At 42.0% G+C, this 144,179-nt stretch overlaps 3 protein-coding genes across 9 annotated transcripts in view; 1 reads left to right on the top strand and 2 right to left on the bottom strand.

Annotated features, from left to right (window-relative positions):
• HEATR5A (HEAT repeat containing 5A) overlaps positions 1 to 66,079 on the bottom strand; it is a 66,362-nt gene extending 283 nt beyond the window's left edge. The window contains exons 1-37 of one of the 2 annotated variants that reach the window (XM_082213409.1): positions 65,949 to 66,079; positions 55,687 to 55,913; positions 55,042 to 55,253; positions 53,583 to 53,691; positions 52,807 to 52,956; positions 50,829 to 51,003; positions 48,505 to 48,665; positions 45,843 to 46,098; positions 43,865 to 44,020; positions 41,581 to 41,831; positions 39,093 to 39,204; positions 37,066 to 37,218; positions 36,557 to 36,656; positions 35,288 to 35,397; positions 33,451 to 33,614; positions 33,192 to 33,367; positions 31,837 to 31,942; positions 30,708 to 30,898; positions 29,590 to 29,749; positions 27,988 to 28,177; positions 26,658 to 26,827; positions 23,672 to 23,698; positions 20,835 to 20,973; positions 19,186 to 19,365; positions 18,129 to 18,368; positions 16,831 to 17,012; positions 16,273 to 16,341; positions 15,807 to 15,986; positions 15,196 to 15,427; positions 14,190 to 14,438; positions 13,455 to 13,582; positions 11,167 to 11,314; positions 5,442 to 5,714; positions 5,048 to 5,272; positions 3,821 to 3,972; positions 2,316 to 2,529; positions 1 to 232 (exon numbers count right to left, since the gene is read on the bottom strand). The exon at positions 1 to 232 is cut by the window's left edge and continues 283 nt beyond it. In XM_082213409.1, the coding sequence (XP_082069535.1) occupies positions 1 to 232; positions 2,316 to 2,529; positions 3,821 to 3,972; positions 5,048 to 5,272; positions 5,442 to 5,714; positions 11,167 to 11,314; positions 13,455 to 13,582; positions 14,190 to 14,438; positions 15,196 to 15,427; positions 15,807 to 15,986; positions 16,273 to 16,341; positions 16,831 to 17,012; positions 18,129 to 18,368; positions 19,186 to 19,365; positions 20,835 to 20,973; positions 23,672 to 23,698; positions 26,658 to 26,827; positions 27,988 to 28,177; positions 29,590 to 29,749; positions 30,708 to 30,898; positions 31,837 to 31,942; positions 33,192 to 33,367; positions 33,451 to 33,614; positions 35,288 to 35,397; positions 36,557 to 36,656; positions 37,066 to 37,218; positions 39,093 to 39,204; positions 41,581 to 41,831; positions 43,865 to 44,020; positions 45,843 to 46,098; positions 48,505 to 48,665; positions 50,829 to 51,003; positions 52,807 to 52,956; positions 53,583 to 53,691; positions 55,042 to 55,253; positions 55,687 to 55,812 (6,098 nt within the window). In that variant the 5' untranslated portion in view covers positions 55,813 to 55,913; positions 65,949 to 66,079. The remainder of the gene's footprint in view (positions 233 to 2,315; positions 2,530 to 3,820; positions 3,973 to 5,047; positions 5,273 to 5,441; positions 5,715 to 11,166; positions 11,315 to 13,454; positions 13,583 to 14,189; positions 14,439 to 15,195; positions 15,428 to 15,806; positions 15,987 to 16,272; positions 16,342 to 16,830; positions 17,013 to 18,128; positions 18,369 to 19,185; positions 19,366 to 20,834; positions 20,974 to 23,671; positions 23,699 to 26,657; positions 26,828 to 27,987; positions 28,178 to 29,589; positions 29,750 to 30,707; positions 30,899 to 31,836; positions 31,943 to 33,191; positions 33,368 to 33,450; positions 33,615 to 35,287; positions 35,398 to 36,556; positions 36,657 to 37,065; positions 37,219 to 39,092; positions 39,205 to 41,580; positions 41,832 to 43,864; positions 44,021 to 45,842; positions 46,099 to 48,504; positions 48,666 to 50,828; positions 51,004 to 52,806; positions 52,957 to 53,582; positions 53,692 to 55,041; positions 55,254 to 55,686; positions 55,914 to 65,948) is intronic. The other variant, XM_082213410.1, reaches the window with a different exon arrangement.
• Positions 66,080 to 71,853: 5,774 nt separating this feature from the next.
• On the bottom strand, positions 71,854 to 76,550 carry DTD2 (D-aminoacyl-tRNA deacylase 2). Of its 2 annotated transcripts, none has more exons than XM_082213919.1 (3): positions 75,706 to 76,550; positions 73,676 to 73,745; positions 71,854 to 72,341 (listed from the first exon to the last, which is right to left on the bottom strand). In XM_082213919.1, the coding sequence occupies exons 1-3, from the start codon at positions 75,988 to 75,990 to the stop codon at positions 72,016 to 72,018; spliced, it is 681 nt and encodes a 226-aa protein (XP_082070045.1). In that variant the 5' UTR covers positions 75,991 to 76,550; the 3' UTR covers positions 71,854 to 72,015. The 2 variants fall into 2 exon arrangements, with proteins under 2 accessions (XP_082070045.1, XP_082070046.1); XM_082213920.1 differs by having other exon boundaries at positions 75,748 to 76,529.
• A 3,445-nt stretch (positions 76,551 to 79,995) lies between these two features.
• On the top strand, positions 79,996 to 138,303 carry NUBPL (NUBP iron-sulfur cluster assembly factor, mitochondrial). 5 transcript variants are annotated; one of them, XM_082213788.1, is made up of 11 exons: positions 79,997 to 80,159; positions 81,472 to 81,619; positions 82,925 to 82,959; positions 100,277 to 100,367; positions 108,726 to 108,765; positions 108,869 to 108,959; positions 121,758 to 121,851; positions 123,817 to 123,902; positions 131,816 to 131,936; positions 135,957 to 136,039; positions 138,169 to 138,303. In XM_082213788.1, the coding sequence occupies exons 1-11, from the start codon at positions 80,046 to 80,048 to the stop codon at positions 138,229 to 138,231; spliced, it is 966 nt and encodes a 321-aa protein (XP_082069914.1). In that variant the 5' UTR covers positions 79,997 to 80,045; the 3' UTR covers positions 138,232 to 138,303. The 5 variants fall into 5 exon arrangements, with proteins under 5 accessions (XP_082069916.1, XP_082069914.1, XP_082069915.1 ...); XM_082213789.1 differs by lacking the exon at positions 79,997 to 80,159 and adding an exon at positions 81,002 to 81,223; XM_082213790.1 differs by lacking the exons at positions 100,277 to 100,367; positions 108,726 to 108,765; positions 108,869 to 108,959 and having other exon boundaries at positions 79,996 to 80,159.
• The last annotated feature ends 5,876 nt before the right edge of the window (positions 138,304 to 144,179 follow it).

Here is a 144,179-nt window from a genome sequence, read left to right as displayed (position 1 = left end):
TCCTTGATGCTTTCCTGATTGCCCTTCACGGCCGATTCAAGCCTCGCCTTCATTGGTGGAGAAGAAGCCATTAGTTTTTTAAAGACCAAGGAATATTGTGGACCAATCTGCATCAGGTACTGTAAAGCAAACTCATGAAGACTCCTCACTGAACTCGTAGCTGATCCTAGGGCGTTCTCGTCCAAAAGAAAAGAAATAAGGATAGGGAGGAAGCAAGCCACAAGCTGAGTTCCTGTGAAAAAGTAAAAACAAATGATTGATATCACTAAACATCATTTAGGCTACAGTTCAAAACATAAAAGCAAATCCCACTAAACCCAGCGGGTTTTACTTTTAAGTAACCATGCAGTGGATTGCACTATTAAAATCATTATTGCAACTAGTTATTGAGGGCTTCCCCCCCCCCCTATGAGTGCCCTTCCTGGGGCCAATCTCAATGTGGGAACATGGGTGGGTTTTGAATTTAAGCCCTCAGAAGGGGTTCACAAGTGGCTTTACTGTGACAGAAGAACCTTTACTTTTCCCTGCCTGTAGCAAGTACCCTTCCAGCTGCTTGCCACCTGACCTTCCCACCTTTTCTTAGTGGCACTCTGAGGCCAAATATCTGGAATCAAGCAGAGAATTCCTCCAAAGAATATTTATATACAAAGAGATTGCCGACTACGGAAAAAGGTAAATGCAAAGTTATTAATGGCATTTTAAAACCCAAGTGATACAATAAAATGTATTTTTGACTTTGGCTATAGTCTACAGGCTACTAAACCTAGCATATGTGATTTACACTGACATTTCGCTGACTGGGCAGTTTACCTCCTCTTGCATTGTACTGTGCCACCATTTGGTTTGCTTTGTTATTGGTTAGTTTGTGCTTTTTCATCTTCATAACTGTACTTGTTTTAACTGCGACATTTTGCAGCCCTTAAGTTGCAAATAATAAATAAAATACAGATAATAATCATGTCACAGACTTTTAATGGAACTGAGCTGGTTAAAAACACAACCGCAAAAACGGATAATTCTAAGTTAGCCCCATCTATTCCTAATTGTTTTCCTCTGCAAAAGGGAAGGCCATTGTTAATTAGCTGATATATTAACAGCGGCAACACAAAGTTTAAAAAAGCACACTTTTAATTAGGCTTAATGAATGTGTGCATTTCTCTCTACTAAACAATATCGGCAGGGAGTTCAGCAGTCATGGAACATACTGTCAGTCGTTTTGCAGTCCTAGATGTGACATTCAGGTTGCTAGATAGGAAGCTGGAATCCAGAATGTCCCAAGTTAAACAAAAACATTTAAAGCAGGCACCAAAATGAATACTGCACAGCGAAGGCAACTACCTGAGGCCAATCAGCAGGGAGTTCCAAGGCTGCCATGCAAGGGCAGAACAAATACGTTGCGCCACTCGTAACTGTGCCATTTCCACAGACTGAAGTAATTGAGTGGGATCATATTTAGTGATTGACTGCTCTTCTACCACGCCCTTTCTCCTTAAAACCTAATATAATTGTCACAAATTTAAAATTGCCCAGGGAAGAGTAACACAATGTGGCTGACAATAAACTTTTTCTGTGAAAATGAGCCCCCAACTACGACAGATCTAGACGTGACATTCAGGTTGCTAGATAGGAAGCTGGAATCCAGAATGTCCAAGATAGTTCTCCAAAACGCTACCCGTTCCAGGCACAGGGCAAACTAGACAGGAAAAGCTGAGGGGTTTCACCAAATGAACAAGATGGTGGTGTCAGGAGGAGGAATTTGGATTTGTTAGACTCTGGGTCATGTTTTGGGGGCAAGCTGGGTCTATATAAAAGGGAAGGGCCTCACATGAACAGCAATGGAGCCACACCACTCCTTGCTCTTGACATCAAAAAAAAGGACTCAGCAGCTTTTAAACTGGGGGAAACAGATAGCTGGAGAACATCCATTTTGGAATAAAACTATGAGGAGAAGCATGAAAATGTTTCTGATCATCCAAGTGGGGACAGGGTAGATCAAAGCACTGAGTGTACAGTAGGACAGACTAGCCGATATGACACAGCAAATCACCAGTTTGGCACCATCTCCTTAAGGTGCACATTCTCTACATAGCATATTGTGTTCAGAAGGTTTTTCCAACACTGCATGCATTTGCTAGAATAGTAATAATTTAAAGAATACTTTTAGAAGTAGTCTCCAAGTGATGAAATGTTAACAGATTAGCACTGTCATGAGTCCTTAATATGTTGTCACAACTGAAATTGCATTAACAGAGACATATTTTAATTAGCAACTGATTCCAGATGTCAGTCTATTTTGCCCTCCAAAAGACACTTACGATGTTCCTCCTCAGCGAGAGCTATAACAGCAGCCACAACTTTTATCCCTTCCTGAATAACCTGAAGTTCAGCAGAATTCTCAGGCTTGACTTTCTCAGTTTCCTGCAGTTTGCAAACAATTGATGATGCCAATGAATGAATGTAAGGATATGAGATAGTTCGATTTGGATACTGGAAAATAGTAAGGAGAAGCTGGTAGCATTTAAGTTGCACCTAAAAAGAAAAAGGAAAATTCCAAGTTAAAACACAAAAATGTAGTATTAGAGAGCACTGCTGAACTGCATGTGGGGGGATGCCCTGTGCATCAGTACATTTATCAGAAGCAGAAGACTGCACCAATGTCAGTAGCAAGATCTGCTTTCAGATACGGCAGGAAAAGACCAGACAGAGTAAATTAGGCGTATTAATGCAGGTGTGTTGCCAGATACCAGCATATATGAGTACACTGTCTTTCCCCCCTCTTTCTGGTAGCTGTAAGCTGTTCTATGTGCAGTGATCCTGAACTTAAAAGGTAAAGGGACCCCTTGACCATTAGGTCCAGTCATGGCCGACTCTGGGGATGCGGCACTCATCTCGCTTTACTGCCCGAGGGAGCCGGCGTACAGCTTCTGGGTCATGTGGCCAGCATGACTAAGCCACTTCTGGCAAACCAGAGCAGCACACGGAAATGCTGTTTACCTTCCCGCCGGAGCGGTACCTATTTATCTACTTGCACTTTGACATGCCTTTCGAACTGCTAGGTTGGCAGGAGCAGGGCCCAAACAACGGGAGCTCACCCCGTCGCGGGGATTCGAACCGGCAACCTTCTGATCGGCAAGTCCTAGGTTCAGTGGTTTAACCCATAGTGCCACCCGCATCCCTGAACTTAAAAGGTAAAGGTAAAGGGACCCCTGACCATTAGGTCCAGTCGTGGCCAACTCTGGGGTTGTGTTAAGGACTCCATATTGCCCAAATCAAAATAGAAGTGCTGAGATCTGTACAAAAAACAACAATCCTTCAGTATCAAACAGAAGGAAGCATACTTTTTAGCTTTTCCACAAGATGTACTATATACTATATATGCATCACAGGTGAAAAGACCCTTTCCCCTGTGGCCATTCACTTTACTTCAGATGGTGGAGGCAGCTGCCTTTCAGTGCAAGACAAAGATCTGCCTTCATCATGGGCTGAGAGATTTCCTACTATTTAGCCCTACTCTTGCCTCAGTGATAATCAGTGGGCTCTGCTGCCTAGTAGGCTGGGGCTGAATGTGGACACCAGGGAAGACTAAGGATGAGGGCAGGAAATTTCACCAGAATAATTCAGACTCCCTAGTGTTGCCATGTTATTACTGTTCCTGATACCAAACCTGAATGTGAACTTTTATTTTGAGAATCAAGCTGCTTTGAGGGCCTCCTAGGCTATATAGTGAGATAGAAGCATTCTAAATAAATCATTCAAGGCTGAACATAAAAACATAGCAATTGTAGAGTTCTAAACAATAAAAACAATATGCAGGACTTACAATAGGATCTTTAGATTCCATTGCTGACTGAAACTTTTCAATGCAACACTTCTGAAGGCACTCCATGGTAGCAACTTCTGGACTTGTAGACAAAATGAATATTGTGACTGCAGTCAGCAGACTACCTTCATCCAACTCTTGATGAGCACCATCTACCAATTAAAAACAATCTTAAATTTGTGTTCTGAAACTGGAGCATTTCATTAATCAGAATGCATAAATCAATATGCTAAGATCAGTTGTATCACAAATCAACACATATTTAGTTAAACACAGTTAGCAGATAAACACATATTTTTAAGAATGTACATTAGATACTCTTAAGAACTTTTACTCAGCATGAACTATTGCTGAAGAATGTTTGAGCCCTCCTCTTCAGTCAGATCCCCCCCCAGTGAATTGTATGCATTTGCTTTTTATTAAAAAGCTACAATATAGAGCAAGGGTGGATAACTTTTCAGAACTTTTTTAGTCATCTACAGTTAAGGATATGCCATGGATGAGACCTCTGCCTAAGATGTTGGCCAGCCCAAATAGGCTGGATAATGGGCCGGACAGGTCATCTGTCTTAACATGACAACTTCATATACATTACTACTACTGCTGCTACTACTACCATGTATCTTTCCAGAGCTGAGCCTTACTCAGGTGTGCTCTGGGAAGCCTCAACTCTGATTAAGTCATTCTTCCAGGGAAGTCCATTGGGAGAAAAAGAAGGAAAGGTGTGAACAACGAGTGGCATCCAAAGGCTTTTGAAAAAAAGAGAAGAAAAGTGAGTAGAAGGCGGGAACAGAAGGTGCTCGGCTCTAAAAAGATGTACAACATCAAAACGGTAGAGAAAGCAAAGACAGGTATGGAAGAAGGGTCTGACAAGGGGAAGAAATGTGTGTAAGCCAAGTTCTGCCCTAAGTGCAGTGGGATTGAGAAAGCAAAGTAGGGACTGTGGGTAAAGGAGGCGGCAAGGTCTAAGAAGCAGCAGATCACCATCAGGGGAGAAGAAGCCAGCCCCCTATCTTCTTCAGCAACCCAACTGCCACATGCCAGTTACCAGAAACTTGTTCAGATGCCAGACTTCGTTTTTTGTACCCAGACAGTTCTAGTACTAGACAGAGTACTAGGAGTCACTCACTGGTGTGGTGTTTATGATATTTAATTGTTGGCAGACCTCATCCCCCACTCTTATACTGTCTTGAGTTATATACCAAACACCTTCCTCAGCCTTAATACCTTGATCCCAAAAGTTAAGAATAGTAACCAAAGCACTGCGGAGCATTTCGTTCCAAGCAGTCCGGCTCTTCTCTGCCCGGGCCATGGGAGAAGACAGCACTCCTTTAAGAGCTTGTAACGATGAAGCAACAGTCAAAGGCAACTGGCCTGTGGGTAATTTCACAGCAGTTTCTCTGAGGACTCCAATAATCAGGTACAAGATAGTAGGAAGAACGGCAATGCTTCCTGTAGGATATGAGAAGGGGGTGATGAAAATATCATGGTTAAGAAGAAATAGCTCCCGGTGCACATGAAACAAAGGATAAACAATGAGCTTGCATTCCTAGAATGGGAGGATCGCTCCCTACACTGCCTCTTTCTTCCTCCCCAATGAAACATCTTGGGAGCATCCTACCTTCTGGTGAGCAGACTGCAGGAACATCAGAGAGGATTCCTAATGCCACTGATACTAGTCTGCTTCCATTCTCCGATAACAATTGAGGCTTTCCAGATGTAATTCCAGGGCTGCCCGTTATCTTAGGGTTCAGCTGAGGCAACTGCCTTACGAGAATGCACACACACATCTCCAGGGTTGCAAAGACTAAGGACTTTCCAGGTATCAGCCCCCCTGTGTCTTTGCCTTCTCCAAATTCCGGCAAGGTTTCCTTCTCTTCAGCTCCATCATCAACTAAAATGGAAGGACAGAGATAGATAGGAGTGAGGCCTTGTCAGCATATAAGCATCCGGGCTGAGAGGTCTTGATCTGCTTACCAGGCTGAGTTCAATGTGTTCATATATAAAGCTCTTAACAACTTGGAGAGCAGTTTACCTACAAGATCGTCTTACTCCCTATGTGCCCATGCAACTGCTGCAATCGGCAGAACTGGCCCTTTTACATGTGGCACATAATACCTGCACCACATCTGAAAGATCTTGATCTTTTAGTGTGGCAGCACCAGGACTATGGAAGTCCCTGCCTATTGATATCAGGCAGGCACCTGTATCGTATTCCTTTTGGCACCTGCTGAAGGCATTTTTATTTTGCCCCAGCACCTGCGGCTTCTTTATTTATATAAATATTTTTGTATATTGCTTTCCCATCATGAGTGGTTTCCATACAACAAAACCTTATTAAACAATCACCATCAAAATACAATTAAAACACCAATAATAAAACCTCAAGCACACATTTTTCTCCTAAACACCAGTAATGAGTCCTGTCAGAACTAACAGCATTGAGATTATATACCTCACGTGCAACTCCAGAGGAAACTGGACACATTTATCAGTGTCAGTCCCATATAAGTAATAATAATAATTTTATTATTTATACCCTGCCCATCTGGCTGGGTTGTCCAAGCCATGAAACAGATGTAAATGTTGTGTGCTTGTGTTATAAATTGGGTTTAACTTGGAGGGTTGCTTTTATCTGACACATTATTTTGATACTGTGAATTCTAAGATACCTGGAGTTCTTCAGAAAGTAGGCAAATAAATAGAACAGGACAGTCACTTGCACCCATGAGGGATAGAAACCTCCTGTGCTTTTACAAAGGAAGGTTCTCCCAGCAGAAACCATGCCACAGAGTTCTTTTCTAAAGCATTTAAAAGGCAATGCCACATATATTACTTATGAAAATAATGCCATCTATGTAGATGATGCTTTACAAAGAACAGGTCTGACAGGTCCCTACCTCAAGGCTCTTGCTGTCTAATAACAGACACAAAGGAAGCGAAAGAGGGAGGGAAATGGAAGCAGAGGTCAACAGGGAATAATAATAATAATAATAATAATAAATTTTATTTATATCCCGCCCTCCCCAGCCGAAGCCGGGCTCAGGGCGGCTAACAACACTAAAATAGTGCAACATTATAAAAACATCATAAGAATTAATTAAAATCAGAATTGATGGCAACCATAAACTAAAGCAGTGTTTCCCAACCTTTTTTGGGCAAAGGCACACTTGTTTCATGAAAAAAATCTCGCGGCACACCCGCTCCGGCCCTAAATAGGGCAAGCCACGCCCCCTCCAGCCAGCTGATTGGCTGGCCAGGAGGCGTGGCCGGATGGGATTCCCCTGCTCTCGCGGGGGCTGAGATGGGATTCCCCGCTCATGTGGGGGCGGATGGGATTCGCTCGCTCGCCGCCCCGCGTGTGCTCGCCGAGCATGCGCAGGCCCAGTAGCGAGCGGCGATGGGGCTAGCCGGAGAAGAGAGGGCGAGCCCCCTCCGCTCCGGCCCTAAATAGGGCAAGCCACGCCCCCTCCAGCCAGCCGATTGGCTGGCCAGGAGGCGTGGCCGGATGGGATTCCCCAGCTCTCGCGGGGGCTGAGATGGGATTCCCCGCTCACGTGGGGGCGGATGGGATTCCCCGCTCACGTGGGGAAGGGCGTGATGCCCGCAACCCCACCTCCTGGGGCAGGCCCGGAAGTGCAGGCCCAGTAGCGAGCGGCGATGGGATGTGGGAGCTCGCTCGCTCGCCGCCCCGCGTGTGCTCGCCGCCCCGCGTGTGCTCGCCGCCGCTGCCCCGCCTCTCACCGCCCGACTCGCCCGCCTCCCTCCCACGGAACACAAGGCAACGTTCCACGGCACACTAGTGTGCCGCGGAACACGGGTTGGGAAACACTGAACTAAAGTATTGTAAGGATTGCCAAAGGAGGGAGTCAGGCTGTGCCCCAACCAAAGGCCTGGTGGAACAGCTCTGTCTTGCAGGCCCTGCGGAAAGATGTCAAGTCCTGCAGGGCCCTTGTCTCTTGTGACAGAGCGTTCCACCAGGTTGGAGCCGCAGCCGAAAAAGCCCTGGCTCTAGTTGAGGCCAGCCTAACCTCTCTGAGGCCTGGGACCTTCAAGATGTTTTTATTTGAGGACCGTAAGTTCCTCTGTGGGGCATACCAGGAGAGGCGGTCCCGTAGATACGAGGGTCCTAGGCCGTATAGGGCTTTGAAGGTTAAAACCAGCACCTTAAACCTGATCCTGTACTCCACCGGGAGCCAGTGCAGCTGGTATAGCACCGGATGAATGTGATCTCGCAGCGAGGACCCCGTAAGGAGTCTCGCTGCGGCATTCTGCACCCGCTGGAGTTTCTGGGTCAGTCTCAAGGGCAGCCCCACGTAGAGCGAGTTACAATAATCCAGTCTGGAGGTGACCGTCGCATGGATCACAGTGGCTAGGTCAGGGCGAGAGAGGTAAGGGGCCAACTGCTTAGCTTGGCGGAGATGAAAAAATGCCGCCTTTGTTATAGCTGTAATCTGCGCCTCCATAGAGAGGGAGGTATCGAAGATTACACCCAAACTCTTCACGGACGATGCTGGCACTAATTGCACCCCCGCAAGAGACGGGAGTTGCCCCCTCAATCCCATATCGCTCCGTCCCAGCAAGAGGACCTCTGTCTTCGAAGGATTTAACTTCAACCGGCTCCCACGTAACCATCCAGCCACAGCTTCCAAGCATCTGATCAGTGTGTCTGGGGCCGAGTCAGGATGGCCATCCATCAACAGATAGAGTTGGGTGTCATCGGCATACTGATGGCAGCCCAGCCCAAAACTCCGGACAAGCTGGGCGAGGGGGCGCATAAAGATGTTAAAAAGCATCGGGGAGAGAATCGCACCCTGAGGCACTCCACACACCAAGGAGTGGCGGGATGACAGTTCCCCCCCAAGCGCCACCCTCTGTCCCCGACCAGAGAGAAACGAGCGCAGCCATTGAAGGACTGTGCCCTGGATCCCCACGTCGGCGAGGCGGTGGTCCAGAAGTTCATGATCGACCATGTCGAAAGCTGCTGACTGATCTAGAAGAATCAGCAGCCCCGACCCGCCTCGATCCAGCTGTCTACGAAGATCATCTGTTAGGGCGACCAGAGCCGTCTCGGTCCCATGACCAGCGCGGAAGCCGGACTGGAATGGATCCAGAGCCGATGTTTCATCCAGAAACCTACCAAGCTGTTCAGCAACCGCTCTCTCAATCACCTTACCCAGGAATGGAAGATTCGAAACTGGGCGGTAATTGGATAGATCTAAGGGATCTAATGATGTTTTCTTTAAGAGCGGACGCACCACTGCCTCCTTCAGTTCCCCTGGGAATGTCCCGGTGCCAAGGGACAAATTGATGATATCCCCCAGGGGGGCCCGCACCTCGTCTGGACATGCTCTAATCAGCCAAGACGGGCACGGGTCGAGAGGACAAGTGGTGGGCTTTCCAGCTCGGAGGAGTCTGTCCACATCGGTCAAAGTGGTCCAGTACTGGACCCGAGGACAGTCGAGGGGCCTCCAGTTCCTTTATTGTATCCAAATTGGCAGGGAGGTCATGGCGGAGCGACAGGACCTTCTCCGCAAAAAAGCTCGCAAATGCCTCACAGCTGTGTGTCGAATTGTTATTTAAATTTGGCTGTCCTACAATTGCTTCAGTTGTGTGCATTTGGATTTTTCCTGCTGTGGAGGCACATAATTTGCAAAACAGAACTCCATGTTAACATGCATCACAGCTCCCAATTTAGCTTCACTCCTGCTATAGCTGTACTACAAATTCACAGAGTAGTTTTATTCCCAGTTTTACTGCTGTGCCATAGCATGAGGATTCGATACATAAGAAGAACACTTGTGTAAGCACACCAAAGGCCCGTTTAATCCAGCAGCCTCTTTGCCCACAATGGCAATCGCTCCACAGAAAGCTGCTACTTGGAGGTGTATGCTGCTTCTAAACCTGGAGGCAGTACATAGTCATCATGACTAGTTGTTGCTGGTAATTTTATCCACCATGAATCTGTTTAATCCCCTTTTAAAGTCATCTAAGGGGTAACAAATTCCATCATTTAGCTGCACTGCATGAACTTACTTTGCTTTGTTTGTCTCCAACACAAGAAACTGTAATTTTGTGAGGATGGTGTGAATGTTTGATTTTCTTAACTCCCTTTCACAATTAGAATTGGTGAGGTTTTTGGGGAAGAAAGAAACAACAGTTAAGTTGTTTCACTTGTAGGGTATGAATGCCAACTGTTAAAACAAGCTACAGTGGTACCTCTGGTTAAGAACTTAATGAGTTCCGGAGGTCTGTTCTTAACGTGAAACCATTCTTAACCTGAGGTACCACTTTAGCTAATGGGGCCTCCCACTGCCACCACGCCACCAGCGCACAATTAATTTCTGTTCTCATCCTGTGGCAAAATTCTTAACCCGAGGTACTACTTCCAGGTTAGCGCAGTCTGTAACCCGAAGTGTTTGTAACCCCAGGTGTTTGTAACCCGAGGTACCACTGTATATTAATACTGACGCATACTATGCTTAACAGATATGTTCATTATTAAAAGGAAGGGTGGCTTAAATTACCATCACTAACTAAAATAATCCTATATGGGCGCAGCTCCCATTTTCAGAAAGAATCTAACGCAGGACAAATATGGAAATAAATTAGAAATACAGGTTAAAAATCTACTAATAGCATTATGCTACCAGTGAAAACAGAGACACAGGTGGCGCTGTGGGTTAAACGACAGAGCCTAGGACTTGCTGATCAGAAGGTTGGCGGTTCGAATCCCCGCGACGGGGTGAGCTCCCGTTGCTCGGTCCCTGCTCCTGCCAACCTAGCAGTTTGAAAGCATGCCAGTGCAAGTAGATAAGTAGGTACCGCTCTGGCGGGAAGGTAAAAGGCGTTTCCGTGCGCTGCTCTGGTTCGCCAGAAGCGGCTTAGTCATGCTGGTCACATGACCCAGAAGCTGTATGCCGGCTCCCTCGGCCAGTAAAGTGAGATGAGCGCTGCAACCCCAGAGTCAGTCACGACTGGACCTAATGGTCAGGGGTCCCTTTACCTTTACTAGTGAAAAGAACCGCAGCAATTTATTTATTTTTACCTACCATGGTCATAAGATATTTATTCAATTCTAACACATAATAAGAAGGGCCCTGCTTAAGGGTGGCAGGAGAAATTTGAGCCAGAGAAGAGAGAAGCATGAAACCTGCGTGGCTCGCAACTCCCAACCGTTTATTGTGTGAGATCTTGCTTGTTTTTAACTGATATTGGTTTTCTCCTGTTTGTTTTCTTTTTGGTATTTTGCTTTGTTTTTATGTATTGTCCTCGATCAATTTTATGTAAGCCACCTTGTGCGTGGAAAGCCAGCATATTAAGTTAAATGCCAGCAAGAACAATACCTTCTGCACTTCTCCGTTTTTCCTTGACATGTTCCTGAGCTGCCAAAAGAATCTGTCGAACAACTTCTAGAGCAGCAAGTTGAATGTCAGGGGACTCTCTTGTCACTATAAGCCGATGTAAAACATTCAGCATCTCAACACTCAGCTCCTGTATAAAGGGGAACAGGAAAAGTGTGGAACACACAATGCAGCAACACACATGGTGAAATGTATCACAGAGGCTATTTCAAGCGTCCTTCACATTATGTCATGAGAAATCACGATGAGAGAAAACGAAGGAAGCAATTTCTTAGAGACATCGGGTAGAAGCAATTATTGTTAACACCGAACAATTCTTAACACTGGTCAACAACAAATTTGTTGTCTGTGTTTTTTCAGTTGATTTAGGACGAATCTGATGCGCTGAATCCAAAAATCACATTGGTTTTGCTCAATCAGGTCAAGTTTTTGAGCTATGGCCACATGTCGTTTTTTTACGTTTTTGTTCACATGTACGCTTGTGTGGAGCATTTTAGAAGAAGTTGGTGGGGGTAAAATTCCATGTCGAATAATTGTTTTGATTGGAAATGATTATTTTAATGACAAGAAGTATTCAGGTCCGATAGTTCTGGGTGATTATGTCGAAAAGGGATTAGTTTGAAGTCATAAAACCTCAAAATCTTCCATAAATTGGTGCGGCAAAGCATAAAGTTGGGGGATCAAAACTAAGTTAATGGGGCAGCCGCCCCACGAAGTATCCTGATCTTCAATCAGCACGTCGTCCTGTAGCTCATTGTGATGAAATCCCAGTGCCTATCTTCAGAGAACTTCCTGACATTAGTGACGAAGATGCCTCCAGTGTTGAAGGACATGAAGAAGAGGAAGTGGTTCTTGAAGATGATGCTCCACATCCATTTTCCCAAAAGGAGTTGAATGATCTAGTTCGCGACCTCAGCTTGTCAAAGAACTCTGCCGAACTGTTGGCATCCAGATTCAAGGGAAAAAACCTCCTCTCTGACAGTGCTCGCATCAGCTTCTTGCGCAACAGGCATCAAGAGTACCTCTGTTTTTTCTCGGAAGAGAAGGACTTGGTGTACTGTGCAGATATTGAGCAGCTTCTGCTCAAGCTTGGAGTGCCACAGTACGAACCCAAAGATTGGAGACTGTTCATTGACAGCAGCAAGTGATCACTGAAATGTGTTCTGCTACACAACGGCAACCAGTTTGCCTCTATACCCCTGGCTCACTCGAGTACACTGAAGGAGAACTATGAAGCGGTGAAGTATGTGCTGGAGAAAATTGGTTATGATCAGCATAAGTGGTTTATTTGTGTTGACCTGAAGATGGTGAACTTTTTATTGGGACAACAGTCTGGCTTCACCAAGTACCCATGTTTTCTGTGCATGTGGGATAGTAGGGACCGTGCTCAGCATTACACAAAGAAGGACTGGCCTGTGCAGGAGGAACTGGTGCCTTGCAAAGAAAGGAACGTCATCAACGACCCTCTGGTGGACAGAGACAGAATACTCTTCCCACCGCTGCATATCAAGCTCGGCTTAATCAAGCAGTTCACCAAGGCTCTGAACAAGGATGGTGACTGCTTCACTTACTTGTGCCAGGCTTTTCCAGGATTGACCATGGAGAAGTTGAAAGCTGGCATCTTTGACGGTCCTCAGATCCGTCAGCTCATCAGAGATCCAGAGTTCGGAAACTCAATGAACGAAGTGGAACTGGAAGCGTGGAAGGCATTTGTTCTGGTAGTGAAGAACTTTCTTGGCAACAATAAGGCCAGAAACTACGCAGAACTTGTCAACAACATGCTGACTGTTTCAGAAACCTGGGCTGCAACATGAGTGTCAAGATGCACTACCTATTTTCACATATGGACCGGTTTCCTGAGAACCTGGGTTCAATGAGTGAGGAGCAGGGGGAGAGATTCCATCAGGACATGAAAGAGATGGAGACCAGGTATCAGAGTCGCTGGGATGCAGTCATGATGGCTGACTACTGTTGGACTCTGAAGAGAGACTTCCCTGCCACTGAGCATTCCAGGAGTTCCAAGAAACGGAAGTTCAAGCCCTGAACTTCACCCTGAAAATGGTGAAGCAACATGCAATTTACATGTACTTACCTTTATCAATGCCCACCATTCAGTTTATAGTAAACCTGACCTGATGGAGAGAAACGGATGCCATTTCCTGATTCAGCAGTGCAAAAATACCCTAAACGAGTTGTAGAAATCTAGACAACATTCAAAAAGTAAAAAATTGTTGCCCAATTCATACTTAGGATTTCCAATAGATTGTTACCTGATCGCCACCAATCTTAGACCTTGGCCAAGGAACATCAAGCAGCACCCGTAAGGCATGTAGGCAAGAAGTAATATTTTCCATTCCTGCATCTGACCGAGGAGAACATAGAAATTCCACACTAATTCCTAAGAAGAGAGGAGAGAAATTATGCTGTGAACAGAATCAGAGTTGAATTTCCAATAAAACATCAGTCAATCGACTGGTTTGGAAATATCTGGCCCCTGAAATTTGACTTGTGCTGTTGTTATCCATCTTTTGGTGCCAGATTTTTGCACCAGGCATTTGAAATATGATTTTTATTGGGCCTGTGCTGGGACGAGTATATATTAGTACTCTTCCAACTGTATGTTTCAGTTTTGCTTTGTTGTAAATTGTTATACACCCTGAGATCATTCAACATGAAGGGCGGATTAGAAATCTTTTAACAAATAAGATGTAAGTAAATAAAATTCCAATTCCCAGAGACTGGGAGAACTGGGTTTCAGTTCCTCTGACATTCTGGGTTAACAGTTCTCAGTTAGATGGGACAATTACCTCAATTAGATGGACCACTGGCTTGATTCAATGAAATAATGGTGAAATTTTGTAGTAATCCCATACAATGCAGAATTTTATCAACAGTAGCATATTAACCACTTCAACATGTGCCTAACAGCTCATACTGATTTCCAACGACAATCAGAAAAATTACATGAGAAAATAACACCAGGAAAAGTTCATGCATTTACTAACCCAAAACAAGATGGAATCTATCAGTGTTCACGTCTTCAGGTGATTTTACAGCAGCTCTAGATGTTGAATCTTGACACATTGTAGTTGGGGTGACAGGTCGAGAAAGGTTAGTTAGACCTTCATCTGAGTCACCTACAAGAAAACCTGTGCTGGTAAGCCACAATGCTGTTGCATGGAGAATCAATGCCCAGGAGTTTTGATAGTGTGGTCTCGAATTTTCAATTGTCTCTGCAGTATAGAAAGCACCACCTACAATTAAAAGCAACAAATGTTTACATATTCCAAACAGCTCAAGGTAGCTTTGTATTACTACTTTAATTACACTTTTTATGGTTAAACAATGAGGAAGGTTTGGCCAGTTATTCTTTAAAAGTAATATTCACAAATCATCAGAGATGACTTCAGTAAACTTCTTTTTAAAGTCTGCAATCTTACAGACATCTTATCACTTATGCACCCACACTTTTGAAAATTTCATTTAAATTTTATTGGCTACATTCTAATTTACTGAATCAGGCCCAAACTATGTGGCAACAAAATTAGTATGTATTTTATGTGTATGTATTTTGATGAACTGAGTCATGGGGGTGGGGAAGAGTGTGTGTGTGTGTGTGTGTGTGTGTGTGTGTGTGTGTGAGAGAGAGAGAGAGAGAGAGAGAGAGAGAGAATTCAACAGTGCTTAGTTTGTTTTGGGTTGTTTGTTAATCTTGTTTTGTGGATTATGAGTGCAACAATGCCTTGTGAATCTTATGACTTGTGATGTTTAGCTTAATTTTTAGCCGTTTTGTTAACAGTATTTTACAGAAGGTGGTTGTTTTACTGTTGATTTGCAATTGTTTTGCTGACGATTTGCTACTTATTTTATACGATTTATGTTGTAATTGTGATGTTTTATTATTGTTATTCTTTGTAAGCTGCTTTGTGACTCATGTGAGTGAAAAGCAGCATAGAAATATAATAGATTAATGAATGAAATGAAATTGTATTGTTCTATTTGCCTGCCTACCTTCAGCAGGAAGTTGAGAGGCAAATTCTGAAGGCAAAGTTAAGAGAGTATAATCCTGGAGTGCAGCAAGCCAGAGTTTGCTCAGATTGCCCAGATCTGCTTGGACTAGCTCCAGAAGTTCATCCACTGGAGATATTTGATCCCTGCAGCTCTCCTCTGTGATGTTTATTACCAAGGGTGGTCTGTTGACGTCGATTTGCTTTTTCTGCCTTTGTACTGCAACTATATAGACCTGTTGAAACAACAACATGAAAGGACAGTCTCATTGATAGGCCATTGAATATAGGGGCAAGACCTACTGGGAAGTGTTGCTGAGTTGTATGCCTGTTCCTTGAATAAACAGTTAACTTCACTAGCAACTGACTCTGCTTCTTCGTGTTCACTTTCATCTGACTCCAGCCCTGACAACTGAATGGACCAATGGTCTGACTCAGTATAAGCAAATAGGAATGCTCTCCAATTCCTTGAACATCATGGTGAAATCCAGATGTTTTTGCCAAACACCACAACTCAAAACTGGAAGTTGACCCCTGTAGATATTCAAATGTCTGATCCACAAGTTATAATTGCAAAGTGCTAGTGCTACCATAAATATGTATATTAAAAAGTACCTCTGCCCAAGCTTTCAACACAGCTAGGATCTCCATAACTGATGTGCCTTCATTGTACAGTTGACTTTGGGCTTCTTGTCCCGCCTGTATTTTGGTCAAGGATGTCACAAGCAATTGATGAACCCTCTGAAGGTCACTAGGGTCACTTACTACACCACTTGCTATCCAGGCACTGCAAACCTAGTATGACAGAACAGCAAACAATATAGTTATTTTTGTAATGCTACAAAACACTATGCCTGGGTTTGTGCTCTCTTATTTACTTACTTACTTAGGTTATTAGCTTTCTCTCTGCTCTGGCAAACCCATTATGCAATCATATTTAATGTTCAGAGGTGAAGCAGTCTCAAATACTAATTTTTAAGAGACAAGATAAAGATATAATCTTTATCAAGTTTTACCTGTGATTGGTCAAGAGTTGATGAAATTTGAATTCTATATATATATATAGTTTTAAAAAACTTGCCTGGCATGCTTTTGCTGTTACATCAGGTGGTGTTTCAGAAGTAAAAGCTGGTCTAAGCGCTGCACCAACCTAAAATAAAATAATTTGATAACATGCTAAAAAATATTTGAATATTTTGAAGAAACTGGCCCAGTTCACATATTCTTACAAATCTGAGTATGATTCTCTTAAAAGGCAAAAGGTGCAACATGCAGAATTATTCCTAATCGCTTGCCAACTTGATGAACATTTTGGGACCAAGTTATACATTTCAGTTGCCACAGAGGCTTTCTGGTTTCTGCTACTCTTTATACTGGTAATTTGCTAAGCTAATTTAAAGTAACATATGTTATAAAATATTTTCCAACAATTCATTTATTTTAGGCCAGTTCCACCACACATTTACAAAATCAGCTCTTGATTCACTACAGTGATAGTTATTGTTATAAATTCTATTCAGCCTGTATAGTAAGACGCCAATAATATATTCCTTTATAACACAAGTTTTCAAGTGCGATGTATATGCACTTAATATGCATTTTATTTTTCAAATGCCTCTAGAACCAAAAGCCTACTTACATTTGCTTGATATTGTTCCAGAATCACATGACCTGGGAACTCTGGCTCCGGCACAGTAGCAAACTTCCGAACAAGAATTAACAACATCTGAAGGCCAGAAAGACGAAGCTGGTCACTGTGATCCGTGGCAGCCATAAAAGCCATGCGGATCAAGTCAGCTAAGTGCAGTACTAGGAAATCATCTGGTGGGGTGGGGAAGGAAAACATCATTTTGTTAATATGAAAAATGTAGTTTAGTGTGGACACTTAAAGCATGGATGCCTATCTCCCACCCCCTCTTCTTTCCCGTCCTCTGAATTGTATACCTATACATAAATAGGCATCATTTCCTGCTGAACCAGGAAACCACCGATAACAACTGCAGATTGTCAACATTCTGCGTAGAGTCAACATTTTAGGTGCAACATCTGTAAAAGTTTGCTTCAGTAAAATTAACTTCCAGGGATAAAGCTGTGTTAGTCTGTAGCAGGAAAAAAAACCAATAAAAGGGTTTGAGACATCTAAAAGATGTAACAGATTTATTATGGCATTAACTTTATGGACCAGATTTCATTTCATCAGAAGTGTGAGCCATTACCCTCAAGTTGACGTTTCTATATGGAAAAAGCAGGCCAAAATGGTCTTAAAATATAAAAAGTCCATGTTAATTCAATTAAAGTTCAAATGTCTGCAAAGTTACACAGACAGGGAGGGAGGAGGGGAAAAGGCAATCTCGGGCATTAGTTCATAGTTACAGAGTTACTGAAAATGCCCAGCTGGAATGGAAACAGTTCAAGGAGAGGATGAGCAAAATGTCTGGCCTTTCGGCAGAGCTGGCAGAAAGGATCTGTAGAACCATCTCTCTCTCCTATAGTCTGATGGAATGGCTACTGCTAGATGCCAGCTTAGTATATGTAGCAGGACAGGAAGCCATACTGTGGTGTGTGTTTTTTACTCAAATAGCCATTTGACCCCACTGTTACATTTCCTCCCACTCATCTATATCCACCTGCCAACTAAGGACAATACAACATGTATCTAATAATACTATCTGCATTAAGTTGACTCTAGTCTCTGAAAAGTTTGTGCCATAATAAATCTACAAACCTCTTTGTTCTTCAAGAGTATTCATTTTTCTCTTGCTCACAAATGAGCCTACTAACAATAATCTGAATACACACCTCAATGAATGACTATTGCAATAGCTGGAAAGAGATTTTGTTGGATCCCATTAAGCTACAGTTTGTCAAATTAAATTTAGATTGCAATCCTATACCCACTTACTTGCGGTTGATGTCTGCATAAACATGAAGACATACCTCTTGAATCTCTTTGCTTCATTTCTTGTGCCAAAGCTATGTCAAAGTGCGCGTTGCCTGCATTCTCACACTGGCCAATAATTTTACACACACACTCTGCAGCAAATACTCTAGTAGACCATCGAGGATGAGGGAAGGGATGCAGCTTTTCATTGTTTTCCAAAGCTAATGCAAATTCATCATCCCCTTGAGCTCCCTCTTCTTCTTGGGTAGTGTCCACTGAAACCACTGTGATGAAATCTGCATTGAGATACAGGGAGGTAAAGTGCAAAACACTTAATGGATCAGAGTACTGTTGCAGCAGTACCCATCAAAGACTTGGGGTGTATAACAGGGCAGAAGGGGAACAGGAGGAATAGAGATAGGGAGGAAGAATGAGCAAGGAAACAGAGCAAGAGGTGTGGGGAGTGATGCAAAGGAAACTTATTTATATTAAAAAATGTAACAAAACTACAGTCGTACCTTGGAAGTTGAACGCCTTGCGAGTCGAACATTTTGGCTCCCGAACGCCACAAACCCAGAAGTGAGTGTTCCGGTTTGCAAACGTTCTTTGGAACCCAAACGTCTGTTGTGGCTTCTGATTGGCTGCAGGAGCTTCCTGTAGCCAACCAGAAGCCACGCCTTGGTTCCCGAACGTTTTGGAAGTCGAACAGACTTCCGGAACGGATTCTGTTCGACTTCCAAGGTACCACTGTAATAGAAACTACCAGCAGCTATGTCTAGGAAAGTAAAAAGGTATTTCTTTGTGCCAAGAAGTAGGCACCAGCAAAGCTTTGCTAGGAAGAGAATCCCATAAAATTAAGTACCACCACTGAGAAGGCCCATTTCTTCTGATGTCACTGGAGGCGGGCCTCCAATGATCACCCTGCATAAGGCTCCTCCTTTTCCTCTGTGGTCTTACAACTTAGAAGTTTTTATGAGTCATTCTTCTCACTTATTACATGAAATTACTTGCAAAATAGGTTAAGATATCAGCTGATATTATGGTCAGTTGATTCGTTGATTCATTTATCTAGTGAGAAAATCTACTTTCTAGGAAGAAGGCATCAGCACATACCAGCAGAGGCAGCTAGAACATCTTTGCAGAGTTTAAGCCAGAAAGAGAGTTTCTCCACTCCCATTGATATAAGCATATGGCTCAGGGTCTCTCTGATATCTTGGCATAGTTTTGGATCCAGTTCCTTGTCCAATAAGCTCAGTAATGCACCTTCAAGGCCTACTTCTCTGATATTAATGCCTGTAAAAGCAACAACAGTGTGATCTGAATTCATCTGCTGAGAAACAAGCATGAATTACAGCACTGAAAAGCTGACAAAAGTTTTTAAGTGCAATACTGTGGCAAAATATTTAACCCTGAAATAATATCAAAAGGCTGTTGCTCATCCCATCTCTCTAGCATCATTAATGCCCAAGGCATAATTAAAACCAAACACATTTCAAGACATTTCCTGCCTCCATACCATGACTCTGATTTCCCCCCATGATTCCATATAGTAAGCAAATGTCTAGGCGGAAGTGTCATTGTATTATTTTCAAACCTCATTTTTAGAGCTACAGCAATAGTCCAAATTGACTTATTTCAGCCCTCTGTTCCAACATACAGATGCCTTTTTTTTTAATATGACCAACATCCAACTCTCGGAGATGGAAAGAAAGAAAATGAAAGGAACATCACCACTTCTGACAGAGGTAGTCACAATTTCAGGGGAGGGGTGATGCTGATCCCTGTCCATTCAGACACAGACCACATGGGTAGCAGACTCCAAAAGAAGGGTTGTACACTTCCATACCCCTCCTTCTGTTGGGTTACCTCTATGGCACAAAAGCAGCCATGGACGAAGCTGGTGTTTCAACAGATCATGAAAGCTACATCCCAGGTTACAATATAAGGTCAGAAATAAGCTCCTACAAGCCATTTACGTCAATCAAAATACTTATTTATTACATTTGTATTCCACCCTTCTTCCCAAAGTCACCCAGGACAGCAAGCAACAAGTGATTCTACATCTTTAAAGTAATTCCAATACTGGGAACAGTCTCAGCTTAAAGAAGGAAGGTCTTCAGTAGGCATCAAAAAGACAAGCCAGGCATGCCTTTCTGAGCAAAGTGTGCAAATCAGAGACCAAACAGGCAAATAAAAAACAACAAGTGTCTGTTTCTGGACTCTACTGTTTTAGACTGCAATGTGAGTGATTTCATGCAAAAAGAAAGAAAAAAAGAAAGAAACCCACCAGCCTTGCACATACAAAACTAGCATGCAAGACAGAAGACTGAGACAGATTCATCTCTCTGGCATGACAGTTTTATAGGAGGATATAGTTTTTGATGTGGTGCAGCAGTCAAACTCCCAGTCCTTCAGTCTGAAGAACTATAGGTCAGAACAGATAAACATGTGCCTTTTGTGCCTCCAAGCAGTCAGTTTGCAATACACAAATATCTGCAAGATTTTGCATGGCAAGATACAAGTTACACAAAACCAAAAAAACACTTAAGAGGGGAAAACATGATGAGTGACACCCGGCTATGGTGGCCTGCTTGTCCTAGCAGGACTCTGCTCCTCTCTCATCTCCTACAATCCCCTGCGTTCCCCCAGAATCAGGTCTGGGTGTTTGGGAGAACATCCAGAGGTGACTCTGGGAGCATGGAGGGGAGAGGAGAGAGAAGTCCTGTTGCATCCACTGGTACAAGGTTGAATCTCAATATTACCTGGACTAAAGTCTTCTCTGCTGTCTTTAGCAAGGGCCACAGCATGTTCAGATACCTCAGCTGCCTCTCTTTGTACAAGCTGATGCAAACAAGCTAGTACTGCTCTTCTCAACAACAGATATGAACTAGAGAGATTCACCTGAAATATATAGACAAAGGATGTAATCTGGGTTGCACTTTTATAGGTGGTATCTGAATGACAGGAGCCTGAAGTTCTTTAAGCAATAACATTTCTGAAACAAAATTAGAAATCAGATATTAGAGAAGAAAAAGCCCGAGGACAGTAGTAAAAATATCTGAGCCAACCTCCACTATCTTGACTGTGTCTGGCTGGTGTTAACAGTTCCATCTATTGTTTCATGTTAAGTTTCTCTGTTGTAAATCACCTTGAACACACTTGGGGGAAAGGTGGGATACAAATATTTGTTTAAAAGCAAATGAACAGAAAGATTTCAACTACTTTAGCTATGAATAAACTAAACCCTTATAAAATAAAACCTATTTTTGGTTGTAGTCAATTAATAAGCATCATTTATTATTTTGTGCCCCCAAAGAAATGCCATTCACATCACAGGCATATAATCATTTTAAATAGAACATTAAAAATGTTATAATATGGCTAGGAAGTTGTCTTTTACTGAATCAGGCCATTGGCCTAGTTAAGCGCTATCCTATATTGACTGACAATGGCTCTCTGGGGTTTCAGACAGAGGTCTGTCCCAACATTACCTATCTGTGAATGATAATATAATAAGGGATGCTATGAATGGTGAAATATTGATGTCTTTCTTACATATACACAGTACATCAAAGATACTGAACTAATATAATACCAATCCTGGCCTGACTGCATTGACTGCCAATTAGTTTCTGAGCCCAATTCAAAGCACTGGTTTTGACCTATAAAGCCTTAAATGACTTGGAACTGCAATACTTCTCCCCGTATGATCCAACCTGGACCATGTGATCATCATCTGAGGCCCTTCTTCATACATGAGAGGTCAGGAGGGAGGCAACAGGAGAACAGACCTTTTCTGCTGCGACTCCCTGCTTAGGGAATGCTCTCCCCAGGGAGGCTCATCTGTTGCCTTCTTTACATATATTTAGGAGCCAGCCTGCTTCTCCCAGGCCTTTGGCTAATTAAACAACCTATGGCCTTTTAAACTAGGGCAGGGGGATTACTTTTGTTTATTACTATGTTACGTATTTTTGTGTTTTTATATTGTAAACCGCTCTGTGATCCTCAGGTGAAAGGAAGTATAAGGTAAAGGTAAAGGGACCCCTGATCATTGGGTCCAGTCGTGAATCACTCTGGGGTTGCAGTGCTCATCTCGCTTTATTGGCCAAGGGAGCTGGCGTACAGCTTCTGGGTCATGTGGCCAGCATGACAAAGCCGCTTCTGGAGAACCAGAGCAGTGCATGGAAACGCCGTTTACTTTCCCACCGGAGCAGTACCTATTTATCTACTTGCACTTTGACGTGCTTTCGAACTGCTAGGTGGGCAGAAGCTGGGACCAAACAACGGGAGCTCACCCCATCGTGGAGATTTGAACCACCAACCTTCTGACTGGCAAGCCCTAGGCTCTGTGGTTTAGACCACAACGCCACCCACATCCCTTTGAAAGGAAGTATAGACATCATAACAACAACAACAATAACAATAACAGGCTCTCTACCAATGGATATGGCATACTACAAATACCCCCTTAGCAAAGCCTGCAGCTCTCTTACATTAGCCACCAAAATATTGCTGTTTCAATACTAGTTTAGAGAATTTCATCATCTTAATTTACAAACGCAGACATATTTAAAATGTACAAATTTTGCAGACTCATTAAAACTACTCTCAATAAATTCCCGAGCATATTAAACTTGCTGAATTATATCTAGGCCAGAATGATAGTATCTACTAAAATTTGAGTTTAAATGGAGGTTCTAAAATTACAATTACAACTAAATGAGCATGGAATTATAGAGGAAGTTAACAAGTTCTTTGCTATCTTGTGTCCATTTAGAAGCCTGAAAAATGGGGCAGAGCTGGATGCATGCTACAAAGAAACCTTGTTGGGAGGTCATGTACCTCATTTGTCAATGGGAACTCATCAGAATGATAGGAGTAACAAAAGGAGGTAAAATGGACACAAAAAGTGCTATGCATTCACAGTTAATCAAACCGAGTCTGCATCTAATAATTTCTTACGTTGCTGCATGCACACTTACTTATTAAGGTAATTTGATGCATAGAAAAATATGCCTAGCACATATTTAAGAAACCAAAAAAATAATAAGATGTTTGAAGTTAAGATTTCAAGTATACAAATGCTTTATGCAACATTGATTCAAGCTGATCTCACACTGAGATTTATGCATGCTTAAAAAAATGCCAGTTCCTTTTTTATATGAAAAAGCCAAAACACACAAGCTTAACTGCAAGACAAATAACAATGCTCATTTCTGATCTCTTTCATTTTTAAGAGACTGAAAATGGCAAAAACAAACACAGAAAAAAACAGAAAAAATTGCAAGCAGTACATACAAACCACACATACAAACCACACCCACACACCCTTAAAATGGTGGTCTCTCTTTTTTTTTAGTTTAAGATGTTTTAAGTTAAACTAATGCAAAAATAAAATAGACACAAAAATAAAATATACACAGCAAAGTGTGTGTGCCAGCTATAAAAATGTTAAGAAAGAATTTGGTTAGACCGGAACAAAACATAACTCAACATGCTAAAAGTTTTTCTTGACATTAATGGTTAAATAGAGAAAATGAGAAAATTAAAAGAAGAACACTGAAAATTGCTAAAATTTTAACAGTGCACAGAGACCTACCAACACAGAATTTTCCAACAAGATCTCCTGCACAAAAACAAATGATAATCCAGTCATGACAAAACCTAGGTATCAGAACCCATAGTGATCCCAACCTTCAACAATGGAAAACAAATTTACTGCCACAAGATGAGCACTTGCACATTTCAACTTTCATTACTTATTACTCCAGGTCCTTAAAATGAAAAAGCCAAATGCCAATACTAACTGCTGAAAACAGCTTTAATGATTTTACTGTTTTATCTTTGTAAACCTGCTTTGAGGGTTGTTGGTTTTTTTTAAAAAAAACAAGCAGTTTATAAATCTTATGAAACAAACAAACAAACAAACAAACAAACAATGAACTGATAATGTTCAATTGCATTTGAAACCAATTTATATTTTTTAATTTACACCAAAGTACTTGCTGCTTTTTAAAAAGAAAAAGCAGACCATAATACCTATAGCAAGATGGGATAGTTCATATAAGGTCTTAATCTAGAGCAGTGTTTCCCAACCACTGTTCCGTGGCACACTAGTGTGCCGCGAGATGTTGCCTGCTGTGCCGCGGGAAAAATTAAAAAATTCGAAAGATTTTTTTTTTAAAGTCAAATTTTCGATTGGGGCGCCGTCACTAATGACCCCTGGGGTTCCCTCCCTCCCTCCCGCTCTGCGCCTCCCTCCTCCTCCTCCTCCTCCTCCTCCTCCGGGGAGGCCCTTCCTGGCTCTCGGCCAAGGCTTGGCGGCTGCCACTCACTCACTTGCTCGCCCACCCGTCCCTCCATCCCTGCACCCGGCCTCTCCCCCTCCGTCCCCGGCGCGGGGGCTGCTGGGATCCGTAGTCCCCTCGCCCTTGGGCTCCGCGCCCGCGCGGGGTGCACGAACTACGTTTCCCAGCGTGGCGTGTTTTGTTTTGAAGCACTCTTCTCCCAGCCATGGAATGAGCACGGCGGCGGCGGCCGGGCAGGCAGGGGCTCTTCCGCGCAGACCCCACGCAGCCTGCCTGCGCCCCCGCGGAGATCGGGTGGCAGGATGGAGCCCGGGGATCCCCGCGGATGCGGAGCGGCGGAGGCGGAGGCTGCCCCCCAGGTAGGGCTGCGTCGGGGGGGGAGTTATTTTTGCAATGCTGCATCCGCGCCGGAGGGGATGCATCGGACCGCGGGGAGACCCCTTGGCGGGCGTGCAAGGCAATGCATGCGTGCAGGCGTTGCATGGAGTGCAGTGCAATGCAATGGCAACGCGGCGCCCTGCATGCATGCATGCAACTTCCACCGGCGCTCCGGACTTGGCAGGTGAGGGGGGTCCCCAGTGGGCGGCAGAGAGAGCCGGGAGGGTGAAGGGGAGCCGGGGGGGGAGCAGTGCTGCTCCCCGAGCCGAGCCCGGGGGGAAACTTCGGCGTCGTTGCGCCGGGTGTTGGAAGCGGAGGCTGGCGGGGGCCCCTCACCTGCAAAACCTGGTCGCCTCTCATATATTTTGTGCATTGCATTCATCGCCCGCTTTCTCCTCCAAGGAGCTCCCGGGGGCGCGCGTGGTTCTCCCCGTGTTATCCTTGCAACAACAGCCCTGCGAGGTGGGTCAGGCGAGTGGCCCAAGGGAGCACCCAGGGATTGTCCTGGCCAGGTGGGGTGATTTGAACCCTGCTCTCTGCCCGGTCTTCGTCCTCATTTAGCCCCCACATGTGCATGACTGTGCATGACTGAGGTTTCCCCCCCTCGTCTTGGCTATGGTGTGAGTCTGTGCTGTTAATTAATGGGGTTCTGCCTTCGGAGAAGATGAGCCAGCCCTCAAGGAGGTGATTATGTAATTTGCTAGCAATTCATGTCCCTCCCGGCGTGACGCTGCGCGCTGACGTCACGGGGCTGTAATGGTGGTGTGCCTCGAGATTTTTTTCATGAAACAAGTGTGCCTTTGCCCAAAAAAGGTTGGGAAACACTGATCTAGAGAAGCTTGGATGCTATGAGCAGTGGCTGCTTTTGGATTGCAGCCAAAAGTTGTCAGGAGTGATTCACAACTAGTACTCTGAAGTCATAGGACCCCAACCAAAATGTGCTGCCAGAGCTAGACAGAGAGCCTAATCATCACACAGTCTGATATAAAATTATGCCCACCAAATCTCTACACTGGGGCTCATTGGGACTGGAAGAGTGGAAGGCAGGGAGATGAAAAGTAGGTGGAATCATAACTCAAGTAATTCTAGTTTTGTCCCCATCCTTCTCTCTGCTGTCTTCTACAAGGGGAACACAGAGACTAATGAGGAAGAAGCTGACAGCCAGGGCCTCCCTATGAACTGGTTTTAAGTAAGTCATGGGGGGGCTGAGGAAGGCAGAATGGGCTAGTGAGGCAGCACCAATGAACTGTCTCTAAAGATTTATTATAAAATAATATGTGGGAGCTTTTTCTCTTGATCAGCATTAAGTCCATATATTTCTATTCAAAAATTTCAGTAATTTAGAATGAAGACATGGCAAAAGCATTCACTAACTTTGTATGTTTCCTATGTCTCATTCCAACTCAGGCAACATTATTTTACAGACCTATCAAGGAATCATTCACTAGCACATATTGTAATGTGATACACAGATGCCATCAACTGCTAGCAATGTTCTTCTGCTGCCCACAGAGGACAGAACCAGTAAGTGGTTACACTAAAGGATAAACACAAACCAGACACCACACCGACAATTTTCAGGAGCCAGTGAGAGAACTTTGTAATATTCCAGGACGCTCTGCTAGTAACCAAAGACTCACCATACTTTCAACAAAAATTTATGAACTGTTTCCTCAGAACAATTTGTTCATTTTCAGTTCCCACCCTGAAAAGGCAGGTATTCAAAGAAATTAACCTGCCTCATGGAAGTAGTGCATGTTTCAGTTTATGCATCTGAAAAAGTGGACTTTAATGACTAAAAAAGTATGGCACATTAACAATTTTTAAAGCTGCAGTTCCAATGCTCTGTTTCCAAAGTTACAAAAAGAGGGAAAGCTTAACATGTAAATATGTACTTACACACAGGCACCGTACGAGGCTAGACAAGTTTACATGACGAGGAGCAAACATATGAAGTTGCTGAAGGCAAGAGATGGCTTGAGCTTGGACAAGGCAGTCAGGATTATCTTGCATCACTGCACAGCCTAGGAGACAAGATGCCCTCAAGGCTGAAACTGTAGTGCTGCTGCCTATAAAACAGGACAAAGAAGGAAGGAGAAAGATTTCCCTCTGTCATGTTCTTTTCCCTCAGAGAGCAGTTAACAACACCAAAAACTGCATTACTATTTGTTCAGAGTGTGCACCACCTATGCTAAATCTTCTAGATTACTTCTAACATTTTTAAAAAACAGAAATACATAACTGAAAATACATAGGCTCACAAAACATCAAACAATGAAGTCCCTGCGCTAAACAAAACTATATGTAAAAAAAAATTTCCCCATTACAAAAAGAGCAATAATAGAAATTACTGAGACAAATTGGCCAGGAGGAAGATGTTAACTGTAAAGCCCCAGAACTGTGCAGGGGTGATGCATATTGGGACACTGGCATGGGACTAAGCTTTACCCCTTTCCCCAGTCCTAATTAGGCCCCCAGTGCTGGCAATTTGCATGAGAAAAAACCTGATTAGCTTCATTAGGAGTTCCTTCTCCCGCTGCCCACCCTGCAGACATGAGATCTCAATCCACATTGCAGCAGGCAGCAGGTGGTTGAACACCCTACCTTCCATGCCAGGGTCCTTGAATGACCTCTCACCCTGCACTGGCTAATTTCTGCAATAAAAACCACACACCCAAGGGCAAAGAACATGGTCAATGTCACTTGCTTGGGCCTCAACCAGATAGTTGATCTAGGCAATCAGGGAGAAGGGCACCTATATGCACCCAGAGGGAAAATTTGCCTAGACCTCAAGACTAGTAGGGGTTCTCCAGCCAGGGGAAAAGAGCACTGGTCATTTGAAGCACTCAAGAATAGAAGCATGCAGGTCACATTCAATTTATCTATTAAATGAGCTTTGAGGGCTACAAACTACACCAGTGTTTCTGAGACTTGTGTCTCCAGCTGTAGTTGGACTACAACTCCCATCATGCCTAGCTAGCAGGGCCAGTAGTCAGGGATGTTGGGAGTAGTAGTCCAACTACAGCCGGAGACACCCAAGCTAATGATGTGATTGTGCAAGACTTGGGGGGAAAATTTGTCTTGATATGCAGAAGTCTGAACATTGTTTTAGTTCTTGCTGTACTCCATACACATTTCACTAAGTGAGAACTAGCAAAGCATTATCTCCCAGCTTCATAATCAACAGCCTGGTTCCTGTCTTGTCATTATGTCGCAAATATGTGCATACCTTGCAACTCAGGACCCAAAGTAGCGATAAGTGCATTTAAACAGCGACCAAGGCTTTGATGAACTTCAGCATAAGCAGGAGGCACAGTCAACAACAACATAAGAACAAGAGAGAGGGTAGGTTCCACATGCACGTGATACAGAGGACCAGCAGAATCAATGACCAGTGACAGAGAATGCAGTGCCCAGGTCTGTAAAATACCAAAAATGCTGTGCTGTCACACATACAAATGCACAAACATAAAATAATTTGCAAACTGTGACCAAAAAGAAAATTATTGTGTAAAATGAGTGTACTTCTGTGAGATGGTGCTAAATAATATACTAATAATTCAGTACGACAACATGACTGGAAATGATAGGAGTTTAAGATGAATGACCTGAAGAAACGTAATTGCTCCTCACGGCAGGGCTAAGGGAAGGGAGAAGTGAGTAAGTACCGATTCTGGCATACCTGAATAGAGACATGATATAAACTGGCCTGTACTTTCTTGCCTTCCTCAGTGGCAATAGCAGCGCACTTAACTGCTGATGGTTTTTATTAGGTAGGTGAGGGAATATAATTAACTATATGTTATTCCCCTACAGGCCCACGTGTGTGGGTTAACTGACAACATGATCAGTTTATATTTTTATCACAGTCGAACATTCGTCCTTAGAGGCAACAGCATTAAAAATAAGTGAAGGTGAAATACTTGTGTTTACAGCAAGAACAGCTTCAGGCATATGCATGATGCTGGAATGATTGAAGGCACACCTCCTTCATGGCTGGCTGATGACAGAGAGTACTATATGCTTCTTCCTCTCCAGGAGAGGAGGGGGAAACCACATCACACAGAGACTTCTCTACCAATTACATTTCTATGGTCTGAGTCTCTCTATCAGCAATATGGCTCTATGGCCTTAACTCTTAGAAAAGAATATCCATAGTTAGATTTTACTGCATTTCTCCCACACCTGCATCTAAAATGGAGATCAGAATAGATGGCCCTAGCACGTGTAAGAGGAGGGGTGTGGTGCCACATGGGAATCCACGCAGATCAGCTCTAAGTGTTCATGCTTATCTAAGAGCTGAGGCCGCCCTCCTCTGTGTGTGTGTGTAAGTTCAGGGAGCAAACACTGTCCTTGCCAACCTGAGTTTGAAAATTCCATCACCCTCTTGCCCTCCATCCCTGTTTCAGAAGAATCAAGTAGAGGGTTCAATAAACAGAAGAACTGCAAGGAGGAAAGGATAGTGAATAGGGCACTTTGAACAGACACTGATCCTTCATCCCAGATTCATGTGCCTTTCATGGTGAGTCTTCACGTCCCCCAACTCAGTTCAATATCAGTCACAGCCAACAAGAAGAACAACCAACAAGAGCAACAACAACCAAGTTAACAGCTCAAGGATTTAAAGTCTGCTTTTATGCAGTAATACATACTTTACAAAATGACTATTAAACAATACTCAAACTAGATAACATTTTTTAAAGGTTTGCTTGTTCAGAGTTATATACGGGTGGGGTATAAATAATAAAACTGTCATACTATTTTTCCACCTGAAGGTCCTCAAATCCACTTACACAATAAAAAAGGAAAAACAGTTGAATCCAATAAATACCTGTACTTCAGGTGAAGTGCTGTCCTGAGATAATGTATAAAGTATTCCAACACAAGCATTCAGGTGCTGAGTGGAGCCTATTCCTCCTAGATATCTATAGAGGGATCCCAGAGCCAAAGAATGTCCTGTTCTTGATACTACATCTCTGGCAGATTTTAGTCTATGTATTATAAAAAATAAAAAATAAACTGGGTAAGAGATGCTTTGAGCTCAACTTGGTTTTGGGGAAAGTGTCACATACATGTTAAATCAAATGAAATTAGAATGGTGATTATAGCAACTGAGTCCAGCTTTACAAGATAACTTTAGTGAAGCAAATAGAAAAAAATATGTTACTGGTGTCAAGTCTCCTCATAGCTAAGTGGTATCCTCTGCCCAGAACCCAGAGGAGAAGCTGAATGAATTATTTGCATCAATATTCACAATGGAAGATATGCAGTAGCAGATCTCAAAACTGGTTTTTGCAGTTTGCAAACTAACTTTTGCAGGATGGGAATCTGACAAACTGAGCAGATAGTGGTAATGAGAGATGAAGTTCTTGGCCTAATACACAAAATGAAAACTGACAGATTACTGGGTCTGGACGGCATCCACCTGTCAAATGGCTGACCTTCTAACAAAAATACATAACTTGCCCCTCAGATCAGCTTCCATCCCTGAGAACTGTAAAGCAGTAAATATCACACCCATTATTTAAAAGGGATACAGAGTGATCCTGGAAATTACATTTGTCCTGTTAAAACTAGTAGTAATTATTGTTAAAGGGAAAATAACCAAGCTTATAGAAGAACAAGCCTTGCTGAGCGAACGTGGCTTCCGCAAAAGCAAGACCTGTTTCACTGAATTCTTTAAGAATGTCATCAAGCATCTGGTTGACACAGTGTACTTCGACATTCAAAAAGCTATTGAGAACCACCAGAACATCACACAGAGGGGAAAATGGGAGATTTTTTTTCATCTAGCAAACTTAAAAGCTTGCACAGATGGAACATTCATCATGACAATGAACTCTACCCTTGAAGCTTTTTCTTACTTCTGAGTATATATGCATAGGACCAAACAGTTCATTTTGTAGTACAGTGCAATGTAACGAAACAATGCAATAAGAAGTGTCTTACTTGTCAAAGCTAATTTGCACCAATCCAGCAGTGAAGGTACTGTCAGCAGCTACTTGTGCAAGTCTGGCTAAGGATTCTGCAGCAGAACATCTTAAGAGTGGGTTACTACTTTCCAAGGCACTCATCACTAAGGTCATGGCAGAGCTTCGAATTTCTTCAGAACCTAAATTTCCCTTGCAGCTAGCCAGATGCTAGAACAAAAAAAAATTATTTTTTTAAAAGCTCAGTATGTAGATACAGCAGACAGAATTTTACAGGGATAAAGACTATCTATGCAATATCCCTACAGGAGTAGTTCCAAAGGTTGTATTATTCTACCACTCTAACCTGCTAAATTTTGGGCAATGATGCCTGAAAAATGAATATAAAATATATAATCCATCTTCACGTGCATGAGCAGCTTATGAGCTGTAGGGAAAAGGTTTTTTCCAGACAACATCAAGCAGATGAAAACAGAGGTGGGTTGCACATATTAGCAGTATATTTTTCCATTTGACTCTAGATGCAAGAGGAAGATAATTATGTTGCCAATACAGGACACCTCCAGCTATACAAACATGGTTTCCGTTAGAGAGTTTCTAAACAATAGTGGAATGTGGATTCCTGCATTGCACCAGTTTTTCTCCTTGTCAATTCAGCATGTTTTAAAGGTCAGAAAAGACTGTGTCCATCATGCAATTCCACAGTGTGCACGAGGTTAAGAAATAATAAACGTGCTCGAAACGTTAAAGAGTCTGTAACATGTTCCCTTCAAAAAAAGAAGTGTATAAAGCACCTCTAAGTCTAAAAACAGAAAACTAGGACAAAATCTGGTGGATGGTAAACAGAAAGAAAGAGAGAGAAAACATTTTAGAAGGGGCAAGCAACAAATACGCATATTTAAAGTTGCATTTATTGAAATTATATTCAAACTATAAATTTTCTTCCTGGTGATGAATACTTACAAAGAGTATGGAATTTAATACAATGCCACAAATAATGTGATTTATTTTCAAGGACATAGAGCTCTCAGAAGTATTATTCAAATTTTCCAATTCACAGAAACAGCACTATAGGAACACCTCTCAATGTTTAAGGTATAATCACTTTTTAGCCAACAGACCTGTTTTTGTAACAAAGGGAGACTTACCTTCAGAACATTAGAAAATGCTGATAGAACATTTTGCTGTACTATCTGCTGCCGTGATCCTTTGGTTTGTTTTATAGATGTCAATAATTGTTCTAATACTTGCAACCTTAAACACACAAAAACAGGAGGAGACAGGGGATATAACTAATTTTTATGTTATTCAACCAAGTTCAGCAGATATCAGGTTGTTGAGCAGGGAACACTGCTTTTGCTGTGGCCTGTCCCCTAGTGTAGAACTCACTATTACCCAAGGGTCCTTTCTCTGTTAACCCCAATCTAGTACACCTTTCTTTCTATCTATCCCTTTAAAAAAAGGCTATCATCCAACTTTATCATTCTAAGTAACTACTATAACACTGCATATATTTTATTATGTTTTTAAAAAGTGATGCATGTGAACATATTTGCATATATGGGTATACACCCACACTTCATAAATGAAAAGCATTTTGCTGTTTGTGTTCTGCATTTTGCAAGATATTACGTTATGTAGGCTTGAGAAGACAGGTGGGAAACCAGTAACTATTGCTGCTGCTCCTACAGTGGCTGGATTAATATTCAAAGTGGCCAATCACAAGAGGCCAAACAATATCTTTTAACTATTCTTCCTCCCCACAGCCTATTCTGTTCCTACCTGCTCACCATCAAAAGACCCCAATGCGCTTGTTATACCACAGATTGGTTTCGCAAATGCTTGTGCACCTGAATTAGAAAATGGCAGGACAGGAAGGTGAAGGAGCTTCATGAGAAGTTGTGTATGCACATGAAATATTAAAGTAGAACTAGATTGGGAAACAGAAAAAATGTTCATGAATGTTATTTCAAAGACAGCATTCCTTGGAATGCCAGTCGTTTTCAGGCTGGGGTGGGTGAGTGTAGAATGGAGACAGCGGTGGAGAGCTCTTGCTTTCACGCTCTTTCCAAAAGGACATGGCAGGCCACTACAGGCAACACACTGTGGACCGGGCAGACATATGGACTTCTAGCTGGACTTCTGCATTTTTGGTAGAAGTTTCTGCTCTAAAGGAACCAGAAGGATCAAGATGTCTGACTTTTCAGATAGACATGAATGGATTTGGATCTGGGAAAACCAATTTCAAATCTCACCTAAGCAGAATCAGGATGGGTAATAGCACCACTTTCTCAGCAATTCTCGGTAGCTAATTATTTTCACATATAAGCTAACCTGAGGCTGAAAATTAATTCAGCTTCTGTATAATATTTTATATAGATATATTTTTACACAGAGTCCTCAGGCCACATAACCATTTACTTTTTTAAAAAATTCCAATGTGCTGAACATTGCAACACCATGTTTTACATGCACTAGTCATGATCTTTTTTATTGTTTTTACCTTTGGGACTCTGCAACATGGGAAAATACGACTCCAAAGAGACGGGTTGCTGCTCCAATAATGGATAATGTTGGCGGTAAGGGTTTAGGCACAGAACCACCTTCTGCAGCTCTCTCATAAACCGAATATGGGTCATACTCCAGACTTCCACCAGCTATACTGTTAACTAGGAACAGCTGCAAAGATTGGAGAAGTGCAGTTGTTATCAGCAGACATCAGACTACCTTCTCTGAATGGGTAAGTTACTGCTGACGCATACCTGCTCTTCAATAAATCTGTGCTCTGTCTCCTGTAGTAAGGGACCCAGTAAGTTAAGTTCATCCTGGTGACAGAGAGATGGAAGGTAAGCAGCAGAGGGTGACATCTGGTTATCAGGCTGAGTCAAATCAAGCACTAGTTCTTTGAGAACAGCAGAGAAGCTTCCTGTAAATTAAGGAGATAGAAGAAAATTACTTTTATGTAAAACTAGTATCTAAAGATATTATTGGCAAGGTGCTTAAGGATGTGATTTCTTTTTTATCTTTAACACAGAAGAATCAGGGGAAGTGCAAGTGCAGTCTACCACTGCCACAGATTCTGCAGTCAAGTCAACAGCATTTGGGGAAACTGCAGGGGTCAGCACACCTGGAGTGCAACACACGAGCCTCATCCCAGGAAATCCATCTTCATGATTATGGCACCTCCCTTGCCAAGTATGTATGGTATTTGGGACTTCTGATAAATGTGCCTTTTGGCAAGTCATAACACTAAACAAGTTAAACAAATGTGGAATGTCAAAACTTCGTAATACAGTGTTACCTCAGGTTACATACACTTCAGGTTACAGACTCAGCTAACCCAGAAATAGTAGCTCAGGTTAAGAATTTTGCTTCAGGATGGGAACAGAAATGGTGCTTTGGGGGCGTGGCAGCAGCAGGAGGCCCCATTAGCTAAAGTGGTGCTTCAGGTTAAGAACAGTTTCAGGTTAAGAATGGAGCTCCGGAATGAATTAAGTACTTAACCCGAGGAACCACTGTATCAGGAAAAGGATCCTATTAGCTATTTTGAGCCAAAGAAAAATGTAATGAACAATTTCAGAAAATCCCACTATTTGTAGAGCATCGTGGTCAGGTTGAAAGACAGCATGGGCACAAAAATGAATTCATGTACCTACCTAAAAACACAAGTTACTGAAGTAAACAAACAAACAAAAATGTTTAACAGAATTACACTTTCTTCTTTCGCTTCAACACTTTTTAGCTTTTGTAACAGCTTTGTTACAAGTCAGGTTTGGTTGTATTGAACACAAAAGTTACTTTGGAATGAAAGTTATTTTTCTATTCGTATTCAGTGATTATGTGAGCAGAAGGCAGCTTGCATAACCAGTCCTTTTATTTCCCTACTCCATGTCTGCAACCTCCACAAAGCTTCTGTGAAGTGTTGGGGAGCCCTCCTGCAATTGGTTTGGTGTGATGCCTGAATTAAGCAACAAAGGCCATCAGAGCAGGCAAGCGGCATCTTTTCCTTTCCCAGGTACTTAAAGAAGAAAAACGGACTCCTGTGCGGCCCGGATAACCCTTTTAAACCATGATATATGTTTTAGGATGTAACTAGGTGATATCACCACTGATGTCTTTTATTAATTTATGAGCAGAGGGCGATGTTTATGTTGCAAATTTATTGTAATGTATGTTGTTGGTCTTTTGCTTATTTTGCTTTGGTTTTTGTCTGTTTTTGTAAGTTTTTAGCTGTTTTAAATTTGGAGTTTTAAGTATATATATGTTGGTGGGAAACTGTCGTGTGAAGGGCCAATGGCCGTAATAAATATCAATCAATCAATCAATTTCCCAGGTACTCTAGATATGGCTTAAACTTCATTCAGGTGAAACTCTCTTTCCATAAACCACTGTATAAATGGCCTGCCCTCCTGGGAAACAGCTCTCTCAATTAATATTTTGGCTTGATTACTATCCACACATTTGGTATAAATATAAATTCATGATGTTAAATTACTTTTCCATTAAAATAAGACTGGTTTGTCCATTTGTCAATAAAACAAAAAGGACAAGAACAAAACCTTTGGAAGTATTTCAGGGAAGTATTGCTTGATGACTTACCTTCATAGCTCTTTGGAGGCAACAAAGCAAGCAGTTCATAAAGTCTTTTCCTGTACATCACTGCTGATGGTTTTAAAGGATTGCCATAGGTTTTAGTTAGTGAAGGAAGCCTTAAAACATAAAAAACCACATACTAAAGTCAAAAGAGAAAAACATCTATCCAACAAATTCCAGCTACTAGTTTGCTTTGTACCTCACCTAAAATTCAGTGTCTGGAAAGCTTAAAAAAATTAAAATTAAAACCACTGTACAGCACTATATATGTACAGTGGTACCTCGGTTCTCGAACATCTCCATTGATGAACATTTCAGAACCCGAACACCAAAAACTCAGAAGTAAATGATTCCGTTTTCAAACCTGCCTCGGAAGTCAAATGGCTTCCACTGCATGTTTTTCAATTTTCTCAAATGAATTTGCAGAGAGCCCTTTGTGACTCGGTTTTCAAACATTTTGGAACCTGGTCTTCCAGAACGTATTACGTTCGAAAACCGAAGTACCACTGTATAGCAATTCTCAAAATATCACTCCCTCTAATGCTGAACTGAGGTGAATACAGGGCGTTGTGTTTTAACAAGTCTCATCATTAGTCCATTAAACTCAGTAATGTCTACACTGGCCAGCTGTGGCCTCTCTGGGATATATGGCAGGAAGTCCTGCCCAGCTGTATCTGGAGATGGCAGGAACTGAACTCAGGACCTTCTGCATACAAAGCAGGTGTTCTACCACTGAGCTACAGCCCTTCCCCATCAGGCGAGTCCAGACAGAATTGGAGCCAAAACAGGATGGCAAGAATCCTGCCCTAAAGCATTCTAGTAAACAGTTAAGTCCAGTAAGAGAGACCAAGAAGGTTCAGTAGGGTTTGAACATTGAAGTGTGGTAGGATGAAACAGTCTGCCTGAACTCCTTACAATTTATAGCATTCTGCAAGAAGACATGGTTGTCTGGCTTCTTCTAAAACTTCGTGACTATACAAAAATGATGATACATTTAAAAGGAAGAAAGAACTACTGCTTTTTGTGCTGCAAACACACACTGACTCTATGAAGGACTGCTCTAGAAGTTTCCAAGCAATATTTTCCTCTCTTCATGTATAAAATTTCAACCTGGATTGCCACATTAGTACAACAATCTGCACAAAACCATTACTTGGTTGATATTTGTAGAAAACACCAGAGAAATATTCAGTGCTTTTATTTTTTGCTATGAAATCAACAGCTCAAAATTAAAGTTTTAGTTAAAAATGAGTGCTGCTCAGCAGCAATACTCACTGTGTCAGTAAAGCAACAGCACATGGGAGGGGAGGAAGCAATCTTTGAATCACTTCATCTGTAAGGAGGCCCCCACAATGGATGATCAAACTTTTAATAGCTGGGAATAAAGGATACTGACTATTAAAAAGTATAACTTTTATTTTTATAATGAATTATAGATGTATAACAATACAATTGTTTCATATGTCCAACAATGATTGTTGTTAGACATATGTAAAAAGGCTTAATAAAAATAATCTGGTCTATTATAGCTAACTGGTAACTTCTATTTCTAAACAGTAGGGTGCTGCAAATGGTCAAATTCCCTTTGTTTTACTATGGAATGTTAAGAACAGTTCTTTTGTGTACTTGAACCCATCATTTCTGCCATAAATGGGAAACTGGAAAAAGAGATCTCAGGAAGTATACTGTATATACACACACAGTCAAAAAGATAACATCATTTTTCCTTTAAAACGTGAAGAGAGGGGAGAAATTACAAAGCAGCCAAGATAAATTCCACATACCACAGAGAGCACCTGCCCGGCTTTCCAGCGTCACTTGCCATGTAAATGAATCACCTCGGCTTTTCTCAGTTTCTAAATCTTTAGGCGATAATGGGAAAGCACATTTCCACAATAGCAGCATTCTTGGAAGATGGTGCTGAACAACCGCCGGACCTATCATGTTAATATTGGACATTTTCTCATATTAATACGATGCACTAAAATTCTGATGTCAACAACGAACCTTCAAAAAACCACCTGCTAGCTGCCCAGAGGGTTCAAGGATGATGGAAATTGTAATCCAGCAACATCTGAGAGGAGCGTTTGTTAGCTGAAATGGAACTGCACCAATCAGGCATAAGCCACAGCACCCAAATGATCTAGTTGAGATTCCTGCATTGCAGGGCGTTGGACTAGATGCCCCTCCAAGTTCTTTCCAACTCTATAATTCTGTGATTCTTATGAACACAGAGTGCATCTGGCACCTTCAATATACAGTTTTTGGCGTATGCTGAAAATGCTATTTGTAACTCTGGCCTTTGATGCCTAAGATATATATATATATAGGGCTCAACCTACTTTTACAATTGCAATTATGTTTGAACAGTTTTTGATGTTTTATTTTAAATTGCTGGAACCTTGGGATGAATAATGAGTAATGAATTAAAATCATCACCAACACCGTATTGTGCCATGCTACACAAGCAGTCTGTACAGGAGTGGCAGGTCAATCAAAACGCTCGCAGCCCGTACTACCACCTCTGCTTTAAACAATTGCTTTTCCTATTGGGTTTTGCTCACATGTTCCGTTCATGACAAGGCTTAGTACAACCTGCTGTACTCCTCTTTCCGCCATATGTCCTCTTGTGCAACAATCAATACATCAATCTAAACTCTAAGACTTTTAAGGTAAAAATGAAAATATTTTAACTAAAATCAGGAGTGTCGAGGCTTCCATCTGAAACAGCACATATACTGCAGCTTGGTTGGTGCATATGTAGGCCAGTAAAAGGAGCTAATGGGGAAATGAGGAGCTGGAATTAAACCAATCAGCTGTTCAGCAGAGCATAAAGACAGGGGAAACAGAATCCAGCCCCCATCCAAAAATAGGATTCCAGCTTTGTAGATTGGCCTGTGCCTGGGCTAGGCAATTGAGTGTGCATAATCCCTAGCTAGAGGTGACATGAATTATTTTGCATAATTACCACGAGCTCAAGAATTCAGGGAGGAATTCAACCTTGTGTCAGGGCAAGCATTTCAGCTTTCCCTCTCTCCCTAGCTCACACACTTTTCAGAGGGATCTCTCAACCCCCACCCCAGCCACTTTCAGGGGGATGAAAAGCCCTGGTATGCAAGCACAAGTCCTTGTCTAGGGCTTCTGCTGAAGGGATTCATTAGCTGAATCTCACACTTACCTTTTCTTGATGCATATTTCAGACTCCCTCCATGCATGTTAATGGTTGTTGTTAAAGGGGGGCGGGAGAGTTAAGATTGCTAACTTAAGACTGACTACTATTGTAAAAACAAATGTAAGCTGCATATAGCTACCGACTTCACCGTTTCTTAACTTTGGTGCTTATTAAATAATTAAAAAGTCACTGCTATTAGGGAAAAAAATTATACAATTCAGTATGGCTTTAAAGATGTTACAGGCTTAGCATGTAGCCACTTTTGCCTGTCAGTCCATGAGCCAACTGGATAACTTCCCCACCTACTGGGCACAGTATGGAATTCTGATATACTTACATGTAGCAAAAACAAAGGCATTTAAACCAGAAATGGGCACACTTTACAGTTTTCAATGTATGCCCTTGTGCTGTAATGGGAACACTCTCAGGAGAATGATAATCTTGTAACTATTTAAGTTATCCCTGTTCCCAGGTTAATCACCAGCTGGGTGGGAGTGTTTGCTGAGGTGAATAATTAGAATATAAAAAGTTAGGATTTCTTCCTTGCAAAATAAACTAAAAAACCACCATACCAAGCTGATGTGCAGAATGATACATTCATATATTGAAATAAATAATGAGTGGGCTACTCAGTCTTACCCAATGTCATTAAGGCAGCTATCAGGAGCCATCCAGATTGCATTCGTTGTATTGAGATGCGGCTATTCTGAGAAGCAGAACGCAACAAATCCTCAGCTACTGTCATGACTGCCTGTGATAAAAAGTGATGGTTTTTGCATTAACAATGAAAATACATAATTAAACACTTTCCGATAAAGGCATGCATATTGTTTCTATATATTTAACAGCTCCCAAAAGAGGATAAATGGGAGCTGTTAATAATCGGTAAAATTCCAGAGCAGCCACTTTTTAATTCTGGTTAGCAAGGAAATCTTGTGAAACCTTAAAGATGAATCAATGTATTGTGGTGAAAGCTTTTGAGAGCTCGACTCCATGTCTTCGGATACTGTGAAATGGCCTTTTGCATGTGAGAGATGCATATTATGCCTTCTGACTGGCCACTCCTTTGTTAGGCAATTGTGTTTTATTTACTGTCTTTCCCTTGGACTGGCTCCAGAGAGGCTGCTTCATGAATGGCTCCTTCTATTCACAGAAGGCGCCAAGATGCAGCAGAGGCTCCTAGCTGGATGAACAGGGGTGGGTGGATGTGATGTTCAAGGATCCTAAATGATTCCTTTGGCCTGCAGTCTGTACACCATTTTTCATGTTGCCCTCAAGGGTCCTACAACCCTGGAGGACAGCTTCTCAGGCAGCTGCAGGAGGAAAGAGGAATCAGTAAAGATCACCTCCCCGTTCTCTCAGAGCAGAACTCTGTTCAGAGAAATTCTGGACTGAACCTAACTGATTATTTTAACTTACTCTTGTTTTTCTCTTGTAAGTCACCCCAAAAAACCTCTGGTAGTAATAGTATTTATGTATGCATAAACAAAACAAAACGCTGGTTTAGAGGCTTAGAATGGTGGAGAGGGTAAGCTGGCAGTCTCTTGTTGCTGAATAAAATACCCATCAGAACTTGGATGGAAACGCAATAAGGTGTGCAATAAGGCTTTAATGGCAAGAGCTGTTGTTTCCAGCTGTTTGGACCTCTATAGTGGCAGCAAATGCTTACACTAAAACTGCCTCCTATTTTGGATGCCATTGGATTTTTTAAAAATGGCAATGGCTTGAATATTAAGTTTTTAATGAAAATGTAAAAACTGCTTGTGCATATTTTCTAAAAAATCAAAGTAAAGCTTCAGTTACTTATAAAACATGCTTATAATACACTTATAAAACATGGTTCTAATACACAAACCAATGAAAACAAATATGCATGAAAGCATCGTTAATTAAAACAAACATAAAATCAAGAAAAGGTTTAGAACAAATTTCACTACATCATGTGTCTTGCTGGAGCATAAAAATGTTCAGCAGGTGTCTTAAACTGTATAGTAAAGGCACATGCTTAAAGTCAACAGCCAGGGAGTTTCAAAGCAAAGGTGCTGCCATACTGTTATCCATTGCTCCTCTTTAGTTAGGCTTGTAATTGCAGGTACTGGACAGATAAGCACTTAGATTAGACTTATTGGAGAGTCACACTTCAATTCTAGAGGGATCTTGAGATGCATATGGCATGCAAGCAAGCCAGCTGGCATGCAAGCTACCCACTTCAGATCCAGAGAGGTAGCAATGAAAAACAGAAATAAGATCCCTTGCCAAAAAAGCTCCCGTCTCCCATCACAGAGAAGCAACTTATCTGTGGATGTACTTCTAATTAGCTGTTTTAAAAGAAAATCTTTTGCTTGGCAAGGCCAAATGGGTTTCACTTCCATTGTTCAGGAATACAAGGCTCTGATTCCCCCCCCCCCCTCACTGACAAAGCTGCGATGTCTGTGGGAAAGTGGTGAGCTATGGTAATCTGCCAATTTAAACTAATACCACGCCAGGATGAGGTTATGGAAGTTTGAGTCTTTTAAAAGAATTTCACCAGCTCTTAAAGAGATGGAAACTCCATGAATTCAGAAAACATTAAGCGACTTCCTCAGACGAGAATTCCCCCATCTCTCTTAGTTCAGTCTATTATCAAGAGCGGTGTTAATTTCTCTATTTAAGAAACAGTAATTGTTAATATTTTCTTCCACTGACCTCGTGTTTTTGTTTTTAAAAAATCAATTCACTGAGGATTATAGTTTGACCAAAACTAAGGAACATCACACTGAAGCTTACCCGAGAGTAAGTGCCTTTGAAAACAATGGGGCTTACATGCCAGTAAATATACTTGATTGTGCTGTTAGTTATATATGAAGAATAGAACTCAACACTCTGTAAAAAATATTTATCAGTGTAGCTAAATGATACATGGATGGAATAAAAAATCTTAGATCTGGTGCACTCAGTGGTCTAATACATTGAAATGGACCAACCAGTCATTTGAAATATTCCAGGTTTTTCAACACTTTCTTCATCATGCACAAATATTCCCTGCAGTGAGGAACAGGCTGTTAAAAAAAAAAAGTTGTCTATAGCTGTATCAAATAGTTAATTATGCCTTTTCACTGAATACCAGGACCAAGGTTCAAATAATTACCTTTCCTTTGCAATGTGGAATTCCTAAAGGACACATTCTGACAGCTCCCAGTAGGGCAGCAACAGCAAAACTGTAGCCAGTCACTGCTTCTGGGGAGGATTTGAGTGCTGTGAGCCGCTCGATACAGCGATCCAGAAGTGGCGAGAGAAAGCAGGGCAGTGCCACAGCAATGCAGCGCAAACACCATGCCGCTGCCAGCTGAACCGAAATACTGGGGTGGATAATAATGGACACCACTGCATCCAAAACCCCTGGAAAGTCAGAAATGTTAAAAAAATCAGCACAGCAAATTTTCAGGAACAGTAACTGAGCTAGATTCACAACTGACTTCTGAACACACGAATGAACACCATACTAAGTAATTCTAGGATGTTCCATCTTGCTCTTGACCATGTAACTGCTAGTTTTCTCATCAAGCTCAGAAACTTCAAATATTTTAATTATCTTTTTTTCCTGTTTTCTCCTGGTCTTGGTCAAGCCATCTCATTTTCTCTCTACGTACACTATAAAAAAAATTTGTTCACTGTCTTTTGGCTTCCTGCATTGACTACTGGCGCAACATTCATCTGATATGATGGTGCCCATATTATAATTTTCTGCTCATTCCTTTACTCTTTTAATTGCCATCCCATCGTCCCTCATCTTCATTTAAGCTTCCTGTACTTACTTTCAAATTGTTCCACAGTCGATATTCTCTCCCTGTAGCCTCTTGCCTGCTACCTAGATACTCAAGGATTCAATCTTCTAATTATATGTAAGATTACTCTCTCTTTTATTTGCCCTTTCACTTGCAGCTCCCTATCACTCAGATGTTCTACCTAACATCCACTTTTCCTTTATGATCGCACACACACCCTTTCAGGTGTTTTCCCATGGACACTCCTTCCTCTTTTACCTTCCCCCAGCTTTCCTCTTGAAAAAGTATAATCTTTGATTAGATTATAAACCTGGAGGAACACCAACCAACCACAATTTCTATACAGGGCATAGTGACTTTAAGGTGCTTTCTAACTAATAAACGCGGGTGGCGCTGTGGGTTAAAGCCTCAGCGCCTAGGGCTTGTGGGTGGCGCTGTGGGTTAAAGCCTCAGTGCCTAGGGCTTGCCGATCGAAAGGTCGGCAGTTCGAATCCCCGCGGCGGGGTGCGCTCCCGCTGCTCGGTCCCAGCGCCTGCCAACCTAGCAGTTCGAAAGCACCTCCGGGTGCAAGTAGATAAATAGGTACCGCTTACCAGCGGGAAGGTAAACGGCGTTCCGTGTGCTGCGCTGGCTCGCCAGATGCAGCTTTGTCACGCTGGCCACGTGACCCGGAAGTGTCTCCGGACAGCGCTGGCCCCCGGCCAATAGATGTGAGATGGGCGCACAAACCCCAGAGTCTGTCAAGACTGGCCCGTTCGGGCAGGGGTACCTTTACCTTTACCTAACTAATAAACATTATTATTACACAACACTATTGTAGTGTTGTACAAAGCTAAGTTACCTTTAGTAGGGGAAATAATTCTGAGAAACTTATCACAATTGCAACAATTCACCTTCAGAGTCTGCTGTGAGTAGTGAACAGCTCTTTTCTCATTATATTTCTTTAAAATACTCTTTTTGTAAGATGTGCAGCCAAGTTCTAACATTTTATTTAATTAGAAACAAATATCGCTATTTTCAGATAACAGTTACTCCTAAGTAAATGCAAATAGGTTAAGGCCTAAATAATGATTATATAGAGAATATATCTATTTTAACTAAGAGCCAGAGTATTTTGTGTCCTACATACGGTTTAAGAAAACAGAGTAATGAACTTCAAATCTGTGTTGTTATTTATATGCCACTCATCTGACTTCAAACAAATTATAAAACCACAGGAAAACATCAAACATTAAAATCTTCCCTATATAGAGCTGCCTTCAGATGTCTTCGAAAAGTCAGATAGTTGTTTATTTCCTTGACATCTGACAGGAGGGCGTTCCACAGATTCCTACCCTCCCCTTGACAACATGAAAACTGATTCCAAAAGCCCATTCATCACACATCTCCTACATATTATCTGAACTAACATAGAATCTTTACTCCATAAGGATTTAAAACACACACACACACACACACACACACACACACACAAATTGGGGTAATCTGAACCTGTATTAGAATTTGCTTTAATCCTACAGCAAGCTGATTAGACCAAGGTACCCTTAACATTTTGTTTTCTTAAACTGATTCTTTATATGATGAGTTTCAATGATCCAAAACACACATTTCACAAAATCATGGAGAACAAAAGGTATGATCCATTACCTGTACTAGAATCTTGTAGCACAGGTGCAGCAGTAGTGCCTAAATTCTGAATGAGGTTTCCAAGCTCTTCCAAGGAACATATAAGCATATGCTGGCTTGCTACCACATCTGTCGTACCAACACGGGTTTCCACGTTACTGTCACTCATGGCAGCATCTAGCAATATGAAAGAATTGTGTGATCTTTGCTACATTAGACAAAACAAGAGACTTAAAAGACTAGGAGGAGATAGCTGGTACATCGACCATATCTAATACGGTTTTGCAGTAAAAGCGGGGCTTCATGAAAACACTAATGGCAGGAGACATTGAGTAGCAAAAAAGATCAGCTGACAACCAACTTTGCAGATATTCTCTGCATCTGCGCATGTGTAGAGGAAAATAGAGATGTACTTGTTAAAAGAGTATGGGAGACCATATTTTGATGCCATGTTGTGGCAAACATACAGGTCCAAATCCAGAGAACGTTAACTCATACGGAAGGACTGCTGAAATTAATGAGTCAAAGCTAACTTACCCCATTGATTTTAATGGCATATTAACTTTCTCTGAATTTGGGCCCAAGTCAATTGAGAAGAAAAAGTAGGTAGAAGGGCACTTCAGTCAATGAACTGGTGTGCACATAAAACTCTCCCAATTGCTTAGCCATGAAAGCAGTTCGTGGAATCCTACATTCCATTCTCATTTTATTCACACTTCCCTTTCAAGTGTGAATAGTCCTTACTGCTAATACCAATCTTAACCACATTTAAGTCAAAGAAGAGTTGGCTATTAACCATTAATTGAATTAAGTGTTTGAAGCCAATTTCAAAATTCTGATTAACAGTAAGCCCTGGTTAAGCATCTCACCTCCATATCCTGATTCAGAACCAAACACTAGCCTGAATATTCTCCGTTTTAAAACCTATATATTTGAGTAGCAATGAGTGGCTGGGGGCCCATATGCTCCCAGAGGCCCTGTCTTCTCATACTTGCGCCCAAAGAATGGAAAACTGGTACTGCAGATGATCCCTGCAGTAAGTAAGAAGGACTTGAAGTCATCACCTATCAAGTGGTTGTCAGGGCCTTCAAGTCCACTGGATTGTCATAATCTAGATTCCAGCATTTCTGACACAACGTTCATAGATGCAGTGTACAAACACAAACCTCCCATTCTGAGAGAGAATAATGGACCATATGGTTATTTTATCTTGATGATGACTAGCTTGATGCCACAGGGAAGTTCATAACCAATGAATATGTGCATGATTCCCACACCTGTGGAAAATCCTCAACAGCTAGAAGTCAGTGATACACAATAAGGTAAAAAGTAAAGGTAAAGGACCACTGGACAGTTAAGTCCAGTCAAAAGCAACTATGGGGTTGCGGCACTCAACTTGCTTTCAGGCCGAGGGAGCGGGCGTTTGTCCACAGACAGCTTTCTGGGTCATGTGGCCAGCATGACTAAACCGCTACTGGCGCACGGAGGACCGTGATGGAAGCCAGAGCACACAGAAACGCTGTTTACCTTCCCGCTGCAGTGGTACCTATTTATCTACTTGCACTAGCATGCTTTCAAACTGCTAAGTTGACAGGAGCTGGGACAGATCAACAGGAGCTCACCCCGTCAAGGGGATTTGAACCGCTGACCTTCTGATTGGCAAGCCCAAGAGGCTCCATGGTTTAGACCACAGCGCCACCCGTGTCCCTGGTACACAATGTGCAGTTCTGACTCCCGTGGTGTTTAGTCAGTCATCAGACTTACCTTCCACATAATAACCCTAACCTAAATTATGGAGAAATATTAAAGGAACTCACAGGTATTTTAATTATTATTCTGAAATGAATCCCAAAGGGCCATGTGGATTTTTTTTTCAGATAAGGCATCGCTGGAGATGCAAACAGTACTGCATAGCCTTCATGAGCAGATTAGGAAATGATACAAAGTACTAGTGAAAAGGAGGGGGAAGGGAGAGCACATAATCTTGTTAGTCCCATACCCACAACTTTCTTCAGCTTCCAGATGGCTTGACAAATCTCCTTGGCAGTTGCAATTTGAGCTTTCCCCCCAAGAAGGCCTCCTACTGTAGCTCGGAGGATAAATGAAATACAGCGGCGGCGACAGATAGCGTCCATCTGAGTCTGAATAGCTTTAGGGTGAGACTGGGAAACGAGGTCCAGAACATGGGAAAGCAAGGCAGAAAAATTCCTTTCAAGCCATTGCCCTCCCAGCGTGGAGATAAATACCACATATGCCTGAAAGAGATTTGATTAAAATGCAATATTTTTACATCAAAATCTTCTCAAAAATATAATGCAGTATTAAAGAAGTCATAAAAGTTACCATTAAATAATATTAACAGGACACCAAAATAATTTTGTTGATTTTTTTTTAAGACAACATGTTTCCAGCTTCATTATGTGAAGTAAGGTGGAAACAAACTGGCTTTTAGTCATCTAAGCCAAATTTAGATGCTATGTTGGGGGGCAAAAACTGGTTTAAATTAAACCAGTAGCGACAAGGCAGCTAGTTCCTTTAGCCTCTTCCTCTCTTATATTTAATAGCAGAGCAAGAGAAACAGCTATTACTTGTTATGTAAACTGTTGCATTTGGCATCAGTATGCAAGAACTTCCAGCAATTTAATATTCTGCATGTAGCACCCACATTTAGTGCAAAATGAAATTTAAGAATTATTAGGTTACAATAACCTACACGCTTGTGGGAATTAGGGCATTTTTACCCTCACCCTACAGGTTTTATTTTTTAAAATGTTTGCCAAGACTGGATTATTCCTCCTTATTTCAAATGAATTTTAACTGTTTGCAGCTTAATGAATCAGAACAGAATGGAAGAATATAGAGAGCCCTTATTCTGAAGAAAAAATTATCTTACTGGGTATCAACTTCTACTCAATGCAGTTAATAGGTCAACCTCATAAATACTACACCCACACTGAGAATCACTTTGGGAAGAAACACATCCAGAAAGAAAATCAGTGTTGCACTATGCTGATCTGTCAGCACAAGCATTGCAGAATGCCAGATAGAATTATCCACCTCTCCTCCTCCTGGGCACTGTTTTCAGAGTTCTCCTGAACCCCAAAACAATTTTGGGGTCATGGGAGAAAAGAAAACCCATTGCATAAGTGGAAGCCCTCACACAGGAATTTTGGTGAAAGGACTCATTAGGTGTATCCCCACCAATATATTGAATTAGTTACGAGAGAGTTATTTTATGGCAATCTAACTTTAGAATTTTTTAAAAAAACAAAACAGGTTTCAACATTATTTTATTTGAGCATAGAGAAAAGAATAAAAAGTAGTTGGAGGACAAGATCTTTTGTAGTTTAGCTGAATACATTTTCTAAGCATAATCCCTTCAGGCTTTAGACATGAAAACACAATTATTTTTCTTCAAAAATGTGCGGCAGAAACAGCCCTAAAATAATTTTCCTGAGTAGCCTGCTACAGGTTCTGGACTTCCATGTATGATGGAATTGTTTAAAGAAGAAACTGTAGCTTTATTTTTATTTTAGTTAGGATATTTTGAAGGGACATCTGGCCTCACCATGCAACAGGGTGATTTGCTTGTTGGACGGTGTGAGGAGAAGAGAAGGAATGAATTAGTGTTTCAATAATACAGCAAGATTTTTTTAAAGCATATGCCCTACTGGGGAGGCGATTTGGGTGTCACTTCATACTGACACCCTATGAAGGGCAATCAATTAACAGATGGCAAAGAATTAATCCCCTCCCCAATACCGGATTTGCATTTATGTCACAAAAATCCTCAGCTCTACTGACTCTGTAACAAAAAGTCTCAGATACTAAATTGCTAAATATGAAACTGCTCTGAGATTAGTTAGTTCTCTCTGCCATGGCTCTCTGTCCTTGACAGTCACTCATCCGAAAAAAATGTGAAAGATGTGTCATTTAAGTTGCTTTATTAAAGCTTAATCAAGGAACAAGTTCTTTCAGACATCAGCTAAGAGCAATTACATGTTTGTGGGAAACCAGTCAGGCTCATGGTTTGTTTCTCACACAAACCACGAGTGAAAGCCAAGGTTTTAGAGAGAAACAAATCATGAGCCCGGGTTCAGATGAGGCAACAAGTCAGACCATGCCTGGTTTCCCAGCAGTGGAGCAGCAGCAAGTGAAGGAGGAGCAAAGCTCCTGCGATTTCAGCAGCATGCACAAGCGCACTGCTCATTCACATCAAGTCATAGTTTATTTTAACTAAGGTTTAATGTGACACGCGAACCAGATCACAGAGAAGGCCTCACCATTGCAAGCTGCAGAATATAATAGCTCTTAAATGAAAGCAGAAGGGTTTTTTAATGTTAAGAAACATTTTAAAAAAATATGAAAAGACAATGAACTAACACAAACATTATGAAAGAAAATTATAAACATTAAAATAATTTCATTATTAGCAAATAAATTTTTCTTTCAAAAAGAGAAATAAGCACCATTAGCATCCAAGTAAAACACTGGGAAATATTAGAAGACAAGTAATTAGTCTTCTGTAAAAGCCTGTAAAATATTAACATGTAAAATCAATTAACTAGTTCAATACACACTACCGTGCAATAATACTTTCACAGAAAAACAAAACAAAAAAAACAAAATAGTAACTTTCACAATATATAACATAATCAAACCTGAGTGACTCCAACTCTAACATCCCTGCTGACCGAGCTTGTCCCTTTCAGAATATCACCACTGGCTCGTAGAAATCCTGTACTTCCCCGAAGGAAACCTGTACCCAGAAGTTCCAAGGCTTCTTCAAATGAAATCTTGCGAACATTTTGTCTGGCAGATGCTTTGTCAATGAGGGGGGAAATGCATCCACATTTATTTGTTAGTTTCTACTGTGTTACAACCAAGTCTCAGTTCATACGACATAGTTATTGGGTTAAAGGTCTGAAGTTCAGTCTAATCCTATGAACATTTATCTGAAGTAAATCTAAATTCATTGGACTTTCAAGTATGCACAGAGGATCACAGCATAAGTGTTTGAGCCTTATGTAACCACCTTGAAAAACCATGTATACCACCTTGAGCTCCTCGGAAGATAAAGGTATATAAATGTAATAAATAAAACAAAATGTCATGAGGTTATTAGTGTTCACTGGAGACACTGGCTGAAGGCACATATGGCTAAATTTCAACGAACATAAGCTTTGGGAGGAATACACACAGTTGTCAGTGCATGCACTCACAGGAACATTTTCATTTGGTTTCCTGGATGAGCAAGATGGCTTAGCAAGGCTTATAAACAGTATAATTCCTGATCTAGGTAAACTACAGGGTTGTTGTTTATTTTTACTACAGTACGTAATGGAAGAGATGAGTGAAAGCAAACACATTTTACTGGTAGTTTCAGGCTTAGAAAAAAATACTATATCTAAGGGGAGCAGCAGGCCTAAAAGTAAAACTTCAATATCATGAATCATTCTAAGTGTTATTGAAATGAGAATGGAGCACATTAAAAGAATCCAAGTTGGATCAGTTGTCCACTAAGGAGTGCTTTGATTAGGAACAGGCTATTCAAGTTGAAACATGACTTCACAGTCATTCCTCCCCTATATTAACAGCCATTTTTCTCTCTTTCCTTCTGTTATTCCCTGCCTTGTCTGCCTTGGGTGTTTATCCACAGTGATGCCCATTTTGGAACACGATAGAGCATGCCAATGCTGCTGACTCCTATATCCCATGGATAAACTGTTATAGATTTATTTACATCTATAATCAACCTCTTTAAAGGTAAAGGTAAAGGTAAAGGTACCCCTGACCATTAGATCTAGTCGCGGACAACTCTGGGGTTGCAGAGCTCATCTCGCTTTACTGGCTGAGAGAGCCGGCATTTGTCCGCAGACTTCCAGGTCATGTGGCCAGCATGACTAAGCCGCTTCTGGTGAACCAGAGCAGCGCACGGAAACGCCGTTTACCTTCCCGCCGGATTGGTACCTATTTTTCTACTTGCACTTTGATGTGCTTTTGAACTGCTAGGTGGGCAGGAACTGGGACCAAACAACAGGAGCTTACCCCGTCTCGGGGATTCGAACCGCCGACCTTCTGATCGGCAAGCCCTAGGCTCTGTGGTTTAGACCACAGCGCCACCTGCATCCCTCTTTAGCTACAGCCAAATGCATCATATGTATATAAGCTTAGCCATCTGAAATCAGTTTCCAGTTGTCAACTGGAAGTATAGATGTGGTCAGGTTTACGGGAGGGTTTGTATAGTACAAGCACCAATCTTGCTGAAACACTCAGCACACATCTGATTTCTAGGGTGTAGGGCAAAGTCACATGGGGAGAAAGCTCAGACAGTGAGCCAATGGGGTACTGCACTTGAGGTACACCATCTTGTACGGATGCCAAGGTTTTAAAAACTAGAGAAGTATGCTCAGGGTGTGTGTGTGTGTGTGTGTGTGTGTGTGTAAGAGAGGTCTTTAGGAATGAAGCCCTGCTCCTATCGGTATGAGTTTGAGAGTATGGGCTGACAGAACACCATTGCTACTTTTAATTTCTACTACCCTGAGAATGCAAGAAACGTATGTTTTGTTTCTTCTTTCTATGCTTGTGTGAAGCTGTGTGCATGTGTCTTTCAAATGAAGCTATTGTTAAATCCCAACTGTATATGTTCTGATTGCATTTTAATTCCAGCAAGTGGCCGAAACCTTCACATGGCAGGGGGAATCATATACAATACATTGTCATTTGTTAAAACCACATCTATTTTGAAGGCTGTTCACTATTTACTGCAGTTTGCCAATAATTTCTACATTACAGCCCTGTTTAGGGAAGTTTTTAGTGACTGATGTTTTAATGTATTTTTAATCTTCTGTTGGAAACTGCCCAGAGTGGCTGGGGAAATCCAGCCAGATGGGTGGGGTATAAATAATATATTATATTCTTCTTCTTATAATTATTATTATTTTCTCACATCGACATAGGAAGAAAGAAACCCTAATAAATTTACCTGTGCCGCCTTGCTTAGATGTTACAGCACTCACTAACACACTGCCTAAAAGCTTAGAAACAGCAATTCGTACACCATAATTCGACCCTTCAAACGATTTAAAACACAGAGTTACAACACTATCCAGGTCTGTACTCCACATAAAACTTGCTTCGCTCTGCAGTTCAAGAAGACACTATATAAAACAAAAACAGGGAAACAAGAAAAGAAATAGGTTCAGTCTTTTTTGCACAAGTGCAATGCAATGAACTGTGGAGTGTCTTCTGCCAGCTTAAGCTGGTGGTCCAACTACCACCCTTATCTAAGCAAGGATAACCTGGCTAAAGTAACCATGTTCTGCTGATCTCAAGATTGCACTACCGCAATGTGCTTTATATGGAGCTGACTTTGAAAATGGTTCAGAAGCTTCGATTAGTGCAGAATGTGGCTACACAACCATTGACAGGCATGAGGTAAACAGATCAATTTGTTTGAGGGGTTTTTTGAATTCTTGTATGTTGTAAAATCAATTACCGTATTTTTCCGTGTATAAGACTAGGTTTTTCCCTAAAAAATAATTTCAAAAGGTTGGGGGCGTCTTATACACAGATACATCTCCCTCCATTTTCTTAAATCAGAGTCCCCCAAAATAGGGTGCGTCTTATACATGGGGGCATCTTATAGACAGAAAAATACGGTATATAAATAAAATTATTTTTTAAAAATGAAAGGACTTCAACCTCACTGGTGTACATTATTTTAAAGTATTCTAAACTTGGCGGGGTGATCCACTTTGGCGACAAGATATTCAACAACTTCTGGGCCAGAGTAATAATACAAGTTTGTAATATATGGGAATGAATAGTAACTTCAAATCACACAAATTCAAACTGTTTTTTTAAAAAATCTGTTCATGTGAATTTATACTTTGCTTATAAATTGACTGTAGACTGAACACAGGAAGAGAACTTAAGCTCCTTGAGGAAAAGGTGAGATATAAATGTAAAAGAAAAAAGGAATAAAATAATAAAACTTGACCCGATTACTAAAACGTGTGCTTTTTACTCTAATCTGTGGGGCTTTATTTATACAATGGCAGTCAAGACTGCAAAATCCTATGCCCTTTAAAAAAAAGGGGGGGTATTTTGTTTTTATTTTGATTACTGTATTGTTCGCTCTATAAGATACACCAGACCATACAGTTGTTAAGAGTCGTCAACAGGCTCATCTCAGCTATCTGCCTATCTCCCATTCCCACCACCCTTCTGAGTAACACCCCTCCCCACCTTCTCACTATATAGAAGGATCTGGCAACTTCTGTTTTAGTGTATCTGAAGAAGTGTGCATGCACACGAAAGCTTATACCAAAAACTAACTTAGTTGGTCTTTAAGGTGCTACAGGAAGGAATTTTTTTACCAGACCATAAGACACACCTAGTTTTTGGAGGAGGAAAACAAGAAAAAAATATTCTGAATCCCAGAAGCCAGAACAGCAAAGCAGCGATCCCTCTTGCTGTTCTGGCTTCTGGGATAGCTGCACAGCCTGCATTCGCTCCATAAGACGCACACACATTTCCCCTTACTTTTTAGGAGGGAAAAAGTGAGTCTTATAGAGCAAAAAATACGGTATATATTTCGTGGTTTTATATTTTGATTTTGTTCTATGAACTATCCTAAGACCTCCGGGTATAGGGCGGTATATAAATTTAATCACAATCATGATAAAAAGTACAGCTGGATAAGATGTACAAATTCTACAATACAGGTTGCACAGAAAACTGACCAAAAATACAGCCATTTATGTTCATGGTGGAAAAAGCTTCCTAGCAAAAATATTACATGGATGTATTTTTTACCAACTGAATTGCAAAATGTAAGAAAAATCTTTTCTGTGCCGTGAGAGAGAGGGAGACAATTGATTTTCTTTTATCCTCCATTTAACATATGCAACTGTATACAGGAAGATTAATTACTAAAAACAATTAATAGGGCACTTTACCTTTGCAGCAGCACAGCGAACTGCCATTGATCTATCAGTTAAGCATGAACGGGCAGCTTTGTAAATATCTCTGTGACATGGAATAGCAGCAACTCCCAGACCTTTCAATATATTTTGCAAACTTAGCATGATCTCATACCGCCCTTGAGACTAACAAGACAAGAGAAAAAGGTCATGTGTTTTTCAACTAAAGGACATTATTTTATCTACTCATTAGTTACATTTTCATCCCATTCTTCCTTGAGCAAGTTTAGAGCAATGTTTTTAGCATTACTGAAATCATGTGAGGTAAGCTAGATTGAGAGATCTTGCCCAAGGCCCCTTAGTGAACTTCATGGCAGGAGTGGAAACTGGAAGATTAATTATCTCACACAAACCACAGCATTCTAGTCTCTGCACTATTCAAGATCTCAAAACCTGTAGGAAGAATACTCTTCTAAAACAAAACAAATTTATTTATGAAGTTTGGTTCAAGACGAAAGTAGCTTTGCAAGTATGTTAATGAATTAATAATATTATTTCATCTTATACAATAATTTATGCTTATTTAAAATTCATTCATCCATTCAATTTATATTCTTCTCTTCCTCCCAAAGGAGCCCTGGGCAGCAGTAGAAAGATGATTCTAAAAATATGCACCCAAAGGTAATTGTCAAGCCTCATAATCAAACAGTACTCTCCTACTGGGAAACATTTTCTTCTAATAACAGAAATAAGTCTTCTTTGGGCATTTTTTCCAACTGTCAACTCACCCATCTTGTTTCATGTTTCCTTACCTCTGCATTCTTCATTGCTTTAAGGATATTCCCGACAGTATCCACAAAGCTGTTGCCCAAAATTCTTCCCAGTTTTTTGTACAAATAGCCCAAACAAACCACTGCAGCACTTTAAAACAAAACAGAGAATTGGAAAGGGGGGGGGGAATGGTAGTCAATCAACATATGTTTAACAAAATGTTCTTAGTAAATTAGACGATGCCAGCATTTTATCGTGCACAACTGAAGCTTACAATTACAAAAAGCAATTTAGTATTAAATTACTTAGGAAGTAAACTACTGTATTGCTAAATTGCATGATCAACACTTTAAAAAAAAGAAGCTAAACTGATTTCACAATCATACAGAAAAAGAAAAAAATTGTATGATCCTCTTTCAAGGCAGTTTACAACTTAATGGATCTATCTGAATAAATAAATAAGCCAGATCACCAGGGCAGCCATGTTCATCTGCTCTGTCACAAAACAACAACAGGAGGTCTGTAATACCTAACCCCCCACCAAACCAGCAAAGTGACATTGGCATAAACTTTAATATCAGGCATGTCTGAAAAAGTAGGCTCTTGTCCATCCCTGTCAACATCAGTTAGCACAGCTAGATATCTGTCAGGGCACATAGCTGAAGCCCAGCTGTAGTGAAGGGGAGCAACAGCCACTGTTGCTTACTGTTCTACCCTCCTGATTTGCCTTGCACCACCCATTAAGAGTATGTCCAGCAAATGCAAGCAATGGTGATGGCCATAACAAGCATCAAGCCAACATAAATGGGTGTGATGGACTAGCCCATGTGGACCTGCCAATGAGCAAAGCTACAAGCCCAGAAGGATCCCAGCATGCCTTTCCTATCTCATTAGGATTGAGCTTTCTGGTCCTCATCTGAGCCTGAAGGGATTTTTCTCAGCAGGACTTCCTCCTGCTCTCTTGTGATTCCAAGACCATGAATGCGTTCTACTCCCCCTTCCAAAGCCTTCTGGGACATTCATATCTTGTGAATTCATCTCCATAGACCTAGCAATGATAACATTTTTCATGGCAGTCTCTGCTACCATATCGGCTCAAACTCTCAAGCTGCACCAATGAATATGGGATCTGTTTGGACCATTCTATTCCATCACCCCATTCTAGTCTCGTTCCTGCAAAGGGGTGTAATCAGAGAAAAGGACAGGAGGAAAGGCCTGTGCGTAGTACAGTATAGCAAGTGGAGCCCACTATGACTCTCTTGCCTGGGTCGACAGAAACCGGAAGTCACTCCTGCTATCAGTTACAGAGCTTGTCACAATCAATTTGTTAGTTTTTATTTAATGCGCCACAGACACTTTGCTGTTTTAAAATGAAGGAGGAATATTCTAATAAATTGTTTCCTGCTTGGCAGGGGGTTGGACTCGATGGCCCTTGTGGTCTCTTCCAACTCTATGATTCTATGATTCTAATAAGACCTCACAGGACCTTTCCAGACTTACAGTTTTGTCGGCAGATAGCTTGGTGAATCATCTTTACTGCGAATAAGTTCATTGCATTTATCAATTGTTTGGTGCACAGAAAAAGTGTCCCCAGTGCTATATATTATAGCAAGATTCTTGGCAATAAGCTGTCTGGCAGGAGGCCCTGGGGAACTGGTTAATAAAGATATCAGCTGTTCAACAAGTTTGCTCTGTTTTTCCTTTATATCAGCCTGAAAACATAAAAAGAATAAGTAGTTCATTTATTTATTTAAATTCATATACTGCCCTTCATCACTACATCTCAGGGCAGTTCACAGTATAAAATATAAGATAAAATACACAAGTTTGGTTTTACAGTTAGAGACAAGGCTAAGTTCAAATTGTGGATGGGTCTGAATGTGAACATCCTCTGCTTGAAAAGCCTCACCCCTTTCTGAACTAGGCTCAGACCCATTCAAGTGTAAGTCAGTCTCAAAATCGGATGCACACACACCACACTGCTTCTGCCATCTAGCCAACCCTTAACAGTCCCCTATCTTGGGCTAAACAACGACTTCTCCTCAGCACACACTGGTTAGGATTATGGTCCACTTAGGAGATGAAAGTATTTAAAAAAGACAATTATCTCAAAATGTTATTTCATTCCAGTTGTACAATACTCACCCGGCTGGTTGCTGGCAAAAGTTTTTCCAAAAACCTCAGCCACTCGAAAACAAACTCTGCTTTCTGAAATTCGCCCAGTTGGTTATAGGCCTCTTTATTAAGCAAAAAGCTGTGAGCCAACTCCATGCCTTAAAGCGTTTCTTTCTCACTATCTGAAAGCCACTCATGAAGACACAAGACTGTAGCTAAGGGATATTAGTATTCACAGGATGAACGAAATGGAATACCTGCACAAACACAAATATATTAAATTACAGAATGTTTGAATTTTAATGCTCAATCTTAAGAGCTTCTCCTCCAGCAAAAATAAATAAATAAATAAATAAAAAAGTCAGAATGAGGTACAGTGATCACTTTGCTAGAACATTTGTAACATATTGCTGTTATTTATTCAATTGCCACCCCATCCTTTCTCCCAAAGGAGCCCAGGGTGACACATTTCAACTGAAACAGAACCTGTGGAACAGTCACCAGCATCATAGGTACAATTTTATAGCTGCCAAACATCTAGGAAGGATGTACAAGGTATTTTGCTTCTTCTCAATAATGCTCCTTTAGAAGACCAGGGTGCCATAAATTAATTTTCAGCACTGTTAACATCATATGCATCAGAAGAAGAGTGTTGGATCAGGCCAGTAGCCCATCTAGTTCAGCATCCTTTTCTCACAGTAGCCAATCAATAATGCCTATAGGAAGAAATACTGTCACAATACACCTTACTACTTTATGAGAAGAAATAATTATTTGGGAGTTTCAAGAAAAACAGATAAGCAGTGGTATCACAATAATAAATAATAAATAATAATAATAATAATAATAATAATAATAATAATAATAACAATAATAATAACAATAATAATAATTTATTATTTGTACCCCGCCCATCTGGCTGGGTTTCCCCAGCCACTCTGGGCGGCTTCCATAGAAACAAAAAAACCCACTAAAATATCATACATTAAAAGCTTCCCTGAACAGGGCTGCCTTAAGATGTCTTCTGAATGTCAGGTAGTTGTTTATCGTTTTGACATCTGATGGGAGGGCGTTCCACAGGGCGGGCGCCACTACCGAAAAGGCCCTCTGCCTGGTTCCCTGTAGCTTTGCTTCTTGCAATGAGGGAACCGCCAGAAGGCCCTCGGCGCTGGACCTCAGCGTCCGGGCAGAACGATGGGGGTGGAGACGCTCCTTCAGGTATACTGGGCCGAGGCCGTTTAGGGCTTTAAAGGTCAACACCAGCACTTTGAATTGTGCTCGGAAACGTACTGGGAGCCAATGTAGGTCTTTCAAGACCAGTGTTATGTGGTCTCGGCGGCTGCCCCCAGTCACCAGTCTAGCTGCTGCATTCTGGATTAGCTGTAGTTTCCGAGTCACCTTCAAAGGTAGCCCCACGCAGAGCGCATTGCAGTAGTCCAAGCGGGAGATAACTAGAGCATGCACCACTCTGGTGAGACAGTCCGCGGGCAGGTAGGGTCTCAGCCTGCGTACCAGGTGGAGTTGGTAGACAGCTGCCCTGGATACAGAATTAACCTGCGCCTCCATGGACAGCTGTGAGTCCAAAATGACTCCCAGGCTACGCACCTGGTCCTTCAGGGGCACAGTTACCCCATTCAGGACCAGGGAGTCCTCCACACCAGCCCGCCCCCTGTCCCCCAAAAACAGTACTTCTGTCTTGTCAGGATTCAACCTCAATCCATTAGCCGCCATCCATCCTCCAACCGCCTCCAGGCACTCATACAGGACCTTCACTGCCTTCACTGGTTCTGATTTGAAAGAGAGGTAGAGCTGGGTATCATCTGCATATTGATGGACACCCAGTCCAAACCCCCTGATGATCTCTCCCAGCGGCTTCATATAGATGTTAAAAAGCATGGGGGAGAGGACGGAACCCTGAGGCACCCCACAAGTGAGGGCCCAAGGGTCTGAACACTCATCCCCCACCACCACTTTCTGAACACGGCCCAGGAGGAAGGAGCGAAACCACTGTATAACAGTGCCCCCAGCTCCCAACCCCTCTAGACGGTCCAGAAGGATGTTATGGTCGATGGTATCAAAGGCCGCTGAGAGATCCAGCAGAACTAGGAAACAGCTCTCACCTTTGTCCCTAGCCCGCCGGAGATCATCAACCAGTGCGACCAAGGCAGTTTCAGTCCCATGATGAGGCCTGAACCCCGATTGGAAGGGATCCAAATGGTCCGCATCCTCCAGGCGTGCCTGGAGTTGTTCAGCAACCACACGTTCAATCACCTTGCCCAAGAATGGAAGATTTGAGACTGGGCAATAGTTGGCCATACTGGCCGGGTCTAAAGATGGTTTTTTAAGAAGCGGTTTAATGACCGCCTCTTTCAGCAGATCTGGGAATGTTCCCTCACAGAGGGAAGCATTCACCACCCCGCAGAACCCATCGCCCAGCCCTTCCCGGCTTGCTTTTATTAGCCAGGATGGGCAAGGATCAAGGAGACAGGTGGTTGGTTTCACACATCCAAGCAGCCTCTCCACATCCTCGGGGGTAACAGATTGAAATTGATTCCATGCAACTTGACCAGACAGAGCTCCAGCACTCTCCCGCCCCAGCCCTGCTCCCACTGTGGTGTCTAGCTCCTTCCGGATATGAGTGATTTTATCTGCAAAAAACTTTGCAAAATCGTTGCAGGAGATCTTGGGGTCTTTACAAGGCCCCGGTGGTAAAGGTGGTTCTGTTAAATTGCGGACCACCTGAAAGAGTCTCCTGCTACTATTTTCTGCAGATGCAATAGAGGCGGTGAAGAAAGTCTTCTTCGCCGTCGCTATCGCCACTTGGTAGGCTCGACGTTGAGTTCTAACCTGTGTCCGGTCAGATTCGGAGTGAGTTTTCTGCCACCGACGCTCTAGCCGTCTCAGCGATTGTTTCATCGCCCTCAGCTCCGAAGAAAACCACGGGGCTGTCCGGGCTCCATGCAATCGGAGAGGGCGCTTCGGAGCCAGACAGTCGATAGCCCTGGTTAACTCCGCATTCCAGCGGGCCACCAGGGAATCAGCTGAAAGGCCATCAACATGGGATAAAGCATCCCCTACCACTCTCTGGAAACCATTTGGATCCATTAAGTGGCGGGGGCGGACCATCCGAATTGGTCCCACCTCCCTGCAGAGGGGAAGGGTCGCGGAGAAGTCCAGTTGCACCAGGAAGTGATCTGACCATGGCACTTCTTTGGTTTCACTTTTACTTAGTGTCAGATCACCCACGTCGCTAGAGGTGAATACCAGGTCTAAGGCATGTCCATGACTATGAGTTGGGCCCAACTTATTCAGGGACAGCCCCATGGAGGCCATGCTTTCCACGAAGTCCCAAGCGGCCCCTTGTAAGGTCGTGTCGGCATGGATGTTAAAATCCCCTAGGATGACCAAGCTAGGTGTCTCCAGGAGAACATCCGCCACAACCTGAAGCAGCTCGGGCAGGGAATCCTTGGTGCAGCGGGGAGGTCGGTACACCAAAAGGAATCCTGTACTGCCCCTATTGCCCACCTTCCATAACATGCACTCAGAAAACTGGGTCTTCCCAGTAGGATGCCTGGTGCAAACTAATGACTTCCTAAAAATCACTGCAACCCCCCCTCCCCGCCCGCATGACCTGGGTTGCTGTGCGTAAGAGAAACCTGGTGGGCAAGCGGCAGCAAGGACAGGCCCATCTGCTTCCTCCAACCAGGTCTCCGTCACACATGCCAGGTCAAATCCTCCATCCACAATCAGGTCGTGGATGGCAGTGGTTTTATTCATCATTGACCTGGCATTACACAGCAACACCTTCAGGTTATGTGGGTTTCCCCTGTTGATTCCAGTATCCATCCGGTCAAGGCCAGACCCGGAGGCAGGGATAGTCTTCAAACAACGACTAAACCTGCCTCCTCGGTAATGACATGGTCTGGTCTTAGCGTAACTCCGCCTCCTGCCCATGATCACCGAGATCGGATGTCCCAGTGCTTCCCCCCCTGTGGAACTTGTCCCAGCCATCGTGTTGGCTGGGGCCTCACTCCCAGGCAGCCCTGATCCCGCCCCTTAAAAACAAAACACAAACTATACAGAACCAATAAAACAACAGAAAGCTAAAAAAGAACAATTATACTAAAATTAATCCCCAACCAAATATCCATTACACCCACCCACCCCCAACAAGGGAAAAAAGGAAAAAAAGAAATACAAATTTAAATTGCCACCGACTGCTTGAGGACTCACAGAGATTTCAAGCAGCAAGTTGCATTTGCTAATAGGCCCTGACCCACACTATTGAGCAAGCACACAATTAGCAATATTACAAAATTACATGGAAAAGGTAGCCAGGAAGGAGCAGTTAGACAGACCAGATCATGTGCTCCTATTTACTGTAACATTTGCTGCACACAGCAAAATGGAATAGCTACATGTAACAATAAACACCAATTCTACATGAACAAAATGTAGATCAACATACACCAACATCCTACTGCTATAAATTAAGTTTGCACCCTATTTTTAACTGCAGAATTACTCATGTCAACAACACCAGAACCATCCAGGTTAAAGAAGGTTGATCACATATTTTAACACACATCCCCTTGATCTGGAGACTCCAAGGACCGTGAAACAAACAAACACACAAACACACACACACACACACACACACACACACACAAATGGACTAAAGAAAGAGCTATTCTTGAAAAATATATTCACCCAGGTTCAAATTACACCCAGAGCTAGTACTTGAGCTAGGAATACAACAGTACTGTAAATGACTCTACCTTCTGAGCATGAATCAGTTATATGTCGAACCACAATTTATTTCTGCTTTCAGTTTTAATTGGAATTTATAAAGGAAGATACAAAACGCAAAATCTGGTAAGTTCCCCCCCCCCATCAAGATACAGAGGTTGACTTATTTCCTTCTGGAAGTAGATTTCCTCAGGAATACTGGCTATGGGGTACAAATATATGTATCTTGGATGGGGCAGAGGGAACAGAAAAAATAAAAGAGGATTCTCCATAGGACACAAGGATATCATCTTTATTTTCTAACAGAATGAATTAGTGGAGGAAGGGAGGAATTTCTACAACTCAGATGAGAGCTAAACATGAATGCAACTGGGCAGTCCAGTGAGATCTGATTATCTGATGTAATTCAAGAGAAAGGTCCTATTTATTATTTATACTGTTATGCTAGATGCTTTCTAAACATAGAAATAAACTCCTCTAGTGTACAATTTAAGTTATCTATAATTTACACTTAGGCTGTGATCTTTCTAAGCTCACTTAGGAAGTATTATTGAAACCCATAAGCTTAATTCCAGGTAAACACACAAGATAAGACATTTCTCACGGAATTTTGCAAATTGATCTACATAAAAATGATGCTTATATTTCTGAAGTTATATTTCAGGGGTAGCATGGCAAAGCAAACGGATTTGTGAGCTGTGTGATTCCTGTTACACTATTAGGGGCTATTCCCCAATGCTATATAGCTACTAGGTCCAAACTGGCACAAGCCTTTCAAAGATACGATGAGACATTTAATGCTATCCAATGCCTTAGGAATTGCAGTGGCATCTGATCCAAAATCTCCTAGCAATGTGTGTAGGCATAGCTATCTTTTTACCAGGTGCAAAGGTGATTCTGCAGACATACCAAGGATTTGTTTCCACGATAGCCCGATGTACATGCCCAGTTTGCCACCAATACAATCAATTTGTCCTGCACGTATTGAAACAAAGTGTTTATATAATTCAAACCTGAGGAGTCAATCCTATACACTTACGTAGGAGTAAGCCCTAGTGAACAAAACAGGGTATACTTCTGAACAGACATGACTTTGATTGTGTTGTTACATTCTAGCAAACACATGAAGATAGTAAGGAGTTTAAGTGTTGTGTGTTTGGGCTTTAACTTAAAATCTATAAATTATCTTTGATGGCTTTCCATATTACTGTCTGGATAATTTATTCATGATTGTTTGAGTTTTCTCTTTTTTCCTGTGCATTCACAAGTACCACCAAGACTAAGTTCATCGTAAAGGTATGTCTTATGTGTCTTGTTTGTTATTACGTAATTTTTGTTTATTTGAGAAATCTCAATAAAATTTTCTGGACAGGACTGGAAAAAAAAGCATAGGGAAAATATCCCTGCATCATAATGTATGTATGTAAGTATGTATATTATTTATTTAAACCAAGAAACCTTTTTACTGCCAAAATCTGTAAACTTGGGGGGAGGGGAAGTGTTGTGTGTATGTGCTGCAATTTCCATGCTTGCTCATATAAAGGAAACACCCTTTTTCTGACTAAGGCTGCAATCCTAACTCTATTATCTGGTAGTAAGCCCAACTGAATTCCACAGAACTTACTTCTGAATAGACATGGCTAGGATTTCACTGTAAGAATAATTGCATACATATATAAATGACGGTGCAACTGCAACAAGGAAATAAGATTGTTTATACAAGGTAATATTTTTTATTAGCGGGTGGCAGGGTATTAAAACTTCTTTCTACTGAAGAACATATACATTCATGAGTGACATAACCTAGATAAACTCAACCTAAAGTTTCCCGCTTTCTCTGTTTCATTTTAGTGCATTCAGACTCTACATTTCTGAGATTATATCTTCCAAATTGACAAACCTAACTTGAAGTTATGATTGCCTTTGCTCTTGCATAGCATAGTTCATCTTTACTTCTCAGGACAAAACAATGTCCAGTTCTCCATTTCCAAACTTCAGGCTTAATTGATGCTGCTTATGTTGCCAAAACTGCACCGTCCACAAGAATGGAACCCTGAGGTTTGTGGAAATACCAAAAACCTTTAGGGCTGGGAAAACATAAGGAGAGGAGCCCCCAAACACCCCATGAGTACTGAGTAGGCTCACTGGCCACATAATGCTGAGTGGCTGTTGAGGGTGGGAAAGGAGGGTCTCTGAGGAGGGCTTGACTGACTGGCTGAAACACACTGAACAAGAGCACTCCACCCTGCAAAAATCTGTTGCAGGTCCCACTTCTACTGTATATTCCTATTCCCATTTTGTCAGATGAAACAACATGTCAGTTCTGTTATTTGTAACTATGATAAAATAGCACTGGTAAATGTGACTGTAAAGAAATGGAATACATTTAAGGAACAGCTCCTCCTGATCTAAATGCCAAGTGCTAAGTATTTTGCCTTCCTTTTACCACCTATCCTAGGGTGGACTTCAGATTCAAGCCCACAGTACAATAAAAAATATTAAATAAAACCTTTAGGTTCCTAGTCCAGCTGTCCATTTTTCTTAACATGCTTTCCAGATACGGAAGTCATAAGGATTTCTTTTCAACAGCAAAGCTGTGCCTTTTTTTACTTCATGTAGCAACTTTCAAACTCTCATTTGACACAGCTGCATCAGCAACTAGAAATTGCTTCTGCAGCTTGGTAGACTGTTTTTGCAAAGTTGTGCTTTACTCTCTCTCCCCCTTGTTCCTCAAAGAAAGGCTGCAATATTGCACATGTCACCATTCAAACATCACAAACAGCAGGGGCATCATTTTCTTGCTGGTATAAAAGAAAGGAGGATTTAGCATTTGATTTATTAGGAGTTAACCCCCAATAAGCATCCCTCCCACCAGGCAAACCAGTCAGTTACTGGTTACCAGGCTGTACCATATAAGTCAAGAATCAGGCAAAAATACAGATAAAATGTAGACCACTCTGAGAAATATATTGATACTGAGCCATAACTGTGCAAGAAGTTTCACTGACTCTTTACTTGGAAAATTTCTGTGTGTGAGTGTTACCACCTGCTCTCTTTCATGAGAAACCTATGGGGAAAATGAAAAATGAATCCCACCTTTCCTTCAGAGTAAACTTTCCCAAACTGGCACCCTCCAGATGTTTTGGACTACAGGGATGATGGGAGCTGTAGTCCAAAACATTTGGCAGGTACCAGGTTGGGCAAGGCTGCTCTAGAGAATTCATGATGGCAAAACTGGCAGTCTCCCATTCCAACGCTGGCTAGACTCAACCAGTGATAACTTTAACAACGTTATTGCATCATGTGACTTCAGACTATACTGTTGGTCTAAATGGATACAACACACACAGAAAGATATCCACTAGGCTGCATATCACAATATATACCAGCAGAATTAATACTTAGCCACTCTCATTTTGTCTTAGACTTTACGCAACTTTGTGTTCAATACTCCCCAGTAAACCACTGAGCTGTGCTGTTTCTGAACATGAGGCTGCCTTCAGAAGCAGCTGCTAACTAGGAATGGTTGCTGGAACTATGCCTTCTTGGTGTTGAATCAGCATCACTGACTCCTGATCCATTTCTGAGCTTAATTAAAAGTGGGGGTGCTCACTTTAAAAGTTTAAATACAAAGTACTTGTTGGATCATATTTTCATATACCAGTCTGGCCAATATCACCCTCAGAACTTTCCTGAGTGTGCCTCCATGTTCTAAGGTACGGAGGGTGGCAACTGGGGAGACAACCATTTCAGTTCTTTGGGAAGTTCTTCCCAGAGAAGAGTTCTCTGGCTTCTACGTTGATGTCAACTTGATATCAGGTATTTTTATTCACCACTTAGGCACTGTTTAAGTGTTATCCACGGTGTCTTAATTATGCTGAATGTTCATTTACTCTGCAGTTTTGCTGATTTTGTGCAGTTCATGTATTGTTTCTATTTTGCTAGAGTGAACCCCTCCTTCCGAGGATGTCCATGTGAAGGTGTAGCTAATAGTCACATGAATAAAAGCAACAGGGCATTTCCTAACGTGCATGCTCAAGATCTCTGTGTTGCTCCTTAACACACTATGCAGCTTTATACAATTGTAAGCCTCAGTGAGTTCAACTGGAAGGAAGATTGCAAGCTTTAAGCTTTTCTACCAACCAAGGGAGGAAGGGAAAGGAGAATGTTAGCCGCTTTGAGACTCCTGAAGGGGAGTGAAAGGCGGGATATCAAATCCAAACTCTTCTTCTTCTTCCAATCCAAGTGGTTACAGGGTGGTTAAAGGGTGGGTTTTTCCAACACTTTTGATCTAGGTTGTATGTACAATCTTCTCAGGAAGCAGTAGTGATTGCCACTGACTTGGACAGCTTTTAAAAAGGATTAGAGACAAATTCGTGGAGAATAAAGCTACCACTGGCTCCTAGCCACAGTGACATACTGACTCCACTGTCAGAGCAGCATGCCACTGAATGCGAGTCGCTAGGAATCAAAGAGTGTACAGGTGGGGGGCCTGCTGTTGTGCTCAGGTCCTCCTTGCAGGCTTCCCATAGGTATCTGGTTGGATGCTATTGAGAAAAGGATGCCAGGCCATTGCCCTAACCCTTTAGGGTTCTTGTTATGTTATGATGAACTCCAGATTGACTGATCCAAAGTAAAACAAAACAAAAATAAAGTGTCCTCCTAAACAGTGGTGTAGTGTGGGTTGTCAGCACCCGGGGCAAGGCAAGTAATTTGCGCCCCCTAACCCGTGGATTTGCGCCCCCTAACCCTAACCCCCAGATGTTGCGCCCGGCCACCCCTGCACCCCAAACGCTACGCCACTGCTCCTAAAGGCCTGACAGAACACGTTTTGTACAAAGCAACATGATACGGGTCAGCCAGAATCTCTTGTCCATTAGGAGCCTGTATTTATTTATTCCACAAGCTGCAAAATTACACCCTTACAACTTGCATTTAGTAAGTCTATAATAGCCCCCCCCCATCCTGCTCCATACTCAGAATCAACAGAGGCATACAAAGATGATTACTTTACACATAAAAATAAACATTCAAGGCTACCAGTCACCCTAATAAAAAAAATTCGACAGCAAGTAACTCGTCCTCAGCCTTTAGGGACCTGTGCTTAGCTCTGCAGGCAGAAACTGGTGCTTATTCCACATATCCTGAAGGCTGACCCCACGAGGACTTCCACTAGCAGCTTTCCTGGGGGAGATAAGCGCACTTCCCTTGGCTTCCGGGGCTGGGGAATATCTCTTTTTCGACCCCAGCAACCCCAGCCCTTTATAAGAGGCTGACACTTTCCTTCCAACCCTGCTACACTTTCCTTCCTTGTCCGGAGGCTTGGCAAGGACACTTGAAAACTTTGAGGTGACGGGTGTCCTGCCCCTTCCAAGGGGGGGGGGGACTGGTCGCCGTTGTCCCCTCTCTCGACACCAGTTCTTTACTGAACCTAAAGTCTACCCCACAACCCGCCTCACACTCCACCAGCGGGGAACTGACGTGGGTCCCCACCAAGCAGCTGAATCCCCTCAGCCCGCCCCAGAAACCTCCCAAGAGCTTACCTCCGACCAGCGCCCCGACGGGACTCCCAGCCGGCCAGGATCGGCTCCTGCGCCTCCTCTCCCCGAGAAAGAAAGAGGAGGAGGAGCTGCCTCCGCTCGCCGGCCTACAGGCAGCTTCCGCGAGGGGAGCCGGGCTGCGTGGCGGGCTCCGCAGGGTGGGGTCCCAGGCAAGCCCAGCGCTCCCTCCCTCCGCTGCCGTTTCTCCCCTGGGAAGCAGGGAAGCCCCGCGCCCTCCCCGCGGATCAGCAGCAGGAGGACGACGAGGAGGAGGAGCCGCCTCTCGGGGCGCCCTCCCTCTTCCCCGCGGGAGCAGCCGCTCAGGGCCGTGCAATCGGGCCCCGAGCCATCGAACGCCCGAGGCGGCCAAGCGCAGGCCTCGCGCCCCGGGAGAGGCTCCCGCGAGGAAGGCGGCGCGGCGGGCCGAGGCTCCCTTCTCGGGTGGCGGGGCTGCTTCAATTCGCAGCAGGCGCCCCCTTCTCCTTCTCCTCCTCCGCACTGCCTGCTCCCCCCCCTTCCTCTTTCTCTCTCTCTCTCTTCTGACAACGCTATGCTGGTCTGTGCTGTAATCAATAGGCGTGCATATATGTTTTATTTATTTATTTTAACTCGCCTGAAAGGGGTGAAACCGTTGTCATTTGTTTTCGCAGGAATTATTGACGAAGCCGGATCCTCCTCCCCGCCGCACCATGTTGTCTTCTGTACTCACGCTCCCTTTGCCAAGGCTGAAAAGATGAATTGGTTTGGAGCCGGCCCCAGGCAACCACAGACAAATAACTCCGCTAGTTCCGCTCTGGAGTCAAACTTTTCTTTCATTCAGGGCCAGGGCCATTCCTTTCCTTAAAAGAGAGACTGAGACTGAGAGAGTTGGGCTTCATTTAGTAACCAAAAGATGACGACAGGGGAAAGAGCCTTTTGGGTTTTTTAGCCTGCATTATTTTTTTATTTTGAGAAAACATTTCCTTGTGGCACTGCCTTCTTTTAAAACATCCACATTCCCTCTTGCGCTGCCCCCTTGCATTTGATCTGCTGCATTTGATCTAACTGCAGCCACACACACCATTCTGTTCACAACCCGTGTGCGTGGCAGCCCACAAAATGTTTGCTTCTTTGGACTTGGATGTTACAATGAACTCAGCAGGACACTGCCTGGTTAAAATGTTTCGTGCCTCCATCCCCAGTCCTGCACTTAAGGCCATTCAATACATTTCCAAGATACTTTGAAAAACATGTATGTGAACGCTCTTAAGAGTGATAATTGGCTCTGATCGTTGACAGAAACCCAACAACCCAAACAGTAGCAAAACTGATTGTGATAGAAAGTCACTTGGGCTACCTGGAAGCAATAAAAGCATTCTAGGCAGTATTGAAACCTACGGTAAGTGGCTGCGGCTTGTTTTCCATGCAGGCACAGGTCAAAGTGCTGGTGCTTATCTTCAAAGCACTCTACAGCTTGGGATCCAGGTTCCGGAAGGAGTCCCTTAAAAACTGTCTTTATGTTACAGTGGTGCAGCAATAAAACTGCTAACACCGTTTAAAACTGCTAACACAGCAAAGTTAAGCAGGGTCCTGTATGGTTTCAAACTGGATGGGGAACGTGCATAAAGATTCCTGCTTTGCAGGGGCTTGGACAGGGTGACCCTCGGGATCCTTTCCAACTCTATCATTCTATGATCCCATTCCCCCCCCCCCCCGCTGAGCTAAAGTAGGTGGCAGTTGGGGAGATGTCATTATTGATTGTAATGATCTGCCTCCGGAATGCTTTCCTCAGAGATGTTGCCTGTTACTTATAAATCCACATAAAAGTGGATTGAGGTCTTTTTGGTGTCAGGCACCATATTATTTATTTTAATTGTATACTATTCACAACTGTGTGGTCACACTTTAACCCACAACATGAGTAAAATACCAGAGATTCCTCAGATAGGCAGAATGCAGCTCTGAGGGTCTCTAGCAGGCCAACCAAATCCCCTGTAAGCCTGGGTAAACAAATACACATTGGAGTTTCTGATGGTTTTATTCCTGCAGCGCCTTGCAAACTAGTCACATCAGACTGCAGAGACTTCAGATGTTGCAGACTGTTAGGCAAGTTTGACCATTACCTTAACCACCCAGAATAGCTCTGCTGGAGGGCAACTGAAAAAGTAATTTAGATTTGTTGCCATCAGAGTCAGAAACAAGTGCCTTCATGCTTGCCAACTTGTTTCTCCAAATTTGGTGGGAGCAGTAATGCCCACTGTTTGCTCCGAGTGTTTTTCCCAAGGCCAAAGTATCCCTACAAGCATTGTAATGATGACTGTTGACTGAACTCTATCCAAAAAAAGTGAAACAACCTGAGTCACTAGCTTCATTCACTTTGTGCTTAATATTACTCATAATGACCTAAGACAGCTGACTGTAACATGAAGGAGTTTTTTACCGTTAAATGCATCAGTGGAGAATGGCGTTTACTAATGCACTGAATGAGCCAACAATCTGAAGTTCAATCCAGATAAGGCACTCTTGGTGGGTGGTTCCTTAGACTGGATGGAAGGGAGGTTGCCTGCTCCTGAAGGGGTTCCACTCCTCCAAAGGAGCAGATATGTAGCTTGTCTGTACTTCTGGATCCTTTGCTGTCGCTTGAGGCTCAGGTGGTCTCAGTGGTGTGGCGTGCCTTCCATCAGCTTCAGCTGGTGGCTCAGCTGCACCTCTAGCTGGACAGGGATAGCCAAACTTCTATTGTCTATGTTCTAGTAACCTCTAGGTTGGATTGTTTCAACCAACACTCTATCTTTAGAGCTGCTTCTGAAGATGGTTCGGAAACTTCAACAGGTGCAGAATTTGGTGACTAGGTTGCTCAACGGTGCAAGATGGTTTGAGCGTATTACACCAATCCTGACTCAACTGCACTGGCTGCCAATTAGTTTTCCAGGCCCAATTCAAAGTGCTGGTTTAGACCTATATAGCCTTAAACAGCTCAGGACCGTAATACCTCAAGGACCAGCTCTCCCCATATGAATCAACCTGGACCCTGGGCTCATCATCTGAGGCTCTTCTTCGTGTGCCTCTTCCACATGAGGTCCAGAGGCCTTTTCTCAGTTGGTTAGAGCAAGGCGCTGACAATGCCAAGGTTGCAGGTTCAATCCCTGTATGGGACAACTGCATATTCCTGCACAGCAAGGGGTTGAACTAGATGATCCTCAGGGTCCCTTCCAACTCTACAATTTTGAGATTCTGCAGAGGCTCCCCATTTGTGGAATGCCAGGCTTGCCTGGCACCTTCATTACATATTTTTAGGTGCCAGGCGAAAACATTATAACCAGGCCTTTGGCTGATTAACATTCTATGTCCTTTTATATGTGTGTGGGGAGGGATTACTGGTTTGTTTTTGTTTTATTATGTATTTTGTATTTTTATGTTGTGAATTGCCCTGTGATCTTTAGATGAAGGGTGATATAAAGTTTTAATAAATAATAATAATAATGAGGGCAGCTGATTATTATAGTCTCCACAGTACCATTTCACCCTCCCCTTGTCCGTAATCCAAAATGTTGTAATCTCTTTCTAATGCAGCACATTGTAATTGATTAAGCGCCTTACATTCACATTTTAATATGTATGGTATTAAGAAGTTATATCGTGACCAATATCCAAATACTGTTAAAAAGAACATGATGTACTACTATGAAATTTAGAGCAGTCAAATAGTAAAAGATGTACAGATCAAAGCTACGTTAGGGAATTTACTTTTGTTGATTTTGCAAGTGGTTTTCAAGAGAACACTGTAATATAAGCAAGTGGGGAGCCAACTAGTCATCTACTATCTCATTACATATTGGAATATAGAAGCCCATCATCAAGCAACATGCATGCCTCTGGAATGATAAGAAACAAGCACTACAAGAGGACAGAATAGAAATTATTTCTTTTCTGTAAAAGAGAGTAACTTGATCACATTATTCACCCCAGAGTATCACAGTGGAAGCAGACACAGGTCAATGTCGCAAACACTGGAAATTGAAGATTCAGTATTATTTCTTCATCATTAACAAAGTGTCTATATTTATGATGGGCAATGCTCAATTTTAAAGTCCAAAAAAAGGAACTGGGGTAGTTTTTTTGGGGGGTGGCATACAAAGTGCTACCACCAAAAGCAGGAAGAATTACATTCCCTAAATTGCCTCAGCCACCATTTCTCACCCATGTGGATGCTGCAGTGCCAATCTCATCAGCTTGCTGACTCATGCATGGAAGGCTAAAGATCCAAAACAGATCCGCTGTTCACCCTGTATTAACCTGCTGCATCTTTCCCTCAAAGTCTGTAATGCTCTGCTGCCGATAGAAAAGTTACAGAGCTATAGTTTGGTTCAAGGATGACCTAATCATTGGCACAGGCTGGAAGCAAGTAGAGAACATGAACATGTCTCTTCATCCTTCACCCTTGTTATGGTGGACATCTTGTTTCTTTGACATGTTAAAGGTAAAGGGACCCCTGACCATTAGGTCCAGTCCTGGCCAACTCTGGGGTTGCGGTGCTCATCTCGCTTTATTGGCCGAGGGAGCCGGCGTACAGCTTCCAGGTCATGTGGCCAGCATGACTAAGCCACTTCTGGCGAACCAGAGCAGCGCACGGAAACGCAGTTTACCTTCCCGCTGGAGCGGTACCTATTTATCTACTTACACTTTGTGCTTTTGAACTGCTAGGTTGGCAGGAGCAGGGACTGAGCAATGGGAGCTCACCCTGTCGCAGGGATTCAAACCACTGACCTTCTGATTGGCAAGTCCTAGTCTCTGTGGTTTAACCCAGAGTGCAACCCATTAGAGTGCAACAAAAATAGAATCCTGGGAACTGGCTATTACTATACATATTGATTTATTTATTTGTACTTATAGCCCATCCTTCACTGCCCCTTGGGCAGGTGTCAGGGGTACAGGGACAGAGGCACAGGGAAGGCAGGAAATGGAGAGCGATGGAGAGGAATCCCAGGACAGCGAGGAAGAGGATAGCAATGACGCAAGGGATTCCATGAGTCTCTCCAGCGAATCAGAGGATTCCCAGAAGGGGGCGCCTGTGGTAAGGGCAAGGGGAGCCCCAGGGGGAAAGTGTCAGGAGCAGGGGGCCAGCAGGGGACCCCAAAGCGGCAGCTGGGAATCAGGGCCAGCCTCCCCACCAGAGCGCAGCGAAGAGGGGGGAGGTTCCAGTGTGTCAGAGGGAGCAGCTCCGGTGACAGAGAAAGGGGAGGGATCAGAGCAAGCCGTTCTCCCGCTTCAGGAGAATCCGCTTCAGGAGAATCCAGGAGGGGAGGAGCCCCGGCGGGCAGAAAGACCCTGCGGAAAAGGAAAGAGAGAAAAAGGTGGAGCAGCGTTAGCTTATTAAACTGGTGTAGGGGAGGGACCGATTCAGAGGGGACTTCTAACGTCTAAGCCTAAGACACGCGGGGCTGCACGCCTCGGTTGTGGAACCAATAATGAACTGCAATAAACATCCTTGTATATAAGAAGAACTTGGCGTTGGTCTTTTGTGAGCTGAGACCTGAGGCAGCCCTGACAGTAGGTTACAAAAAAATTAACAATAAAAGAAAAGGTATGAACTCAGTCTACCTTGGCCTAGCAAAGCAGCACTGCAGAATAGCAGTATGTAGGAAAAGGACGGACGTCTGCACACCCAAAGGCCTGGATAATGAAGTTTGTCTTGACTCAGTGTCAAAAAGCACATGGTGATGGTGCAAGATGGACCTGATGCCGCAACCTGGGAATCTCCGAAGTGAAGGCCATCTCCTGTTCCATCACCCCTCAACCCACAGAGTGGTGGCATTACCAACAGAATAGATTCAAAGACAATTCTGCAGCTGGGCCTCTTTTTGTCAAAAAACGAGTACCACTGATTGGTTAGGTCCCATACATGAAGGAGGAAGACATTTTGAGGCAATTTAACTTAAAAGAATTAAATATATTTATTAGCTTGGTTTACTGAAATATTTTCCTCGCTCTCGAATGCTTAGAATCTATTTAACTATATTCCTTAACGCAACCGTGCACCATTCCTTAGGCAGTATGCATGTCCTTAAAAAATAAATCACTTTTTCCCTCCTCAAAACTCAATCATATGACTGAAAGGTCCATTTGTATCCACTTTCAACACCTGCCGGTTTCCATATGTGCCGTACTTGAGAGCAACCCCGGCCTCTGCACATTTGGTATTTGCAGTCAGTTCTCGTTCGCACTGAGTCACAAACTGGGAATACAGCTCCATCCCGATTTCCTTTTCAATGTTGGAATGATACTGCATTCTTCTTCCCTTCAGTTTGCCACCCAGCGTGGCCTGGGGTATTACTAATATGCTGCCTGGCAAATCCAGAACAGAAACGTATTCGCCGCTTTCCGTTTCACTCAACTTCACATTCACAAGCGTATTGACTGCAAAGACAGAGAAGGGAAAAACAATTGCAGTTAGTAGGTTTGTGAAGTGATTATGCATTAGCAATGCGGCAAGTTAAATTCTGCCCATAAGGACAAAAGTCAAGACACAGGCATCGTGAAACAGGGATAGTACCTGAATTCCAATGTCCAGTTTCCTCTTATACAATAGTGGAGAAGAAGCACATTTACCTGTACATTAGCTCCCTCTACTGGCTACCAGGTATACATTTATATATCAAGAAAAATGAGCAAGTAGAAATACTTCTAACCGAATTAGGGTTAAGCCCAATTAATTTAATATTTTTTTACTGTCTCGTAATGGGCCATGAATAAATACTTCTTTTGAACCCTTATTCTGAAGCCTTAAAAGGGACAGCTATGTATTCTCACTTCATTTCACTCTCCTTGGTAACCTGGCGGGTAATGGATTATGCTAAGAGACAAGTCTGTCCCTAAGCTTCATAACTGTGAAGGGATCTAAGCTGGGTTTGTCCACACTCATGCTTTGCAGTACACAAGGTGGTACTCTGTAATAACACAAGTTATTAACTAATTTGGAAAGACTAGTCCAAGCTCATAGGGTTGTATCCAACCAAACTGTTCTGTTAGTGCCAGGACTTGCACTTGTGCAACAGAACTTCTCCTCAATCTCCCTTCCTTGGTTCACGCACCACACCACCCTAAACCTGCTCTGGAGAACTGGGGGAACCCACAAAACATATTGAGGGGCGTGTGGGGGGAGCAAAGAGAGGGGAAATTCCATTGTGCAAGCAGAAGGCCTTGTGCAAACAAGACTTCTTTGGATATAACCCATGATTAAAATCCTAATTCGCCTTAAGTACAAATGGAAAAGAATTTTTAAGAACCAACCCCTTTGCCAAGAAGGCTTGATACCAAGTGTGTGCCACTTAAAAAAAAATATTTTCAAAAGAAACTGCAGTATAAAAGAAAAGGAGGACAGAAAGTAACAAACATAGTTACTAATTCAGGCTACATTTCAATACTGCCTCAAGCCTTAAGCTAAATATGGCACTGTATTAATAACGCACTCTGCATCAACAAGCTTATTAAACAGCAAACCTTAATAAGAACAAGTTAATTAAAAAGCACATCGGACTTGTATGCAGAATGATTCGGAATGAAATACTTGCTTAGAACTTTCCCTGGAGAGCAGTTTTTAATGATTCAAAGCTTTTCATTACAAAAATCTCATGAAACAAGTTCTTATTACTATTTTATGATAGGCTCAATGATGCAGCTGCAGTTATTTGCATATTTTAGTGCCGTTTTAAAATGGCTGTTTTTAAATACTATTTTATCTAAACACCTACCCATTTTGGGAATAATTTCTTCACTAGCCCCTTTGAAGAAACATACATAGATTATAAGTCCTCGCTGTATCTATTCAAAATAACAAAGAAATATATTTACACATCCATATACCCATACGTTTTTTACTGTAATTAAAGAGATCTATTAATATTGTGCATGAAACCACAATCCTATGCATGTCTTCTTAGACATGCATGAGACTTATTCCCCAGGAAGTATGTCTAAGATTTAAACCTTAATTGGGATAACTTATTCATTTCAGTAGATGTAAACTGAAATGTTTCTGTATGTAAAATAAAAGCAATTTATTTTCCATGTCTAGATTCTGAAGTAATAGGTAATCTAGGACTTAAAAGGTCACAAGCTAGATTTCTTTTGTGGAAAGTACTATAAAGACCACACTCGAATAAAATTAAACATTTTTATATCTGGGATACATATTTCTTTGTGCCTCAGACATCATACTTTTAAAAACAACTTCTTCCATGATAGAGAACTGAATGTTTTATTTTCTCTGTCTCTTGAACAAATAAATACAAAGTTACATAGTTTATTTTGAGGCATACACGTCTGATATACACTCAAAATATAGACTTAGGTTTTCCAAACTGTATTCAAATTGTTAAACAAAATCAGCCAAAAATCAGCCAAGCAGCAAGCATGTTCCATACATAGTTAGTCTCCGACTATCAGTTGAATCTCCAGTCAAAATCTTCAGAGTACAAATAAGCTGATCTCAGAATAAACATGAGCTATATTGAAACAATAATGCCTAATCTGCAGTTTAGGAAAAGATAATTAAAAACAAAATAAGCCAACAATAATATTAATGTCACTTCACAATGTCCTGTAACATCTGGGGGATTGTGTAAAGATGATTTTAATAAAAGAATGATAACTATCCTCATTTTTATAGTGTTGCAACTATAAAAGGTAGGTCAGAGATGAATTTGAATCCAATATGTCAAATCCGAGATGTCAAATGTTCACCGCTCCAGGTGCTTTCACAATATGCATGGCCTATCGGTCAATGGCAGACCGCAAAATTCAATTCCTGATGTCTCCAGGTCAGACTAAGAATGAATCCTGCCTGAAACTCTGGAAATCAGCTGCTAGATGAACCAATGCGGTGGTTGTTCCTAAACTCTGTCCCCTGCTCCCCACAACCTGAAAATTGCTGAGGAATCACTTGATTTTTCTGCCTGCTGTAGCAACTGTAAAGTACTGTGCTACATGAATCTAATTGTACTTTTACAGACATGCTGTGGACCACCTGAGTGAAACTGATGGAGTACCAGTGGAAAAAAGTTTGGGCTGCTTCCCAAGTTTCAGTAGGGATGTTCACACATTACATTAAGCAGATGTACTTTCTGTGCACTTGTGTACACTACAGTCGAACTGCACCAATCAACGATTATGCACTCTTCTATACTAGCACCTGAGCGCGTGCAGAGACAGCTCGTACCTGTGTTCAGTGCAACGTGTGAAAAAACCTGATCTCTACTCAGAATTAAGTCTCACCAAAATGTTAAATGTCTATTTTGGTCATTAGGCAGTTCGCTCCATGACTATAGTTCCCCGTGCAAAAAAAAAGAAGAAAAAAAGGGGGGAGGCGCCTTTGTAATGCTAAGCAATATGAGAAGAAACCGTGGCTTTAAATTTCACGCGTGAAAACGCCCACTATTCCGTTTCAGGATTTTTCCTGAGTTCCGGAAGCAATGGAAAAAAGCCATGGAAGCGAAGTACTTCCGGCACTGGGGGGGGGGGAATCCTCACGATTATTACAATAATCCGTATTGCCATCGGGACATCTTGATTATTTTAGGAAGCAAGCAGGGTGATGTGCAAATTGAAGATCAACTCGGCGGTGGCAACATCATCCTCATCCTCATTATTATTATTATGGTGGGGGTAGGGACGAGCAGGCAGACAGGAGGAGAAAGCGATGATCTCTGCTCGCCAAGTCGGGGGATGCCCTATTGAAATCAAAGCGGGGCAACCCCGAGAGATCTGCCCGTGCAGACGTTACCTCCACCCACTCGGCTTCGGAGCCCGGCTCGGCAGGCTTCACCTGCAGCCTCGCGTGCAGGCACTGCTGCAAAAAGGCCCGGGCAAAAGGACCCCGGGTCGAGTCGGCCATGGTCCGCGGCGGAGGAAACCGGGAAAGGATGGCGGTCTGGCCTCCCGACCCGCGTTTCTCCCTGCTGATGGCCGAGGAAGCCGAGCGACAAGTGTCAGGAGCCTGGAGACGGGACTTCCTGGTTCCTTCTTGATTTCCCCCTTCTTCACGTAAGCGGAAGTGAAAGCTGCTCATTGAAAACAGGATTGTGTCTTGTTAGCAAAGCCTGGAAGGAACAGAAGCCAGAGATAGAAATCGGAATCGTGAAACGTGCTCTGGAATCATTGGATGAAAGCACCACAAATACTTGGTCAAATAGCCACCGTTTATTTGTATGCCGCCTTTTGATTAAAAATATATATGTTCAAAGCAGCTTACAATAGCAAGGAGAGGACAAATCTTCGCCGGAGGAGGCAGTTAGTGTTAGTGACGTTGCCTTGCTGGCATGAGTCACGTAGGGGGAAAAAGGTCCTGCAAGATTGGGCCTTTACATTTGTTTTAAAGCTACAGTATGAACAGTTGATAATGAATGGAAAAATACGGTAATTGGGCCTTATAATATGCAAATAATAAAAGAACATTGGTAAGAATACACATTTATTGGTAGTGATGAAAATGCAAGATCTCACAGAATTCAGAGACAAACTAGACATAAGAGGCACAGAGATGCTGCAAGTCCATGTCAAATGCAAACAATTTGTGCCATGAAATTACGGTATTGGGCATGTCTCACAAGCTGCTTGCCATTGATTCCTGAGAATGGGGAGATACCTAACACAATGGTTTCACATCACACTTTGTATCAGATGTTATAAGAAACAGCAAAGATGTATGTAGTGGTGACATCTTGTATTAACTATTATAACCCTTAATTTTTTTTACAAAAACATGTTGGCTCGTTCTACCTGAATGTCAAATCTTGTAAGATTTATGAATATGCAGTGACTGGAAATAAATGGGAAAAGATGCAAGAATGTATTAATATATCAAAATAAAAATCAGATGATGTAATGCAATGGGGATAGGGAAAATTGAAAGCACTTCAATAACTTTCTCCAGATGTGCTGATTCTCCCGGTTTACTGCTTTACTACCACGTGATACGCAAGAACCAAAGGTCACATTAATCACACCAATCAAACTAGCGATCATGTTACAAGAGTTCACAATGATTTTGCAGAACATCAGTTCTTTCCCCCTTTTTTGCTGGTACTTAGGGAATATTGTACTGCAGACATAAATAAGCTTTCTTTGTTGGTGTGTATGTGTTCATGTGCATGCAGAAAAGCAGCTTCCGTATCAACAGCACATATGCAGTACTGCTGGAGAGAAACAGGAGAAGCGAGGTTTAAGTATTTTAAATAATAAACCTTTTTTTAAAAAAAAGGAAGTGGTGGCAGGGAAGATGAAGGCAGGGAAAGGTAAAATAAGTGCAAACTGCATAAACGGCAAGACAGTATATTTGTCTGGAATCATTTTTTTTTGTCCTAAATGCACAAATTTCAGACACACCAAAAATGTAAATATAATTACATACAAGGGTAACTTCTGTTGATCCATATGAAGAGGCTACCAGTCTGGTTCTATATTAATATGCCAGAGTAAAATCTTTAAACTATAGGTGGGAAACCTTTTTTCAGCCCAAGCGCTGCATTTCTTTCCAGAGAACTTTCAGAGGGGCATATGCCAGTATAAATGTAAATTTTACCTTTGCATAAGTAGGCTAGTTTTTATACACATTCCAAACCCTGTTTTCCTGTTCAGACCACAAGCATTCGAAGAGACAAACCATCTGGGCAAAAATACTCGTAGTGCAAAGCAGGAGCAGTGAGGGGTGTGTTTGGAGGACCAGATAGAGAGACCTGCTCTAGTCTAAATGGAACTTTGCATCTCAAGGGTTGAACAAACGGCCCTTCGTGCACTCTGACTGTGAAGACTAGATTACTATTTTAAGTATTTCTATCCCATTTTTCTCCAAGCAGTTCAAGGCAGCATACATGGCTCTCCTGTTCTCATTTTATTCTCAGAACAACCCATTCAGCTAGATAAAGATTGAGAAAAAGTGATCTGCCCCAACATCATCCAGTAAGTAGAGATCTGCAGCAGCCTCATACCTAGTCAACTAATAATAGGGACATGCACCAAATACACATCCACGCATCATCACACAAAAGACAACACCTGCCTGTCTGCAATCCATCAGCCCCAGAGGCACAGCTGGCACTGATCCTGTTACACCCAGTCCTCACACATCCCTGCAGGCAAATATTTGAGGTCACCTATGCTGCTCACACTGTTTTCAAAATTTGTGGGAGATTTTTGCCTATTAGCAGGCGCCTTCTGTGCCAACTTTTAAATCCCTGCTGAAAACTTTTCTATTTTGCCGGGCTTACACATGCAATTAAGAATGCATATTTCCACAATGGTTAATTGATGTCTGTTTTTATAGTACGGTTTAATGTTTTATTGCTGTAAATGGCTTTGATTTTTTTATGACATATTTTTATAAACAAATAAAAGTAAATATTATGAGTGCTATTCTATTCTTTTCCATGAGAGGGAGCATAATGAAAACCCTTCAATTAAAGAAAATGTCAAAGTAGATTAAAAGCTCTGCTTCCCTGAATGCAAGGGGGAAGTGGCTGCTTCTACACAAGTAGCTGCTTCTGCTGCTTCCATAACTACACTCTTTCTTTGGATGCCAAGGTGGTGGATCTGTTGCACCTTGTAGGGAGGGAGAGGAAGAGGAGAGGGACTAAGCAAGCAAGTAACCAGAAGTAACCAGTTCCCTCTGAGCAGTGCTGTTGGGCCCTCAGGGAATGGGTGCATATGAGAAAAGATATACAAAGCACAGCAGTGCCTGCTGGTTTACACAATACATTCAGAAAGAGACGGTATTAGTTAAAAGCCAGCCCACCCTCCTGCTGTGTATTTGGTGGTGGTGCTAAGCCTAGTCATCAGACTGCCAGAAAGGAAATGTGAGAGCAGGGGCTGTGTCCCATAGGGAAAAGATAGGCAAAATATTGGAAACAGTAGCAGCAGCTTTTTCAGGGCCAGCCCAAGACATTTTGTTGGCTAAGGCAAAGAACCAGTGTGGTGTAATGGTTAGAGTGCTGGACTATGACCAGGGTTCAAATCCCTACTCACTGGGTGACCTTATGCCGGTTACTATCTCTCAGCCTAATCTACCTCATTGGGTTGCTGTGAGGATAAAATGGTGGGGAAGAGAATTATGTATGCCACCTTTAACCCACGCAGGTGGCGCTGTGGGTTGAACCACAGAGATTAGGGCTTGCCAACCAGAAGGTTGCGACGGGGTGAGCTCCCGTTGCTCGGTCCCTGCTCCTGCCAACCTAGCAGTTTGAAAGCACAAAGTGCAAGTAGATAAATAGGTACCACTCCGGTGGGAAGGTAATCAGCGTTTCAGTGAGCTGCTCTGGTTCACCAGAAGCGGCTTAGTCATGCTGGCCACATGACCTGGAAGCTGTACGCCGGCTCCCTCGGCCAATAAAGCGAGATGAGCACTGCAACCCGAGACTCATCCGCAACTGGACCTAATGGTCAGGGGTCCCTTTACCTTTAGAAAAAGGTGGCATATAAATGAATGAATGATCTCTTCATGTACAAAAAAAGCTGACTGGAATGAGTTACTGTTCTGCAAGAAAGGCTTCTACATGTGCTTCCATGGGAGGATGGAGGCAAGACCTTCTCATGGTCACCACAACCACCCTGCAGTGTGTCCCCACATATGTGCTTTTAATGCTTTAGCGATTTTGTTTGTGTGAACCCACCCACTCTGCCTCTCTCTGGGCAACAAACTCTCTGGGCAAGCATGATCCAGACAGGCAGGAGACACTCCTTGCTCATGAGAGCACCCCTGCCCAGTAGCAGAATTACCCCTTCATTTCTGCACATCTTTGAGTTTTTCAGGAGAAAAGCAAATGCCATTTGCTTTCCAAGCTTGAGGGATATGCGGTGTTGCTGTGGGCTGGCCCCAACCTCCCACCAGCCATGGACCCTCAATAGTTGCTGGCGAACGACTGATCACATGTGGGCGCTCGGTAGCTTCCTAACGTGACGCTGACCCCTGCATACCAATCGCCTAAAGCCAAGGCAGTGCTAATAGTCTTTGTCGCTAAAAAGGGATAAGTCCCATTTGTTGCTTGCAGCCTCCGTTGCCCGCCCCTTTTGGGGGCTGGGCTGAGGCGAGGCTACGCAGATCCATCGGCAGGCGCTGGGAGGGGTGCTAGGATGGTGGCGCGAGCTTATGCACTGGCGTTACAAACTGCGAAGAGAAAAGCCTTGCCATGGCTCCGGCCAGGCTGGGGTGGATCCGCGACCTCGGCTGTTTCCGCCCGCTTTCGGGTAAGTGACGCGTGGAGAGCCATTTTCATTTTGGACAGGAGTTTGGATGGGCACGAGGCAGGCGGGAGCTCCGGAGCATGTCGTTGTGCGGCGCGTCCTTTTCGTGCCTGGTGGATGAAAGGGGTTCTAAACAGCGGTTGGCGCGAGCTATGAAATCCCCTTTTCAAATTAACTGCACTGCACAACCCACCCACCCCTTTAAAAGTGTGTTAGTGAGATTGGTTTCAAGTGACATTTCTATAGCTCCATACGAAGGATTGTTTTGGGGGTTTTATTCCTTCTCTTCCTTGTTCACGTTCCAATCACTCTAGTTTATTTTACCAACCTTACTTTTTTTACTGTCTCCAGTTACTTTTTGCACCACCATTCAATAACCATAATTGCATCGAAAGACTCCACGCATGTACATCTGCATTAACTCTCACATACATATACAGTATATGTAAGCAATCCCCCCCATTCCTCTTCCATGGACACATTTGCCCATATTCTCTGTTCCACATGCACACCTGTCTCCATCTGTCGGGGTTTCCTTCACTCCCTTTTTTCTGAATTCGAACCCACTTCTGCCGGGACCTCTCCCCTCTCGCACTGTACTTTCTTGCTATTGCTAATCGGAATGTTTCTCTGATTTCCTTTCACTTGCACACCCGCATTTTCATTCTTCTCTAGCAGATCCTACGCTCTGCTGTGTGAACAGACCCAGTCACGCAGCAAACTACCCTGCGATTCTTACTTGCACGCATTCCTCTTACACTTCAGGAAGCACCGTCGTTGCCGAGGAGGTACTTCCGCCTCGCCTGCATCCATTTCCTATCGGACCGAGAAGGTACCTAGAGGTGCCTCGCTGGGCGGCGATTCTATCGTTTTAACCGCTTGCAGGCAGAAGCTTGCTTTTGCTAGATAAGCTGCTGTCTCCAAATCTTCTGTAGCTTCACTTCAGGGACGCCACACGGGCATGCGTGATGTATTTTGATATGGAAATAAGAGGACTGAAAGCGTTGTTAGTTGCTGGCAGTCCCTCAAGGATGCTAAAATTACTGGCTGCAAACTTTAAAAAAATGGTAAGCTTTCCTAGTTATGCCCACGTGCAGTTTGACACATCTCATTGGTGTCACGCTTGGCTTGCAAACGTGCCCTAGGCTAGAGCAACACAGAGATAACAGAAGTCTTGCAAGGCGTCAGACGAAATAAACTTGCCAGTAATTTTAGTGGAGGAGCTGGAAACTATTTTTCTATCTCTCTCTTTCATACACAGATTTTGGTGTATGAAAACAGTTTAGAATTAGCACGTTTTGTGTTTTGTTTTCAGTCCTCAAATGCAAACGATGAGGCCCTCAAAGAGAAGCGTAGCAAAATCATGGCTAGAGGACTTCCAAAGCAAAAACCGATTCAAGGAGTTAAGCAGGTGTTGGTTGTAGCTTCTGGAAAAGGAGGTGTTGGGAAGTCAACAACTGCTGGTAAGTTCTGTGTATTTGATTCAGTATATTATTTCCCTTTAATTTGCTTGTAGATATAGGTGTGCGGATATAACAAGCTCTTATCTAACAATGTACACTTCCACTATATTGTACTCTTAGTTTGGCTTTAATTTGAAAATGTTTTTCAGCCTGAAATAAGCTGTCAGATATAGGCAGAGTTCTTGTTTCATTGTTATTTGGTACAATTTGTGATGCTCCCTGGATCAAGTACACAGTTGAAACTAGTTCAATAATTATACTGGGAGGGAAAGAAGCTACACTGAGAAATTATCCTCATGTTCTATTGACCTGAGTGTGTCCATAACACTGCTTGAATTTCAATATTTATTAGAGTGTGAACAAAAGTTTCCTCTACAAGTTGCCATTGTTTTGTTTTATTTAGGCAAAATAGTTAGAACTAGATAAAACTAAAAACTAGGGACCCAAATTTAAACTAGTGTTCATTTCCTAATACTTTAATTTTTCTTTTATTAGCTTAAAAAGTGGCTACTCGTTGATTTACTCTGACTTGGATGGTTTGTAGATTGTGCTGTTAATTGTTTTGTTTCAAATCTACCCTTGGAGTAAGCCTGTTGCACATAGTGGAATATACCTCTAAGTAAACATGTACTAAACAAAATCTAAATTTAATCAGTTTAATACTAAGTCTAATGTGAAAGTAGCCCTTCATTAAAATTCCATCTGTTGTGACATTTGAATAATTTTAAGCTCTTGGTGTTGTTTTTTTGGCTCACTGTTCTGAAGCTGTATTTTAGACAGTAACCAAAATAGTCTGAAGCACAATCCTATATCTGTCATCTCCCACTGAACTTATTTCTAGGTAACTGCATAGGTTTTAAGCCTCATTTCATTTTATGTATTGTAAACCATGAAAATCCTGACTTTCAAATAGCAAAGAAAGGAAAAGAGTAATTTTAGGATTGTCTGTGACTGATTTTTATTAGAAGATGCAACACACAGTCATTAGGTTTGAGATGAATCTAGTGGAAGAAGGAAAATACTGACTTCATACACTTCCAAATAAATTCTCCAATTAGCTATTATGGGTTAGGAGTTTAGGTTCTCTTATGAATCAGCAGCTGATTTAAGAAACATGGAAGTGGGAAATAGGAATAAAACATTTTTACAATGAAGAGGATTGTACAGTACAATGTCCCAATGATTTGTATTGGGACCCATACTATTTTACTTATTCATAAATGATCTGGAGTCATGGGCTTCTTTTTTAGAAGTGATCTCATCTCCGAGAGGCTGATTCTGCTAATTTTTGTGTTCTTTTTTCAGTAAATGTAGCCCTTGCACTGGCAGCAAATGATTTGGTAAGTAATTGCCTGATTATTGTTTCAATATTGCTAAATATAAAAATCGATAAAAAGTTACACAGATGTTAATAAGCACCTTAATAGCTGGTATATAGGCAGATATATTTTTAAAGGTTGCTTCTGAAATAGTAGTTTTAATTTCAGTAGCTAGCTTCAAATGACATTTTTGGAAAAAAGACACCATTTCTTCCACCAGGATTCTGCCCAATACTCAACTCCCTGACTCCTATCACTGATAGGGAAAACTAGCTTTACATTAAGTAAATCTGCGTATTTTTAATGTTACAATAAATTTCATGATGTGGGTACGTGTGTGTAGTTTTCTAAGGGTAAGGTTCACAGGGCCCTATGAAAATGATTGCTAGACTCACATTTTAATGTCTTTACTAAAGTACATTTGTGAAATATGTCTATACTCTAATAAAAAAAATTCCACTTTTGAGAATTCAAAGCACTTCACATACATTATTTCAGTAAATCTTTTCAGAAACTTGCCTAAGGCCACATTGACACAAACCACATATCCAGTTAAATAGGCATACAGTTGGAAGACATGACTAACCCCATGTCCACTCTTTATGCATGCTCTGGAGAAGATGTAAAAAATCCTGTGTGTGTACAAACTATATTGTAGACTCTGCCTATCTATTAACAGACCCTGGCTATTCTAGGGACTGTGATCCCAGGGACAAAACTTAAACATGCACATGTCTGTATGTTCATAGTCTCTTTAAAATGTGCAGATTGGTCAGAAATGGAATTGGAAATTGTGCTTCTGATGTATATTTCATTTTTTTTAATTACATTTATATTCCACTTTTCTGTCAAGCAGCTCAAGGTGACATACATGATTCTTCCTCCTCTTAATTTTATCTTCACAACAACCCTGTGAAGTATGCTACGCTTAGAGACTGTGACTGATGGAAAGTCACCCCTTTAGCTTCATGGCTGAGTGGGGATTTGAACCCTGGTGGCGCTGTGGGTTAAACCACAGAGCCTAGGGCTTGCTGATCAGAATGTTGGAGGTTCGAATCCCCGCGACGGGGTGAGCTCCCGTTGCTAGGTCCCAGCTCCTGCCCACCTAGCAGTTCGAAAGCACGTCAAAGTGCAGGTAGATAAATAGGTACCGCTCCGGCAGGAAGGTAAACGGCATTTCCGTGCGCTGCTCTGGTTCACCAGAAGCGGCTTAGTCATGCTGGCCACATGACCCGGAAGCTGTCTGCGGACAAATGCCAGCTCCCTCGGCCAGTAAAGCGAGATGAGCGCCACAACCCCATAGTCATCTGCGACTGGACCTAATGGTCAGGGGTTCCTTTACCTTTACCTACCAGGTTTAACACTCTAACCACTAAACCATATTAGCTTGCTCTTTAGTTGAATATGCGAAAAACGCAAGAGCTGAAATTGGAATTGGGGATTTCTGGTTCATTGCTCAGTCTCTGCTCTTTGCTATTTATGCCTGGGTGATATAAATAAGGGTTTAGAGGTGCAATGCAGTAGGCAAGGTGGTCATAATATCCCCTGTTGGCATTTAAGAAAGTAACACACATTCCATGTGAATGAATAAAAAATGTCCCTGAAACATGGCAGTATTTGCAGCAAATATACTAGTATTAGAACAAGGCTGTCAAAACAAGGTTAAAATGTACCGCGTGAATTTAACAGTGAAAGTTCAAGGCTCTTGAAAAATCTGTCAGGAAAGGCAGAGGCAGAACTTGAGAGTAGCAGATGTTGCATTAATATTTGATACAGAAGTAAATTTTTAAAATCATTGTATTGGAATTAATTGCTTGATTGACACTAATAGGAGTCACCTGGCAAGTTCTCAAACACTGCATAGAAAGTGTTTCATAATTAATGCCTGGTGTTATTGCAGTGGGTGAAATTTACGATCGTGACACAATGGGTTAGCAAACAATGAATCATCTTTGTTTATAGCACTTGTGTATGCTGTGTGTGTGTTTGTGTAGTTCTGCTGCACCCCTCAAATAGGAGCTGTACAGTCATTATTCTTCAGTTTATTTCTACGTCATTAAAATAGCATTTTTAAGAACATGTCGTCATGTTATTTCAAATCAAAACTTTATTAGCAAAGCCAACAGGCCACAGCTGTACAAAAGTTAAAAATGAGAATAGGGATAAAAGGAAGAAAAGAACAGACAAAAGGAGGTCCGTCGGGTAAACAGGTCTGTCACTCAGATGGTGGCCCTCAATTTCACAGCTCTCTCGATGTACCTCGCGACCTTCTCTGTTATCTGACTGTTCGTATCAGATAATAGAAAATGCAGTGTAATGTCTGTTGAACGGCCGGGGTTGGAGAGAATGAGTGGAGTAATAATCTCATTCCTTAGGTCTTTGTAAAGAGGGCAAGAAAAAAGGACGTGGGACACTGTTTCCGTGTTACCATCTCCACATGGGCAGAGTCGTTTTTCAAATGGGGTCTTTTGGTAACGACCTTCGAGTACAGCAGAGGGAAGAACATCCCATCTAGCCAATGTAAAGGCACGTCTGTATTTTGGGATGGTTAGTTTAGACAAATATGAGGCTGGAGAGTCAAAATGAGAAGGGGGAAAGTAGGTATACCATGGGCACAGTTTCTTTAAGATAGTCAGGTTGTTTTGTCGTTCGATGTCTTTCAGGCGCTGGCCTATTAGACTCTTTGCTTTGCTGAGGCCCATTGATAGTAGGGACTGTGAGTGCAGACCGCATGTAAGGAGTTTTTTATGCACAGTTTTAAACCACTTGCTTTCGTGAGGGTCTTGCATTACTAACGGCAGTAGACCAGGAGGATTCAGATTAAGACGAAGCCAATAATTAAATGTTCTCTGCCAGGTCCGAGTTTCCACAGATGGAAGGCAGGCCTCGAGTCGCAATGCTGCGTTTGGAACACAGGGGGGGACACCGAGTATTTGCCTTAGAAATTTGGACTGGACAGTTTCAAGACTGGAGCAATGGGTCCCCGTCCAGATTTGCGCCCCGTACAATAACTGCGCCAGAGGTTTTGCTTGATAAACTTCAAGGGCTGCTGGGATGTATCTGCCCCCCTTCGTATAGAAGAAGCGGGACAGCATCTTGGTGCTTTGAGCAGCTTTTTCTTTGGCACATTTTTGGTGGACATCCCAGGACCCGGTCGACTGGAAAACGATACCCAGATATTTGAAGGCTTTGACTTGTTCAATTGTCTGGTTATCCATCCTCCAGCTGTACTGTCTGTGTTTCCTTGCAAAAACCATGATTTTGGTTTTCTGATAGTTTATTGCAAGTTGCTCTCTTCTACAGTATGCTGAGAATTCATCTATGAGCCTATTTAAACCTATTCTTGTTCGGGATAGGAGTATCGCATCGTCAGCGTACAAAAGCACTGATATTGCTTTGTCAGCCAGTTTGGGGGCGTGGAAGTCCGGAGATGACAAACAGTTAACCATATCATTGATGTAGATGTTGAATAGAACTGGAGCCAGGATACAGCCTTGCTTGACCCCCTTACTGACAGGAACTGGTCCTATAAGATGGCCATTTAACGAAGTTCTTACATGCAGCACCGTGTCTTTGTATAAACAGCTGATCAGAAATAATAGTCTTTTGTCTATGCTAGAGGTGCTCAATTTGTCCCAGAGTCTTACACGTGGAATTGAATCGAAAGCAGCCTTTAGATCAATAAAGGCTGCATATAACACCCCACGGGATTTTTTGGCATATTTGTCAATTAAATAGGCTAGGGTGAAGCAATGGTCTATGGTGGATCTGCCTTGCCTGAAACCCGCTTGCTCTTCCGCTAGAATAGCTTCAGTTTCCAGCCAGCTAGTTAGCTTGGTATAAAGATGTTTGGCATATAGTTTGCTGAGTATAGGCAGAAGGCTGATTGGTCTATAACTCGCCGGATCTGTCATGGGACCTTTTTTGTAGATTGGGATAATTATTGCCTCAGTCCAACCATCTGGGAGTAAACCCGTTGAGTCGATCCAAGAAAATAAAGACGCCAGCAGGGGGGCCCACCAGCTAATGTTGGACTTCAGAAGTTCGGCAGGGATGTAATCATTCCCTGGGGCCTTGTTGTTCTTTAATTGTACGATTAAGTTCTCAACTTCCTTCGGAGTTACTGCTGGCCAATGAGGTAGGTCCTCCAGTTGAATGCATAGTTTGTAATGTTGGGCTTCCTGGTCATAGAACAAAGATTGAAAATGGTGCAACCACTCCATTGGTTCCACTGTACAGATGGAATTAGTGCGCTCCTGGTCCAGTAGACCAGATATGGTTCGCCAAAAGCAAGTAGTATCTTTCTCGTGCGATGCCTTAACCAACCTGTGCCATGCGGCTCTTTCAGCTTCCAGTTTCTTTCTCCTTAATAATTGTTTATACGACCGTCTCAGAAAAATATAAGCATTAAGTAGGAGAGCAGTCCCTGATTTCCTGTATCTCCGGTAGGCTGTTCTCATTTGTCTCCTTGTTTGCCTGCACTCCAGGTCAAACCAGCTAGCTCCGTCCTTTGCCCTCTTTGTAGCGGAGCTATGTATCACTGTTGTTAAATGGGGTTTCAATCTTTCCAAGAGTAATTTAAAGCGTTCCATAATCGCAGCTGCTGAATTTCCTGATACAATAGCGGAGCGAATAAGCTTTAACTCCACTGACTGAAGAAGGAGGGTTAGGTTTTCATTCAATATTGGGGACCATTTGAGTCTTTTGGGGGCTGGTATATCCAAATTTACAGAAGGTATATATTGTGGCTCGGCAATAGAATAGTCAAAAGGCCCGCCTGCAAGCTCTAAAATTAGAGGTAGGTGATCACTCAGAGTATTATGGCCCACTTGAAACTTCCTTATAAAGCTGTGAGCAAATCTTGAGATTAAGATATAGTCTATAACACTTCCCCCAGCCTTGGAGAAATGGGTATATTCCCCGGGGCGGTCCCCCTCTATATTGCCGTTTAATATCAGCAGTTCCCTCCGTCTAGCAGCCTGCACTAAGCAGAGACCTGGGAAATTACTTCTACTATCTTTGGACAGACGTGTCGCGCCAATATCCGTCTGTTCTTCAGTGTCCAAAAATTGGTTGAAATGAGTGTGTAGACTGTTGTCATCTGTTCCTATACGAGCGTTGAAATCTCCACACACAATGGTCAGGGCAGACGGGTAAGTAGATTCGAGTGGCTCTAAAAACGCCTCTAGCTCAGCCCATGTAGCCTTAACATTTCCCAAGTACTTACTGATCACAGAAGTCTGCATGATAAATGTGGCGAGTGGCGCAAAATGTCAGAGAGTGATTTGTAGAAATGATCTTTGAAGTTCCTGCTCTAATCTTGCCTCCTGCCATCAGATCTCACTTAATTGGCCTTGGACAAGTCACGGTTCTCCTAGGAGATAAAGATAGCCCTCTTTAGCTATTCTCCCTCAGTGTCACATAATCACCATCTATTGAGAGCAGGGACCGAGCCTGTTGGCCACTGCTCTCTCTGTTGCATCTTTGTGGTCAATGTCACCGCATTCCATGTGCTGTGAAAGAATCCCTGCAGTAGAGAGCCTGCTATTGTGTAGGCTTCCTGTGTGATTTAGAACCCTGCTATTTATTTCATTTGACCTCACCATTTCTTCCTAAAACTGTGTGTATACATACACCCACTTCTCCACCCGTTACTCAGGATAACACTTAACACATTTGAGATTGACTAGTCAGTGAAAGCTTATACAAAAATAAACGTGTTAGTCTTGAAGTTGCTTTGTTGCTTAAATTTCAACCAACTAAGAATATACAAGGTAAATTGAGGTTGTGGGGTTGCTTTTGCCTCATCTTTAATAGTTGATGGCGCCATATTTACAATGGTTTAGAAATGCTAGATTCGTTCTTAACTTGCAGTGGATCTTGTGTATCAGGGATGGGAGGTTTAATAATAATAATAACGTTGATGATGATGATGATTATGATGTTGTTTCACTTTGAAGCCCTATTGGGGAACTAGAAAAATATATAGCCTAAATTCACCACAAGATTAGTTTGTGAATTTAGGCTAGACACAGGCTTGGCTTTCTCATTTGCTACAGATACTAGATTCTTCTTATCTATTTGATGGAAAGACATTTGCTGTTATTTCCTGCTGGCAGGCAGCACTGCAGGGATCTTGTGGTTTGAGGTACTGAAGGATTCCTAATGCTAACACTAATAACTCTTACTCTGCTTGTGTCTCAGAGCTATAAATCTAGTCTTAGGCTTAGAAATTCCAACTTGCCTAAGAACCGACTAGTTTATTAATGCTGTGCGTACATGTAGAACTGAATCTTAATTATTGCAGTTTTTTTGTTATAAGATCTTTTGTTCTATTGGGCCCGTAAGACATACCCAGACAATGGTTTCTTGTGCACATGGTTGGACAATTGTGTGTTAAACCAACAACATGAGAAGCTTTCAAAAATAGTACGTTCATAGTTTCCATAGTGCACATGTGGACTAGGAAGATCTGTACACTGGATATCTCTTGATTTTCAAACCTGCCATATAGACATGTCTGTACTTTACTGTGGATGTGTGTACTATTTCAGTTGGATTTTCTTAAATCTACAAAGGTAGAGCTGACTTTAGTACTTGGATTCCAGAGCTGTTCTGAGTTTGTGCATGTGACTACTCACTGCAGATGAAATAATTTAGTTGATGGAAGATTCTGATTCAGTAACGAATGTCAAGGTCATCCACGTCAAGTATTGCTTAAAGCAAAGGGAGCATTCGGTCCAGTCCTGGCTCTCTGGATCTGTAACAACTTCGAGTTACCAAATCATTACAGTTGGCTTAGTTAATTAACGACAAGAATGTGCAGTTCTCCGAGGTTGTACTGAGATTTCTAAACTTCTGCTGCTTTCCCCCTGAAGCGAGTGGGCTTTGCCCAACTATCCTCCTCCTTAACTGCTTTTTTAGTTTTGACAGGAGATTCTTTTTAACCCTCAGAAATGGCAGTAGCCAATTCTACTCCCCCAGGAGCCCTGTAGGAGAACTTTTGGCTTTTCTGTCAGGCTCACTCGCATTCACATTAGGACAACCGTGTATGAAAGCTGCATTGCCCCAGACAATTTATTATAGCAGAAAGAACTCAAATTAATAGAAGCCAGGCATAATACATCAAGATTGCTTGTTTAGGAACACTGTATTTTAGTGAGCAAACACCAGCTGTGCATGACTGAGGATGGCCCAAATCCAGTTGGGAAATTGTGCTTATGCTGTCATTGTGCAGGAAAACTACCTATTCAACCTGTTCTAAAAATTCTTTTTTACTAAGGGCTGTGATCTAGCCAGCCCTCCTCTCCACTCCCATTTTGATTTGTGGCAGTAGAAGAGTACCCTTGAGGTTCTTGCAGAAAATTAGTTTTATCTATAAATAAATGTGTGCCAACTACAGCATAGCTGAGTCAAGTATCCAGCACTGAAGATTATATGCAGCTCATTTGTCTGTGTGCAATCAGCACAATCTTGCATGAGACTTTCATCTTTGGTTGGTTGCCATATTGCCTTTATCCCAAAGTATAAAATGCACAGGTAAAAAAACCCTATACTTTGCCTTTGGAAAACTATTGCCTGAGAGAAGGCAGTCATTGAGGGTTTGGGAGAGAGAGAGGTCAAATTTCAGAGAGGAAGATGGGAGTAATCTTGTCACGCCGTACATCCTGGTCCCAAATCCATTTCCTTAAAGTCTACCACCAAAATTCATGCTTGCACACACACCTGCACATAGCCTGAAGGCTCTGTTGAGCTTTTTTAAGGAAACCCCTCAAATTGTTGAGCTTTCTTTAGGAAAACCTGAAAGTTGTTGAGCTTTTGTTAGACAAACACCAACCAAAGTTTACAAAAATACGCTTTTTTTTTTTTGCTAAGATCCTGGACAACGTGCCTCCTTTTGGAAGTTCCCCTCGGACGTCAATTTTGCCTTTGAAATCCCGGTAATGTCCATGAAAATCCGGACATATGGCAGCCCTAATTCATTCACGATTCCACAGCCTGCCCTACAGTGGCCTATAAAGCAAGACAGCATTAGTAAACTGGGCCCTTCTCAACTCAGAGATTTATGGAGACTAGGCAGAGAAGACTGCAGAACGGCCATTCTGAACACTTTAGAATTTTTAAATAGTATGTTCTGAAAAGGCAAAATATCAAGGCAAGAAAGCAGGGAATGAATACTACCAGGAACAGTTATCTGAAAATCAGAATTGGCCCTGCTAGCAAAACCAGGCCATTTTCAGTAAAGAACTCTTGTAACAGAGAGGTAGCCAGCAGAGGGAGTGCTTTTCACCATTTTCCTTCCTACGGCAATCTGGTCATGACATCATCAAATAAGTTTTTTATTTTAAAAATCCACGCACAACTCTTTATTAGCAACAGAATCAATTTTAAGAACAGGAAATGGAGAAGTAGAGTAAAAACATGCTAAATAGTCACATCTGTGAGACTCAATGCAGAGTTGCAGATGGATCAAAAAGTTTCTTCAGCAGGTTGGCTAGCTTACACTTCGCTAGGTAACCTGGTGCTTGTGGTACCTGCTTGCCTTTTGCTGGTTTCAAATACAGTGGTACCTCGGGTTAAGTACTTAATTCGTTCCGGAGGTCCGTTCTTAACCTGAAGTCCCATTTTAGCTAATGGGGCCTCCTGCTGCCGCTGCGCCGCTGGAGCACGATTTCTGTTCTCATCCTGAAGCAAAGTTCTTAACCCAAGGTACTATTTCTGGGTTAGCAGAGTCTGTAACCTGAAGCGTATGTAACCTGAAGCATATGTAACCTGAGGTACCACTGTATAGCATCTTAAATTCTTGAAAAATAAGTCATCCAGGAAACGGAACATAAGTGAAAATGGTTGCCAAATGAAGTTCAAATACAGTTAAGAAGGATAAAATTTCAGGATCAAAAGTTAGGTCTAAGTTTTGGTGTATGTTAAGCCTCATGATTTTACCTATGAAGCCATAATAACAAAGGAATTGGGCACTTATGGGCATGAATCCTGTCTGTAGGGCATGGCTTTCCTTGTTCATGCACTCTTGCCCTTATTTAGAGATCCATATCTGGAGCCACTCCTGTGCACAGATCTTCTCTGAATTAGGAACTGTGGATGTGGAAATCTTATGAGCATCAGTATACAGATGTTGCTCATCAGCACTACACCAAAAGCAATTATCCAAATCCATCTTCTGTCTGTCAATTAGTGATACATTCCTAGAGCTAAACTGAAGCACTTATATCTAGAAGAACAATACTGCTTTACCATACAACAAATAAACACTAGGTCAAACCAGCATTCTTCTGTGCATTGATTTCTTGAAAGAGGAGGTCTCATTATTCACTGCTTTTGACACCTTAGTTACTTAAGCCCATGGAAGTGCATCAGTATGGTTCAGAAAACCTCCATTAAGCAAAACATTCTTAACTTGGGTTGCAGTCCTATGCATATTTGAAGTAAGTCCCATTGAACACAGGGACTTGTGGGACTGGGCTGTTAAACAAAGTTATATTACCCCCCCCCCACTTCCACACAAATGAGCGGCTAATGAGAAAGAGAAAGCAGCAAAATAATACAATTAAAAACAAATAAATATTGTAATGAAAATTGCTAAGAACATCTAAACACAGTCAACTATTCTCACAGCTAATAATTTCAAGGTTGCTAGGAATAGTGTATTTCCACCACCTAATGCTTGGGTGAACACAAATGTTTTGCTTTTTAAATTCCTCCTGAATATTGAGGGAGACAAATTTATCCCACCAGGAGGGCATTCCCTAAATGGGGAAGCCCTACTGCAAAGGTCTCCCCTACTGATTGTCTTGCTTCAGATGCTTGATCTTGATATATTGAGAGGCTCACTCTTAGGTATTTGAGTCCCAAACCATTAAAACCTTGGCATACTAACACCTTGAATTTCAGGCCTGGTTATGCAATGTCCTATTGGGAAGCCCTGCTTACCAACCTAGCAGCTGCATTCATCACTGGTTGCAGTTTCCAGGCCATCTTTGAGTGCAGCATCACATCAAGCGCATGGCAGTGGGAGCACAATTGGATCTTTAGGAGGGTTGTTGCTAAGCATGGACAACCAAGGCCACCTGGACTTTAACTGACCCAACTTCTTTCCAGTAGTGCAACGTAGGCGATGAGTGAATAACAAGGCTTCCGAACAAATTTTTCCAAAGCAAATTGTGCTTAAGATTTAAGAAAAGGTAGAACAAGCTAAACAGTTTAAGAATATTATTTTGGGGGAGAAAAAGTAATTTATGGTTTGAGTAAGAGCGGAAAAAAGCAAATGTTGAGAAAGGCAAACACATATACCTATTTAAGACTGTTTCCTAACAAATTCAGTATTTACCAATTTGCATTCGTTCATTGTCTGATCCTGGCTTCTCTCTCTAGTACTTTCCAATACTTCAGCTCTCTTAAAGTGTGTTAGAGCTCTTCAACTTTTTGAATCCATGGCTCTCTTTCTCTCTTCAGTTCTTCCTCAGGGGTTCTCAAATTGTTGTCTGCAGTGGTCCGCAAGCTTCATTCAGGTGACCCATGGCATGCTGTTATTGAATATTCATATTGACTTTTAATTGCATTCTTATTGGTTATTTTGTTTCTTATTGCATTTTATTGCATTTAAATTTGAATACTACGTAATGCTAATTGTAATACAGTAAAATACAATGTAAGAGATAAGCTTCCAGTGCAGCTCTTTACAATTGCTGCAAAATGCAAATAAATTATTATGTGGACTGCCAAGTCTGCTGGAATTTTCAAGTGGTCCATGGACTTGGGCGGGGGGGGGGGGAGGTAGTTTGGGAACCACTGATCTAACATGGTTTTTCAACTACCCTCCCAAACTTTTAATCAATCAAGAGGAGAGGAGACTCCTGGTTAAATTTTGGTTTCCCCTTAATTGCAGGTTCTTAGGTTGAACTTAGACCCTCTTGTGCAGAGCTATTTGAGCTAAGCCTCTCCTCAAACTTCTGTCCTTCCTTTGAACTTTTGGCCCTTCTGTGTAGGAGAGGCTTTAAAGCATAGGTAGGTAAACTAAGGCCCGGGGGCCAGATCCGGCCCAATCGGACAGTCTAGGAATCTGCTTGTTTTTACATGAGTAGAATGTGTCCTTTTATTTAAAATCCATCTCTAGGTTATTTGTGGGGCATATCAATTCATTCATTTCCCGCCCCCCCCAAAAAATATAGTCCGGCCCCCCACAAGGTCTGAGGGACAGTGAACCGGCCCCCTGCTGAAAAAGTTTGCTGACGCCTGCTTTAAAGCAAAAAACAACCATTTTACAATCTGCTTTGCAACTCAAAAGCCAAACACAAAATGGTTGAAAGTCTTTTTGCTTCACGATTGTGTTGACCCATGCTGTATTAGGCTACATATGTAGTTTTGCAAAGCCACTTGGAAATGTTTTGATGTGTGTTCTTAACCACAGTTCTTTTATTTATATATCTATGTGCATTGATGGAGTAAAGCATACACCTGTGAACTATTTTTTTTTAAAGTTTTGAGATGTTTGTGGTGTCCAAAGATGGCATTGCCATTGTCATTGCAAAGCTTTGTCATGCCTCTCCCCTTTGCTCCCATGTCCATTCCCGAGTATTCTTTTGGTTTGTTAAAAATGGGAGAACCTGTAGATGGAAAAAGAGTGCTACTTAGGTTTAAGCACAAGCTAGGCAGTTTTCCAAATATTTATCCTTCAAATGGTAATTAGGGGATAAAGCATTAGAGTGACTATTTGAAGGGGTTTGATTAGCTGTGCATGCAGATAAAAGAAATGAGTCATGAATCTTCATAATCAGGTAAATTATGTGTTTTGTCTGAGAACAAAGGAGTTCGAAAATGGTGTTGAAGTCTTTGAAATCTGGCATGAAAATGTGGCTTCCCGATCTCTTAAATTGCAGCTTTCGTACAGTAGACACGAAACAGCATAATCTGTCAGAGTAACTCCAGTGGGTTTTTAAATAGCTTTGTGCATTATAAAGAAACATGATTTTTTTAAAAAAAAAGTAGTGCTAAATGAGATATTTGCTTTGATCTACATGATTACCTAAAATGGTACTGTCTCCCAATTGACATGTATATCAAGAAGTTCAGAGAAAGGAATTGGTGGAATGTGCAGTGATGATGCTAAGCAATGGCTGTGAACAGACATTAATTCTTTTACAGCCTTCAAGATGGCATGATAGAGGTATTACTGCTCACAGAGCACACATTCATTTCCCCCCTCTCTATTCCACTAAGGCTTTGATCAAACAGGATTTGCAGGTTTTTAGTTCTTCAAAATAATAGAAAGCCTGTCTAACCTTTGTGGGAGGGACTCTTCCCACCCCAGTATGTGCATTGATGGCCAACAAGACCTCTGTTATTCTGCCATTCTCTGAAAAGCTAATGTCTGCACTTAGGCTGTGTTTGTCATAACAAGCTATTGAAATAAGTCAGATACAGTGTTTGTATGCGTGTTGATAAATTGGCAGAAAACGCTAATGGGACTTGAGGCCGGCTCAGGACATTTTAATATGTGAAGTTGAACATGCAGCGGTGTCCCTTTTCCTTCTCATTAATCAAGGATACAACCCCTGAGAAGTTACCTGGTGTCAATGAACTGAAGCCTTGGAAGTGCTAAGATTACATTCCAGTAAGTCTGATATTCCCACCACACTTAATGGCAACTGACTCACCTTATTATGTATTAGGGATGCCTAGAGTGGAGCAGGGGTCTGTATAAGGTGTGCATGTGGCTTTTTATTATTATTTTTAAAATAAGGTTTTGCACTGCTAGGTAAAGGTGAAAGGTAAAGGACCCCTGGACGGTTAAGTCCAGTCAAAGGCGACTATGGGGTTGCGGCGCTCATCTCGCTTTCAGGCCAAGCTGGGGTTTGTCCACAGACAGCTTTCTGGGTCATGTGGCCAGCATGACTAAACCACTTCTGGCGCAACAGGACACTGTGACGGAAACCAGAGAGCTCGGAAACACCATTTACCTTCCCACTACAGTGGTACCTATTTATCTACTTGCACTGGCGTGCTTTTGAACTGCTAGGTTGGCAGGAGCTGGGACAGAGCAAATGGAGCACACCCCCTCATGGGGATTCAAACCGCCAACCTTCTGATCGGCAAGCCCTAGGCTCTGTGGTTCAGACCACAGTGCCACCTTTTACACTGCTAGACAGAGTGGTGTGGTGAGCTATTACTGTTAGCTTTAGGAACACCCTCTATCAAGGACTGAGGTTCTGTTTGCCCAATGGTAGTCATGTTTTACACCTATCTATATATGTAAAAGTAATGTAATAGTTTTCTTTAACTAAGGATGTCTGACTTTTCACCAAAAACACAACAACCATGCCCTTAATCTGCACAAATAGAAAAACAAGCTCCCCCCCCCACGAGGTACCCCTTACGCTGCAAGGCTATACAACTTGAAAAATCACAACTGCAAAAAATATCTCTTACAATCCAATACTTGGATACACAGTACTGGAGATGAAGATGTTGCAGTTCCTGCTTATAAATAGCATTATATGCAGGGGTCCACCAATACGTTAGACAATGGCATCCATAAGTTTAACATGGGCAGCCAGTGGAGAAAGCCTCTAAAAGGTGCCACTGTAGAGGTAAGGTTCTTTAAAAGATGGTGGCAGCATGGGGAAGCAGAGAGTGCCTCTTTCAAAATGGGTCAAGATGCAGCATCAGTATAATGGATTTGGGTTTGTTACAAACAAATGTGCCCACATCTCTCCACAACTCCTCCCTCTAAATCCACCCCCCCCCCAATTAGTGGGCACTGGATGAACATAGTCTTTTGAACAGGAAACAGGAAACCTGACCCTTATTAACTACCGGTAACAATAGCTGACAGTCAAGTCGATCCAAAATTTGTGGCCCGCCAGCAGCAAGCATAAATACGATGTTAATTTACAGCATCAGATAAAGGCAGGTGCTGATTATGGAACACTCAACCTTTGTGGCAGAATCAAGTTGCAAAGTTGGTACTGCTGAATATAGTGGCCTGGTCAAACCTCAGAATTTGGTGTTGGGTGGGAGTGGAGCTAATGGTGGTTTCTGGTGGTTAGGGGATTAGGGTTCTGGGACATGGTTGGCTTTACGTGCTGGGGGATTGGGCTGCCATATTTTCAGCGGGACTCCAAATAAATAAATGAAAAATCAGTTATTCCTTAATAACCAAAACCACTTCTATAACCCTGTCGCTAAGCTCATGTGTGACCGTGCATTTTAGTGTATCTGAATTATCAGTGTTGAGAAAGGTACAAGTTGAATAAGAACAGCTATTTTTAAGTTCAGAAGCTTTTATTGCTTATAACGGAATCCTGCTTTTCAAATACCAGCTTTTAATAATAATAGCTTTAGGCCAGCACCCTGCTGTGCTAACGGCGGTAGGCTTGTATCCAAAAGTTTCTTGCACAAGCAGAAAGATGCTTCAACTCTGGCAGGGCGGGCACATGACTTCCAGTTAAGCTTCTCTTAGTGGGCAGCAGTTTATATCCCTGCCCCTCCACCCCACCCCACCCCACCCCACCCCCACATGCTTCACCAAAGGGAGTTATACTTTATTTCCTGCCCGCGCGCAGGGCGGGTTAAAACAGTTACCCTACAATGTATAAAAGTGGTTTAAAAACAACTTGCAATCACAGAAGTAAGGTTGGTTCCAAGAATTATATATCTCAGGTGTCAAAAGCCAGGGGCAAAGAAGTGTTGCAGTAGCTGCTGAATGGCATGGACTGTTGTGCCATTTTAGATGACTTTTAGAAGACACCTGAAGGCAGCCCTGTTTAGGGAAGTTTTTAATGTTTCATGTTTTATTGTGGTTTTAATAATCTGTTGGGAGCCGCCCAGAGTGGCTGGGGAGACCTGGCCAGATGGGCGGGGTATAAGTAATAACAACAACAACAACAACAACTTCTTCTTCTTCTTCTTCTTCTTCTTCTTCTTCTTCTTCTTCTATTTATTATATTGTGCAAAGGTTGCTCAGGTGGAAGGGCAGCAACCCTGCAAATTGGACAGTCATCCTCCCTCAGCCTGTGCCATTCAGCACCATCCCCTGACCATTTGTGGGGAATTGTGTAGGGCGTTGTGTAGGTCGTGGTGGGAAGAAAACCCATCTTCCTCCAGCCATGTAATAGTAGCTTAAGTTGGAATCCAACTCATTCTGGAGTCCAGAACTGGGTTTAGTTTTTCTCAGGATCTCAACCATCTCCAGTGCCAAGTCTAAATGCCATTCTGGTTAAATGCTGCCAGAAATAATTAGCGATTTCAGTTCATCTTCTCTTAAACATCCAAGGGCAATCATTCACAGGTTTCCAAAGCAAAGTTTTCTCCATTGCTGAGCAATTCTTTTACAGCTCGAAAGCGTTTCTAATGTTTTAAACCAAACCTCCTTCAATTTCTTGCCTTCTGTCCAGCCATACGTAGTAGTTGAGAGGAATTATGCTCTATCATCCGGTGGCTATCTCTTTTAAAAAACCTTGCAGAAGTGTGAAGTTGGAAGGGCAGACCTTAACAGAATAGCCCAACATTCACTGGGAAGTAGTGCTGCAAATAGAGGTCTTGAACTGCTAACGTGTGCTGTCCCTGCAGGGTAAGGAAATAACTTGCTAAGACAAACCTAAAGCTAGTAAACTGTGCCAAACGCTACAGAGAAGATAATGCCTTGTCTATTCTGGTCTGCAAATTCTTTTGTAGCCTGGATACAGAACTGGCTACATTTCAGCATGAAAGCAATATCTGTTTTCTTATGTGTTGTTTGTATTTATCAGCTGCCTATTATTCTAGTCCCTTTAGGCAACACACAGCAAAAATCAATACAATAAAATACTGGATCAGATAAAACAAAATCGGCGTATAAAATCTCTCTCTCTCTCTCTCTCTCTCTCTCTCTCTCTCTCTCTCTCTCTCTCACACACACACACACACACACCACTATTGAAAGCGCTACAGTAATTCCATGGAAGTTAAAAGAAAATGCTCAAATGCTGCCAAAGTAGAGACTAAATAATTAGTGATATTGACTTTAAGATACTAAATTTGTATAAAGATGTTTAAAAGGCTTGGGGGTAAACAGAGAAGTTTTCACGTGCTGCTGATAAATGTCACTATAAGCACCTAGTGGATCTCTCTAGGGATAATGTTCACAACCAGGGGGCCACCACTGAAAAGACCCTCTGTGTTTGGCACCCTCGATATTACAGATGAAGAAGGCACTACAAAGTATCTTGATAAAGATAAGTTTGAAGTATAGTCACCATATTTCACCTAAAAGGGTTAGCTGAAATGTGGCTACTATATTGTAGCATCAGGAAGCTGATGGGTTTGAATTCAATAGCACATTTTGATACTGTTGAATAGGGCATAGCTATGATTGGGAATGTCTCTCCCACACCAGTAAAGTTTTTCTTGCCATGCTAGTATTTCATCTGTAACAAATGACATAAGACCAACTTTCCTCCTCCCTCTCTTCTACTTCTGTTATCATGTGTGCATGTGTACGCACTACCGTACAACCTATAATATTCCTTCATGCAGTTCTTAAGCTAGACTCTAGAAAACTTTATGCCACAAAGCTTATGGATGCTATGGACTTACTTGCTACGTAGGAACATAAGAAGCTCTCTCAAGGACCGTCTCTCCCATATGAACTGATCCAGACTCTGTGATCATCTGAGGCTCTTCTTTCTGTGATTCCTCGGCAAGAGGTCAAAGGGCAGCAACACTAAAACGGCCTTTTCTGTGGTGGCCCCCGCTTGTGTAATGCTTTCCCCAGGGAGACTCACCAGGTGCCTTTGTTACATATTTTAGGCACCAGGCAAAAACATTCTTCTTCTTGTAGGCCTTTGGCTAATTAAACAACCTATGGCCTTTTAAAGTGGGACGTAGGTGGCGCTCTGGGTTAAACCACAGAGCCTAGGGCTTGCCCATCAGAAGGTCGGCTGTTCGAACCCCGTGACGGGGTGAGCTCCTGTTGCTCGGTCCCTGCTCCTGCCAACCTAGCAGTTTGAAAGCACGTCAAAGTGCAAGTAGATAAATAGGTACCGCTTTGGCGGGAAGGTAAACGGCGTTTCCGTGCGCTGCTCTGGTTTCGCCAGAATCAGCTTAGTCATGTTGGGCACATGACCCGGAAGCTGTACGCCAGCTCCCTCGGCCAATAAAGCGAGATGAGCTCCGCAACCCCAGAGTCAGTCACGACTGGACCTAATTGTCAGGGGTCCCTTTACCTTTACCTAGTTAATAAGTTACAAAAGTTAAATTAGAGCTGAAATTAAAGTTCGCTTACAACTGTTGCACATCACTTTTTCCATTAAGAATGATGTGACTGTGTGTTTTCCTTCCACAGACAAAAGCAGTTGGTTTGCTTGATGCAGATGTGTATGGGCCTTCCATCCCAAAGATGATGAATTTGAAAGGAAGTCCAGAAGTGACACCAAGTAAGTTTGGCTGCATCTTACTCTGTGACGAGGAAATCTTGAGTGGCAGTGATTATTTGTGGTTGAGAGAGTAGGGAAAGATGCTCCTTCCTATCTTGCCAAATGACCATAGATAACCATGCTATGGTAACATTGATAGACTTGCATTGCATAAGGAGCTGCCTTTGACCACTGTTTGAAAACTGTAGTTCGAAATCCAGTTTTTAGGGTGTTGCCTTGGGCTGGTTAATGAGAACATACATAGCAGCACTGACAGAGATTCACAGACTTTGGGTCTACTTCTGAGCACAATTGAAAGTGATGCTGCTTGCTTCTTAAAGCCCTATATGACTTAGGAGTTGGGGATGTGTTCCCATATCAACTTGCTCATGAGTTGAGATAATCTTTGGACCCTTGCCTTCAGGTGTCCCCATCATTCAAGGTAGGACGTGTCACAACTAAATAGCAGCCATTCTCAGTGATAACATCTGGAGTTCTCTTCCTGAGAGGCTCAACAGGCATCCATGTTAACTTTTTGGTGCCAAACAAATGTGAGTCTTAATCCTTCCAGACTTCTTTTAATGCATTTATAGTTTTTGAACATCTTTGTTTTTGAACATCTCCATTGATGAACATTTCGGTTTTTGAATGCCGCAAACCCAGAAGTAAATGCTTCGGTTTTCAAACACACATTGGAAGTCGAACATGCCACGCGGCTTCCGCTGAGTGCAAGATCCTGAGGCCTAGCTGTAGGCTATTGAGTTTTTGGTTTTCGAATGTTTCAGAACTCAAACGGTCTTCTGGAACAGATTGCGTTCAAAAACCGAGCTACCACTGTATTTGAAAGCATCCTGGTTTCTTTTATAAAAAAACCACCATATTTTAACTGTGTTTGTAAATTGTCTTGGAATTTAGCTTTGCTGAAGGTTGATACGTAAATCTTTAAAACAAATGGAAGTACGTAATAGGGATGCAGTTTCCTCAGTGTGGGCGACACAACTAGGATGGAGTAAAGTTGTCTGCAGTAAAAAAGCGCAAATGATATAGCTCTGGTGTAGCTGCTTACCATGCATTCTAGGGTAGTGCTACAATATTGTGGCGATGGGGAAATGTGAATGCCGTGCAGCTTCCAGTGTGAGCCCGGCCTGCCACTTGATTGCCTGATCATACAGAGGTCCAGTTCATGTTATCTTTCGGCGGGGTGGTGGTGGGAAAGATCACACCATCTGGGCCTCTGCATTGTTGGTCAGTGTCTTTAAAAGGGAACTATCTGCATACATGCCTTCCTGCCCCCTTAACTGAAACTCTGATTGTGAGGGGCTCTCAGTTATGGGAGGAGCCTATGGGCGTACAACTGATTCCATCCACTTCACAGAAATTGCCTCCCGAACTTGTGAGGGTGGGGGCCTCAATGGGCCCTGCTTTTCTGTGTGATAACAGTCATGTGACGAGCACCCAAATAGGGCTTATTTGTGTGGAAATGAAGAGAGGCTTGTGCTGCTTTTCCAATGTACAGTTGCAGTGCTTCCGCCTCCCCCCTTCCCTGGCAACCTGGAGTAATGAATTGTGGCATAGTTGTCAGAGTAAAAATCCTATAACTGAAACAAATTATGTGTGCTATACAAATATTCAGTAACTTGGACAGTAGGGCAGGCATGTGTCTAGAGTTAGGTGCTGCTTTTGGAACCAGGTAACGCAATACTTGAGCCTTGGAATGCAAACCAGATCTGTAAAGACTAATTGTGAAATGATCTGTGTCACATCCTACCTGATTTCCTAACCATACGCATTGATGTGGAAGATCCTGTGGTCAGGGCACCATAATAGAGACCATTAAAGGTAAAGGTAAAGGTACCCCTGCCCGAACGGGCCAGTCTTGACAGACTCTGGGGTTTGTGCGCCCATCTCACTCAAGAGGCCGGGGGCCAGCGCTGTCCGGAGACACTTCCGGGTCACGTGGCCAGCGTGACAAAGCTGCATCTGGCGAGCCAGCGCAGCACACGGAACGCCGTTTATCTTCCCGCTGGTAAGCGGTACCTATTTATCTACTTGCACCCGGGGGTGCTTTCGAACTGCTAGGTTGGCAGGCGCTGGGACCGAGCAGCGGGAGCGCACCCCGCCGCGGGGATTCGAACCGCCGACCTTTCGATCGGCAAGCCCTAGGCGCTGAGGCTTTTACCCACAGCGTCACCCGCGTCCCTAGAGACCATTACAAGTGTTTAATGGCTGAGAAAAATTATCTGTGCTTGTACGTAGTGTTACAATAATGTCTCAAACCTTTGTGGGATAAGAGATTCTTACATTAGTGACATATATTGTTTCGTCTTCATGTGAAGATTTGTTATCCAAAGTCCTGGGAATGTCGTGGCATAGGAATAGGAGTAGGAAGAACGCCAAGTAATTGGTTTTTGGAGCTAATCCACACCTTTTTCATCTCCTTACCTGTTAACATTGGATGTGTGTGTTATGGCTGGTTTTATCTGTGTAGAACACAAAATCTTGGAAGATGTAGATTAGGGGCCTCAGTAGTTTAGTTTAGAGCTCCCTTCCCCCCCAAGGGAGCCCCCCCTTAGTCCACAAATTTTCATTAATGGATTATAAAATGTTTTGTTGTGCCCTAAATGCCAGGCTTACTTAGCTGCCAGATGATTCCTTCCCTTTCAGAAAGGGGTGAGTGGAGTGTCTACTGACAGATAGTTTTTGGGTCCATACCATGTACTTTTGCTTGCAGGTGACACAGGGAGCGGTGGTTGTGAGGGAGCCTACATATTCCTTGGGCGATACTGCTAAAATGTACCCAATACAGTGGTACCTTGGGTTACATATGCTTCAGGTTACATATGCTTCAGGTTACATACTCCACTAACCCAGAAATAGTGCTTCAGGTTAAGAATTTTGCTTCAGGATGAGAACAGAAATCGTGCTCCGGTGGCGCGGCAGCAGCAGGAAGCCCCATTAGCTAAAGTGGTGCTTCAGGTTAAGAACAGTTTCAGGTTAAGTACGGACCTTTGGAACGAATTAAGTACTTAACCCGAGGTACCACTGTATTGTGGTAGTATGAAACTAGCAGAAATAAGCAGTTGAGCCGGAAGGACCCTAGGGAGGAATAAACGGTCCAACTTTCATATTTTGTACCTAGCAATGAAAGAGAGATTTCCTCCGAGACTACCCCTGTTTGATTTCTAGTAGCAGCACCGTCCTAGTTCAACTATTCCAATTTCTTTAAAAAAAACAACTTTTCAAAGAATCTTCAGCTGAAATTAAGTATTTAGTCTTGGAGTTGCAAGAAAAGTAGCTGGACTAAACAGTGACAGTTTGTTTAATTTGCAGACAGAAAGTAGTAAATACTGTCAATGGAGCTGTCTCCAGCTTGGACCAGTACGTACTGAATTGCTTTCTGAAGTGAAAAAGCCGTACTGTCTGATTTTAAAACACTCATTTGGAAGCACCATGGTTGTAATTAAGATATGGTTGGTAGCTGTATTTTACTTTAGTGTAAAAACACATAACCTGCAATGCATGTAACATGTTGCGTAATAGGACAGAAGAAAGTTTGTGACACAGAAGCTGGAAATTGTGGCTTTGCATGCCAAAGAAATAATAATTTGGGGTTCTGTGAGGCAGAAAATGGACAATCTGTACACACTCGTATCACATTCATGTCACCCCATGTGTTGATGGTTGTCTTTTCTTTGGATTTAGCCTGTGAGATCAAGAGATGCTAGGGAAGTTTGATTCTTCATATGCCATCAAGGCCTCAGGCCACAAAGAGGGCTCTTTTCTCTTGCTTTCACTGGAGGGAGCCTCATTATCTTACAAAGATGGATGATTGCCAGCAATACAGGACTGAGGTGCCAAATGATAAATAACTGATCTCGGTGGTAGGGAAATGATTTAGTTCTTAATTCAGTGTTCTATTCTAAAGCACTTGCAGCGGCTATAGCAAGCTAAGTAGAAATTTAAGTGTTGCCCTTTTCAATTTCTGACATTTTTCTTAGGTAAGTTCTGGCATGCTTAACAGAGTAAACAATTTTAAAACAACCACTTTAAGGCCGATCCTGTTTAATTTTTTTAAAAAATTGTGTATTACAGTTTAGAAGTTCAGTTATGTTCCTCCCTAGGTTGCTAGGTTGTCTTTTGTGAGGTGGGAAGATTTCTGAGTTGAAACATAAAGCATACCTAGAGAACTGCAGCCTTGTTGCACCTTAAAGGCTAACAAATTTATTATAGTGTAAGGTTTCATGGACTAGAGTCTACGTCATTTGATGCATGTAGTTCCTGAAAGCTGATGCCATAGTACATTTCTTAGCCTTCAAGACGTCACAAGATTCTTTACTGTTTTTGCTGCAACAAATAGAAGTGTCTGTGCCTTTAACATATTTGTTGTATAGATGAGTAAATTTTAGCAGCAATGTGGGATATTAAAGGCACTCAGAGCTTTATAATAGACCTTGTTGCTGAGCATTCTGTACTGTACACGTTGTTCCTAACAATGAAAAATAGGTAACAAGTGTTTGTGTGCTCTTCTCAGTCTTTTAATAACTGGCCTTGGCAACACAGCTAGGCTAAAGCACTAATATTTCTAAAAGCATGGGGAGGTGTGTTTGATACATGCATTTTACTGGGATGGAGGCAATGTGGAACACTTCCTTCTAGGTGTATTACTGGTGATGCACATCTTGAATTGGGCCTTATGTCATTGAGGAGAAGAAAAATCTTAATTAAATCAGAAATGTGAAAGAATAGTTAAAGCAACTGTTTTAATGCTTTTCCTATCATTAGATTAGAAAAGCATTAAAACAGTTGTCATCTGTCTGTCTGTCTCATCTGTCTCCTGAGAAATCTCTATGTGGGACAAGAAGCTACAGTTAGAACTGGATATGGAACAACTGATTGGTTCAAAATTGGGAAAGGAGTACGGCAAGGCTGTATATTGTCTCCCTGCTTATTTAACTTATATGCAGAATTCATCATGCGAAAGGCTGGGCTGGATGAATCCCAAGCCGGAATTAAGATCGCCGGAAGAAATATCAACTACCTCAGATATGCAGATGACACAACCTTGGTGGCAGAAAGTGAGGAGGAATTAAAGAACCTTTTAATGAGGGTGAAAGAGGAGAGCGCAAAATATGGTCTGAAGCTCAACATAAAAAAAACGAAGATCATGGCCACTGGGCCCATCACCTCCTGGCAAATAGAAGGGGAAGAAATGGAGGCAGTGAGAGATTTTACTTTCTTGGGCTCCATGATCACTGCAGATGGTGACAGCAGTCACGAAATTAAAAGACGCCTGCTCCTTGGGAGGAAGGCGATGGCAAACCTAGACAGCATCTTACAAAGCAGAGACATCACCTTACCAACAAAGATCCGTATAGTTAAAGCCATGGTTTTCCCAGTAGTGATGTATGGAAGTGAGAGCTGGACCATAAGGAAGGCTGATCGCCGAAGAATTGATGCTTGTGAATTATGGTGCTGGAGGAGACTCTTGAGAGTCCCATGGACTGCAAGATCATCAAACCTACCCATTCTTAAGGAAATCAGCCCTGAGTGCTCACTGGAAGGACAGATCCTGAAGCTGAGACTCCAATACTTTGGCCACCTCATGAGAAGAGAAGACTCCTTGGAAAAGACCCTGATGTTGGGAAAGATGGAGGGCACAAGGAGAAGGGGACGGCAGAGGACGAGATGGTTGGACAGTGTTCTTGAAGCTACCAGCATGAGTCTGACCAAACTGTGGGAGGCAGTGGAAGACAGGAGTGCCTGGCGTGCCCTGGTCCATGGGGTCACAAAGAGTAGGACACAACTAAACGTCTAAACAACAACATAATTAGATTATAAGGCAAGGGGGAGAAAAATAAGCAAGAAAGCCTCCCAGTTTGTTGATTATACTAACTTTTTTTTTTTTTGCTTTAGGCACACTTTAAGCAGAGATTGGATGGCCATCTGTCATGGATGCTTTAGCTGAGATTCCTGCATTGCAGGGGTTGGACTAGATGGCCCTTGGGGATCCCTTCCAATTTTAAGTTTCTACTCCATACTCCTAATGTGGCAGTTTTGGTATTTCGTTGCTGCTGACTCAGGACAGGTCCCTAGAAAATAGGGACTGTTTCAAGTAAACAGGGATAGATAGTTGGACCATTTATTTGCTGCTATTAAATATGCACAAGGTCCCATAAATGGAAATCGTAATTGTTTGGGAAAGGGCTAGTGATGGACAGAGAACCTTCTTCCTTTTGGTAGAAATTTGATTAATCACATCGTTCACGGATGTGTGTTCAAAAAAAAGGGCTGGCCTTCAGATCTCCTGAATTCACATCCTGTATAGTCTGTGCAGCTGCCAGGTAATAAGAGTTCAGAGTTTATGCTGCAATACTCCCCCTGAATAGCATTGTGGCAAGTGATACCATTTGTCATGGTAGTCTTTTGTGCTCTTCCTGATGAGACATCGTGAAAAAGTGAAGAGGTGGATAATAATGATGATTTTGAGTGGTGAAAGATTTCAGCTCTACAAAAAGGCTACCTTTTTCATGATGCAACGGATTCCCAAGCTTCTGAGTAAGCTCATGCTGCAGTCTTATTTTTAAGTAGATGTGGAGGAGTAACTGCTCAATAACTATGCACTGAAATATAATTTTGGAGAAGGGAAATTAATAGTTGTAATCATGAACTATTGTCAACGGCACCAGCCACTTTAAAATGCACCTTTAAGTCCTACACTTGTTGCAACATTTTACGTCTGTGGTTTGTTTTAAATTCTAAGGCTGCAATCCATGCTGGTACCGCAGCACCGGAATGCCAAATCTCTTTTAGTTGTGTTTGGTGTTGCAGTTCCCACTGCTGAAAAGGCAAGCCTTTTCCCCCCCTAATCTGAAAAGTGGCTTGTCTCTGCGGTGGTGGGAACCACTATGGAAGTAACTTGAAATAAAGTGCTAGCTGTATGTCACAGTTTCCTCCTTCTGTACATATCCTGTCTGTTTGGTTTCCAGATTCCATCCCCCTCCCCCAAGCATATGAAACCCAAGAAAACATGATATAGAATTTTCAAGCCATACAAACCATGATGATCTACTGAAACCAAGTACAAAGTTCAAATATAATGCTAAGTCAGGAATCATGTTTTTGCTTCTTCCGTGTGCTGGAAGAAGCAAAGCAGCCCCCATTGACACATTAATGGTAAACCATTCACTGCAGCTGACATGGCGCGTGAACTTGGCTTACGTACTCATAGGTTTTAAGTCAAAAATGCAAACAAGTATGTCTTTGCTTTTGCTAAAGACCCATTGATGTTGGTGTGTTTAATCCATCTATAACAGTGCAGCCATAGTCTCCTACGGTTTTCGGCTTTCAGCATAACCAAGCATATAGAGAGAGACGTTTTAAGAGCATCCATGGGGCTATTCTGAGTGGTGAAGCATGCATAAGGATTAACTGCAGTATTAGGAGGCCATAGAGAGGATTGTCAAGAAAAATTGCAGTCTGTGTTCTTCCTGTTCCGTTAATTAGAGAAATAAAATAGAAGGTTGCCCATTTGATGACTTTTGTTCCAGTTCCTCCTGATAAGCATTTTGTGCAGTCTGGGCACCCTAGCACAGGCTGGTAACAATGAATTTTATTTTATTTTATTGCAAAAATAATAATAATATGCAAGTGCAAGGTTTATTGAGGGAAAGTGTAGCGGCTGAATGAATGCAAGATGTTTTGCTTCTCAGTGACATGTCATATTCTGTTTTTCATCAAATAAACTCTTGTTAAGAATCTTAAATGGTACCAAACTTCAGAAAGAGATCTATGGAGTAGAGTTGCGATATAATAATGTTAGAAACCACATTTTTGTTGACTTGCTGATGCAGCATTTTCTTGGGACTCTCCTTAAGTAAGCTTTAGCTACCTTTTTAGTTTGACTGGTAGCAGGTCCTCTCTCTGGATAGAATATTCTGGCTTTAGAGTCTGGTTTATTGGACTCGTCTTCACCCATGTTAAGAAGGTTCTTAGCAGATCTCTAGGTATCAAGCCTAATGTAGAACTGATACAGCTTATTTTCCCTTTAGGCTGAGGGCCATTAGGGAAAAAGATGTAATATCTTGGAAAACAGTCCAACAACAACAGCTTATCACAGATACAGATGCCAGAAATTACCATGGTTATACTGTATATGTGAGATCTTACTAGGTTAAAGCAACATGTGAATTGTGCTAACCTTGGTTATATGTTAATGTCATGACTGGCTTTTTGCTTTGCAATGAAGTCATAAAACTTTGAGAGAGTGCATACTGCTCTTATAGATGCCTCTAGTTTCTACACATTTTCACAGTCATAATGAACAGAACTTACAATAATAATTTCTAAAAATGTATTTTTAAAACACATTTTCCATTCTAGAAAACTTAATGAGGCCTCTTGTGAACTATGGAATTGCATGGTAAGCAATCTGTACGTTCAAATCCATTTTACATATTTTCTTTCTCTATTTTGCTCCTTGTAACATGTCTGAAAGTTGAAAAAAAATTGCATTTCTCTTGTAGTATGTCCATAGGTTTCTTGGTAGAAGAGACTGCACCAATTGTCTGGAGAGGCCCCATGGTAATGTCAGCCATTGAGAAGTTGTTGAGACAGGTAAGGAGTTATATAAACATGTTGCTTTTTGAAGAAATTGACCCCCCCGCCCCCGCCTTTCATTGATAAACAAAGGAAAGATGATAAAGTTATTCAAGCCAGTGCTGATCACTGTATAAGAGAACAGTTTAAAAGTAGGTAGAAATACTGAGAACCAGATGGAAGGATCCTCCTCTCCTCCCCTCTCACACTGTTCTGAGGATTCTCCCAACCCTCCAGAGCTGATTTGGGGGAGGCACAGGGGGAGGACAAGGGGAGAGAGCCTCATTGCACTAGTGGGAATCCTTGTGCTCCCTTCTGCTAGGGCGCTGGGTTAGCTGAATCCATCCCATTGCTCTCCATTAGCGGAGAAGGACCATAAATTGGTGTCCGAGCTTTGCACGCAGAAGGTCCCATCATCTCCTGGTAGGGCTGGGGAAGACCCCTGCTTGAAACTCTGGAGAACTGTTGCCAGTCAGTGTAGACAACACAAGGTCAATGTACCATTGCCTGACTTGCTGTTAGGTAGCCTTCTGCATTTAGCAACTTTCTAGTCAAATAAATAGTGGATCATTCTGTTTGATAAGCAGCTGAAATTTGCTTTCGCGGACAATATCTATATTAGATCTTTGAAGCCAAGGCTAGATGATATGGTGGACATAGGGCTTCTGCTGAAAGAAATCGCTCCTTGTCTCATTCCCCTTTATTGTTAGTAACTTCTAATGGCAACAATGCATGGTGGGACATAATTGGACAATTCAAGCAAGCAGTAGCCTGTGAAGTGGAACTGAGGCAGAACAAAAACACTCAACGTGTGATGGTACCCATTAAGCCATTATTAGATGTTATGGAGGTGATGAAGGGCTTCTGTTTCCCGTCTGCTGTAATAGCTAGTTCCAGCCTTAATTTCTGCCAACCACCTAAAAGTAAGATTTTACTCCAACCGTTGCTGTTCTTAGTGCAGCACCAGTATTGTTTGTTAACATAAAGATAAGCATAACCATGTAGCACAACTGGATAAGGCGTCTGCTAGTACTGGGAGATTATTATGTGTTCGGAAACACTATTTCTTTTTTGGTAGTGTGGTTTTTAACATATCACAATTGCCTGTGGTGGCGTCTCCCCCTCCCCCCTTCAAACATGCCTTATTCTTATTCGGTCACTACCCAAAACATAATATACCACATTTTCTGACATCAGTACCTGCTTTACTAACAAGCAGGGCTGAGGGAGACCAAGGATGATTTGTGGGGGTGGGGTTGCAGTAACTGCAATATTGCTTCAGTCAATGGAATTCCCAAATGAGAAGCAGATGGCAGTTTCTTTCTTGTGGGTGTTGATAATGGTGTATACTGAGTTGGTTGTTACCTAGCAACTAAAGATGCAGTTGTAATCTAGCAGATCCAGAAGTAAAAAAGAAATGGTAGTGCCTTGACACGGGGGCCCATTAATGATTTTCCCTGACAATGGAATTTCACTTGTAGCTGCAAGAAGGCTTTAAGAAGGACTTTCCTCCAATCAAAGCATTTTCCTTTTGTGTATAAACTATCTGCTCTTTAATCCTGCATCAGGACAAATGGAGTTTCCTTTCAGGAAAACAAAATGCTTACAGATACCAGCAAAGACAAGTAGAATCTGTTGAAGAGGAAGGTTTTATAACTATGCAACTGTATACATATAATTGCAGTGTGTTTTCATAAGTGTGTGTTTAAATCTTACTCCTGCTTGTAGCAGTAGGTCATTATTCATAGTTTACCAGATTTAATTCTGTGACCAGGACATTTACTTTGTAGAGATTCAGGCATCACATGCAGTAATTAAATAAAATATTTTATTGTTCCAAAGCTGGGTTTGATTGGATGTTCCATGACTCTTATATCCACATTTTGTTACTGGTCACCGCAGGTTAAACTACTGTTCAGAAGTTGTTTTTAAGTTTAGAGCTTTACAAAAAAAGGGGGGGATTAATTATTTTGTGCATTAATAGCCTGGTTGTAACTTTCGTTTTACAGCAGAATTTAAAGTAATAGTTCCTTCTGGTCCTCCTTTTCTGGTTATATATAAGTCACATAAATTGCCTTCTTAATCTTGGTTTATGATAGAATACATTGAGTTTAAGGGGCTCCCAGACATTGAGGCAGGGTTATAAAATATTAAATAAAGATCTCAAGAAAATTAAGTCAGTCAGATCTAATATTCCTAATGCATTTTATTGCAGCCAGTAGAAGAGGTCCATGGACTTGCATATAAAACTAGGCAATATTGTGAAATGGCCTTTGTCATCAGTTTTAGAATATTAAGTTTCTTCTATAAGGGTGCGACACAGAAAACTATGAGGTATATCAAGTTGCTGTTCATGGTATTTTTTTCCTTATAGAAGTTTAGCAGAATTAGGTTCTGCAGATACTCCCAAGGCAGGTGCAAATACAACCGTCTGATAACATTAAAACTATTCTGTTTATATTCTTGATGGATTCTAAGAGAGCATGGAACTTTTAGCTACTCAGGAAAAGAGACTGCTGCACTGAGACTTCATTATGCTTCTGGAAGAGGTATTCTGGGACATGACAGTTGAATGACGATTCCCAATTCTGTAGTCGAGCCCACTGAAATAGATGATATCCTTTCCATTAGTGGTTGGTGCAGACATAATGATGTGTATCCCCTAGCCCTGCTGCAAATATCCGTAATGTAGTGTAGCATTACCTGGGGGAAGATGTGAGCTCTCACATACTTCCTCTCCTCTTTGGAAACATTCCCCTTTCAGCCTTAATCATAGTTAACATCTGTGCTCTTAAAACAGTTAATTCTAGCCAGGGCTCACTCTATTTAAGACTCACTTTTCAAAAACTGCTTAAGCCTCTATATTCTTGTATATGCCATCCCTCTGTAGAGGCATTTTCATGCTCAAATACCATAATTATTATTATTTAAATAGGCTGTAGCAGGGCAATTATTGTAAATACAAATTACAATATACGTTATGGGAAATAACCAGCAATTCAGTAAGTTTTAACGGTCGCTAGAAAGCCATCACATTTTTAAGAGATCAGTTGGAAATGTCAACAACCTCTTACATTGTTAGCCTTGAGGTTTTCCAGCAGAGTGACTTCAGAGTGAATGTATTTCATCCCCAGCTCCATCACTCGGTGTAAAGAATAACGTTTTTGATAACAATAGTTAATAACTGCAGTTAATGGCGCCACTGAAGAACCTGGTTATTTTGTTTGAGTGTGCAGGCACCTGTTTTTGTTGGGCTTATGCTTCGAAACAGATAAGTATTATTTAACAGTTGTGTGAGTAGAAGATGGCTCACACAGCAGACATTTATCTTCTTCTCTTCCCCCTCCACAGCTACTGCACTCTTTGAAAAACCTCTTTAGAGAATGGGGCGGGGGTAGGGAGACTTCCGGTCAGTTTGGGCTGAAGAAAGCTGCAGTAGAGGGTGAGGATGTGGGAATGTTAAGGATAGTAGGAAGGGATATATTGAATAAATCTTGTCCTTCCTTCACTCACGCTAGTATGTGATGTAGCAGAGCAGATTCCCCTCAATATAGCTGGAAGCTAGTTTGCAGATTCGTTTGAATCTCTTAGTTAAGATTATTTCCTGGTGTCCCCTTTGATCCCTCTTAAAAGAATAAAGACACGAGAATCTTGCTGAGTAAAGCAACAAAAAGTTTACTCACATTTCAGTTCACGATTTGATCCCTGAAAGGCAGGCTTTACTTAATAGTTATATAAGAAACTGAGTTCATCTCTTACATTGAGACTGAACTCATGTGCTGCTGGCTGACAGCTAAATTACACCAATAGAACAAAATGGCTGCAGGAGAGTAGCATGGCAGCAAAAAAACAGCAAGCAAGAGAACAAGTGAAGCAAGAGATCAAGACAAACTAGAAAAAAACTGCAAGAATCAAGACTGATAAAATGGCTGCATGGCTCAGCTCTTTTATGGAGTCAGCCAGAGCCATGCCCATCTCCCAGAACACATGCACGTGGCGGATGCTCCAGACCAGTGGAACAGGAAGTTACACTGACTGTATGTTCCCCTGCCTGTGCCCACTCTAGGGAAACAAGGAATGTTGTAATTGACTGTACAGTGGTACTTTGAGTTACAAACACCTCAGGTTACAAACACTTTGGGTTACAGACTTCTCTAACCCGGAAAGTAGTACCTCGGGTTAAGAACTTTACCTCAGGATGAGAACAGAAATCTCATGCCGGTGGCATGGCGGCAGCGGGAGGCCCCATTAGCTAAAGTGGTACCTCAGGTTAAAAACGGTTTCAGGTTAAGAACAGACCTCCGGAATGAATTAAGTTTGTAACCAGAGGTACCACTGTACCAATGGATTGCATCCCACAGAATATACAGTACCACTCATATGCTTCAAGAATGTCCTCCAACCTTCTGGAGTGGCTGTCTGGAGAGTGCAGGGCCTGAAAGGGATAATTGAATTTTGTTGGAGGCACAGCCTTCCACTCATGCAGCCATTGGATACCAAACCTTGACTGTAGGAGGGAGGATTGGTCTCTAATCTGTTTGAAATGGCAGGTAAACCTCCCCCGTTTCCCTTGTACAAAGATGATAGACACTGCTGTGATGTTAGCATTTGCTACGCTAATACTATTACACAAATGTCTTTCATGCAGTGTAGGTTTTTAATGGAACCTTCACTTGATATAAACGGAAATAAGTGCCAGAGTGACATTTGATAATAGGAAAAGTTGGAGTGAGGTGACCAATTTTTGTTTTTATTTCATGCAATGTGTAGTTTGCTCTTGTGGTCTTTCAAGCAAAAGCATGAACTCTCCTATATGTGCTTAACAAGTAAGGATTATTGCAAAAAGCTATAACTTTTTTAATAAAGTTTTTTTGTCCTGCTTACACATTTCCATATGAAAAAGAATAATGAGGGAAACTGTTACTTGTCAAATGATACATTTCCCCAAAAAACACTTAAGGCTGCTTCAAAGTTCAGAAGTAATGGCCAAATAAATGATTGGCCATTGGTCCTGGGCTCATATGTGCCTTTTCTCTACTGAGATTTCTTCCTGAATGCTCTTGTCTGCTGTTAGGATCAAAACTGACAAATTGTGGTTTGTGCTCAAAATCAGAATTGGGGAGCTATGTGAAGGGGTTTCCAGTTTTGGATTGAAAGATAAACATAGTTGCCCACTCATATATAATGGCAAACTGTCAATTTCTAGAATAGCAAAGGAGTTGGACTGCATGAAGGGAGATGAGAACATTCAAATCTGACTTAGTTGGTCTTTAAGGTGCTACTGGAAGGAATTTTTTTAATCAAATCTGAAGTTCACCAAGCCATGGTATACAGTGGTACCCCGGATTAAGAACTTAATTCGTTCCAGAGGTCCATTCTTAACCTGAAACTGTTCTTAACCTGAAGCACCACTTTAGCTAATGGGGCCTCCCGCTGCCACCGTGCCGCTGCTACACAATTTCTGTTCTCATCCTGAAGCAAAGTTCTTAACCCGAGGTATTATTTCTGGATTAGCGGAGTCTGTAACCTGAAGCATCTGTAACCTGAGGTACCACTGTATTAGCTTACATAGGAGCCAATATACAGAAATGGCTCAAGGAAATTATCATCATGCAGCGCTTCACATAGTGCAGCTTGACTCATATACGTAATAACCAATATTTTGAGGACGAATTATTTATGCTCATCCAGATCCTTCTTTCAAAACTCACCTTTCCTGTAAAGACTGGCTTAATTCTGATTCCCAGCTATAACCAAGCCCAAGCACTTTTATATTTATGCTTGTATGTCACTTGCTATCCTTGTCTCACCCTAATCTAAATATGGTTTATTACTGATTCAAGCCAAAGTTCTCCCCTGTTCAGATATAATGATGAACTCTGGTTAGTTTGAAACAGAGAGCTAAATGCTTCTGATCATTTTGTGGCTACATCAGAGAAGAAGAAGAGTGTATGAGCCCCAGGCATGCTTACGTAGTGCTAAATCATGGTTTAGTGTTCATCCGAAATGGGTTAAATTAATGGGAATAGGCTGTTCACAAAACGTGGCATTAGTACAAGTGCACAATTCGCAGCTTTTCTTTGTTATTCTTCAAATGATACACATTACAGAATGTGTTCTTAAACAGCATTCCTGTGCGTCTACACCTTCACAAGTTGCTTGTGTTGCATCATGAGAAATGTGGTGTTTACGCTACTTACTTAGAATATACATTATGTGAATATCTATAGTTTTTAGTTTTAATTTGTTGGTTATACCTGGTGATTGATTAGAACAATTTGCCACAGAAGCTTTCGCGATGTTCCTGAATGAGGGAAAATACACAGACACCACATGGCAGTTAATTACACCGCTTTAACAATAAATGTCAAGGAAATGCTTTTTTTAGAAGAAAAAAAAAGATGAATGCTGCGCTTAAGCAAAGTGCAATTACATTTCCAACATCTGAAATGTTTCACAACACTGTACGTACTCAAGCAGTGAACATTTTAGCATTTTCCACGCATGCACAATGGCTGACAGATGGTGGGTGTTACAGGTATAATTTTGTAACCAACACTCACTTGTTTGTTTGCAAGAGGGAATTCCTGTTACCATAATGTTTTGTTAATCTGAGCTAATTTATTCCTACACAAAGAAGTATTTGCATATAGACACATTTCTTAGAACTGATCTTAGAAGAAGGATTAAGGTCATGATTTGGTAGAATGTTGCTTACAAATGAGACTTGCGTGCAAACTTCCATTTTTCCCCTGAAACAGTCTGCAGTCTAAAACAGTTTATTTGCACACATTTTCCCTAGCCAGAAACTACTATCAGTCTGATTGAGATGGCTTATCATGAATGGAAGAAAAGGGCTGATAATGTAGAATGCCATCTCTTTTTAATAAGACACAAAGATGTCTTATCCACAACCGTGATATGTGAACACACATGCATCTTAGTAGTAGGTATACCACATAGTAGAGCAGTTCAACTGTTCAACTGTCGACACTGCAAGTATTTGCCTGATCAGTCTCTGCAACAGCTAAGAAGCTAGCACCCTGTTACTCCTGTGACTAGATGCAAGACAGCTGGAAGCCGCTGCAACTATTCTAATATAATTTACAGCCTTTTGCTTGCTACACATAGACGATAGGTATCCTAATTTCCAGATATTCATGATATTTGCATGGACATAGCCACATTGTTCTGTGGTGTGATAGGTCACACCCTGTGATTTAAGATCCTAAGGTTTTAGATCATTTGTTTAAACTGGCATTTTTATATTACACAGAAAATGTTAAATGCATATAAAACAGGAAATTATTATGAATCTAGAACAAACTGGCATACTGTGATTAACTGGGACCTAACAGATTTTCAGAAAACTGAAAAAATACTGATATCCATTGGATTCTTTTTTAAAAAAAAAACCCATTTGATGATGATGATAATGATAATAATAATAATAATAATAATAATAATAATTATTTGGGAATCTGATCTAAATAATACTCAACTTCATTTCTGACATTTTAATGGAACTTGTAGTCAAGGCCTACTTGAGTCCTGTGGTTCATAAAAAGGGTGGATGGGGGGAGTAAAAGATGGAGCTACACCTCAAGTCATCCTGTGGTGTTGTGGAGGAGGAAAATAGGGAAATAAGGTTATCAAGTGCTACAGGAACAGTTTCCAGCCTTTTTGGACCAATGGGCACATTTGCAAACTGGAGAAACTGTCACAGGCGCCTCACATATAGCTGCAGGCAAGCCCATACCACAGCCATATCCTATTGGCTACAAAGTGATGTTAATTTCAAACCTAATATCAGGGGAAGGGGAACCTCTGACCCCTAGGGAAGGTTTCTGTGGGCACAGGTATGCTCAGGGGCACTATGTTGGTGACCCTGGTACTAGAAGGAGAAGTGTAGAGAAATGTTGACTACATCCCCAGGTACTGTTGCTGTGCAATTGCAATCTTACTTATTTTGAAGGTTCACAGGAAGCCCCTTTAGAGTGTATGAAGTTCATATGTCGTCTAAAAAGCAAGCTGCTGTTCTGTTGATTGGCAGTCTTCCAATCAAATTGTGACCTTAATGTACAAAAAAAGGGGGTGGGACCAGGACCGGATGTAGGTTTGATGAGGCCTTCAGCTACTGAAGGCAATGGGGCCCTTTATATGTCCAGCTGTCCTTTGCTAACAACAAATTGTTGCTGTTTTTTTGTGTTGAATATATGCTATATGGTAATTTATGGACCTAATAGGTATCTAAAGCTATTTGCATATAACAAAATATGTATTTTATCAAAGTAATTGTCGAACTGAAATACAATTAAGAAGAAGTATATGAATAGTGAATTTTTTCTGAGGGGGGCCCTAAGCTATAGCTTGTTTAGCTTATGTATAAATCCAGCACTGGGTGGGACATTGCTTTTCTTTCCTGCTTTTCTCCAGCACAGTATTCAATGGGCTTTTTACTGTGTTTTAAGAAAGTTAGAATAAAACTATCTAATGAAAAATACCCTCAGAAAGACATTGCTCAGTTACTAATACTATCATTTCATGTCTAACGTCTTTTTCATCCATATCTAGTTATGCAAAGTCTTGGAATACTTGAAGTTTCAAAACTGCTGTGCCTGCTTGCTAGAAAAGGGATTCAGTGCTTTCCCCTTGAGTTCATGGGATAAATTTATATCTTATCTCTTGCAATCACTCCAGGCATTATTAATATGTTAGAATTAAAAGCTCTTGATTTTTACCTGCTGGATCAGTACTCTACAGTACTTAAGCTCTCCAGATAAATCTCCTCATCTCCATTTTTCAGGTTGGGGGGGGAGATATGCCACACTGTTCTTAAAACATACCATTGGCACAAATAAATCTTCTCAAGAAGAAAAGATAATGGATTTAGGTAGAAAATTGATAGTTACTCATTGCCCATGTAAAGGGCAATGGGTCATACTGTGATCACTGCAAAGGGTGGAGTCCCCAGTGGTGTAGACAAGTTTACTTGAATATGGTATGTGGGTAGCAACTGTGCAGATTAGTAAATGCATGTAGTTTGGGGGCAAGGCTTGTTAGTTCAATGTGTGGAGAAGGCTATTGAATTCCAGCAGGTAGCAAGACAGAAGGAACACCTATGGCTAAATAAGGATTGCTTTCCTGTTTCATAATCAAAATACATTTTCTTAGCATTCGTTATTATGTTGTGTTTTTATGCATTTTTATATTGTAAAGTACCTGATGATGATGATGATGATAATTTATTTATACCCCGCCCATCTGTCTGGGTTTCCCCAGCCACTCTGGGCGGCTCCCAACAGAATATTAAAACAGAATAAAACATCAAACATTAAAAACTTCCCTAAACAGGGCTGCCTTCAGATGTCTTCTAAAAGTCAGATAGTTATTTATTTCCTTGACATCTGATGGGAGGGTGTTCCACAGGGCGGGTGCCACTACTGAGAAGGCCCTCTGCCTGATTCCCTGTAGCTTCACTTCTCGCAGTGAGGGAACCACCAGAAATCCCTTGGCGCTGGACCTCAGTGTCTGGGCTGTATGATGGGGGTGGAGACGCTCCTTCAGGTATACTGGGCCAAGGCTGTTTAGGGCTTTAAAGGTCAGCACCAACACTTTGAATTGTGCTCAGAAACGTACTGGGAGCCAATGTAGGTCTTTCAAGACCGCTGATCCTTGGATGAAAGGCAATATATAAATGCAGTAAACAAAATAAATATACAAAATATCAGATTCACCCTATTTAAAGTCGTGAAGTTCAGTGGGTAGCCTTGGTAGGTTGCCCCTCTCTTAATGACTAACAGGAGTCATTGTTGAAGATAGAGGTGGAAAATAGTTTAAATCTTCTGCTCCTTTGCGGAAGCATGGGATAAAAATATAATAAATACTTGAATAAGAAAAGCTGGTCATATTAAGCACCATTTTATACTGAAAAGTGTTCTTAGGTACTTGGCTAGCTTTTTCGTTGTGCATTGCGCACCATCTCTCTCAAATCTTTCAGCACATACAGACCTAATCTACTGCCAAAAAGCACATTTAACTTTTATGTAGCTTTTTACTAGCTTTCTTTGACTTTGTTCTTTTTTAAAAAAGTAGGGGTTTTTTTTAAAAAAAAGAAGTTGATATCAGCTTCTCCAAACATAAATAGCTTTGCAATATCACTCAGCGATAGATTATATAAGTAAGGTCAATTCATATAGCCTCAAAAATTTCTATAAATGTGAGTCAGTCACTTTTGAAAACCATACAAAGCACTGAATAACGTTGGATTATGAAATGTACACTGTAACCCTCTTAATACACTTTCTCCATAATTCCTCATTCTGTTCATATTCACTGAAAAAGACATTTTACCTGGAGTGGTGTTGCTCATTTCATTGACTCCACTCTTGTACAATCCGTTCAATATGTCTGACGTCATTACCCTTTTTGACAACACTTTTCTTTAGCCACTTCTGGCCTGTGGGCCTAATGAGGCCTGAAAGGCTTCTCCATTTGGGCCACGAGGCCATTTCAGGGAAGCCACACTCACCGCTCCATCACCCAAAGCAGGAAAGGCACAGACTGGGTTGCAGAGGAACGATTGTGAGTGTACACTAAGTTTGAGAGTTTGGTGCTATTTGAATATGGTGTATAACACGCAGGTCCTGCTACCCTCTTTCTCCTTACGCGAAAGAATCAGTTATCCAAACATACCTTCCCCCCTCTCCTTTTTATGAGGATTACTCGCTCTGGGATCCCACAGCTAATTCTCCTCTGATCTCCTCGCTGGCCCAAATAGGACTAACTTAACCAGCTAGCCCTGGTGATCATCTAATGTTTATTGGATGGATTTCCCCCCCAAATTGATTTTTGAATTCTGAATTTATTGTTATTCACGTTTTATGCCGTATTTTATGCTGTTTTTTGTTGCATCAATTAAGTGTTTTACATTTGTTGTTAGCCGCCCTGAGCCCAGTTTTCTGAACTGGGAAGGGCAGGGTATAAATAAAAATTTATTATTATTATTATTTATAACTAATTATGCCTAAACCTCGCTATACGCAGCACACCCAGAGTTTGCCCACATCCTTACTTCCTTATTTGTTTGTGCTATGCTGGTTGGTTGCAGCCATTTCAGGAAGAAACCATGGAAGTGTGTGTGGGGGGGGAAGAAAGATAGGATAAATGATGTACAGTTGTACCTTGGATCCCAAACACCTTGCAAGTCGAATGTTTTTGCTCCTGAACGCCACAACCCCGGAAGTGAGTGTTCCGGTTTGCGAACTATTTTTTGGAAGCCGAACGCCTGACAGGCCCTCCACAGCTTCTGATTGGCTGCAGGAGCTTCCTGCAGCCAATCAGAAGCCGCACTTTGGTTTCCGAACGTTTTGGAAGTCAAACGGATTTCCAGAATGGATTCCATTCGACTTCCAAGGTACTGTATTAGAAATGTTCCCACAGGAATCTGTGGAAATTGTGGATTAGTTACGCGAACACTCACCTAATGAACCGTCTCCAGGGAGTACATTGTGCTCAGTAAGTGGGACCTGTGTGTATCTTGTTGTGCTGATTTCGGAAGGGGTGGGATACACTCAAGCAATTGAACTCCTGCATGTGTTTACTCCCTGCAGAAAGCAGTGGAACGGAATAAAGCACCAAATTCAGGCCACCTCAACAAAGGAACCATCGGGAGCACACTCTTGGGTCTACTCTTGCAGCCACAGCTTTGCATTACCTGTGCCCCTTCTGGTGTACACTTCTGTTTTTAGTTAATTCATTACTCATTTCACCCAAACACAGAATGATGCTTAGAGTATACTATTGTGCTTTGGCTCTTGAGTACTGCAATACTTGCTCCCTGCCTTGCAGGCCTTTTCCCACTTGGCTGGGAGGGCGGGGCCCTGATTGACTCCAGCTACAAAAGCTGAGGCTGCTGAATGGACTCTTGGGCTGGGGTATTGTTTAGGGTTTTTGTTGTCTGGGGCGGGGGGGGGATGTTGTTGCTATTATTGCTATTAATTTTTGCATCTTTATTTTAGATCTTAAGATTTATATGAAAATTGTTCAGTTTTGTTATTATTTTCTTTTATTTATTACTTATTGCTACTTTTGTTATGTTTGCGATTACGTAATTTTTCCCCGCGTTGTGAGCCGCCTTGACCGTGGTTTTAACGATGGAAAGGCGGCATACAAATAAAATGATGTACGTCTCTTTGTAATTAAGCATGGCCTGGTCTGAAATAAATGAACAACGAATTGTAGGTTTTAGACAACAGGCAGTCAACTTTTGAAAGGTCACTTTGAACTCCAGGAAGCTAATAAAATGGGCATAATGTTCTTTCACAAGCAATTAATCCAGATTAAACCATGTTGGCTACTTTGTGTCCCTGACTCATTTCTCTGATATGCATTTTAAATTAATAAATATTCAGTTGCTTGGGTCTCTGTGCTAATCTGACCTTAGTGGTTGGGCAGGTACCTCACAACTACTGAGGAAGGTTTCTACTGGCACAGGGGGCAACTGGCTTGAAACAAGAGTGCTAGAATGCCCCTGTCTTAACTTGTTAGGCTTTTATGTCAATGGTAGCATCTGATGGAGCTTTGAAGTCAAGAGTATCTCCCCACCTCACCCCCACACTCCACCCCCAGACCAGTGAGTCTGAACTCTTGCCCTGTGACCTGCACAGGGCTTTATATTTATATATACCGTATATGTAACATAAGCAGGTATCCTTGGTCTGTGGTGCTGGTGCTAAGAGACCTGCTAGACTATAGTATGTTTGACCCATACATTTAAAATTCATTCTTTCCTGCTTCATCCGTGGCCTTTTCTAGGTTGACTGGCACCAGCTGGATTATCTAGTAATTGACATGCCACCTGGGACAGGAGATGTACAACTGTCAATCTCACAGAATATCCCAATTGCAGGTATCTTTTTTATAGACTTACAGTGCAAGCCTAGCTGCGCCTACTCAGAAGTAAGTGCTGTAGAATTCAGTGGGGTACATTCCTTGCAGCCTTAGTTGTGATTAAAGATGAAAAGCGCCAAGAGGCTTTTTGAATGGCAGTAACAATTTCTTAACTTTAGGTGGCATCTAAAGGGATCCAGAGTGGTGGAGCCATTTCAGAGTTTGTCTCTTCCCTCTGTGTTGTCCTTTCAGAATGCCTGCCTGCCTCCCTCCATCAGAAAAGGTCTTAACTCCCATAAGTTGAAAAATTAGCCATACATTAAACGTCTCCGATTTTCCCTTTAAATCTTGAATTATTTTGGCTCTGGAATTTAAAGAGCAGTTTGATTTGAGGGTGGGAGGAGTGATGGGGAAAGGGATCTTGAGTATCAAATATTGAACATACAGGTTATATTTTATTATTGTGACCTGGTCTGAGATTTGCTCAGTGATGAAGGGGGTGATAGAAGTTTTGCAAATAATGATGTTCGAAGTGAATAACCATGTTTTGCAATCACCTGGTGAAGTGGAGTTGGAAACAATGCTTTTAAGTGGATTGGCAAACAACAGTAAATGTTTCCAATTCATATACAAACACTGGGTAGCAGCTAAGTGTTCAGTATGAGATATTTCTTTGGTCCCCAAGTAGCAGCCATGCGCAGCCTAGCATGCTCAGCCTGCCAAGGCCCCCAACTCCCTATACATCTTGTTGAAAAAATGTATATAATTACTCTAAAAAAAGAAGAAGAATTAAGATAAATTACTGATTATACTCTAGACTATTGTGGAGAGACCACTTCACACCCGAAGTTGCCTGGCTTGGTTTGCAAAAAGGTAATTTAGATATAGCCAGAAGGAATCCTGCATTGCAGAGCTTTTAAAGTAGGCTTAGATGTCTCTTTCTGTTTGCCTTATAAGAATCGAACTGTTTTCAATAAACTGGCTTTTTGCTATTGGCGGAGGGCTGTATAAATAACACTAGCCATAAGTTGGTTTTTATTGAATAATATTGAAGGCAGAGCAACGAATTTCTACATACAAGATTGTTGAGAAAATGTGAGCCAGCGTCAGTACATGTCAAAAGAAGCATAATCCAGGCAACGTCTTGTTCATTCAATCATCCTTAAAGTAGTTCATCTCTGAAAAGTGATTAGGTAAAAATTATACATTCTGCTTAAGCAGAGCTGTTTCTCAAGTGAATTTCAGTCGCATTTGCTGATTTTAATGATCAAAATAATTTCATACTTATCAATCCTATTAATCCTGCAGAGGCAATACTGCTTAAGGGGAAAGAATTTGAATCCTGTTCCTCAATGAGATTGTCACATATTTGATTTATGAATATTTTACTATGAATGAATGAATAAATGTGTTGGGAACTGTTAGGGAGTGGGAGGGAAGGAGTAACTGCTAAGTAGGAAATCATGTTTGTCTCAACTATAATGGTGGGTTTTTATATGTTTGGTTAGGTGTAGGCAGGTTCCAGAATTGGAAGTTGCCTGAAATGCCTGTAGTAACTTGTGGACTTTAACTACAGTACTAACCATGTGAAAAGAAAGCAATTGAGTTAATGGAGGCAAAGTCGTAATTTCAAGGCATTGTTTTCAGTGGCTGCTTTGCCATAGTAGAAAGGGCTTTCACTTGCGTAAGTTGAGGCACCGTATTTTCACTGATTCCCTCCCACCCATGAAAACTTTTCCAAAGGGTTGGGAGATGCCTTTGATCAGAAGGGGAAATGACATAGAGAGCTGCAGAATATCTGGTTCCCCAATGTGCATGAACGGAGGCACTTTCTGCTCAAGCAAAGCCACCATTAATCTTTAATAGAGTTCAATATGTGTTTGCGCATGGCAGTGTTCTGTGGAACGAAACATCCTAATTAAGCTCAATACTAGCATTCTTGACAATATTGGCTGTAACAATGGCATATATTTCCTTTCCCTAGGGGCTGTGATGGTGTCCACTCCTCAGGATATCGCTTTACTGGATGCACGCAAAGGAACAGAGATGTTCAAAAAAGTGAATGTGCCGGTGAGCCTTTACAAATGCAAGTTGTTTGATCCCTCTAAATAATGGGTATGTTTTAAGAGGGGCATATGTGGTCCAGGGGGCCAGACTGGTCACCAAAGAATTTTTTCCCCCATCTGGCCCCTGGAGGCCCTGTCAACTTGTAACCAAGGGATTGTGATATTTTTTTTTGCCTGCAATTCAGTCTTAAGGAAAGACCTGCAGCTTAGTGGATAGAGTGTATGGTTTGCATGCTAGAGGTATCCAGTTTGATCCCTCGTGGGTCTGGGAAAAACTGCCAGCTGCAGTGGGTGGGTGGTCTGATTTCGGTATAAATATACCGAAGAAAGTCACAATTTTGCTTATAAGTAAAATCACTTTTCTTCAAAGTTGAAGGAAACCCACAAGGCTAATTGTTCTGCCTTTGTAAAGCAATTGGTACTAGATGCATGGTGTCTGACCATTTGTGATCAATCTGTGGAGGAGGTTTTTGACTCGCCCCCACAAAGCCATTTGAATAATACAGTGGTACCTCGGGTTACAGACGCTTCAGCTTACAGACTCCGCTAACCCAGAAATAGTATCTCGGATTAAGAACTTTTCTTCAGGATGAGAACAGAAATTGTGGTGCGGCGGCAGCGGGAGGCCCCATTAGCTAAAGTGGTACCTCAGGTTAAGAACGGACCACTAGAATGAATTAAGTTCTTAACCCGAGGTACCATTGTAGTGGCCATTTAGATAATACCATCTTAATAGTACAGAAGGTGATAGTACCTGTTCTCTAAGAAATTTATGTTTTTCATATGTTCTAGTTGTTGATACTTTGGGGGGGGGGGGAGAAACTTGACTGTATGCTATAAATAACAGATGAGCTCTGAGGTGATAGCAAAATTATTTCAGAAGTGAATTGTGGGTGTACTGCTTTGCTATACTAAAATACAGCCTTTGTAATCCTAAATACAAATTAACCTGAAAGTTGCCAGCTATACTCCTACATAACACACGTGCAGTTTTCCCTTATTTAGGTATATTTGAGAAGTTTGAACGAATGAGTTTTCCATACAGAGAATTTAAACTTTTAGCTGCATGCCTAGCAAGGATGAATACAAATTCATGGACCTCCTAGGTCTGGCACTTCCAAGACCTCCCATAAGCCATTGTGCAACAAATAAGGGGAGTTGAACATGAAGGACTGTAAAGGGTGCCAGTTGATGCAGATCTTGAGAGCGACATTGTTACTTTACAGTGCTTCATAAGCAAACAAATCAAAAGCTTCCCCCCACCCCAGACAATGGGGGAAGACAGCAAAGATGGGTAGAGGAGAATATTTTTTTGAGAGACAATATTCTGAAGCTTGCTCAGATATTTTAATCTGGTCTTCAGAGTTGGTGAGGGTTTCTACCACATGTTTCTCCTCTCACTGCCAACAAACCCATCTTTTGATTTGAAACATACACAATCTGAGAGACAGTAATATTCATTGGAAGAACCACTGATGGTTAAGTTTGAAGCTAATGGTTAAACTTGGTAATACTTTAAAGCACAATGAAATATGGAGTAAATAATAAATCAAAGGAGGTATGTGTTATTTCACAGTGTGTTATACTTGTACAGCTAGTACTTAATCAAGACACAGCTTAGACAAAAACCCATAAAAAGGCTGTTTATCTTCTGCAGTTCCTTACAGAATTACTCATAGAATTTGGTATCTGGGGCAGGATGTTCCTGAGAACAGAACAAAAGTCTCATTATAAAATAGCACGGGCTGAAAGTTATCGGGACATCGCTGGTATACATACTATATAACAAGTCAGTTTCAGTCATTTCCACACTGCTGGCTTTTTTTTTTTTTTGTAGATCTGTTTCATTTAAAGATGAAAGCGTTTCAAGACAGATAAACAAATTATAAATAGGACAGAGCTGAAGTGCATTGCTTTTCCGTGAATATGTTTAGCAGTGTCAAAAAACTTTATCCACACCCTTGGCGACCTCCAGAATTTTATATGAAAGGGTTCAAACATGTTTGCCGGCACAGGAAGTATTGCCCTCATTCTTACAATGTTTGCCCTCCGTGATAGCATCATCAAAGAGCCAAATATGCATAGTGCCATGGCGCCGTATTCCATAGGAGTGGCAGACCTGTAGCCCTGAGCCAGATCTTTCCCACCAGATCCAATGTACTGGCAGCGGCAAAATCTGCACAGACCAATTGCCACCCCAGGGAACATCAGAGCAGATTGGAGTGCTCCTACCTGCTTCTGGAATGCTCAGTCTTGTTATGGTGGCAATGCAAAAAGGAACCAAGGTACCTTGTTCTGCTGCAGTTTGCCGCAACCGAGGAGGGCGGAGGCGTGGGTTGAGTAGTTCTAGGCAAGAAGGAACACTTTTTAGGTTTATCCCCTGCTCTGGGAGTGCTGGCCATGGAGTTGGTTTTTTATTTCCTAAACCTGTGGAGGAACTTCAAAGGGCTTTCTTTAAACCCACCATGCCCTCACCATTAGAGCTCTCCAGCGAGAAAGGGACAACAGGGAGGTGGCCTTTGTGTGGCAAGAGTATGAGTGTCTGGGTGCAAGTGGCAGTGAGTTTGGGTTGGCAGCGCCCACTTTGGCAGCTCCTACCACTGGCCTTCCAGGAAGAAGGAGGAGTTGGAAGTAGCAGCAGATTGAGCAGGTCATAACAAGGAATTTGGGGTGGGTGGGAATTGGGGTGGTCTTGAAAAGAACATTTTTACCTATGTGAACATTTGGCACAGCCCTAATGACAAAATATAGATATCCCACACTATTGCCTACCTTTAAGAACTATTCTTCATGTGATGTACCCTTAAGCTTTATTAAGAATAGTATCAATCATCTCTGTAAATAGTTTCCTCTTTTTTAAAAATAAAACTCTGGCAACTGTGGTGCTGGTTCAATTAGAGCTATGCCCAAGGAGTTCACTTGACTTGAAACTGGAGTAGCTTATACTGAGAATGTACTAAGTATCTGATATGGAATCAGAGCTGAAATATCTCATTGGGCATTTGATATTTAGCATCAGTATAATAATATCTTTGATGCAGTTGAGTTGCATCTTATGCTTGCTTTAGCAGCATATATACATAACCAGCTCCATTTCAGATCCATTCCAAGCCCTTTTCTTCTGCCTCTGTCTCCCTCTGCTCCTCCCTTCTGCTTTTGTCATCCTCTGCCTGCCTGCCTCCTCCTCCTTCCTTCTGCTGGTTGGGGAGAGGGAAGGCAGTGGAGACACAAGGCAGGCTCCCACCTGCCAGCCAAGGAAAAGGTAATTTTGGTTATACGTGCAACCCGTGGAACAAACCCTTGTGTATATGATATGTTGCAACTGTACTTCCTATCTGTGTTTGGTATGACACTGTATGCTCTGCCTGAACCTCATGTGATGGCAAAACCAAAACACCACACTTTAATGCCACAGGTGAAAATGCAGTCAAATAAGCTCCCTTCAGCTTCAATTATCCAATGCATGAGGTGGGCAGTGGGGATGAGCATGCTAGCTTTGCTTCCCCCCACCCCATTTCCCCCCATTGCCCTCAACTTGTGCAAGGAAGGTGACTGCGTGAAGCAGTGAGCCTTCTATATCTGTGGAGGCGCTCTGCACATTTTGGAACCCTGATTTTCTAAGATTCTGTTGCGTTTGGGGTGCCTTCACAGATACAGGCAGCTCCCTGCTTTGCACAGTCGCCCTCCGTGAACTGAGGGTGACAGGAACGAGAAGTGGAGGTGGGCAGAGCTAGCATGTTTCTCCGGACTGCCCCTGGCGTTGCTTGGAACATGCTGCATGCTCAGAGCTCACCAAACTGCCTAATAACTGAAAAGCCTGCCTAAACAAGTAGCTGGGCAAAACTTACAGATAATTTTTCAGGGCTGGGTTATTTGAAATAGTTCTTTTCCACCTCTCCTGTGCTCAAGGCAACTCACACAATATTTCAGAGATAAAAAGTAAACATTGGGGGGTGGGATACAGCAGCAGTCATCAAGACACCTTCAGCTCACAAAAGACTTCCTAAACAGGTGGGTTTCATAGCTGCTCCTAAAGGCAAGAAGATTGTTCCACAACTACTCAGCTTCTTACTGCAGCTGAGCTGATTTCCTGCAATTATGATATTCAGACAGGATATCTGAAGTGTAGCTCTCTCTCTCTTGGTGATCACTTGTGGCCAAGTAAGATTGTCTTCCATGAACGCAGGTCCTGGTGCCCGTAGGGTCCCATCTTCCTGGTGAAATTATATTTGAAGTAAACCTTCTGTTGTCAACAGAATACTTCTTTCACCATAATCATGGTGCAGGGGTGATTTCAGGGTGGATGGGTTTACTGCTGGGGAGGGGAGATTTGTGGCAGGCATGTTGTGCCCATATGGTTTTCAAATGTGCCCATGGGGCCCACAAAGGTTGGCAAACCATGATCTAGAGCATTTACGGGATGGTTAGGGCTGACTGAGTGCCAGATGGAAATAGGGAGGAGGGATGTTCTGCTGTATATGTGACAGACACAGACTATACAAAAGAACAGACTGCTGTGTTGACTTCTAATTAGGGCCTCTTTAAAAATGGATGTTGGCCAGACCATAGAAATTAAGATCAAATGAGCTGTATTACAAGAGCCAAACCATGCTCATAACTGCGACCGCAGACTGCAGCCGTAGTCAACCTATATGCTGGCAGGGGAGGTGAGTATGGACAGAGGTGTGTTTGACAGTTTTTACGGCAGCCAATTGCCTTGAATGTGAACGCTAGGTTTCAGTGGAAAAGTGGCTTGCTCATTCAGCCCAGTGCAACATAAACTGTCAAAAACACCTCTGGATATGCATACACCTCTTCCCAGCTCATGCATACTGCCGCATAGAATTGCAGCCCTAATCTTGTGCTGCATACCAAAATCAGTTATTTTGTCTGCATTTGTTTTACCGTTCGGCTATATGTGTTTTAAATATTTATACTGTGCCTCCAAGTATTACTATTAGATATGAGAGGAGGCGAGACATAATATTTGTTGTATGTTTTCCTCAATTGTTATGCGCTAAGACACACTGAACTGGTACAGGGAGAGGCAGAAGCTATGGAAAACAGTGGTGACAAAGGTCAGCTTCCTCCTGTCATCTTATAGCCAGGCCTAGAAGCTCCTTTGCTGTAGAGATGAAATTGCTGGGCACCTCTAGATTGCCTTTCAGTAAGTTCTTTCGAATTCTGGCTTCTGTCCTAGTGAACTTCCAGTATTACGTCTGCACACACCCTGAATAGTATGCACATCCAAATGTCCTTTATGCAAAAATCAACCCAGTTTAATAGGTATCCATAATTGGGCTTGGTGAGTTTTCTTTTGGGAGGCGGTTCATTGCCATATGTACTTTTGGGGATTCCTCATACAGTCGTATCTCGGCTCCCAAACACCTTTGGAGTTGAATGATCTTGGCAGTCCTGAACAATCAAAAAACCGGAAGTGAGTGTTCCGGTTTTTGAACGTTCTTTTGGAAGCTAATAGCCCTATGGGGCTTCCGCGGCTTCCAATTGGCTGCAGGAGCCAATTGGGTTCTCTTCAACTTCCGAGGCACGGCTGTATTTGAATTTAGCAAGCAAAGCACACACGTGCTAGGTTTATATTACACCAAACTCTTAAGTTAGCCTCAGAAATATAATTTGAAACACTGAGTTCAAATCTGTTGATAATAAATAGGCTTAATACCACAAGTAAGAGAGGCGATTCTAATGCAGTGGTGCCTCGCAAGACGAAATTAATCCGTTCTGCGAGTCTCTTCGTCTTGCGGTTTTTTCGTCTTGTGAATCACGGCTATTAGCGGCTTAGCGGCTATTAATGGCTTAGCGGCTATTAACGGCTTAGTGGCTTTAAGAAAAAGGAAACAAACTCGCAAGAACTCGCAAGACGTTTTGTCTTGCGAAGCAAGCCCATAGGGAAATTCGTCTTGCAGAACGACTCAAAAAATGGAAAACTCTTTCATCTTGCGCGTTTTTCGTCTTGCGAGGCTTTCGTCTTGCGAGGTACCACTGTGTTTTTCTAGGCTTGGGCAAAGGGGAGAGAAACTAGTGTGCAGAATGTGGTTTGAGTGATGAATAAAATATAATTAGTCTCTCCCTCCCCCTGTCCTCATTAAGAAAGAAAGAATTGATGTTACATACAGCCTTGCTAACTTTCCTGACAGGTTTTCTAAGTTAACTCAGTTCATTTAGCTTTTAAAGCGACATCTAATATAAGTGCATTAGGTTTTCCTTCAGTAATTTATCACATCATGCCAGATGTCATTATTTCTGTTGTTTGATTTTTAAATATGTTTCTCTTCGTTAGAGTGAATAGAAAATCATAGTTCTTTCCTCCCTTCTCCCCATCCCCCCTTGTAAGTGGTCCAATGAAACTGATGCTTTAAGGGCATAGATAATATTACAGAGAATGTTCACAGTTTTCCTTTAGCTTTGGAATAATTTGGCTACTAACAATGAGTTCACATTCGATTGTCAATCAAGGCAGCAGATCACCTTATTTATTTAGCCTGTTGCTCTCAACATACTTACTTGAGAATAAGCCTCATTGCACAAAGTGGGATGTACTTCTGACTGTACATGCTTAGAATTGCACTCACACCATTTTTTGCAGAGGTTTTAAGCTCATTTGCTTGGCGTGAGTTGGAGCTAAGAGACTTAGAAAGTTGGCAGTTTTGAATTTCAGAAAAAGTAGCTCTGACTCGCCAGAGCTTGAAGCAACAACAACAACAACAACAACAACAACAACAACAACAACAACAACAACATTTATTATTTGTACCCCACCCATCTGGCTGGGTTTCCCCAGCCACTCTGGACAGCTTCCAACAGAGATTAAAATACATTAAAACATCAGTCATTAAAAACGTCCCTAAACAGGGCTGCCTTCATATGTCTTCTAAACGTCAGGTAGTTGTTTATCTCTTTGACATCTGATGGGATGGCTTTCCACAGGGCAGGTGCCACTACCTAGAAGGCCCTCTGCCTGGTTCCTTGTAACTTGGCTTCTCGCAGGGAGGGAACTGCCAGAAGGTCCATGGCAGTTGTTCCTTTTGAGTGGGCAGTGATTTGAAATGGACGCTGCTTCCCGATTTTCTTTCTGCTTGCTCAACCTGTGAATTGTTAATAAAGAGCTACTCATCAGAACTATAATCTTCCCAAAGTAACTGAGCCTGCCTGGGATCTTCTTACTGCTCAGAGAATGGTGGGTACAAAAAACATAATTGTAATGGATGGAATTTCGTGTTGCGCTATGACAGTTCTTCTGTCTACATAAACAGCCTGTCAAATGGAGCAATCTCGTCTCTTCTCCCCTGCACACAGCCCTGCAGAAGTGCTGATTTGGGCACCAGATTGTGGGTGCCCAGCTGTGGGTGCATTGCTCTGCCACCACCTGCCATCGCAGTGGCGCCAGAGAGCCAGCAGAGGTAAGGCACTGAGCAGTGGCAGCCAAGCAGCTCGCATGTGTGGCAGCCGGGCACCCACAGTGGAAATTTTGTGGGTGGTGCCCAGGCACCCAGGTCCCCCAGAGATGGCACCCGTGCTACCCCTGGGTGTTTCCCCAGTCCCCCCCCCTAGCCAATGGGGATGGAATGGGGAGTTTGGGGAGACAGGAGGGGGAGGAAATCCCTGGTGCACAAGTGGAAGTCATTGCATTGGGCTTCTGCTGACAGGGCTCGTTAGAGTAATCCTGCACAACATATTTTATAGCATGCTTCACGATCGTATTCATGATGTCAAAATTGTGAAATGTAGACATGAGAATAATTTCCCTACCATCTAGAGTGGGGGCAGAGCTTTTCTTTTATGAGTAATTGGTAAGTGTTTGGATTTATTTCTGTAAGGTTGGCTAGTTGGAAGAAACTAACCTTTTCTGTTTTTTATTTAGCCTCTTTCTAACCTTTCTGAGTTTTTTCTATTTGCCAGGTCTTGGGGCTTGTTCAAAACATGAGCCTTTTCCAGTGCCCAAAATGCAAACACGAAACCCACATTTTTGGAACTGATGGTGTGAGGAATCTAGCCTGTGATCTTGGTCTGGATGTTTTAGGTAAGAATGTGGTGATTGAAAGTATTAAATAAGAAAGAAGTAGAATTAAATCCAGAATTATTTAATCCTCTTGAAATAAATAGACTTCAGGCACTCAGCTTCTGGCAGTGTGTTCAGGACTACTGTGTTATATAGAAGGAAATGCAGAATATGATTTATTTGGCCTTGATTCTCCACATCCACTGTTTTACATCATACATGTTTCCACGTACAGCGTTAATATGATTGGACTTGCATGTATCACATCATAGGAACCTTTTTTCTGATGAAATTGTGTTCAGAAAGCATCTGACTCTTTAAAAGAGGGAGCAAGGGAGAGAAAGAAGGTTGTTGTAGTGATCTTCTGTTTCCTGAAAGAAGATGGCTTATCGGCTAGACGAGAAGCAGGTCTCCGAAATTCTTCAGCTGGGGTGGAACAGACCTTCCCCAGCCAGGTTTCTTGTGAGGGTGGCTCCCCATGGTTGAATTTGTAGGAACAGTTCGTATGGCTCCATATCCCTCACCCTAATTGAGGATGAGTGATAGATGCAGGAAGATAGGACTAAGGGGCGGGGTCCACAACGAAGAGATTTAGTCAGACCAACAGATTTACAGGCAAACATTAGGTAAGAGTGGGTTGGTTTAACCCCACCTGCCCTTTTTCTACCCTACTGTCTGATCAAGGCTCTAAGTTGCACCTTCCCTAGATGAACTTTGCCATTTGAGGCCGTTACCTGTTGCTGCCCATCTTGTGGTTTCTGATGGCTTACCTGGTTAGGATGCAAATGCAACAGTTTCTGTTGCCTTAACCTCTGGCTGCAGCCTTCATATTTCAAACTCAGGTGTGTCATTAGCAAGAGGCGCTACACATTTTTCTTCCCACAGCTTGGCTTCTTTCTCAAAAACCCCTACCACCACCACTACCACCACCCATTTTACCATATATGCTCTGTCCACTGACTCCTCTCACCTCACAGCTCCCTCTCTGTCTTTAACCCTGGTCTGTAGCTCTGCCTGCCATGGCCCCTTGTGCTTTCTTTCGACACCTTGCTCTGCTCTGGAGCCCCTTCAGACAGTAGCTCTCTCAGCTCATAGGATAGCAACGCAGTTATGGCTGAGCGGAGCAGCCACGAGGGCAATTTGACCAGGAGAATCTGGCCCTCCACACTGAAAATAATTAACAGTCCCCGATGAAAATCATTCTTCTGCGTTGAAGCCTGCAATGTTTCAGGTATAAGCTGGTAATGAAATGTAAAATGTGGCATACCTCAATTAAGCTGGTAAATGAGATAATTGTGCCTGCTAATGATTTATATTTTCACACCGTGCTATAATTATATCAGTTCATACAGATTATCCATTTAGAACCAGGAAGTGAACTTCATAAAAAAAAAAAATTGTCATAGAAGCATTAGGGGCTGACAGAGACCTAGCAGAGCAAGGAAATCCATAATTAAAAGTACACAGTTGGGTTAGCTTGGCTGTCTGCTGGAAGCGTAATGAGGATTGGAGCCTGGGATCTTGTTTCAGCTGTCACTGGTACTGACCACTGCTAAGAAGCCTCCCATGGCAAAACTTCCTGCAATTAGAGTTGATTCATGGTCCTTCTGACGTGCACCTTTATATTGGAGCACATAATTAGTGTAGAGTTATCTGCATCGGATACGCCAGAGAGTCATGAAACACGATTGCATCCAAAGTAACACTGAGCAGCATGTTCCATCAGTGCGAGAGTTTTGAATCATTGAATTATAGAGTTGGAATGGACCCCAAGGGTCATCTAGTCCAACCCCCTGCAATGCAGGAATCACAACTAAAGCATCCATGAGAGATGGCCATCCAACCTCCCAAGAGAGACCGTTCCACTGTCGAAGAGCTCTTACCGTCAGAAAGTTCTTCCTGATGTTTAGTCAGAATATCCTTTCTTGTAACTTGAATCCATTGGTTCAAGTCACACCCTCTAGAGCAGGAGAAGACAAGCTTGCTCCATCTTCAATGTGACAGCCCTTCAGATATTTGAAGGTGACTATCATATCTCCTCTCAGTCTCCTCTTTTTTCAGGCTAAACATACCCAGCTCCCTCAACCATTCCACATAAGGCTTGGTTTCTGCTTGCACAACAGGATTCCCCTCTGTAAATACCTTCTAGGGTTCCCCCAATCCCCTAGAGGAGATTTGTGTATGGGGGGTCCCCAATCTAATGTTTCTGGCTCCCCAAGACCACTGATTTTGACATCAGTAGCAAAAGGTAAAAAGAAATAAAGCAAGAATGGCATTGGGACAGAGAGGTTTAAATTTCTCCACCAGCCCAGCACCTTGATAAGGATCTAAATCGCATCTTCTCAGTCATCAGATTGATATTTTTACAAGCAAGCAAAGGATAATAACCCTTTCTCCTCAGTCGATATGCACATATAAGCTGAGGAGAGGACTGTGCAAGTGGGCATGTGAGATGACTGATAAGCCCCCCCACCTCAGTGGCATAGCCAAGGATGAATGCGGTCCTTGGGCCAAATAATGGTTAGTAACCCCTGGAAAAAGTGTAAAACAACACACAACAATTTATAGACATGTAGGAATGAACTTTCAACATAAACAATATTTTATCCAGCTTCTGCAGTGTGTGTTTTCTAAATTTTAAACATCAGGTATCAATATTGGTCGTCCTTCACAAGTTACCTTAACTTGTTTTCATTTAAGGCCCAAGCCCAATATTTGTGACAAACTTTATGTAACAAACAGGCTACCCAATACTTTTGAGAAGAGGATGGAATCACTGCAGAATCGTGGGTGACTGACTGTTGAGAACTTGGACTGAGCTGCTGGATCCCCACGCCCAACCTTTCATCACAGCAAGGGGATAAATGGGGGCTTTTGTCTCATGGATGGCAGAGTTGTGGCTCCGGCCTGGGACGCTGCATTAGCTGTGGCAAATGCACCATCGGCTATAGAATAATGGCAGTGTAGCTTTCTGCCCCAGCACCAAGGAAGTCTCTTTACCCGTGGGCCTCTGCACCCGTGGAGAGGGCAGTCCACAGCATCGTATAGCTCCTCATTCACCCTTGCAGGGAGCATCAGATTTCTCCCTTAAAATTGCTTTCTGTACAGCTATTCTTACAATTTTATATATAGATTTGATTTATATTCAGCCGTTGCGTAATAATTGTCATGGTTGGAATCTGAAAAAGTTTAATTTTCCCCAAGAGATTTTTGTTTTTAAAGGATGGGACCATCCTGTGTGTTATTGTGCCATTTTTCTTTATTTCCGTGGCGGTCCCCTGCTGATTAGAAAAGCACAATACACAGTTGTTAACTGTTGGAAGGGAAATTAATTGAATATGTAACAAGCACTTAATTAAATCAGTGGTTCCCTAATAACAATAACACTTCCTTTCATTTTGGCAATTAAATATTTAAGCCTGTATTTGAATATTGATTAGGATGTTACAGTTGTGGAAATCAGCAGGGAATGAACTGCAGTACCGAAGAAATAACATGGGGCGTGTACTAGCTGGAAGCTGGGAAACTTTACTGCGGACCTGTTCTGTGAGCGCTAGGCACTGCATGCATTCGGCTGGCCTTTTAGCTTGAGTTTTGGTATAGCAGGGCCACGGAATTCTGCACTGCAGCACAAATGAATTCAAAGCCAATTTTTGGTTCCAGACCAGAGTGGAGACTGGAAAGAAAACAGAATGCCCAGTGGTGCATGGAAGTCCGACATGCTTTCTTTTGTCACCCTAAATAGGTCATCGTCTATGAATTTTTGTTCCCATTGGGTAATTGCAGCAGACAAAAAGGGAAAAGACTCCATTTCCGTAGATGACTGTAAGGCAGGGTTCTATCTAGCAATAAAATAAAAAAATATGAATAATGTTTCTTTAACAGATAGTTTGAATGACTTTGGCAGTGCGTGTATTTCAGCTGATTTTCATTCAAGTGTTGCTACTTACTGCGCTGAAATATGAGTAACACCAGTGCTAGTTGAATTTAGGCCATGTATAAAATATTGAGCTTAAACATCAATTTATGGTCTTCATACAGGTGACATTCCTCTACATGTCCACATAAGAGAAACATCTGATGCTGGCAAGCCCATTGTGGTCTCACAGCCCCAGAGTGACGTGGTGAGCTTTAATGTAGTTTGTGTACAAATCTCGTCTTGTTCATTTTTGCTTTGTTTATTACAGTGCATGTGCCACAGCTCCCAGCAGAATATTAAAAACACAATAAAACATAAAACATTAAAAACTTCCCTAAATAGGGCTACCTTCAGATGTATTCTAAAAGTCAGCTAGTTGCTTATTTCCTTGACATCTGATGGGAGGGCGTTCCGCTGGGCTGGCACCACTACCGAGAAGGTTCTCTCCCTGGTTCCCTGTAACCTTGCAGTGAAGGAACCACCAGAAGGCCCTTGGCACTGGATCTCAGTGTCCAGGCTGAATGATTGGGGTGAAGACACTCCTTCAGGTATACAGGGCCAAGGCCGTTTAGGGCTTCAAAGGTCAGCACCAACACTTTGAATTGTGCTCAGAAAGATCCTTCCATGCTAAGAAATAGAAGGAAATTTCAGAAGATTTAACAAATAGACCTTGAAGAACACTTTTCACATTATTAGAATTATTCATAGAATAGCCGAAGGCCCAGTTCTATCTGATGATGAATGGAATATTAAACCTGCACATATCCATTAGAAAATGAAGATATTTATAACATGATACGCACCCTGTGCAATCCAGATACCATTTTATGCCCCCAAAATGTTCCAAAGTGGGGTGAAAAGGATTTGCTCACTACCTTCCTATCCTAATGTCTAATAAGAAAGCCAACAAGATGCAAAAAAATTTAAAATGTTGTTACTTTTCACAAGTTTATGATAAAGGAAATAATATTACCTGTGCATTCTTTTAAAATAGAAAATTAAGATATTTATTGTGTCATATTGTCTGTGCTTAGGAACTCTGAGATACCTGTTTGCCTCCTGTGTTAGGTGATATGGATACATGTGCAATCCTCATAAGGGACCCAGGCATGCAACTTGCCATGCCTTATAGTTTCACTGTTGCAACTGGCATAGCTGGCTTCGTTTCAGTTTTAAAATACTTTGCATGATTGGTCATGGAACTGCATTGGTGAAAACTACAATGTATGTCTTGACTCTGCATGTGGTTTTACTTACCCACACACAGAATGGTCCCTTTGGAATATGTCCCTTGTGCTTTTTGTACAGGAGTGTCTTCAGAAATCATAGTTTAGGAGGTGGCCAGGAAGAGGAACCTCTCTTTATAAATCTGTAAAGCTTTAAAGCAAGATAAAGTTCATGCCTTATTTCTGAAGTTGAGGCCTCAAGGTCTTTTGCAGTCCTCTGTTCATCTGTAGTTACACCTTGAGAGCATTTCTGCCATTTCTTGGCTGTTTTATTTCTCTTTGCACTACAGAGCAGGCCTTTGGCCTCCAATTGATGGGTCAGCAAATTGTTAATGTTAAGCTGTCAACTTTTTCCTTTGCTAAGGAAAACGCACACCTTTCTTTGCAGAAAGATGAGCTATAGAAAATCCCATTTAGAAACCTCAAACCAAAAAGAACAGAAAAATCTCTAAACTGAGAACATAGTTTATTAATATGAAGACAGTTCAGAATGATAAATGAGAACTGTAAATTTCTCCTTTCCATTTCCCTCCATTAAAATTCTCTTGTTTCACTTCAATCCGTCTTGTGTTGCTTAGAAATGATGGCACAAACAGTTCAGTCCAGCTTTATAATCAGATAAATAGCCCATTAGGAAGAATATGAGTAGGAGAAAAAGTTCAGCATGTGTACATGTTAAGTTTATGAAAAGTGGAATCCAGGTTTGTTGCGGTTCTGATTGATTTTTGCCTGCTGATGAAGGATGCAACAAGAAGGGAAATACCTTATGAAAAACTCACAAATTATTACCCCCCCAATAGCTAATGATCCTATATAGGAGTTTCAGTGGGTACTTGCCAGTGCAAGGTCTCCCCATCCCATCCGGCGAACCGAAATTTCATGGCACAGAAGCTGCATTATTTGTCAACATTCTGTTGGTGACGCATTTCTTCTCTTACAATTAGAAAGTGTCTAAACGTTTCATTCCATAACAGCTCAGCCAAGTGGTGGGAGCTGGTTTGCTGTTGACAGAAGACAGCCAGTTTGTTGCCTGTTTTATATAATATTTTATGCTGTTTTACTCTGACCTAGGAGATAAACACATTGCCACTTTTAAATATCTTTACAGGCCCAAGCCTATCTGAAGATTGCTGCTGAAATAGTGAAAAGACTTCCAGTTTCTCCAACTTAAAGCCATATTTTTGAGGTTCTGTGACTAGAACTCTACCATTTGAAGTGACAGAAGAAATGATATATTATGGAACATGTCTTATTTTTTATTTTGTCTTGGAAAATTAAATGTCAGCACCAACTTAGTGTGATTGTCATATCAAACATTTGAAGCAAACTTTCAGAACGCTTTAGCAGCAAAAAGCACCCAACTCATATTTGGAACTCAGGATTTTTAGTGCATCATTCAGTAGGCCTGGTATTGAAGAGGAAGAGATATTTACAGAGATTTTAGCGTCTTTATGTAGGTACACTGACAAACACCAGAATGCACCACTGCATGTGTGGTCAGTTTGTTTCTCTCTGTCATGTGTCTGAATTAAAGATGAAGATACTAGAAATGTAAGATAATTATGCTCAGCTTTGAAGAGTTATCATTAGCCAAGATTCACTTATAAGCAGTCAAACAATTAACTAAGAATCCTAAGAACTGGCTTTTTTATGCATTCTCTTATCAGCTTATGTTCGATCATAAGATAATTTTCTTATTGTAATTCTCTGGGGAAATTGCTCCATTTCCTTTGTCTGGTTGAACCTGAATAAACCCAAAAATCAGCAACAAGCTCTTCATTAAAATTAGATGCATCTCAGATCAGGTTGCCAAAGGAGGAAACAAGTGATAAAAATTAATTACTGATGATTGCATATATGAATATTTTCCCGCTAGGAAATAATAGCCCTGAATCTATAAACAAAAAGATCTAATTGCCCTTTTTTATCAGTGCATACTGCGTGGTTTTGTCTGAATTTCCTACTGCCTTAAGTCTTGCATCATTATTTTCTGCTGATAGAGCCGGTCACAGCAGGGGGAGGGGGAACTGAATATGAATGCATCTAGCATTTAGGCTTACATAAACTGAAAGTGTGTCTGTACATAATGGTGTATTAGTGTCTCTCTATTCAATTCTATATATTTTTGGTTCATGCTACTATTTGTTCCTGTTATATAGGTTCTAATGATAATGTACAATCACTCATACACAGAATAAGCAAGACAACAGGGTGTATTCAATATAGCGCTAAGGTGAACATTCCATCAGCACAATAATTTATCCTTCGTGGTGGAACATTCTCCCCACCCTGCTCTCACCCTCTTGCATGCCATCTAAATCTGTTTCCCCTGCCTTGCAGATAGCAAGGTAGCTTGTTCTAGTCCAAAAAATTAGGCCTAAAATTTTACTGAAAAAGGTTATGTGAGTAGCTGTCTGATTTTCAGAGTTTAGACTGAATTCCTGCCATTTTGTTCTCCAGCATATACTATTCAAATAAATACAGTCTCCCTATGAATGCACAGGATCTGAGATAAAACATGGTAATGATACTATAGGTAATGGGAAATAAGCTTTCTATCAAGGCTTTCCAAAGAAGGCTTCCCAAGGGAGCGAAAGCGAGATAAATTGTGCTGAGGCCTTATTCCAGGAGTGCATCTCTCATCACCACTAAGTTATTTAGTGGTTCGTATTGTAGGGGCAAGGTGCCTCCCATTCTTCCTTTATACTGAGCTGGACTACGATGACTTTTATAGCACTGATTGGCTTTTGGAGAGACTGGATCCAGATGCACCATTCTCAAGTTTCCATCTTGGAAGGACAAAGGCACACATTTTCTCCCTCTTGTTTATACTGAGCCTTGGCAAACTGATTCTATGATTAAAAGTTTCCTAGAGCGTCCATGAAACGTTTCTTTATTTTCGTGTTGCAAATTTTTGTGTTGTGTTTAAATAAGAAAGAAGGAATTTTGGCAATTTAGTAACAATATAAATCAGCAATACTGATTTATAAATCCTTGCATCTTTTATCCATAACAGGATCAAGGTAGCCTGTGCATGCATGTATGAATGCTATTGTTGCCATGCGGACTTCTGTTTGGAATACACTACTAAGAGTTGCTTGGCATCCATCTGTCTCAGGAGACAATGGAAGATAATGTTTTCTGGGGTGAAGACAAACCATGGGAGAGTTACAGCACCAGCTGTGGCTGTAGAGACCGATATGAGAGAGACATGTTTTGTTGCAGCTGATGCATGTGTAGCATGGCGTTTCTTCTTTCTGTGCTTCACTCAGCAGTCATTCCTTCTTTGGTTGCTATGGATACACAACCTGATTGTCTCCAGACACTGCAGTTGTCTGCAAGAGATTCCCACATGGTGGGGTTAATCCTGGCATGTGATGCCCCAAATCTTCCTGATGCAGCGCATGTGGGAGGCATCATTCCTGGCAGGTGTAAGTTGCCCATGTCTCACTACCATAAAATGGTGTGCTCAGCACGCAAGCCTGGTAGACCTTCATCTTGGTATTGATCATTGGCCTCACATTCTCCCATACCCTTTTGGAGAGGTGAGCCGTTGCTACAGCTCCTTTGCCAAAATGCTCAGCATTGATGGAGAAGTTTTGGTTATGGTGGAGCCCATGTAGACAAAATTGTCTAGCACTTCAAGTGTGTGGTCACCAATGCTGATGCTTGGAGTGCTGGCGATGTTCTGACCCAGGATGTTGGTCTTTGTGAGGTTGATGGTAAGGCTGAACTCCCTGCAGGTTTGGGCAAAACAGTTGATGAGATCTTCCTCAGAGTGTGCTGTCAAGGCTGCAAACATCTCTCAGATAAGGACCTTCTGCACTTTTGTCTTAGCATGGAGACATGCCAGGTTGAACAGATCCCTGTTGCTCCTCGAATGGATTTACGCACTGTCTTCAGTCTCATTGAAGTATATGAAAGCAACAAGGCGAAGAATATGCACAAAAAGTTGGGTTGAGAATACAACCCTATTTTACACCACTCTTCATAGGGAAGGTATCTGAGGATGAGCTATCATATTAGACAGGTTTTTTATGGAAGGACATGGTCATCTGGTGGAGCTTCCTACTTTATTGAGCAGTGTGAAGAGTCCTTTTCGACTGCCGACCCATTGATTTCAGTATTCTCTTGCTGGTATTGATCACTGGTATATGTTGGATGGATTTATTGTATTTTACATACTTTTGGAACCTGCTCTGTGATCACTTGAAGTGATGAAAGGTGGTCTCCAATTTTTTGAAGCAAGATATCATTTAAAATATCCATACATGTTTCACTGTTAATTTTGAAAAATCAATTAATGAGAACACATCAGTCCTACTGTTTACTGTTTGTTGCTCTTTTCTTGTAAGTTATCCGTTTTATCAGTTGCTTTTCCAATGCTGAAAATTCAGTATTGTTGCTATTTCATACATGCAGATGTGTTAGTTGATTACAGAACTGAGCTGCTTTACTTCACTTTTCTATCTAAAAATAAATGTTTAGTGTTTTTTTAAAACAGCAGCAGCAGCAGCAGCAGCAATAAACTGTGCTATCTTACAGTAAAAATTGCAAATGTTGCTAAAGCTAGCCACTGCAGAAAGCCATTAAAATACTTCAAGAAAAGGAGTCAAAGACCTGCTGAAATAGAACAGTCTTATATGACCAAAGACAAATAAAGATGGAGCCAGGTGATTTGGAAAATCAATAAAAAATAATTGGGGGGGGGGGGAGAGACAGAGCCAGGTGGACCTCCTTTGAGAGGATGTTCCAAAGTCTCAGCAGAAAGAACACGTGATGGCTCCTAACTGAATGTGTGAAATGCTTCTGTTGAAAAGCACTGTGTTTTGATGTGATACAGAAGTTCTGTTTCATACGTTTCGGCATTTAAGAGCTCTTATGTGAATTAAAGTTGAAAAATGGCCATAAACTTGGTGGGAGGTTTGGTGGGGGACAGACTTCTAAGTGCCTGGAGAAAGTTATTTTTGTGGAACACTTGATGGAAAATTCTAAACAAAATGTGACCCCAAAGGACGATTCAGCCCTGAAATAAATATTTTTCCAAACACCTGGAGCTCCTTCCACCCCATCATATATAAAATCATCAAGTCTTGCGTGCGTCTGGCAAATGGCTCTGCCTGCATTTGAAATTATCCGTGGATAATGGACAGTTGCATCTGGAGACACTGCCAGGACCACAACACTGACTAGGAACAGAAGCTGTCCCAGTGTAAAAGCCAGGCCCAGGGCATGGTCAGCTGAGAAAACTAGGACCAGGAGGGTCAGGCCATCCCCTGGCAGGGACCTTGGGCTTGACTGTTCCATTTTATAGAGATAAGGGAACCCTCCTTGGAGTGTTGCCCACAGGTAAACAGTGTGGAGAGAGACAGGGGCAGGATGAGTAGAGAAAGCCGGCTGAGAAAGAACCAGTATGAAGTAACGACATCTGTACTGAATCCACAAAGAAAAGCAATTTTTCTGAGCAGCTTATCAATTATAGGAGTGGAATTGACTGCTGAGTGAACATGTATAGGTTCGAGCATCTCTTTTTGAATTACTTTACCACACTCTTAACACAATTCCACCCACCCCCCCAATGGGTGAAAAAGCAGGGGGGCTGTTTTGAGGGCAGAAAAAGTGGCTGATGGTGAGGTGGTTAAGGAGTACTTCCCCACTATTCTTTCCTGCAAACTGGCACCCGGTTTCGTTTATTTTAAAATAATCAGACTTTTCATGTTTCCTGTGTGACCTCTGATTTGGCCCCATCCTAAAACACTTTCCATGCTAGTTTCAAGAGACTGCAGTCTAGGGACTCTCAATCCTCCATGTCGGAATGATGGCAGCAGCTCCAATCCAGCTGGGCCTGATGCTGTGAGAATAGTTATGTAAAAGTACCAACCATGCTGTGCAATTAAACTTCCCCTACAGAGTAGGAAGAGTAGTCATGGCATAATTGTACACGTCATATAATTGTGCTATTAGCGCAATTAAATGCGTATTTATTTCTCTGGCTGCTTTCTCCACTCTTTATTTTTAGCTGGCGTTCTAAATAAAACTGCTGATAGGGAAGCAAATTAACCTCAAGTGTTTCTTCACACAAAATAAGAGATTTAAGTATACAGTTCTTGAGCTTCTTCTCTTTCCTATTTGGTAAATAAAGCATTTCCTCAGATTCTGATGGGTCAGACACAAGTGTGGTTGTGTTTAGCAACTTAGGTCACATTTTAACAACTTAGCAACTTAGGTCACATTTTAACATTATAAGGTAATGAATACCTTATAAACTGCTGTATGTACTAATGTGTATCCTCAAATTAGTTTGGCAGCCTGCTATAGCAGTTCGTGTTCTGAGACATTCTGCCACCTTTGTGATTTTGTCTGAATTTTTCAGCCATTGACCTCTTGCCTTTATTTCTGATCTGTTCATATTAGGGGAAGGTGATTCAAAGCTGATTATAGCAATATTTTTCCAAGCTCATTTTTGTTTTTATCTCCCTCCTGTTATCCTTTGCATCTGTTTTAGATTTGAAAGAGGGGGTGGCTATCTCATATTGCACCATATCTCTGCCAAAACTCCAAAAACAGCTTGGGTTCTCTCTCAGATCTATGGACACAGAACCATATTTTATGAGCTGCTATATTTTTAGCCAAGCAGGAAAAGGACTAGGAAGCAGTCGGTCACTAAATGGAAATAATCGCAGATGTGGTATTCATAACACTGACTTGTTTTGTCTTCATTTTATGCATTACTCTGTGGTTTGGATCTTGATGCTTGACTCAATTTATTACAGTCAAACAGCTACTATTTTCTGTTATAGTTAAATTTAATTGTATTGTCTTTCTAGCAAAGAAACCTCAGCTTCCACTTGCTAATGTACATTTTTGCTTATATCTTTGTTTATAATCTGGGATTGAATATTCCCTACGATGACTATAACTAAATCACTTCTCTTTTGGGCCATGTATATGTTTGGGCAAGCTTGTTAGGGAAACATCTGTTGTTCTTTTTATTTCGTTTTGGAAGTGATACTGTCAGGGAACTGCCATCAGTGCTGGAGGGAGAGAGCAAAAGCCAGAGGGGTTATAGAGAGCCTCCAAGGATCGGGAGAAGCAGCTCCACTTCTGGGGAAGAGAATA

The sequence above is a fragment of the Podarcis vaucheri genome (assembly GCF_965113315.1).
Source record: "Podarcis vaucheri genome assembly, chromosome: 1".
Taxonomy (NCBI): Eukaryota; Metazoa; Chordata; class Lepidosauria; order Squamata; family Lacertidae; genus Podarcis; species Podarcis vaucheri.
Note: the sequence above shows the minus strand (reverse complement) of the source record. Positions and strands in the feature narration are given on the sequence as shown.

Bases quoted from the DNA above. Each gene is read 5' to 3' on its own strand.
- DTD2 (XM_082213919.1), bottom strand. From the start codon at position 75,990: ATGAGCAGCTTTCACTTCCGCTTACGTGAAGAAGGGGGAAATCAAGAA. The intron at 73,746-75,705 runs GTAACGTCTGCA...TATTTTGAATAG, and splicing joins CCGAAGCCGAGTGGGTGGAG to ATACAGCGAGGACTTATAAT. The intron at 72,342-73,675 runs GTAGGTGTTTAG...CTGTCTTTGCAG, and splicing joins AGAAATTATTCCCAAAATGG to TCAATACGCTTGTGAATGTG.
- NUBPL (XM_082213788.1), top strand. From the start codon at position 80,046: ATGGTGGCGCGAGCTTATGCACTGGCGTTACAAACTGCGAAGAGAAAA. The intron at 108,766-108,868 runs GTAAGCAATCTG...TTTCTCTTGTAG, and splicing joins GTGAACTATGGAATTGCATG to TATGTCCATAGGTTTCTTGG. The intron at 108,960-121,757 runs GTAAGGAGTTAT...GGCCTTTTCTAG, and splicing joins TTGAGAAGTTGTTGAGACAG to GTTGACTGGCACCAGCTGGA.